The following is a 144179-nucleotide window of genomic DNA, read 5'->3' as shown; positions in this document are numbered from 1 at the left end:
ATTAATTTTACCCTTTTTTACTTTTAAAAATTTGGCTAAGACAAGATACCAAATATTTTTTGAAAAACAAAGTATCTAATTGTTTCATTGTGTGTAAAGAAGCAAGAAGGGATGTAGGAGCTAGGGAAAGGAAGAAAATCATTGATTCTTGGAATCCTCATACAAGGAGATGAACATGAGTTAGACTTTTAATCATTTGCAAGTTGTTTGCTTCACATAATAGCATGTTGTGTGTGCTGATTATTAAGCTGTTGCCATTCAGCTTCAAACCCACCCTTCCTTCCTCTCTGAGATGCTAGGTCTGGGACTCTGCAGTTGTGTTTCTGCTTTGTCGCATTTCTGCTCTTCTGGTATACTCTGCCAATAGGGGGTGCTAGAGGAAGACAAAAAGCTAAAGGAGGAGAAAGGGACTAAATGCTTTTTGGTTTGCTTCCTGTTCCTGTCATTTGGTTCCAGTAGCAGTTGGTTTCTGAAGGAATACTTGGTCCTAGTTTGTAGGTTTTTTTAGAACCAGCCCTATCACAGCTTCTCAGAGATACAAGCATCTGCCACCCAGTGCCCCCTCCTCTCAGGTTTGAGTCCTAGCACTATAGACCCCTCCTCCAAACTTTCCAGTTTTAAGTAATTGGGTCCAGTTTTCCATTTATATTTATCTGGAAAAAAGTCCAAAAAGTATTAGCTCTTTTAGAGGGCAAATTACTTAATGCAGTGGATAAGGTTACTTCTCTGCTGAACACTTCCTGGTGAATTTTTTAAAAATAAAATTTGTATTATGACTACAAAAAGAATTTATATTCATGTTAAAATACTTTCAAGAAGTCTTGTGCCAATTTATACTTCCATTTGCAATGTATGAGTGCCCGTCTTAAGCTGGTGGCATTTTTAAAAGAATAATGCTGAGATTATGATTAAAGAAGAAATACACATTTATAAGAGAAAATTTAGAAAATACATAAATTGAAGAAGAAAATTAAAATTACCTCAAATCTTATTCCTTGTATACAGCAGTATTAAATTTTAGTGTATTTTTTTCATATTCTTAAGGCTATTTTAATCTTACTTAAGAAAAACTGTCAAAATGATACATATTGTTTGAAATAAACACAAAAATAAACAAATGGGACCTAATTAAACTTAAAAGCTTTTGCACAGCAAAGGAAACCAAAAACAAAATGAAAAGCAACCTATGGTCGGGGAGAAAATATTGTATTTGCAAACAGTGCTACCAACAAGGGATTAATTTCCAAAATATAGAAACAGCTCACACAGCTTAATATAAAAAAACCAAACGACCCAATCAAACAATGGGCAGAAGACCAAAATAAACATTTCTCCAAAGAAGACATACAGATGGCCAACAGGCACATGAAAATATGCTCAACATCGCTAATTATTACAGAAATGTAAATCAAAACTACAAAGAGGTACCACCTCACACTGGTCAGAACGCCCATCATTTAAAAAGTCTACAAATAACAAATGCTGGGGAGAGTGTGGAGAAAAGGGAACCCTCCTACACTGTTGGTGGGAATGTAAATTGGTGCAGCCACAGTATGGAGGTTCCTTAAAAACATAAAAATAGAGTTACCATATGATCCAGCAATCCCACTCCTGGGCATATATCTGGAGAAAACTCTAATTCGAAAAGATATATGCATCTCTATGTTCATTGCAGTGCTGTCTATAATAGCCAAGACATGGAAACAACCTAAATGTTCATCAACAGATGAACGGATGAAGAAGTTGTGGTATATATACACAATGGAATATTACTCAGCCATAAAAAAGAATGAAATAATGCCATTTGCAGCAACATGGATGGACGTAGAGATTGTCATACTGAGTGAAATAGGTCAGGCAAAAGACAAATATCATATGATATCACTTATACGTGGATTCTAAAAAAATTATACAAATGAACTTATTTACCTAACAGAAATGACTCACAGATATAGAAAACAAACTTATGATTACCAAAGGAGATAGCAGGGGTGAAGGGGAGAGATAAATTAGGAGTTTGGGATTAACATATACACATTACTATATATAAAAAGATAAACAACAAGGACTTACTGTATAGCACAGGGAACTATATTCAATATCTTGTAATAACCTATAATGGAAAAGAATCTGAAAACAGAATCTGTCTATCTATCTATCTATCTATCTGAATGACTTTGCTGTACGCCTGAAAGTAACACAACATTGTAAATTAACTATATTGCAATTTTTTAAAATGGTTTAAAAAATGATAGATATTGTTTGTAAAAAAAATTCTAACAATTTAAAAGTTAAAAGTAAAAGGTGGTTTACCTCTTTCCCTTTTTTTTCTAATTCCAATTCCTGGATACTATCTTGCCTTTTAAATTAGCATTACAGTATATTTTTCATGTTATTATAAACCTTGGTATAAATACCTAATATAGCATTATAGGAATATACACAAACTTAGTTACACACTCTCAGGGGGTTTGATTGTTTCCAATATTTCCATACTATAAGTTTTGTGAACATCTTTGTACAAACTTTGTTTTTCTGAATTTAAATTTTTCCCTGAAGTGGAATCACTGAGTTAAAGGTTATTCATATTTTTTAAGGTTTTGATATCTAATGTAAAATTGCTTGTGAAAAACATTATTGTGAATTTATACTTCTAAGAACAATAGAATTTCAAACACTGGAATTTTGAATACCGTGATAACAGATTCTCAATAAGAGGCTTTCTATGTTATTATAAAACCACTCTACACAGGTGCCTTTTTAGTTACACTAATTTAATTGCATTGCCTGTGCAATCATATCCTCCATGATGAGACTGATTCCGAATAAAAGCTATTTCAATCTCTAAAAAAAAATGCATCTATTTTACCCCAGAGGAACAACACCTGCCAATTTTACATACTTGGGCTTTCTTATTGGACACTGTCACAGTGGCTGTCAAGCTTTAGAGTACGTAATAATCCCAGGGATGGGGTTGGTGGCAGAAGTAGGGTGTCAGTATTCAGAATGTGGTCCTGAACTCTACAGACTCTGAGTCAGTAGGTCTGGGGTTGGGGCCCTGGAATCTGTATTTTTAACAAAGGATTCTGGCCATGGTCTCTTACTATACAAACTCTGTGGATTAAATCACTGATTCCTAATGTTTGTTTTGTGATGAACAGTGGTTGATTGTGAAAAGTGAGCCATTGGGTAAAAATAAATGTGGTCCATGCAGGGTTAAACATATTAAACAATTTTAAATATATTTTTCAGAATTTTTAATATGCTAAAGATGTTTTGTGGATTTCCAAGGAGGGCTTTTTTTGTAGAATATTCCAAATTTGTATAACTCACTGAATTCATTTAATTGTTTATTTTATTTAGTTTGTTTTGGATAGGCCAACTATTAACATCTGGTGTTCCTAGGAACAAAGTTTGGCAATTCTGGATTACATGATTTTTCTATTATAGTGTTTCCCATTATCTCCTTAGTATCTTGAAAGATTTAATAAACTTCCCAGGCACATGGGACTTCCCAGGCACTTTTTCTATAGTTTAGGCAAAATAAAATCTTTATATTTTGTAAAACTAAATGATCAGGGCTGGACAAAGTGACTTCCTAGCAAAAATGCATTAACTTTTATTTTATATATTCAAATGCCTTTTCTGTTTATTCCCTTAATAAAAAGTATACAAACAAAACCTGTTTTGAAGCTCTCCATTTCCTATTAGAGCCCATTAACTAAAGTAAGATGTGATCTAGAAGAACTTCATATAATAGAAATAAAGCCCACGTGACCAAAAATTTAACACTCATCCAACAACTGCTTTAGAAGTGGCAGGGTCTTTATTGTTTAGAATTTCTGATGTTGGGGTTTTTTTCAAAGGGTTATAAAAAAAGGTCCTTTGAAACACTCCTGTAGCAAATTATTTTGGCTGAATTATAAATCCTTAAAAGTGGGGTTTTATTATAATGGATAGAGTTAGAACAAACTCTAACAGTGTTTGTAGGCAGCACCGTATGATGAGGATTGAGTGCATTGCTATATTATGACTGCAAGTGTATCTTTTCACTATCTCAGTAAAGCACTCCTAGTTTTTATACACAGTTTTATTGATCAAGTACTCTGTGAGTTTCCCTGTTTCTTTTCATCTGATTGTTTAACACATCTTCTGCATATAAAGCACCACAATCCAAGATGACCTTGTCAGGTTTAAATTATTAGTCCTAAATCATTCTTCTGCTAGAAATATTCTACATGTTTTGTAGAAGTAAATAACAGCTTCAGCTTAACATGTCAACAACTCTATAAAACGTTCTAGCCAACTTGGATGAGTCTTATCTTCTTAATAGCAGCATTTTAAATTTGGTTGGCTGATAAGAATAGGAAAGACAATGAAGGTTAACTAACTTTGTACTGGGGCTTTATAATTTGCAAAGCATTTAATACACTGATCAAATTAGAGAAAACTTGAAATAATTCTGTTTTTATCTTCATTTTGCAAAGGTGGAGAAACTGAGACTCAACTAAATTAAGCGACTCATCGAAAGCACCTTATTGAGGAAATGATGCCACTAGGACTCAGAGAAAGGTAATTTGATGTGAGAACCTGTATTCTTTCTGCCACATAAAGTTTCATTTCTCCAAGTCACCTTCCACTCAGAGTATAAACTTCAAGAGAACTTGGCTGTGTAAATCCCCACTCACCTTACAGATCACCAAGGAATCCACCAACTTTCCAGTTACACTTTCCATGTAATTTCATAAAGGCAGTGGGATGTAGTGTTACAAAGACGTGGTTTGAGTACTGGCTGCATCCACTTACTAGTCTTGTAACCTTGAGAATGTTACCTTCTATGAGCCTGAATCCTATTTGTAAAAATGGGGACAGTAACACTTACTTCAGGGGGTTGTTATGAATTAAATTAATGCTATGAAGGTTATGAAAATATTTACAGATATGCCTGGCATAATACCAAGAACACCAGTAACTTCTCAAGAAGTGGAATGGTAGCTATTTTTAACCTCATTTGCAGAAATGGACAATGTTGAATTTTACCTGAGCCCTCTGATCCTGGAAAACAGTGAAGATTAATACATTCCCCCACACTTTGTGTTCTGAAAAATGACTTAGTAAGACTCACAGATACCTCCCTTGTTTAGATGTAACAAAGCCAGACACAGACCCTCAAAATTCCTTTTCTTTGCCTCATAAATGATCAAACTGCTTGTTCTCACTGATCAGCTGGAACAGAAACACTTGTTAACCAAAGTTTGGTTTGGTTTCGGTTTGTTAACCAAACTCCTCTCCATCCTCCAGGACCCTGAACTTGGCCCACTCTCACCCTGAACCACAATACAACCTTTCCTAAGGGAGGGAGAAGTGGGAGGGGAGGAGAGAGGCAATGAGCTCTCTGGTGTCTTATTATAAGGACACTAATCCTATTGGATCAGGGTCCCACTCTACGACCTCATTTAATATTAATTACTTCCTTACTCCAAATTCAGCCACACTGGGGATTAGGGGTTCAACATATGTATTTTGTGGGGGAACACATAAATTCAGTCCACAGCACACATACTTGCTATAAAAATTTAAATAATATAAGTGATTGTATAAAATAAATACTGAAAGTGGTCTCCTTTCCCTTCCTACTTCCACTCCAGAGACAACCACTGCTCTAGTCTTTTTCTTATGCTTATACCAACATATATGAAAGGAGGGTACATACACACTTACGCATGAATACATATAACCACATATGTGTAGTATATTTTTTGGTTTTAATGGAATCATACATTCCATATTGTTCTGCATTTTGCTTTTTCAGTGTATGATACATCCCAGACAGCTTTCCAACTCAGTTCATATGGATCTATTTTATTATTTTATTTTATTTTTTAAAAATTTTATTGGAGTATAGTTGATGTACAATGTCATGTTAGTTTCAGGTGTACAGCAAAGTGAATCAGTTATACATACACATATACCCACTTTTTTTTTTTTTTTAGATTCTTTTCCCATATAGGCCATTACACAGTACTGAGTAGAGTTCCATGTGCTTTCCAGCAGGTTCTTATTAGTTATCTATTTTATATATAGTAGTGTGTATATGTCAGTCCCAATCTCCCAATTTATTCCTCCCCTGACTTAACCCCTGGTAACCATAAGTTTGTTTTCTACATCTGTGACTCTACTTCTGTTTTGTAAATAAGTTCACTTGTACCGTTTTCTTAGATTCCACATATAAGCGATATCATATGATATTTGTCTTTCTGTGTCTGACTTACTTCGCTCAATATGACAATCGCTAGGTCCATCCATGTTGTTGCAGATGGCATTATTTCATTCTTTTTTAATGGCTGAGTAATATTCCATTGTATATATGTAGCACATCTTCTTTATCCATTCACCTATCGATGGACATTTAGGTTGCTTCCATGTCTTGGCTATTGTAAACAGCGCTGCAATGAACATTGGGGTGCATGTATCCTTTTGAACCATGTTTTTCTCTGGATATATGCCCAACAGTGGGATTGCTGGGTCATATGTTAGTTATAGTTTTAGTTTTTTAAGGAACCTTCATAGGGTTCTCCATAGCGGCTGTACCAATTTACATTCCCATCAACAGTGTAGGAGGGTTCCCTTTTCTCCACACCCTCTCCAGCATTTATTGTTTTGTAGACTTTTTAATGATGGCCATTTGGACTGGTGTGAGGTGATACCTCATTGTTTTGATTTGCAGTTTTCTAATAATTAGTGATGTTGAGCATCTTTTCATGTACTTTTTGGCAATCTGTATGTCTTCTTTGGAGAAATGTCTATTTAAATCTTCTTCCCAGGGACTTCCCTTGTGGCAGAGTGGTTAAGAATCTGCCTGCCAATGCAGGGGACACGGGTTTGAGCCCTGGTCCAGAAAGATCCCACATGCCGTGGAGCAGCTAAGCCCGTGCGCTACAACTACTGAGCCTGCGCCTAGAGCCTGTGCTCCCGAACAAGAGAAGCCACTGCAATGAGAAGTCAGTGCATCACAACGAAGAGTAGCCCTAGCTTGCTGCAACTAGAGGAAGCCCATGTGCAGCAACGAAGACCCAGTGCAGCCAATAAATAAATAAATAAATGAATAAAAATTTAAAAAAAAAATCTTCTCATTTTTTGATTGGATTATTTGGTTTTTTGATATTGAGCTGCATGAGCTGTTTGTATATTTTGGAGATTAATCCCTTGTCGGTTGCTTCATTTGCAAATATTTTCTCCCATTCTGAGGGTTGTCTTTTCTTCTTGTTTAAGGTTCCCTTTGCTGTGCAAAAGCTTTTAAGTTTAATTAGATCCCATTTGTTTATTTTTGTTTTTATTTTCATTACTCTTGGAGGTGGATCAAAAAAGATCTTGCTGTGATTTATGTCAAAGAGTGTTCTGCCTATGTTTTCCTCTAAGAGTTTTGTAGTGTCCGGCCTTATATTTAGGTCTTTATCCATTTTGGGTTTATTTTTGTGTATGGTGTTAGGGAGTGTTCTCATTTCATTCTTTTACATGTAGCTGTCCAGTTTTCCCGGCACCACTTATTGAAGAGACTATCTTTTCTCCATTGTATATTCTTGCCTCCTTTGTCATAGATTAGTTGACCATAGGTGCATGGGTTTATCCCTGGGCTTTCTATCCTGTTCCATTGATCTATACTTCTGTTTTTATTTTATTATTCTAAATAGCTACTTAGATTCATTGTTGGTATCATCATTTGTTAAAGGATGTTTTGGTTATTCTCATTATTTTTGGCTGTGCTACCTTTTAAACATTTTAAAGCAAGGATAAAAATCAGTTAGTTTTGAATAAATAAAACATATACATTTTTAAAAGGCTAGAAGAAAACAAATTAAAAGGTAAAAGTACTTATTTCTACAAGGCAGAAATAAGATAGTTTTATTACTTTAAAAAATAATTTTCTATATTTTCTGCCTCACACTTGGTAAAGTTGCTGATCATTTTTTTTCAGTTTCCATGTACAGTCTTGTAGCAATGTGTTGGAGAGTACTGCTCTGTATCTCTGATGCAAAAAGGACAACTATTCCAACTATTCTGTAAGTTATTTAGTTTAGCTGTAAAAAAAAATCCAAAGTAACATTTAATTGCATCATCATCACCATTATCACTTTATTTACATAAAGCAGTAGGTTCTTTTAGGAGACATTGTGTGTCAAGGAGAATGTATATGGGATTTTGCATTTGATAGACTTGGGTTTTAAACCTAGTTGAACAGTGTGACATGAAAAGGTTAACTTTGCTTCTCTTGACTCAGTTTCCTCAGCTACTAAAGGGAGACTTGTGAAAATTAGAAATCAAGGGAGTGAAGATCCCACGTGTTGCATTCATGTGCAACAAGGTAGACTATTTATTTCTCACCTTCTGTGCCAATGATGAGTGGAATCTACAATCTGTGTAATGTCCTTCTGGCTCTCCTTTGAATGTGTGTGAAATATATAAGAAATAAAATTGGAGTTCTCTCTCTGTAACCAGTTTACACAACAGTTAAGCCAGCCCTCTCATTTCTCCTTTAAATTGTTTTTATTCTGTGCACACTTACCTTTTTCTGTTATGCAAGCATTTAAAAGTTATTTTGAGTGGAGGAATATTGCTAACATCAGGCTGTTTTTCAAGAAAAGGTCAGGACAGATTTTATGTATCTGATTACTTCCTCTGTCCCGTTGGAAAGAATCTGAGGTCTCTGCCCTGCCCATGGGCAGTTCTTTGCAGTAGAAGCAGTTAGGTCCCAAGCTCCAGCCCAGCCAGGTCTGCTCCCATACTCTAACTCAGGTAACGGCCTGCAGAAGACCTGGTTCTGTAGGGAAGCCTTTAACAGGAGAAGGGAGATGGCTTTCTGAGAGCTTTCCTCAGAGCGCTAGAAAATGACCTGGCTGCAGGCTGTTCACAATTGTATCCCTGCCAAATCCTGGGAGCATAGAGAGTCTCCAGTTCTTCACTTTAGTTTTGGAGACAAACTCCTCCCTTTCTGCTCTTAAAGAAAAAAGTAAAGCATAGACATTGCAAGCTGTTAATACAAAGCCAAAGTGTAAAAAAAAAAAAAACCCAAACTATAAAGTCTTTCATATTTGTCCCCTTCCCCACAGTTAAAATAACCAATGTACACAGCTTGATACACATAAAAATATAAATATAGATCCTTAATCCTATATATAGGGTTATACACACATGTACAAACACTGTGTGTGTGTTTATACACACACATCCACACACACACACACACAACCCCTTAACCCTATCTGGTTGTGTGTGTAAATGTTATTTTTTTTTTTGCTAGAAATGGTATCATATTATCATATTGTACATGTATGAGATAGTGTAACTGATGCTAGGGTGGCAGAACATAAAATTATAGACAGATTTGGCTTTCATTACCTTAAAAAAGTAATTCCGCACTTTTAAACCTCCTCCCCTTACCCTGTACTCCCTTGGAAAGCCTCACTAAGATTTTTCTTCTCAGATTTGCCAATATTTTCATCCATGACTAAGTTTTGCTTAGAGTAGAGTTTGTGCAGGAAAACTCTCATACTTGCCTAGTTATTACAGTAGTCCCCCCTTGTCCATGGTTTTGCTTTCTGCAGTTCCAGTTCCTCAAGGTCCCCATGTTCTGAAATATTAAATGGAAAATTCCAGAAATAAACAATTCATAAGTTTTTAAATCGCAAGTCATTCTTAGTAGCATGGTGAAATCTTGCACCATCCCACCGTGTCCTGCCAGGGGTCCCCAGTCATCGGCCTTGTCTGTTCCTAACATTCAACATCATCAAGCTCGATGTTCCAGGATCACCCAAAGCAGATGATCTTTCTTCTGACATATAGTCAGAAGGTCAAATGAAGCCTAACGCTAAGTCAGAATGCCTGTCATTCACCTCACTTTACCTCCTCATGTAGGCATTTTTATCATCTCACACCACCACAAGGAGAAGGGTGGTTATAGGACAATAATATTTTGAGGGAGAGAGAGAGATCACATTCACATAACTTTTATTACAGTATATTGTTTTAATTGTCCTATTTTATTAATAGTTGTTAATCTCTTACTGTGCCTAAGTTATAAATTAAACTTTATCATAGGTATGTATGTATAGGAAAAAACATAGTATATATATGTAGGGTTTGGTACTATCCGAGGTTTCAGGTATCCACTGGGGGTCTGGGAACATATCTTCCTTGGACAAGGAGGGACTACTGTATACTTGTCATTTCTTTTTTTAACTTCCTCCTCTCCTTTGAAGACTAATAGATGGAAGGGAAGCTTTTTTTAAGAAAAAATAATTTAAGTGTTTGCATTGAAAGTCTTTATCCTAGTCTGTTGGTTTTCTGTCTAGTCACACAACCCAGGGTTCAAGGTGAGAGACATAGTCTTTGTCACAGAATTCATTGAATTCTGCCCCCCACAGCCAGGCATCATAATAATTGCATTAAAACTATCCCTAAAACAAGTTACTTATGCCACAATTTAAGGTTTATGTTCTCTTGCTCCCTGAGATACACAGAGCAGTTATTTGTGCTCACCATTTTGATTAAGCCAATAATTGGAAAATAGTCACATCCAAATGGGCTTTAGGATCTTGAATGGTACTTGGGAGCTAACAAATATTTCTCCTCTAGGAAGCAGGTAGTTGGGAAAAACACAACAGGAAGCTTTAGGATGTTTTGCCCAGCAGCCATCTTGTACCTTCCAGGATTAGTTGCAGAAGAGGAGTGGCAGCGAGCACTATAGTTCTACAAAGTGGAACAAATAGGGACCTGGCACTCTGCCACGTTGTTTGGCCTCAGAGCAACTTGGCAGGCCTTTAAAAAATATATTGTTAAGTTCTGATTTACTGCCTATCTCCAGGTTGACTCTTTATAAAGATCTGTCTTTCCCAACTAGCCTTCAGTCCCAGAGGAGAGAGTTACTGGCAGATAGGAGTATGGTGTTTTGGACAACCAATGGTTCCTCCCCTCAGCTAGTTGCTACCCATCAAGAGGACAATTGATCTTTCTCTCTTCACAGTTCATTCAGCCACTGTCCCTGTATCCCAAATGAGTTGAGGTGATGAAAACAATGCCACAAGTTGATAATCATTTTTGCACCTGAATTAGATGTCCTAAAGAAGTCACAATGAACCGGATGTGTCACGTTTAATAAGCACCATAATGTTCCTTTAGTAAGTTGTGTTTTAAAGGCCTCATTTCTTTTTTTTTAATTATTATTTTACACTGGAGTATAGTTGATTTACAATGCTGTTTTAGTTTCAGGTGTACAGCAAAGTGAATCAGTTATACATACACATGTGTCTATTCTTTTTCAAATTCTTTTCCCATTTAGGTTATTACAGAGTACTGAGCAGAGTTCCTTGTTCTATACAGTAGGTCCTTGTTGGTTATCTATTTTAAATATAGCAGTGTGTACATGTCAATCCCAAATTCCCAATCTATCCCTCTCCCCACCTTTTCCCAGGTAACAATAAGTTTGTTCTCTAAGTCTGTGAGTCTGTTTCTGCTTTGTAAATAAGTTCATTTGTATCATTTTTTTTAGATTCTGCATATAAGTGATATCATATATTTGTCTTACTTCACTTAGTATGGTAATCTCCAAGTCCATCCATGTTGCTGCAAACGGCATTATTTCATTCTTTTTAATGGCTGAGTAATATTCCATTGTATATATGTAGCACATCTTCTTTATCCATTCATCTGTTGATGGATGTTTAGGTTGCTTCCATGTCTTGGGTATTGTAACCAGAACTGCAATGAACATTGGGGTGCATATATCCTTTTGAACCATGTTTTTCTCCAGATATATGTCCAGGAGTGGGATTGCTGGATCATATGGTAGCTCAATTTTTAGTTTTTTAAGGAACCTCCATACTGTTCTCCATAATGGCTGCACCAATTTACATTCCCATCAATGGTGTAGAAGGATTCCCTTTTCTCCCCATCCTCTCCAGCATTTACTGTTTGTAGACTTTTGATGATGTCCATTCTGACTAGTGTGAGGTGATATCTCATTGTAGTTTTGATTTGCACTTGTCTAATAATTAGCGATGTTGAGCATCTTTTCATGTGCCTCTTGGTAAAGGCCTCTTAATTCTTACTGAAGACAATATTTAAGCTATTGTTATTTGTTTCTGTGTTTTATAGGCTCCATGAGAGCAGAAACTTTTTTATGCACTACTATATCCCCATTACCTGGCACGCAGAGGCCCTCAATAAACACTTGTAGAATGTCAACTGATACTGTTGCTTTACAGCTTTCAAGAGTGTCAGTCATAAGAAAGAGAATTTAATGGTATGTGTAGTAACTGCTAGGTTTTTTTGAAAATCACCAACAAGCATCCTTAGTTCAAATTTCCTGAAGGTAAGAAACATGTTCCCAAAGCAACGGGAAAAGAGCTCTCCATGAGTCTTCAGTGAAGGTTGCTGAGTACAGACTTCTTTCTAGAGACACTTGGTTGAGGGACCATTCGAACTCTTAACACTCTCCTGAGATGGCCAACAAGAACGTAAATTAGAACCACTTGTTCATGTGGAACCATAGATCACAAACTTTGGTTTTATCCACTTTCTTGAGTTGGTATCAAAAGAAATCATCTCTAACTATTCACTTGCACTGCAGTCAAAGCACCACACGTATGAACGGTTAGTATTCACTGTGACTGCCTCTGTGTGTTACATGGTACATCTTCTGCTTTGTACCAGGAGAGTCTTTTAAATGTCTGTCTGTGCCATTGTGACATCTTTGTGACAAGATGCAAGAGATTAGGGCAAAATAAGAATGGAATAGGAGCTATTGTTGTCTTAGGAAACATCACATATTAAGTGTTGGTTAAATGAAAACTATAGTACAAAAAGTTAAAGAATGCAATTAACCTAATAAAATTCAGCTAAAAAATGGAATGAATGAATAAGTGAGTAAATGGACAAATAAATGGTTAATATAAAAATTCATGTGTCTGGTACAATTACTAGATCTCAGGAATCCTGTTCCTGTTCTTATCTCTATGTTGGCAGTTCATGTAAACTACATGTTCACATGTTTTAAAATGCTGTTATGCTGTTTGCCTATATCACATAGGAATAACAGCCCACATTTCATAGATTTCCTTTTAAAACTACTGAGGAAAATTTGATTTGCAAAGATTGTTTTCCCCCAATTCATTTATTTATTTGTTCTCTTTTCTTTTGGTCAATTATTCCTTTATCCCATTGCCATAAGAAGTGCTAGGCTTTGGAAATACACTGGGGAAGAAAGTGCAGTCTTTGGCCTGAAGATGCAGTAGGGACTTTGCTACAAAGACTTTTATTAAAATATTGCCTTAATCATGAGAGATTTGGAAATTCTGATGTCAAAGTCCGAGTTAATTGCTAGAAAGGGAAAACTTTGTGTTGTCCTGTTTAGTAGGCTCCCACTTCACTGAGGCCACTGAAGCTGATGTATTAAAAAACTCAGACCAGAGAATTGAATGGATTCTGGTCCTCCCAGGGTGTTTCTGATAAGGCAACACATCCAAGAGCACCTAGGTCAGTAAATGCCCATTTCCTTCTTTTTTCCTTCAATAATTGCTTGACTCATCTAAATATGATCTGTGGTTATTTCAGAAATTACCATTTTTCCACCATTAAAAACTGAAACATATTTCTGAGAGCAAATCTAACCTACTTTTGAGAAATATCATAATTGCTTTAGGAGTCTTGACTTCACGTGTTTCTTTTCCTTGGTGCAATGCTTTTAATTTTCCCATGTTTGTTTTAAATAAAAATAAAAACTGAAATCAGAGGGGAATTCATCATAACATGCCTTACTCATAGGAGAAGGTGAAAACATACAGGAGATATGAGAAAAATTATATTGCAAGGCAGGAAAGAAACAATAATATCCAAATGCACACTGAATGTGGAGCCCTTCAATACTTATCGCGTGCAAACCTTACTCTTTACTCTTCATTGCTAAAGGTACTTGTTTTAGTTGCCCACCTGAGAAGGATTTGTTTTGTACAAATTTCAGGAGATGATTAATTTCAATAACATTTTAAAATATACATTTTTACGTATATACATTTATGCATATTCATTTAAAATTACTCTTTTTCCTGTAGGAATGACTCTTGTTGTAAACTATACTGCTGAGTAGCTATGTTTCTATGTAATGAAGTACCACTGGAGAGAACAGTCACTTGTGGCAGGTAGCAAAGAAATTTCAATAAAGTAAACTCTTAGTATTATCAAAATTATACATTTGGGGTTGTTAGCATGGCCTAGAAAACGCTGAGGACAGGCTCATCTCATTAAAAGAGAAGAAATAGTGGAATTAGCTTGAATCTAATTACAAGCCACACTATCTAATGTAAAAACATGACTGTTTTTTCACTCCCATTCATTTTGACTAGTAATTAGTTTTGGCCTCTAAAATGCCACCCTTTAATCATCCAAACACAGATGTGATTTGCCGTGCAATTTAATCTTGCTTTAATGAAGAACTAATGGACGCATCGCAAATTACTTTCCCTGTTGGAGAAAAATTCTATTTCCTGCTTTTCAAAAGATCAAGAGTATCTTGTGATAATAGCCCAAGCGGCCCTGGCAGCCTCACCGCACAGAGCAAACAAGCTCTTTTACTCAACTCCCAATTCAATGGAGAAAAAGAGGCTACAATTAGCAACAAAGCGGGGGAAACGCAGCATTACAGCCGAATCGCTTTCTGCAGCTCAACCCCCAGCAACCACTGGCTTGTTAGAGCCAGGTCTAAAGTGTCAGGCACGAACAATGTGCTGTGATAAATTACTCTCTTCAAACAGCTGCACTGCTAATTTTCAATTATACACACAAATGGCTCTCAGATTGGAAGAAAATGGAGTGCATGGGGAGAACAGTAGTAGATTTCTATGTTTGTTTGGTAGTGGGTATGGAGGCGGGAGAATGACATCTTGAAAAGAAAGCCATAGTGAGGAGTCGGTGTTTGAACTTCAGAAGATGAGCCATCCGGAATCTCAGGGAGACCTGTGGTTTCCACGTATCGCTCTGGGCTCTAAAAGGCGTGAAATGACGAGTTACTTTCCTTCTTGGGTTTGCTTTTTGTTTGTTTGTTTGTGTGTTTTGACCCCGTTACCCACTTTATACTGAACAGTCGCTACTGACCTCGCTACTCTGCCTTGGGAAGTCCATTAGGAATCACAAAGCCTCGGTTCCCTGGGTACCCCTGCCATCGTTGTACCAAATCCCCACAGACGCTTCCGTCTCCTTTCTTCCTTCCTTAGCTTCCCATCAACCTAACTGTACTTCACCCCTTACTCGTTCATTCGCTCCCATCCACTGCTATTCCTCAGAGCAGGAGTCCAATGCTTTATGCATATTCTCTGAAGAGATAATTCCCCCACCCGCATAAAAAACATTATCCCTCTTAGAGGAGAGAAAAATTTTAGGAATCTCCGTTTTTTGTTTTTGTTTTTTTCCTGAACAAGATTTTTGCCTTCAGGGATACTAAAATTTGGTCATGCATACTAAAATTTCTCTCTCAAATGAAAACAGGTGTCATGAGATATTCCTTCTTATTTGGTTTTTGGTGCAGAGGTAGAGTGTAGATTAACACACATGATTATTCTGTTTTCTTTACTTGTGTGTTTTCCCTGTGTCCTAAGTGTCAGCCTGTTTCTCAGTTGATTTTGAAATTAGAGTTTGGGGAGGTACATTCTGCTGGACCAAATCCTACTCTTTCAGGAAGGATTCCTGGTGAACCTGTGCCCAATTCCGCCCCCACCCAGACCATTAGCACCTTTGTGGAAGGTATGTCCCCCGCCCCCTCCTATTTTTCAATTGTGGCTATTTCCCAAGAACCAAAGGCAAGATTGGCTTTTTCATAGAGGCACTAGCTAAAGCTCTGAATGATGACATGAACTTACATTCTTATAGAAAACATGAAGCCAATTCCTGTTGAACCTGTTTCTGTCTTATTCCACGCAGGAGGATACAGCCACAAGTGTGGGACACAGGGTTCTTCCTTTAGCTCACTTTCTTGGAAATCGGTTTGCGATCATGGGAGCGGCTCTTTCATCTTGCAGCAGGGATGGTGTGGTTGTTACTGTATTTTTCTTCTTGAAGACGCCACAAATCCCCTGCCACTATTAGCCCCTGCTCATTGTGTTCAATGACAAGGACGCACTCACCTTTGGCGGAGCGGTCTGGATAGACAGGCCCCTATTTTACTGTGCTGATTCAAACCGGGGCTTCTTTTGACTTTCCACAGCCCGAAAAAAGACAGACGAATGGGTCTCATCTGCTTAAGGGCCACACATTAACATGACACAATCATTTGGCCAGAAGAAGATAATGGCCATTAAAATGTTCTGATTTCTAACGATTTTCTAGAAGATTGAATGTAATGTAAATTAATGTTCAAAAAAAGGAGCTTCCAAAATGGAATTTGTTTTAAAAAGAGCAACCGTTTTCGAAGGATAGGGTAAACTCTTTTAGAGTAGTCTTCCTCAGCAAGGAAAAGCTGTGAGCATTATATATTTGAATTAGGAATATTACCATTCAGAAAAGACTATGTGGAAAATTTTAAATGCCCGTCCATTAGAAGTTACTTTTCTTGATGCAGTCGGGGAAGGCTACTGGGAGGTGGGGGGATGGACGTGATAGTAAGTGGAAAGGCAGTACTTTTTTTTTTTTTTTGCTGAAGTGGGATTTTACTCCTTCTACTTTATAATCGTTACAGAAATTTAAACCTCAAACCATTTCAGCCCAAGCTTATACTAAGCTTGTTAGTGGTTTCTGATGCTGTGGACGATAATGCTGCAGCATTACCATAAATCAGCAGAATTAACTATGATCTTCAGAAGCATGCTTGAAAGTGGGTGACAGAAGTCTGCAATTTGGTGCTCTGAATATTATGATAACATTCTATATTAAATGTTCATAATCTACTTAAAGCTGAGCTTCAAGTACATTTTGTATTTGTGCTTTGCCCAATATTAAAAACCAGTAACCATTATGATGATCCATGTGAGGCTTCATTATTTGCAAATGCAAAATGTAAAAATACATGGTCATTTATGTGCCAATGGACCTTTTTGATAATTTTTAAAAGTGTTGATTTGTTTTTCATTCATATGTAGTTATTGCTTTGTCCATTTAAGAATCGGCTTAAATTTGTATTTTTATCATATTACCATTCACAAGGAAAATGATGATTAGATTCAAATGCATTTCAAATACTACATCGTAAACTTATAAAATATGTATTATTCACTCTACCTTTTACATCAGATGTCAGTTTTCATATAATCTTATGCCTCAAAATGATCCATATTAGACATTGGGTCCCAGAAAGTAACTCTCTGCTTTGAAGTAAACAGTAATTAATGTCAATAACATGTTTTTTTGCACCCCCCCCCCCCAAGACCTATATTCTCTGACTTGGTCCCAGAATGACCTCTTTATGAGTGAACTGAGGTTTATTTCTTTATTGCCCCTGTTATTCTATGCTAAATTGCACATATACCAAAGCATGTCGATCAATGCTCTAGGGGTGGGAAGAAAATATTGAGGCAAGTCATTCTTAGCAAATGGATAGAAAGTGAATGTTTTTACAATGTTGAAAAAATACACTTGTTCATTGCTTGAACTGAAACCACCACCTAGCCATTTAAGCTTACCTCTAAATAGCACATCCAATAAAAGTTACAGCACAATTAATTGGTTAATATAGCAGGTAAGCAAGTTGGACACTGAGGACTTTTAATATGTAATTTATTGGCCTAACATGAGGATCAAGTAAATGATGCAAAATGTAAATACAACTTTATTTCCCCAGTGACTTTCGTGTAAATGTAAGGAAGTTAGAATTTTGACACTATTTTTCATTCACAATGGTTATATAGAAAAGAAAAGCTCATCTAAACCAGATCCTCAATGGGATTAAGTATGATCTATTTTAAATGGATCATCTTATAAAAACCTCATAAATTTCTAACACTCAAATGCTCTCAAAGGAGCTTTGCCTCTCAGGTCTTGACTGGGGGTGCAAGAGGAATGAGTCCTTAAGATTCCACAGTGTACAGTGCTTTCTTAAGCTCACCCTTGTTTCCCTCCACAGCAGTGAACAATTGCCAGCAGCCCTCCCTCTCAATGTCTTTGTGCCCACATTTCATCCATAAAAAGAACAGGAAGAGAAAAAGACCCACAAAAGCACTTTGAAAAGAGAAAACTGCTACATGCATGCAAAAGATACAATAGAATAACAATCACAATTTATTGGGTACCTACTAAGTGCTGCAATGTTTAAATACTTTACATACATTATTTCTAATCCTTACAAACCGCAGACAAGGTAGGCATTTTAATCTTTATTTTATAGATGAGGAAATTGAGTTTCCCAAGAAGTTAAGTAACTTACCATGATCTATGATTTGAATTAAAATGTCTGATTCTAAAGCCCATAATTTAAATCACTGAACTATGCTGGCTCTAATTATTTAAATATCTCTATTATATAATCATCATTATTTTAAAAATGTGTATTAAAATGAATGTTCCAAATTACATGGACAGTATGTTATGTTATGAATTATGAAAACCAGGATTTTTAATCAATTCCCTGCCTTTCCAAAGGAATAAGATTTGAGAGATATTTATCTCTTGACCATATTAATTGGGAAAGGAGGGAAAGATGCAGAGGGCTGGAGTTCTCAAAATCACTCAGTCAGAGACATAATGGCTTTGGTATGATGTAGTGGTTGAATTTGCTGTTTTAGGTAGCTTCAAACAGACTTTTTTGAGTACAATATGTATTAATGATGTTTTCATCGAAAGTAGCACTATCTTCCCTATGAATTTAGCAGTTCCAAGAGTAAATGGGCAGGTAGGGTATATCTGGATCCCTTGACACCATTACTTATAATGGCTTAGGAAATTTAGGAAGAGTACTATCTTTGAAGACTTGCCTTACCAGCAGCAAATGAATATATGCTACAGATATGCTAGCTAATATGCAAGGGGTAGTGATACAGGGATAGAACAAGTGATCTAGGGGACAGAATACAAAGTCTAGAATAAGATCAATGTACACATTGATGTAGTTATGATAAAAGCACATTTCAAATCAGTGGAATAGATGAACCATTCAATTCACGTGTTGAGTCAGTTGGGTTGCTCATTTAAAAAAAGATGCAATTAGATCCTTACTTTACATGAAAATATTCAAGGGAAGTAATAAAAATCCTAGAAGAAAATATAAGAGAATGTTTTTTATGATCTTTAACCAGGGAAGAAGTTTCTAAGCAATACATAAAGCTGCCAAGTCATAAATGAAAAGAAGTTTAACTACATAAAAGTAAAAAATTGTTTTACCCATTTAAAAATGTTAAAAGACAAGCAATAAATTGGAAGAAAATATCTGCAATACATATAATATTCAAAGGAGTAATATCTACAATATGTAAAGTTCTCCTTCAAATCCAACAGTAAAAAGAAAAATATTCCAATGGAATATTGAACAAAGGATATGGAGTGGCAAATAATTCTTGGAAGATGAAATACAACTAGGTAGTCGACACAAATGTATAATCTCATTAGCACTCAGGGAAATGCAAATGATAGCAAGTTATCATTTTTCCTCCATTAAACTAGCAGAAACGTAAAAGCCTGCTCATGTCTAGTTTTGGTAAAGACGTAGAGAGCACACATATACTGTGGTGGAATGTGAATTTATACAACACCCATCAAAATTAAAAGTATACACACCCCCTGACCCAGCAAACCACTTCTAAAAACAATTCTATAGAAGTATTTTGTACATGTGCTCAAAGATATAGGTATAAAGGTGTTCATGATAACATTTCTTGTAATAACTGAAAATTAGAAACATACTGAGTCCATTAACATTAAGATAATAAAGACGGTACATATATACAATGAAATATTAGCCTTTAAAAAGAATGAAATAATGCCATTTGCAGCAACGTGGATGGACATGGAGATTATCATACTAAGTGAAGTAAGTCAGACAGAGAAAGACAAATATCATCTGATATCACTTATATGCAGAATCTTAAAAAAAATGATACAAATAAACTTATTTACAAAACAGAAACAGACTCACAAACTTAGAGAATGAACTTATGGTTACCATGGGGGACGGATGGGGAGGAGGGATAGATTGGGAGTTTAGGATTGACGTGTACTCACTGCTATATTTAAAATAGATAACAAACAAGGACCTACTGTATAGCACAGGGAACTCTGTGCTATTCTGTAATAACCTAAATGGGAAAAGAATTTGAAAAAGAATAGATACATGTGTATGTATAAGTGAATCACTTTGCTGTACACCTGAAACTAACACAACATTGTTAATCAACTTGCTCCAATGTAAAAGTAAACTTAAAAAAAAATATGGTACATCCACACATGGAATATTATGCAGATTGAAAGAGGTCCATTGATTAGTGAAAAAAGGCAAATCTCAGAATAATATGTGTAGTGTAGTCCTATTGATGTAAAATCTCTCTCTTTATATATGTATATGTGTAGTGCATAGAAAAGTTCTGGAAAGATACAATTCCAAATTTTCAATAATGGGAGGTAGAGCAAGACTGAGATTGGCAGGTTGGGCTGTGTGTGTGTGTGTGTGTGTGTGTGAAGTTTTTACCCATTACACTCTGTGTTGTTTGAAAATTTTCTTACAATAGTATGCTTTTTTTTTCTTTTGCAGTGAAACAGTAACAAGAAACCCACCATCAAATTCATATAAACAAGGCATATTGTAGGGAAGACAAAAATCCTTATTAATATTTCCTTTCATGTGCTTACATAAGAACTCTAGTTGCTGATCCTTTCCCACAGTTTAGACCTAGTTGAGAGAAAGTGTTTTAGAGTCAGATACATGCGGATTAAAGTTCTAGTGGAAAATTGCTGAACCCTTGGAAGCCTCAGTTTCATCATCTGGAAAATGGGGATAATGGGTTCTTATCTAACAGGACTGTTGTGAGGATTTAGGAGATAATGTACCTAAATTGCAGAGCTCCAAGTCTGGCCTAGAGTCAGAGTTTGATGAATGGTGGCTTTTATTTTTGTAGCTTCACAGCAACTCTGTGATGTGGTAAAACGTATTTTAACTCTAATTTTTTACAGATGGAGAAATTCAGGCTCAGAGAGGTTAAACAGCTTTTTCAAGACGACAGAATCTGGGGCTACCATCTGAATTTAATTATCATTATTCTGCCTTATGGTTCTTTTTCTTAGAAGCTGAAGAAATTGAAGGTTGGATAATTTTTACTTCAAAAACTGCCAATTTTAATCCATATTTTAGAAATGACTACTTTCACCTGTGAAACGAAAAAAACTAATTTGCGATGGAAATTGGTACTGAAGGAACAACAACAGAAAAACCCCCAGTAGCTCTACATAATTTCCTATGAATTGCCTGGCCTCTGATGTAGAAATAACTTTCATTTCTGGGACCCTAGGGACATGAGAGAGACAGATTCCTGCTCCATTCTGATTCAAAAGATTTCTTCTCCCAGTTTCCCATTTCACTCCTTCTGGCCTGCCCCATTCTCAACCTCAGCTTTTCCCTGCAGTTGACAGAATTCTCTGGCCTCCAGCTTGCTGCTCTGTCACCCTGATTCCTGGGCAACTGTAATGCAGTGCCTGCTACTGTGTTCATGGAATGAATGGATGATTATGAAGTTTCATACACTCTTTGTTTCCATCTTTCATTAATGAATAGAATGTTTAGTGCTACGGATTCCAGTTCAATAGAAAGAGGAAATAGCTGACAGTGGGACAGGTTGTCTGGAAAGGTTTGTGGATCATCTATCAAGGATGTCTGCAGTGAGTAGGAAGCTACAAGATCACATATATGACCTCTCCTTGATTCCGGGATTCTGAGATTTTAAAATAAATGTTGAATATCTGCTATTGTGTGTTGGTTGGTTGGTTTTTGTTTTGTTTTGTTTTTGTACCAGATGCTTGAATCCTGAAGTAAGGTAGAGATAACGGCTTTTAATTTTTTCCTTCCTAGAACTAAAAACCTAAAATTAACAAGCTGATGGACATGGGAAAAACATAATCTTAAGGAGTCAGTGTGTGCACTGGAGGTTGGTGGGTAGCTTAGAGTCTGGCAAGGCAGGGCAGAGAGGATCTGGGAAATCTGCATGCCTTTTGGGGTGTGCAGTGTCCTGGAGGAGTCTAGGTGGATGGATGACAATATCCAGCGAGAATGGAGACATACATCTGTGGTAGTCTGGTTAGAGAGCAGTGTTAGCGGATGCGGCAAGAGCTAGGTGTTCTCAAAGATCAGCAGAGAATCCCAGACTCGGAATTATGTGGACATTCAGAAAGAGAAGGCCGAGGCAAAAGTGGAAGCGGGTAGCTGGGCCCCCATCTCCAGACTGGTGTTCAGGGATACGCCTCCAGAGCCATGGACAACTGGGGAGAACCAAGCAGGTGTCAAGGTCAGAAAACAGTTCAGGGCAGGAAGTCAGGACCCAGTTCAAGGGTACAAGGGTAAGGCCTGTTCAAGGACAAAGACTAGCTACTAGAAATGGGGCCCAACATCAGAGCACACAATTCTAAAGACAATGAACTAAGATTGCTCCTACCTAGACCAACTTTAGGATGAGTTCTAATACAGGCTGAGCCCAATCCTGACCTTGGACAGGAAGCATGTAAGGAACAAAATTTCTATAGTTGATAGCCAGGTGGGGCATTATATTGAGTGATAAAATAAACTAATATAGAGGCTGTTTTAAAAAAAAATTGAAAGACACACAATATGTCACTTAAAAATGCTTTGCTCAAATGACCCCCGCCCCATATTTGTTTATTAGGAGTATTTTTTTTCTTTTTTGGCCATGCCATGTGGCTTGCAGGATCTCAGTTCCCTGACTGGGGATTGAACTTGAGCCACGGCAGTGAAAGCGCCGAATCCTAACCACTAGACCACCAGGGAACTTGCTATTAGGAGGATTTTGGCAGGTAACATTTAATTTAGTTTTATGTTGAGAAAATTCAGAGAAGCAGCAGTAGCATTCCTTCTGGGCTTTTTGTTTGTTTGTTTGTTCATTTGGTTTTGTTTTGTTTTGCAGAAATTATATTCCAACTATTCTTTTACTATGAAACTACTTATTTTCATGGAGAATGATTTGCTCAAAAGTTATACTTATGCAGATAGAGAAAAAAATGACCCATGGGTTAATAGTCACAAAATTGCCATTAGCATTATGCAGTTTTTATGAGCCATCATCTATTTTAAGTTAATATTGTTGTGATGTGAACCTAACAATACTATCTTCACAGATGGGCCACTGATCAGGGTGGTTTGATCAGTGCAGAAAATAAAAATAAGATAGGGGTCTTCAGACCTTGCCTTTGGTCATGCGACTAAAACTGGGTCTCTAATAAAAACATTTTGAAAGACCCAGAGGTGGTATGAGTTTTCCTTTGGTTGACCACCATGAGACTTCAAGGACTCGCCTTCCCTATGGAGAGAGTTTTCTTCAAGACTGTGGTCCAGGGCTTCCCTGGTGGCACAGTGGTTGAGAATCCGCCTGCCAATGCAGGGGACGCGGGTTCGAGCCCTGGTCCGGGAAGATCCCACATGCCACGGAGCAACTAGGCCCGTGAGCCACAACTACTGAGCCTGCGCGTCTGGAGCCTGTGCTCCGCAACAAGAGAGGCCGCGATGGTGAGAGGCCCGCGCACCGCGATGAAGAGTGGCCCCCGCTCGCCGCAACTAGAGAAAGCCCTCGCACAGAAACGAAGACCCAACACAGCCAAAAATAAATAAATAAATAAATTAAAAAAAAAAAAAGACTGTGGTCCAGGCGGCCTCTCCAGGAAGCCAGCATGTAGCATAGTTTCCCAAGTTTTATGAGGGCTTTGATTTGCATTAAGTCTCCCGCACACTTCTGAGCAAAGGACAGGAGGGGGGATTTTCCACGAGGAGATCCTTTGAGTTTTTGTGCCAGTTGAAGACTATGAATTAATGCTTTTCTGATATTCCTAAAATTAAAACCCCATGAACTAACCATTTTAGGGTATTAAGCTTTGCTTCAAAATGCATTCTCCACAGATGAATCAAAGGGCCTAATGCATTTGCTATTTGGGAATAATAAAGCATGAAATGGGGTGCAGGACATATATTTATTTACATAAGAAGAAAGAGCTGGAGAAGTTTAGGAAAGACAACAACAGAGGAAGGTGCCACTGTGAGACTTGTTCTGAAAAAGCAGACATGTAAACCGCTCCTCTTCAAACCACTACCCAGTTTATGACAATTCAGGTGCATAGAGGATTCTGGAGACCTCACCCCTTCCTTTCCCTTGGTTTTCCCTGAACTTCCTCTAGATTTTGGCATTTCCCTTGCCTTGCTGTGCACTTCTGGGAGAAACAAAGGGCAAGGGGAAACAAAGAAAAAGAAAAACATTGGTGTTTTCCAAATTTTCCGTGGTGATCAGGTACACAGGAAAATATATTTAAAATGGAAGAGAAAAAGTCAAGATATAGGAACTTTAGGAATAGCAGTGATCTAGTTTTCTTTTAAAATTGAGTCAATCTAGACATTGCACTTTATACAAGAAAAAGTTGTGTGAATCCCAGATACCCAGCCTCTTTAGCAATCTCTCATATCACCTTGAGAGCCTCGAGGTAATTCCATCAAAGAATCATGGAATCACATAGCTTTGTAGCTGCGAGTTGAATATCCTGTTAAGATAACTAGAACTTAAAATTTTTTAAACAAAAATATTATTGCAGATGGCAACTCTTTTATTTTATTTACTCACATGAAAATAAATTCAGGACCAGAGCCATGCTGTAGGCAGTCCCTGCGGGAATAGAGGCTGTGTCAGTTAGCCTAGGCTAACTGCATGTGATAGCGAGCCCAGAGTTATGGAGCCTTAAACAAGGTCAAAAGTTTCTCTTTCACGTGAAATTAATGTGGAGTTAATGATTCCAGGGCTGACGTGGTAACTCCATGGCCCTCAGAGACCGCAGCTCCTTTGTTCTTGCTGCTTTGCCTTCAGAGTTTACCTCATGTCCAAAACAGCAATTCTAGCTCTAGTCATCACATTTGCATTCCAGGGGATATAGAAGATTGAGGGCCAAGGAGATTCCCAGAAACTGCCACACAGCTCCTCCAGTTGTATTTCAAAAGCCATTTCTTAAACACATGGCTACACCTGGCTGCAAGGAAGGCAGGGACTGCCTTCCTTATTCTGGGCAGTAGAGTGCTGGGGTTGTATTAATAAGGAAGAAGGTGAGAATGAATATCAGGGCAGAGAGCCATCAACCTGTGTCTGTATGTCCACAAGATGCCTATTCTAATAACTGTTCTTCATCCTGGTTACTACTTTTTCCTTCACTTTTATCTTCACGTAATATCTCCTGGATGAAAGTACAGAGAGCAATGAAACATCAGTTACATTATGTGACGCCTATAACAATAGTAATAAACTGGGAAGACAAGAGGTAAAGTAGAGATGGTTTCTAACTCAGAAACAAAAAGACAAGGGGGAAGAAGGACCTATTTTCTCTCCTCCCCTCTCTCTCTCACCCCTGCCCCCTCCACACAAATTTGTACACACTCTAGCTATTTTTTCTTATTTCTTGGCCAGAGCACATCACTGTAGAGTTGAAATATTTCACATGGTCCAGTGAAGAGAAAATGACAGTTATTTGACCTTTTTGTACTTAATGGCAGATCATTTAACAGAAAGGACTGCTGGTTTGTCTAGGGAATTAGTAAAGAGGAATATACTAATATATAAAAGGCATCAGCAATAAAAGAAGTAAAACCTTTTACAAATCACTCAGGAGAAGAAAGTCAAAAGCCCTGAGTTTCTTTGGTTATTTCAAACACTGCCTTTCTTTGGGTATCTTTTGCTTTCAAATATTTGCCAATTGAGATATTTCACTGGGATAGCCAGTTGAAGTGGGGAGTGCCTATATCATCGACAAAAGCAATGCATTCAAAGTGAGAAGATTCATTTGTTGTCCCTTTCATCTTCAAGGTATGAGTTGCCTTACTCAGGGGAAGCTATATGGTAATATTCAAAGACAATGTAGGATGCAGACTTGATTGGGCTGGCCTTGAGAGTACAGCAATGTGAGTCAAGACCAACATTATAATGTGTTGATTGATTAATTAGTTGGATGATGGTAGTGCAATGTGATAAAAATAATATATAGCTAGAACTGTGGTTCTCAAACTTTAGTGTTAATAAACTGAGTAATAATCAACTGAGGAGCTTGTTAAAACCACCTGGTCCTGGTCCAGCCACAAAACTCTAATTTAGTACATCTGGATAGGTCCCAGGAATCTGAATTTTTTTGTTTTGTTTTGTTTTTGTTTTTGGTCGCGCCTCGCAGCATGCCCTGCAGTGGAACGTTTCCCTGCAGTGGAAAAGTGGAGTCTTAACCACTGGACCACCAGGGAAGTCCCCCAGGAATCTGGATTTTTGCTAAGCATCTTAGGACCAAGCTTTGAGAAATACTGACCTAGAAATTCAGGTAGTGTGAAAATGATAGAATATGAGATTTAATACTATAAGAACTGGATTTGACTCACCTTTGCCATTTATGAACTGTGTGATCTTGGGCAAACTACTTAACCTCTGAGATCAGTTTCCTCATTTTTAAAATGGGTAAACATATAACTACCTCATAGGATTGTTTTTTCAATTAACTGGAAAAAGATACTTGAAAACATATAGTATGTTACTTGGCACATAATAAAGATATAAAAAAGTTTCTCCATCATGACATAATCTGAAGCGCTCCACAGAGACTCTTTACCCACAAAGTCTACCACAAGTAATCACCTGAAATTCCTACCAAAGAATCAGGCTTCTGGGTTAAAACACAGTCTTTAGAAAATACCTGTTGTTGTTGTTTTTTTAATCAGGTGTAAGGCTCATAGGTTTTTCTTTTATTTTAACTTTTTATTTTATATTGGAGTATAGCCAACTGACAATATTGTGATGGTTTCAGGTGCACAGCAAAGTGATTCAGCCATACATATACATGTATCGATTCTCCCCTAGACTCCGCTCCTATCCAAGATGCCACATCATTGAGCAGTAGGTCCTTGTTGGTGATCCTTTTAAAATATAGCACCGTGTACATGTCAATCCCAAACTCCCTAACTGTCCCTTCCCTCCACCCTTCCCCGCCCTGGTAACCATTTCTCTAAGTCTGTGAGTCCATTTCTGTTTTGTAAATATGATCATCTATATCATTTCTTTTTAGATTCCACATATAAGCAATATCATACAATATTTGTCTTTCTCTGTCTGACTTACTTCACTCAGTATGACAATCTCTAGGTCCATCCATGCTGCTGCAAATGGTATTATTTCATTCTTTTTTATGGCTGAGTAATATTCCATTGTATATATGTACCATATCTTCTTCATCCATTCCTCTGTCGATGGACATTCAGGTTGCTTCCATGTCTTGGCTATTGTAAACAGTGCTGCAATGAACATTGGGGTGCATGTATCCCTTCGGACCATGTTAGAAAATACCTGTTGTGATTCAAGTAAGTCACTTTAACTGCTAATCCTTAGCTGGTGCTTCCTGGGGTGTGTTCCGTGGAACAGGAGTCCTGTGGGATATTAAGGGGTGGTATTTAAAAAGCTTTCATTGACAAATAATTTTGGAAAATGCAGGATTAAAAAAAATCAATAAAGTTTTCCAGTGTAAGACTTCTCTGAGCCTTTAATATGTTAATGCACATTTTGTCCTCAAGGGTGAGGTTGTGTATAAACATTTCCTAAATTTAACAGGAAAATCCTTTTTTTTTTTCTTCACACACACACACACTGTATATTATTTTTACAAGAGATAAATAGACTGACACCAAGCATTATAAATGGATGACCACAACAAAAGCAACAATGATTGCAATTACCAAACACGAAACACACTCATGCTATGTCATAATATTGACATTCAGTCCAGTAATCCTCCACTAACAGCTCCTTTACTTTGCAGTGAAAATTGAAGGAAAATCCTTTTGAATGAAGCATCTCCGGGGAACACACTTGGGATACATAATGATATATTTCCACATATTGAAGTTTTAGGTTTGCTAGCAGAGAGCAGTAAGTTAAGAGAGAAACTAGAATGGTGGATTTTAGGAAAAGGAAATAGGAAAAGGTGTGGGATATAGGGTGAAGCCTGGGGAGGGCAAATCCAAGTGAAAAGCTCACAGCAGCTGAGGACATCATGGGGGAACCAGGGGTCCTAGAGGCTAGGCCCTAATACGAAGCCTTTAGGGACTTCCCTGGTGGCACAGTGGTTAAGAATCCGCCTGCCAATGCAGGGGACATGGGTTCAAGCCCTGGTCCGGGAAGATCCCACATGCCATGGAGCAACTAAGCCCGTGTGCCACAACTACTGAGCCTGCGCTCTAGAGCCTGCAAGCCACATCTACTGAAGCCCACATGCCCTGGGCCCACATGCTGCAGCTACTGAAGCCCACACACTCTAGGGCCTGTGTGCCGCAACTACTGAGCTTATGTGCTGCAACTACTGAAACCTGCGCACCTAGAGCCTGTGCTCCACAACAGGAGAAGCCACTGCAATGAGAAGCCCGCACACCGCAATGAAGAGTAGACCCCACTTGCTGCAACTAGAGAAAGCCTGCGTGCAGCAACGAAGACCCAAAGCAGCCAAAAATAAATAAAATTTAAAAAAAAGAAAAGAAGAAGCCTTTAAAGTCAAAATGCCTTAGTCACGATTTAGTCTAGTACTGCTCCGCTAGGGGAAAAAATTCTGTGCTTCCTTTCTCTGTTCTTATTTTTACCTTCATAGCTTCTGATCTGCCTAATTGAGGTCACCTAGGTACTCACAGTGGAAGTTCATTCCTCCTCTTCTCTTCCAAAAAACACAAACTTTAATTAGATATTTAACATATGTCAGGCATTGGACTTGGAGCTAAGAATCAAAGGGTGGTGTCAGGCATCGGACTCGGAGCTAAGAATCAAAAGGTGAACGTGATATTGTTTATGTCCTTGAAGAACAATCATCTGGTATGAGAGAAATATAGGTAAACAGATGATTATAGTTGTGTGATAATGTTAATTAGGTTACATTATAATTAACATAGTGAATGTTATAGTGAATGAGGGGTAGTGTTTCAGAAATTGGAGGTATCAGAAATATTTCAGGTATAAAGTTATGGTTGAGCTAATTCTTGAGGGGTAAAGTTTCCATGAAATGCAAAGGCTTAGGAGGATGAGGATAATAGAGTTCTAAAGGACAGATTTTCAGCTGGAAGCAGGGAGCACACATATTTGATGGAGTTCATGGCTCTTTTATGGTGTAAAGGACTGGAGGTAAATTTGTAAAACAATGATGCTAAATCCAGCCTATAATTAAGAGCTATTTTCTGGGACTTCCCTGGCGGTCCAGAGGTTGACTCCTCACTTCCACTGCAGGGGGCACTGGGTTGGATCCCTGGTCAGGGAACTAAGATCCCACATGCTGCGCCACACGGCCAAAAAAAAAAAAAAAGAATGATTTTCCATCCATGACACAGTGATGTTTATGAAAGAAGTCAGCACTTAAAACACTATGGGTAAGGGCATATAATGGGCTTTGTGGTCATCCTGATAGATTCCCACTCAGGTGGGCTTTCCTGGGAACCTACATGATCACGGCTAAATCTTTCTTTTTTTAATTGAAGTATAGTTGATTAACAATGTTGTGTTAAGTCACTGCTGAATCTTGAGTGTATCATCTATGCTCTTTGCTTACACTAGTTCTTGAATCAGATAGCCAATCTATTTTCATCTGAAATTAACCTGTCCTTCAAGGAGAAATTCACATCTCAGGCATACCCAGGGTGAAAATTTCTCTGACTACTGTAGTACATAGCACCATCTTTTTCTGAATTTATGAAGTGTTTATGGTCTAATGAGAACATTAGACACACAACTCAACTCATTCACTAGAGTTTCCTCTTATATGGAAATGATCCCTGAGAATTTCTTAAATCACCATTTAAATTGATAAGGTCTGACCTGCTCACTCTGAAATTCAAGAGTTAGCTAGTTTTTTTCTTTGCTATTTTTTTGGCTGTGTCCTCTCTTCTGTGGAGCAGTGGGGTCCAAGGTTTCAATTTACACACTGACAAGCAGAGAAAATGGAAATTTCTCCCTAAGCAGGGGAGACTATATGAAATTTGAGGTCAGGGGACATGTCTAATATTTCTTTTTATGCTCCCTGGTTTCCAATATTATTATTATTATTATTATTATTGGCCGCACTGCACGGCATGCGGGATCCTGGGATCGAACCCGTGCTCCCTGCAGTGGAAGTGCGAGGCCCTAACCCCTGGACCGCCAGGGAATTCCCTCCAGTATTATTCTTTGTTGGTTTGTTGATGAGCCTGGGGAGAGAAACACCTATATGGCATTAGAACTATGAAGATACTTTCCTGGACAAAAATGGCTACTCATTGTGGAGGGAGCCAGACAGAGAAGCTATCTCTCTGCCTGGAGGCAAGTGTCCCTGATAAACACCTACTTCTTTCCTGCAAGGCTCTATGTATTTAAATATTTTGAAAAAGAAAACCTCAATTTTATGAAATAAAACTGTTTTCCTCTAAAATTCAGGAATTAAGAGTTTTAAAATATGTATAGATAAAACAGAGATAAAAATCTGTAGACCTATTGATTATTTTGAGTCCTGGCAGAAAAAAAAAAAAACTATGTTGTTAAAGAAATAACAATGTTAAGAGCCACTAGTGTATATGCCTCCAGTGCTTTTTGACAAAACGTAGAAGGGAAAAGCAGAATGCTGTCTCCTTCATAACTGCTATTACTTTAGGCAATACTTTGGCCACAAGGTCTGCTGCCTTGCCTCTCTGATTTTCTTATTTCAACAATTGCACTAAATTCTGGGTAAATTAATTTTCCCTCAAAGTGAAAGGTCCTTTTAATAATTTCTTGAATGTTCACATCATTGTCATTAATGGGCTTTGTTCTGTTCACTGTAGGATAACTTCTTTATATACTTGTCTTTTCAAAGGCTTTCTTCCCATGAATAGACATCATAGTAAGTCACTTGAAAAAATCTCCTGTAAATATGGATTTTTTTCAATATTATCAACCATTGTCTCATAATTTTCTTTCATAACTCTGACTTGGAATTACAGAAACCCTGGTCATGAATACCAGGTCAAATTCTATACTTGTAGCTTGAAAAAGCAGTTTAATAATAAATATAAAGCTTATTGTGTTAAAAAAATAATAGTAAAGCATCAATATAGGTTAGGATTCTGAACAATTTACTTTTTAAGTATCTTTTGTTCTCACTCTATACTTTGAAGTTTAAACTGAGAATTCAAGATAAAAATATGAATAGTTAAGAGTTCAAGGAAATGTCACTTGGAGACCATATTCTTTTTTTTTTTGCTTTTTTTTTATATTGGGAGTATAGTTGTTTTACAATGTTGTGTTAGTTTCTACTGTACAGTGAAGTGAATCAGCCATATGTACATATATCTCCTCTTTTTTGGATTTCCTTCCCATTTAGGTCACCACAGAGCACTAAGTAGAGTTCCCTGTGCTATACAGCAGGGTCTCATGAGTTATCTGTTTTATACATATTAGTGTATATATGTCAATCCCAATCTCCCAATTCATTCCACCTCCCCTTTCCCACCTTGGTGTCCATACGTTTGTTCTCTATGTCTGTGTGGAGACCATATTCTTCTTCTTCTTTTTTTTTTTTCTCTTTTTTCCCTTTTTTTAAAATTAATTAATTAATTAATTTATGGCTGTGTTGTGTCCTCGTCTCTGTGCGAGGGCCCTCTCCAGTTGCGGCAAGCGGGGGCCCCTCCTCATCGCGATGCGCGGGCCCCTCACCATTGCGGCCTCTCCCGTTGCAGAGCACAGGCTCCAGACGTGCAGGCTCAGCAATTGTGGCTCACGCGCCCAGTCGCTCTGCGGCATGTGGGATCCTCCCAGACCAGGGCTCGAACCCGTGTCCCCCGCACCGGCAGGCGGACCCTCAACCACTGCGCCACCAGGGAAGCCCGAGACCATATTCTTGAGAAGATTTTTTGTTTTTTTTTAAATTACCGAGAGAGGGATTCAGGGTAGTGCATTGTTAAGACCTGTAGGCTCCAATGAGTGACACACTAGACTGTGTGAATCTCTTCGTTCTTCCACTCGTTAGCTGTGTGACTTTGGTGTCCTCATCTATAAATTGGGGATCACAGCAGCTACTTCAAAGGGCTTTTATGAAAATAAATGAGGCAACACATATAAAGTGCTTAGCAGTGTCTTACACTTATTAAAATAGCTATTATTTTAACAGATCGAGGTAGCGTTTGTTGTAAGATATGTGTAATCTAATGTTAACTTTGTGGTCTGAAGTGTTTAGCTATCAAACGGATTTTTTTTTTTTTTTTGGTGGAGGGGACACCCGGAGGCGGATTCTTTAGTAGACCAAATCTTTTGTCACTGAAGTGTTCTGAAATATACCTTGATGTTTAAAAAAACAAATTATTATTATTGTATATGTTTGCCTGTTATTTTAGCATTGTATGAAATTTATGACTGGGAAACCAAATAACTCCAGGAATGAGAATTTAGAAACTTTCTTTTTTATAGGGCCCAAAGGGACCATTTTCATAGTACTTTCATTTGGGACACTCAGGTAAGAACACAACTCTTCCAGGAAATCTATGTGATTGAATATTATTTTTGTGTCCTCCAAGAGGGTGGCCAGCCATGTAGAGCAGGTCAAACCCACAGGCCCAGTTCTCAATTTAGAACAGCAAATCAAGTGGATTGAGAATAAGTTTACAGGCCACACACCCAGGTGTGTCAAAAAGCACTTTATTCTTCTACAGGTAAAATGAATATCTATCTCTAGCTCTTATTCCTCTGAGATGCAGAGATTCAATTTCCATTTAATTCAGGTTTGCATCTAATCCTGGAAGGTTTAAATGGAGCTCACCAAGAATTTCTGGGGCTTGGCTGAAAGAGTTGGGTGCAGGATCCACTCTCCAATCCATTTAAAACATCTAGCACAATTTCTTTCTTGTCTATCCCCTCACCCTGCTTTACCTTCCCCCAGTCTGGACAACCTATGTTTAGCCTTCGGAGTAGATGTTATGTCTCCTCACCTACTCTCCTTCCAATTTTTTTTAAATGGATAAACCCTATGTCCTGAATCCTCCAGAGATTGGATTTTTGAAATGCTTTAAGCCCAGATTTTGCAAGTAAAAAGTTGTGTGTTTCATTTAAGAGCCATCAGAGAAATGTAACTGACAATATATTTGATGATATTAAAGAATTACTGTTTAATTTTTAAATGTGATAATGGTATTTATTGTGGTTATATTTTCTTTAAAAATTGAGTCTTTTCCAGCTAATATATCTTGTAGAACAAACAAACAGGTGTGGAAAAAGGGAATCACAAAAAAGTCTTTATCTTGGAGATATGTACTTAATATTTGTGAGTGAAATTATATGGTGTCCAGAATTTACCTCCGAAACTCCAAGGCAGAAGCGGAGTGGGTAAGGGTGTAGATTAATCAGAACTGGGCTTGAGTTGATAATAGTTGAAACTGGGTGGTGCATAGATAGGAGTTTATTATATTAGTCTCTCTGCCTTTGTATTTTGTTTGAGAATTCCCATAGTAAAAATGGTTTTTTATTTTGTTTTGTTTTTTTTAAAGCCATAAGTTCTAAAAGCCTCTTACAGCAATCAGAAAACAAGAATTGAACGTCTGTGTACCCTGCATTCTGGTCATCCCTCCTTCCCTGAGTAATGCCTAGCTCTGATCAATTGAGAAGAGTCACAGAGTGACATAATATTCTTGGAAAGGGGAAATCTTGTTAATATATCAAAGTTTCATCCTATTACACAAACCAGTCAATTCAGACTTTGGATATGGTAATATTTAATGATTAAAAATATGAATGACTGATACTTCCCTAATATCCTTTGGTTATATATTCACCATGTTAGATGTGCAAATTGATGCAGAAAGTTTGGAACTGTGAAAATATTTCGTAGGCTTGATGATTTTTTTATCAACCAGTTAGCCAGCTGGTTGGGGGGCAGGAGTAGGGAAGAGGTTACACCACATGAGTTATTCTGCACAGTTCAGCTAATGGAAAATGTTTCCAAATTATGGCCTCCATTGCTGAGAGTTTGTGTAAATTGATCTAACCACACTCTTGAAAATGTAACAAGCTCCTATAAGAGAAAGAAGTTAGTATGAGTAAAACATAGTATTAAAATAAAGTAGTGGTAACCTTCATGTCAATATAAAAAAAATGACGAAGGCAGCTACTGTGCAGGCTATAGAATATTTAGCAATATAATGGCTGATTTCATCCCTTGTTTGTCCCCTATGGTAGAGAATTTATTCATAAAACATTTATTGAGCACCTACGCTATGCAAAGAACTGGACATGAGAAGACAAATAATACACAGACTCCACCGTGGAGCTCATGGTATGATAGGTAGCTGGGGGTACAGCATGGACTACTTCTGATTACCCTCTCATCCTCTCACTCTCCCAGCTTCTTTTAATAAGTATAAGATTAATACAAGTATTAAGATCAGAATTTAGAAAATTCTGCAAAACGTTACTTATAATTAGTTTGAAACATTTAGAAACACATAGATTTATTCTCCTTAATGGCAAAGAGTAGCTAAGATGAACAACTACTGGATATTTTAATTTAGTGCATTACTTTTCTTTGATAATCTTGAAATTCAGAGCTAGGTGTCGGAGAAAAGGTGTTTTTCTTCTCAACTCATTTATTCTCCCACCCATTTCTTCTTTTCTTCACTCCCTATATCCCTGCTAGAGCCACAGTGAAAATTATTTTAATTTCTAAAAGGCACTTCTGTGGGAGAGAGGAAAAAAAATGTTACAGTTAAATAAATGTTGGAACAGGCAGAGTGTCCTCTATGAAGGACATTGAAGTAGCTAATAGTTCCCCTAAGAGATTACCAGTGAAGTGGTCTTGCATGAAAGAAAGGTGGCATGAAAGATCATTGCTTCAGTTATTATTAATGGAATGCTATTCCCACAAAGATCATCTGGGGAATGGTTCTGATTGGTCATCTGGTATCATCAAAGGTAGTTTGTTTAGCTGTGTGACTAATGCCACTGTTTTCAAGGTCTCCTCATGGCACTTCAATTAAATGGAAGCTGTGGCAGTTAGAGAAGCTTTCTTGAACTCTTTGCAGAGTTTCAGGAAAGGAAAACTTTTCCATTAACTGTGAAGTTAAAAAAAAAATCCTATAATGTATTTCTTAACCAGATTAGAAACCAGAACCCTGGTAGGCTTTTGTTTAGCTGTTTTGCTGAGGGTGTTCTGCTAAGGCCATGCAAAGAATGAATAATTCAGATTGAAAACCTTAGCATTTTACTTAAAAGCCTTATTTTCATTTTTGGAAAATGTGACAGCAAGAATTAGTACTGGCACTTCTGTTTCAATAATGTTGGTGATGTTTAAATGACAACAAATATATAATTGGACTTACATGCACATTTATGGACACAAAAAAAATGTCATTACCTATTTTGGTGGAACATTTTACACTTACTCTATAAACGACAAAAATCAGCTTAAGTTGTTTTTATCGATAAGAAATGAATCAATGTGAGAAACCCTTGTGGCATTCATACTTTGAGAAAAATATCTTTTTTTCCATTCCCTGATTTTGAAAGGATGAAATTGTTTGTTTTAAATAAGATCCTTGATGAATCCTCCTTAAATAAATGTTAACCCATTTTCATAACATTCCTTAAAGTCCTGTGGAGATCAATAATTAGACTTCTCAAATTAGAAGATAGATTAGAGACAAACTGTAGCAGAATAATTCTATGCCTCCCTCAGTTTGATTGAGCTGAAATTGTCTGAATATCATAGGGTATGAGATTTAGCATTTTATGGTGAGAACAGAGAAAGAGATTAGGAAATAGAATGTTGTGGGAAGAATGGGGGAACTCATTTATAGCACTTTGGGTACCAATCATTTTACCCATGGAAGACACAGGATAAATAATGATATAAAACAACAAAGAAAAATAACTACTCTTCTCTCAACTACTGCATAGATATTCATTTTAAGATTAAGAATGAAATAAATTTATGTATTAATAAGAAATATGGCTTTGAGCTCAAAGACTTGCTGTGAATTCCTGGTTTACTAAATCCCAACAGTGAGGTCTGAGTATTTCCACGCCTCCTTGAAGTTTCTGAGACACACGGAGAGTCACAAATAGTTTTTTTTTAAACCAATTTTTAATTGAAGTATAGTTGCTGTACAGTATTACATGTTAAGGTGTACAATATAGTGATTCACAATTTTTAAAGGTTATACTCCGTTTATAGTTATTATAACAAATACTCATTACTTTTTGTCTGCCAATCTCTTGGCATTATACTGTATGATCCATTTGTTAACTTGAATTAAATTTCTTTTAAATATATGGTGCCTTGGTAGGTGTTTTCCCAGATGTCGCTAACCTTAAAAGTTACACATGCATTCAACTTTGGAGTAACCATTAAACATTGCTAGGTTTCTACTAGAGACCACTTTAGTCCACCTATTAGTTGGGACATATGGGTAAAGTCTGAGAATTAAATATATAAAACAACGATCTATAGATATGTTAAGATTGACTGTCCTGTCTTTAGCATCTTTATAGGATTAATCTGTGTCTTCTGTTTTGCAGCGGCTCAATAAAAATGTGGCTACTGCTGTTTGCTATTTTCATTCCCTGCTCCTTTCCTTGGCTCAGGTAATTCTCCATACCTGTTATTTGGCCAGACTGCTCCACAATTCACCAGCCCTCCGTGGTTCTTGCAGCAAATACAACTCACACTTCACCAACAGATGGTTCAGTACAATTCGTGTTGGTCTCAGATTCTGCCCAGGAATGCAAGCTCTTTCTAATGCAGTCCACAGTAGAATGCTGAGAGCTGGCTTCCCATCCCTCTCCAGTCTTATCCCTGCTTGGTCATTTAGTGCCCTCATTCCCTTTTTCTTCCTCACAAATCTAACCCCAAGGAAGATTTAAAACCCACAATTCAGTCTAAATCAATGATATTGTTTAAAGGGTTAGATCTGTCAGGCACATCTACATTTACTAGCTGACATGAGTTTTAGATAATAAAATTATTCTTTATTGGTAGAATTTTAGGTCTCAAAAGACATTGGAAAAGATTTCTTGGGGGGGACCAGGGGTGCAGGTGAGTCAAAGGGTCTCGTCCAGCACCTCAGAAAATACTCCCAGTCTTTTACTTTGCTTACTTATGAGATTAGTTCTGGTGAGGCATAACGCCCCTTCTCCAAACCATCTCTCTCTCCCCACCTTTATACTGCATATCAGGGAAACCTCTACTAAGAAGCTTTTCTTGATTAGTCTCACCATGCTTCAGCCAGCCTGTTTAAATTCTGGCCTACTCTTCCACTGTTATCAGGCTGTTAAAGACCTCCAAGGTCCCGGGCCTAACATTTTTATAGACCCTATCCAACATCACATCATATCGAATTGTACTGACATCCCACTTCAACCATATATATTTTTTCCTGCAACAATAATTTAAAAGGATTGTAATACTTTTATGTCCAAAAATTTTTAGCTATGTATAGCTTGTTTATTTTAAGATTGCCTATAATTTCTTGGTAATCATTGTGCAGTCTCAGAAATTTGGGTGATAAGAAAATATACCTTACTCTTTTTTTAATGTAATGATGTTTTATGAATATTAAATTTCACAGGTAGTGAAGAAGATATGATGGTGACAGTTTGTGGAAATTTAATTAAGCACTTAATTTACTTTTAAAGTTTTTTGTAATGAAATTTTTTTTCAGGTTTCAAACATTTTTACAAGTGCTCAGAAGGCTCATTTTCTAAAAATAAATGTATTTATTTATTTATGACTGCGTTGGGTCTTAGTTGCTGTGCGTGGGCTTTCTCTAGTTGTGGCGAGTGGGGGCTACTCTTCGTTGTGGTGCACGGGATTCTCATTGCGGTGGCTTCTCTTGTGGCAGAGCATGGGCTCTACGTGCATAGGCTCAGTAGTTGTGGCTCACAGGCCCTAGAGTGCAGGCTCAGTAGTTGTGGCGCACGGGCTCAGTTGCCACGACACATGTGGGATCTTCCCGGACCAGGGATCGAACCTATGTCCCCTGCACTGGCAGGCAGATTCTTAACCACTGCACCACCAGGGAAGTCCTTGAAGGCTCATTTTTTAAAAAATTTACTTTATTGAAGTATAGTTGATTTACAATGTTGTATTAATTTCTGCTGTACAGCAAAGTGATTCAGTTGTACATATATATATTCTTTTTTGTATTCTTTTCCATTATGGTTTATCACAGTATATTGAATATATTTCCCTGTGCTATACAGTAGGACCTTGTTGTTTATCCATCCTATATATAATAGCTTATATCTGCTAATCCCAAATTCCCAGTCCTTCCCTCCCCCTGCCCCCTTTGGCAACCACAAGTCTGTTCTCTATGTCTATGAGTCTGTTTCTTCATAGACATTCATTCTAATGACATCTATATATCGAGTAATGTGCTGGCAGAGAAAGTTAAGAAGTTGAAAAGACAAAGTCCCTGCCCTCAAAGAGTTCAGAGGAACATATCTAAGGAAATAATACCCATGCAGGGTGATAAGTGCTCTAATTAAAATAGCATTAGGGACACACAGATGGCTGTGACTAACTCACCTCAACCCAGTTCTCAGAAGAGGTGACTTTTGAGCGTAACAGTGACTGACTTCAGTCATTCCTAGATTGAAGAGTCAGGATCATTCATGGAGGACTGTCTCATTAATTATTTTCACATTCTATTTTTTAACTAATACAATCTTGAGTTCTTGTAAAAATCTGGAACATCTACCAGAATTGGTCTGAGATGATTCTCAACCCATTGGGTCACCCTCTTTGCAGGAGCCTCCCTTCCACTGTAGAGATAGAATATGAATAGGAGGGTGATCCAGTTGCATGTGATCTTCAGAGAGAACCTTCGAAGTCAGTGCTATCATGATCCCATCAAATAGGTGAGGAAATAAAAACTCAGAGAAGGGAATTCATTTGCCTGAAGTCAGACGGGTAGTAAAATAGCAGAGGTGGGGCTCAACCTCCCATTGGTGTGACTCCACAACCCTTAACCTCACCTCTGTGTAGACTGGGACACTGAACGCACACTCCCACCTCATTCCTATGTCTGCTCTTCTCTAGGTAACTTGGTGTGTAGTACATTTTTCTCAATTTCCTTCTCTGACGATGAAATGTAAAAGAACTTTTAGAAAGAAGGGGAAAAAAACCCTCTCCATATCCAGGAAGAGGTAAAAACTTATATCAGGAAAAGATAACTCAGAAAGGACAAAATATTGAGCACAAAATCATTCTCCCGATACCCCCAGCTTTTCCCAAAGCTTCTTTTATGAAGTGACAAGCATTTCCGTCTTCACCCTACATTTCTGCCTACCTTAGCAAGAAATATTTTGCTTGATACATAGTTTTTGATAAGGGAAGATGCATCAGGATAAAAAGGTGATAATATTTCATATACTTGAATGAATTTTAGGATGGAAGTTTAACAGAACAATAGGTGTATTCATATTATAGCCATTTTTAATGATCCCATTTTAAGATCTTGTTAGAGGCTAAGAATAGAACCCACACAAACATTGAGTTAGTGAAAGGTACTAATAACAAAAATTCCTCAGAGCCATGAAGATTAGTCTTTGCTGTAAGTTAGGATAATATTCTGTTAGAGGAGTTCTGATTTTAGTATTGTGTAAGCTGCTTTCTTAATACGTATCTACCCTCTGCCTAGGTGATATTCATGAAATAAGGCATAGATAATGCATTTAGTAACACTGAGCTGAATCATGCAAAACATAATTTGTGTGCAATTTTGGGGAGTGTAAAATAAAAGTTGTTTTAAATGTCAGAAAAAAAATCCATAAAAATAAAGCATTCTAATCAGAGAAAAAATTCAAAAGCTTGTGTCATAAAGGAAAACAATTTACTTGTGCCGGTACCCTTAATAAGTGCCCCAAAGCGTTCCAGTGCTGTTACATTCTCTAATGATATTACAGTATGTGGCACATCTCATCTAATCTGTTAGTAAAATCCTAAAGTCACTTATGTCAGTCTCTAATGCAAGCCAAATGAGTCTTTCCAGTAATAAGAAGCTTCGCAGAATTAGTTTTCGTTTTGCAGAAAATTGCCATTGGGGCTGGCACTTTTATCTAAAAATTTCACTCGTGCATAAGCAAAAAACTCATATATTATTTGGTTACATTCCATCAGTATGAGAAATAACATTGTGAGAATTCTATGCATGCTAATGATATATAGAAATCCACCTGCTTTCAGATAAAATGAGTTTAATTTTCTGTTGCCCACTGCCTGGTTGGCCTTTCATAAATTACTTATGCACAGCTATTATTAAAATAGAGGGAAAGCAAATTAGAAAGTCCTCCTATCTCTCCACTGGATTTAGCCAAGGCAGGACTGTGACAGCTAGAGTCAGCGTTTTTGAAAAAATTCTGCTCTCTTGAAAAATTTTGCATCTCTATACAATTCTATACCACTGTTGTAAACGTTCTGACCTGCCTTCTTACCAAATTAACCTAAATCCTTTCTATTTTTCAACATTAATGGAATCCTCTAGAGTCCTGCTGATATATATTAAAATATATTTATTGGTTAATTTGAATTCCAGCATTTTGTACCTCATTTCCAGCACTCCTGTTAAATCTGAACAGCTTTGAGCTTTAGCATTAAAAACTTACAAATTAAGATACATACAGTACATCTTACAATTATCAGATCAAAACAACTTAACTTTTATTGGAGTATAGAATGGCAAACTTAACTTTCTGATAAAATAGAAAATGAAGGCTATCTGTGTGAAAGAGTTAATTGGATTTCAATGAGTGTTTTCTAGCTGATGAGGGGGCGTCTTTATTGGCCAATGAATACTTGACCTCTTGGTTTTAAGGACAGGTGAAAAGTTTTTATTTCTAGAGTGTTTTGAAGTCCAAAGTTCCCAATAACTGAAGACTAATTTCTGTTAATATTACTTTTTTCAAGTATGATCACAAGTTTCTTAGAATAGCTGGTTACCATGTCTTTGAAGCCTGAGTAAGTATTGATGAGGCTCTACCCTTTCATTCCATAGTGTTAAAAGAGTTATCAAAGCACTATTTTCAAAAGCAACTTCAACCGCAGCTCATATTGTAAAAGATAAAATAAAGAACACTCCCAAGCCATTTCATAAAATATACTGATAAACAGATTTTTTTTTTAAAGAGAATTGCATCCTGTGTTGGGGAGGATTGGTTATCATACTCAAATAGCATTTAACCTAGTTCTGAAAAATTAAATATGCTCATTAGTTTCTGTTGTTAAGATCTTCATAGTGTTTTGATATAAGCTTTGTACATAACTAAATGGAGTTTTAAAAACAGCATCTTGATAGTATAAGTTATTAATACAAATAAAATTACAAATAAGTATTTGTGGTGTATGTGTGGGGTGAAAGTGGAGCTGTCTTAGGAAAGTATGGTGGAATGGGGAAAGGAGACACATACCTCTTTTTTGCCCTCATCTTTGCCCTGAATCCAAACTAGCCATTTTTCTTTCTCTTTGGGAGAAATCTTTCAGACAACGGTAGCAAACATACTTATGCTCACGTCCAAAATGGATGTTGGAAAAGAATACCAAGCAAACAAAACCTAGCATCACAACTAAAAGGCATACAAATGATTTTGGAAATTTGCTGCTGTAAGATACCAGAGGCAAGTATTATTTTCAGGTCCGTCCACAGCGATTTTCAAATGGGGTCATCTCTCCTCCTGTCAAAGTTTAATGACAAAGTGTTGTTCTCTCCTTGAGAGAACTGGATGGAAAAATACTATTTGTGTATCCAGCATTATTAATTTTAAAATTCAGTGTGTAATTATATGGTGTTATGATGCCTTTAAAATAAATCTATTCTGAAACTTGCAAGGTGGATTTCACTAGTGAGGTGGAATTTACTAGCAATAGAGTTTTGTCAAATGTATCAAAAAGAATGCAGAGTTTGAGCTTTTCCCCTCCCTCGCCAGCTGCAAAGCCGAGGACATGTGGAGCCACTGGGTTTGGCAGCTCCTGCGTTCTGAAGGCAGCGGGGGCCTCCGGGTTTCAACTCCCCGCGGGCGTTATTTCCCCGGCCCTGCGGAGAGATTTCTTCACCACCACAACCAAGGAAGGATAATATATGAGGCGAGCGGACATAACTCCTTTAGGACAAAGGAAATTAACTTTTGATACCCGTGCATTGGTTCAGGACTTGGAAACTCATGGATTTGACAAAGCACAAGCAGAAACAATTGTATCAGCATTAACCACTTATCAAATGTCAGCCTCGATACTATCTATAAGGAGATGGTCACTCAAGTTCAACAGGAAATAACAGTACAACAGTTAATGGCTCATTTGGACTCCATCAGGAAAGACACGGTCATCCTAGAGAAAAGTGAATTTGCAAATCTGCGAGCAGAGAACCAGAAAAATGAAAATTGAATTAGAACAAGTTAAGCAACAACTGATAAATAAACCCAGTCGAATCAGAGCAGATAATAAACTGGATATCAGCCTAGAAAGGAGCAGAGTAACAGATATGTTTACAGATCAAGAAAAGAAACTTATGGAAGCAACCACAGAATTTACCAAAAATGAAACCAAAACCAGAGTTATATTTCAGAGACCGGTAACAAAATTGACACTGAAATTGCTTATTTAAAAACGCTAATGGCGTCTAACAAGCTTGAGACAATTTGTTACCTTGCAGCCTCAGTGTTTACTTGCCTGGCAATAGCATTGGGATTTTTATAGACTCTGGAAATAACAGTGAAACTGCTATCTTATGCTCCTAATCCTGCTGCTGTTGACTTCTTAGAACAAACACTGTGCCAGGATGGATTTACTCTGAACTTTGAAAGTTGCAGTAGAAACTTAATACAAGATTATTTAAAGTACATATGGACTAAAGGAAATGTTTTAGAATGGGAAGGTGTATTTTGTCTTTGTTTTTTATATATGTCTTTATTGTATTATGTTGAAAAGATGCCGTTCAAAACCTGATTGATTTGAGATAGACAGGCCTTTTGTCTTTATCCTTTTGATAGCTCATAGAAACTGAAGCAGAGTTTTCTTGTTTGCTTGAACAACTGTAAATCATACAGGATTTCTTTGGTATGTGTTGCAAATTTGTTTAGTTATAAATAGGGAATCTAAAGTATAGAGTAGTCAAAAGACTGACCTTGTATGGTCCAGCAAGTGAGAATCAGAGGCTCTCCAACTAAATTTTTTTCAAAGAGCTAACAGCTGGGTTGTTTTCAAAACAAAACTTTCTGTATTTTGATTCAAAATATCTCAGAATCCTCTTGCCTAAGAAAATTCTTGGCACACTGTAGATAAATTTGTGTTGGATTAATAAATAAAGACCATATAGATTCCATGGTAAAAAAAAAAAAAAAAGAATATAGTTTGAGGTCAGTGAGCTACTTGAATCATGATAGCTGATCCTCTGTTTATAAAATACTTAACTAGCTGAAGTTTCTTAGATGTCTTGTTTTTTACCTTGGCAATGGTGGTTTAAACCAAGAAATCCCATGGAAGATAAATAATTAGTGTGCCATTACTCCCCAGGCATCTGCATAAAGTCTAACACCTGAATGAAAAAAGAAGCATCTATTCTTTTAGACAGTTTAAGGTAACAGCATGGTTGGCATTTTGTAGACACAGCTTCCTATCAGTTCTAAGGGTTGTAGGCTGAGAAGAAACTTAAATCTAAATTGAAAATAGAAGATGAATTAAATTATCAGGATAATTCAGGCAAAAAGCTAAAGTAAAGTTTTTTTTTTTTTTTTTTTTTTTTTAATGTTGTATTGCTTTCCATTGTGTGGATATACCATAATTTATTTATTTATTTATTTTTTTAATTTTTATTTATTATTATTTTTTTAATAGCTACTTTATTTATTTATTTTATTTTTTTGGCTGTGTTGGGTCCTCGGTTCGCGCGAGGGCTTTCTCCAGTTGCAGCAAGCGGGGGCCACTCTTCATCGCGGTGCGGGGACCGCTCTTCATCGCGGTGCGCGGGCCTGCGGGCCTTTCACTATCGCGGCCCCTCCCGTTGCGGGGCACAGGCTCCAGACGCGCAGGCTCAGCAGTTGTGGCTCACGGGCCCAGCCGCTCCGTGGCATGTGGGATCTTCCCAGACCAGGGCCCGAACCCGTGTCCCCTGCACTAGCAGGCAGATTCTCAACCACTGCGCCACCGGGGAAGCCCTAAAGTAAAGTTTTGCAAATAAATCGGTCACATGCTATTCCTCAAAAACTATAGCTTGCTTTTCCTATAGACTGTTTGCTTTGAATTAATTCATCATTTAATTGATCAATTGTTTCCCTGTAAATTGCTTGAAGAGCAGCATGAATAGAGTTGTGAAAAGCTAGGAACTTTTGAGTCTAACAGACTTAGATTTGAAACTTGGCTATAACGTTACCTACCTGTGTAGGTACATAACCTCACTTAAGCCTCAGTTTCTTCTTTTGTAAAAATGGAATAATACCTTACTCACATTTATCAGGAGGATTGAATAAGGTCGTGTTTGAAAATGATCTACTTATGAGTATGTAGGTGCTCAGTAAACATTAGGATTTCTTTAGTGCATTTAATCAGCTACAGGTATGTAAGACTTTTTAAAACAGGCTTCAGATCTTATACATTTTTGATAGTATTAAAGGTATGATTTCCATATATAACTTCTCTTTAGTCAACTGTAGGTATGTAAAAATTTTGTTGTTGTTGTTGTACTTTAGATATAATATATATTTTTGTAGTGTATTCTTATGATCGCCATAAAACTCCTCAGTATGTACATCCATGAATGAAGCAGAGAAGAGTTTGTTTCTTACAAAAGGACAAGGATTTTGAAAATACAAAATATTTCAAAACATTCTTAAATAAGAAAATACTTGAGTTGCTCAATGTAGAATATTTGAGAATTATACAGTGATATAAATTGAAAAATGAAAATCTTCTTTCTTTCCATATTCCAAAGACATTTGAATATTTCTATACATATCCATATTTTTTTATAAAACTGAGATCGTATTGTATTTGCTAAGATTTGATAACCATTTCATTTAAGAACATATTAGTCCTTCCTCATGACAAATATTTTTATAAGCGTAATTTTTAATGACTGCAAAATATTCAGGTGAATGATCTTACAATAATTTATCAAACCATTTACTATTTTTGGATGCTTAGGTTGTTTCTAACTTAGGGCTATTGCATAATTTTATTTAACTAACAGATTTTTGTCTGCATTTTTTTGTTGTCTTCTTTGGTAACCTAGTTGTCAATGAATATAGGCATTTTTGACCTGTTTAGAATTTAATTCCAAATTCTGCAAGAGTTGTAGCACTTTATACTTCCACAAATAAAATGCAAGAATATACTTCTCGAATCCCCTTGGCGTAAGTTGAGCATGTTATTTTTTAAAACTTTTGTGAATTTAATAAATGAAAAATTCAATTTCTGTCAAAAGTGTATGAGTACCGGTTTCCGGTAAACCGAATCAGCACTGGATATTATCAACAAAACAAGGTATTTTATTTGTTTTGGCGAAATTTATTTTTTAAATGAAAGAACTTTTTAAATTGCTAGTGGGATTGAACATTTTTTTTCTGTTTATTGGAATTTGAATTGTCTTCTTTGGTGAATCATCTTTTCTCATTCTTTTATCATTTATCTATTGGTGTGTTTATCTTATTCTTATTGACTTATAAGAACTATTTATATGTTAAAATAAAAACCATTTAGTATTTTGCATTTATTTTTGGCCTTTTAACATTATGATGTTTTAAAATTAATATAGTTTTATGTTTTTATATTAAAAAATAAATCCTTTCCTTTATTTATAATATTATAAACTTCAATACTTATATATATATTACTTTCAAATATTTTACTCATAGACAGTAGTAAAATTGTTGCTTAAAATTAATTCTCCTTTTATAGTTTCTTTTTTTACATTTTATACAAACTATCTGAAATTTATTTCTGTATTTATGAAGAGGTAGGGTGTTAGTTTTATTTTTTCCATGCAGTAGGCCAACCTACTATCAGAGTCGGTTTTTTCCCATCTCTTATATTGGTTAAGTCTCATGGATTTATGACAGTTTCTGACTTACTTCTCAGTTATTGATTAGATCTATTTATCTGTAGATAGTTTTTCCCTAATATTATGCTCTTTTATGCAGTTCAAATCTTCATCATTTTATCATTGTTTTGGCAATAATAAAATAATAATTGCAATAAATGATAATTATGATTAGGACAAGAATGATCACTTTACTCAAGTCAGTGATTCATATGCAAGGTAACCTTGGGTAAGCTACTTACTTACCCATTTGGGGTAAGTAAAGTGGGAAGCATCTGTAAAATGGGCAGAATAGTATCTAGTGAACATTATGGTTTACTCTTCAATAGGCATTCCACTCCAACTCTTTAGTGGCCAGTTATGATAGTCTTTTCATGCTTAACAGTGACTGCTTTAGATAAGGTCTTGTCTAAGCCAATTGGGCCAATAAAACTTGAGAAAAGTCTTAGGGCTTCTGGGCAAGAAGCTTCCTGCACTTTAACAGTTGGGTAAAAGTGGTTTTGGTCTGTCTGTCTCTCTCTCTGACACACATGCACATTTCCCTTACACATGAACAAGGAATTCCATTTCCTTGTCTACTACTGGCAGTCGTCTTGAGATTATGAGGCAAGCAGCCTGAGGACTACAGCTGACTCAAAGAGAGGGAAAAGTTAAGAAAATAACAGAAGGTGGAGCCTGGAGCCCTTATCTCCCTTTGCCTGAAGCCCACACTACTTCTGGCAGGTTACTGTTACTTGCAACTGAAAGCATCCTGATTGATACATATTATCTCTTCCCAGTTTAGTGTGCTAAGCAAATAAAAGCATGATTCCATAGTGCTTTAGAATATCACCAGGAATGCAGCAATATGTGGTTGTCATCATTAAGATGTCATTAGGTACGAAATGTTACTGTCATTATGCATGAGTTAGTTGATCACACATCTCTATTAGCAAAAATGTTTGAGCATGCAGCTTCAATATATTTGTTTACCAGATGCATTACTGTAAATATCTATGTGATATATAAATAAAAATATATATTAGACATATGTAACAATGAACATTATATACATTATAAAAATTCATAAAATAGGAAGGAACTCAGAAGAGATAAAGACAAAATAAGTAATTTAAAAATAATTTTATTTTGCTCACTTATTAATGTTACAGAAAATCCTTCCCCACTAATAGCATCATTATTAAATATATTTATTTTATAAAAACATCTACTGGATCACACACTATTACCTAACCCATATCATCTCAGAAAGGTCAATAAATCATGAACAGCTGTCTTAAAAAAATTGTCACAACTGTACTTTAAATTCAACCACTCTTTTAAGTACTTTTTGAAGAAGTTACCAGCAAAATCTGTAATATATCAGGCTTCTCTCCCAACCTAATGTCAGGTATTGTAAAGACTCTATTCTTGGGCTTCCCTGGTGGCGCAGTGGTTGAGAATCTGCCTGCTAATGCAGGGGACACGGGTTCGAGCCCTGGTCTGGGAAGATCCCACATGCCACGGAGTGGCTGGGCCCGTGAGCCACAACTACTGAGCCTGCGCGTCTGGAGCCTGTGCCCCGCAACGGGAGGGGCCACGATAGTGAAAGGCCCGCGCACCGCGATGAAGAGCGGTCCCCGCACCGCGATGAAGAGTGGCCCCCGCTTGCCGCAACTGGAGAAAGCCCTCGCACGAACCGAAGACCCAACACAGCCAAAAATAAATAAATAAATAAATAAAGTAGCTATTAAAAAAAACCGCAGCTTTCTAAAAAAAAAAAAAAAAAAAAGACTCTATTCTTTAAAGTAATATCTGTATGTATATTTGGCCTCATGCACAAACTGCAATAGGCCATAATATGCTGAAAGCTTGTAGATGAATTAAGGCTTTTCTGTTGACCCTCGGCATTGCTAAAACCACATACCTCCCTCAGCCAAACTGACAAACCTTTTATGATAGGTTGACCAATTTAGGGTGTCAGTGTCAACTGTGTATTAAATATTATAGGGTTCTTTTATTCCTTTTTCAAGATAAAGATAAATATAAACTCATTATTTCTACCATATGTCAATAAATTGTCTTATGTCCTCCTGGCATATGAATGCCCTTCACTGGAATACATCGGTTAGATATCAATTGTGAGCTGCTAAAAAAAAAAATCTAATTTTTTTTTGGAAAAAGCCATCATGAGGTAACATGTCAAAACAACTGAAAACCAATCCTAAGAAATAGAATATTCTAGTTGATAAACTGCTATGAATGTAGAGGCTCTTGTTTTTATTCTGGCCCCAGTATTGATTACAAACCTTATAATCACAGTCAGAAGCACAAAACTAGAGTAGTTGGTGCTAACGTGGAAATTGAGGAATAGCAGTGTTAAATCAATGAGACCACTTCTGCCAGTGAAGGGGGGTAGAACTAGGAATTTATCATAGTGTAACAAAACCACATGAAGTATTGCCTTAACTGCTTTCAGCATCAAAAGAGAGCCAGTAATATTATCATTTATTTGTATAAAGATTCAGATGGTTTTGAAAAAGGTTAAAATATAGTTATATCTGGGTACTCGGAACTCTTGGAAAGTGAGTTGTACTATATAGCCAAACTGTACTGCTTCTTAAGGATTAAACCCTCAACAATCAACCCTTTTATTATATTTTAATTTTTCTAGTATGAGTTTCAGTCATTTATGCACTAAGCAAACATTTCCAAGAGTCTTCTGTAAATTCCTATAGACTGCTCCTGTGATGTGTGTAAGACCATTTGCCACATCCGTAAAGAGCTCTGCACAGCTGCCCTTTTTAAATTCGTGCTTTGCTTTTTACGGTGTTTCTATCTTTTCTTTTTCTTCTATATTGTCACATCTTGTTAATATATTAAGTTCTGCTTGTGGGAAATACCCTTCTACAGCCCTTCTCTCCCTTCCTAATTTGCTGCTTCAAATCAGTTTTGGTCCTGAAACAAGTTAGAAATGTTCATTAACAACTAGATTGGCTTGAATTACTGACATAAGTTCTCTCCTATGAGCAGAGTGTGTCAATTTTACTGCCTGTGTGTTATAATATACATTTCAATTACTTAATATTCTTTTTTTGGCTTTGAGATTGGTGAGGAAGCCACAGACCCATGCTTCAGAATGGGTGAATTGTTACTCTGGTGCTCAGTGTTTTCTGCTTTTGACCTGATGGCAGTGGATTCCTTGAAACCTGTCATGTCTCTGTGTTGATTGTTAAGCTTTCACTCATGAAGAATGATTATAATGCATTTCCTGTTATCCCAACTTCTTAAATGAGGTTTTCTCAGAATATAGGATATGAAAAAACATATAAACATCCTTAGAAATACCAGAAAAGAATTCTGCACTGAACACTAGTGACACCCTACTGAATTTTTAAAAATTCCTTTAATCTAAGACCAAATTGCAATGTATTAATTGACTTGGGATTGTTTCTTTTTGACTTCTGGAAACTCAGAGTCATTGTCTAAATTTTTGACTGAAATAAAGTAAGAAGTAAATAAGTGGAAAATAAAATAAAATGTTTTTATTGTTTGTCCCACAATAAATTTTAATTTATTTGACTATTTACCAGAGTTAGAGTTGACGGTGTTCACTTGATATTTGAAGTGCATTTTATGATAGATTTTTTTTTGCAGTTTTAAAATTATTTAAGACCCTTTTTTGAGAAGTTACAGAAATGTATAAATCACACAGAATGAAGTCCAATAATACTACTTTCTGTATGCTTTGTATTTTACAATTTCCAAAGCATTCTCTCCATAACTTAATTTTTTAGTTCTCATGAACCATGTCAAGAGGTAAACGGGGCAGTTATTACAACTGTTTTACAGATGAGAAAACTGAGCCACGTATGCAACTAAGGGACTGACCAAGGAGGTCACATCGCCAGCTTGTAATTGACAGAACTTGGATGTGAATGTGAATATAGTCAGTGCTTTTTGCCCTTCAGATGTTGCCTGGGTGTGGTTCGTAGAAGTACTGATATGAAAATGAATGCTTAATAAAAACCTGTTGACTGATTGATTGGTATGGAAGCAAGTCATGTCTAATGGAAGTGAGAAGAGGCTGACAAGAATGTCAGAATCGGCCTGGAGAGGGCCTGGCACGTGCCTGTGCATTTTGCTCTCAGTCACTGCTAGATCCTATTCCTACTGTCCATGAAATGACCCAGGAATCCTTCTTCCCTGGCAGTGTCTGTAGCTGCTATATGTGGACCAACTCTCCATGGAACTAGGATTAAGGAAGGGCCATAGAAGAGTGATCTCCCCACTAAATAGGCTGATAAAATGTTCAAGAGTCACAGCTGTTAGAAACAGCAGGTCTTTTGTTCCCTGTGCATGTGGAAAAAGATCACTGGAACAAAGTTCCAGTTCTTCAAAGTTCTAGGACTTCAGAGTTTTGTGGGGTTTTTTTGTTTTCTTTAATCTTGGGAGAGGACTTTAGAATGATGTGCCACATTATCAATACATACAATATTTTACAAAAATCAGTCCTTTGTCCCCAGAAGCTCATTTCCTTTTTTATTTAGCGCAGGACATATCCTAGGAACTTAGTAAAGGGCATGCTACAATATTAAGAATTCTATAATTAATGTTGGCCAGGATTTGAATTTAAATCCTTTACTTTTCAGGGTCTAATTAAACTGAGGCATTATTGTGAGTGGAATGAGACATTTTCCTGACCAACCGTATATTAATGGTTTAATGTGTAAGGATTTTATGTTAAAAGTTTAAAACATATTTGGAATAATGCGTTTTTCTTTGAAGTCAGGAAGAGTGAAAAGTTATCTTGCCTTAACATAAAAGGAAATCACCTTTGGTAAAAGTGGCCTTATTAGGGCAAATATTATTTTATCTCTTTACAATTCTTAGTAGCTCTAAAATACACCACAAAATTGTAAATATAATGACAAACACTATACCAACATAACTGCTGTAATTTAGTAGGTTTGGGTTCTAAATAACTAATTCATTTTAGATCAGGTTTTTAGCTGTGAAATTGAACTCTTTGGGGAATGATGTTAATATTTGCAGGTAGCTTAACTGCAAAACTGTCAATATAACAGAATTGTGTATTCAAGTGCTTAATTTCAGGTTTTACTTGGGCTGTAAAAGGTAGTTTAATATATGTCCTAGAAAGTCAGCTATAAGAAAATAATCATCTGTTGATGTTTACAATGTACTCTAGAAAGGAAATAATGTTCATTTTCTGGCAATCATTATTTTCCCCCAGAATTATAAATTATATGCATTAAGAGCATTAACATCTTAGATGTCCATAGCAACTTTTCTCTAATAATTCAAGTGCTTTTACGTCTATTATTTCATTGTATGTTAACATCATTATATGTACTTCATTCACAAATCAAACTCACAAATCAATATACTATACGTACTTCATTCACAAATCAATGCTAATTGAAAATAGCATTATAAAATTTAAAAAGAGAAATGCATAACCTGAAATCTATAAACTATAAAAATTATAAAAAGACAAACCTCCAAAAATGCTCTGTTCCAAAATAATATTCTTCAAATTTCACAAAGATGAAAATATTAGTTGGATTATTTAAAATCCAGCTAATATTGAATAAAATCATCAGGCATAAATAAAACAGTAAGAATTGGTGTAAAATAAGCCTTCAGTTTTTATGTAAAAACAAAAGTATGTTTTCATGCTCATACAAGCTTATAATCTTTTTCTGCCCCACTTCTCTGATCTTAGGAAGAAAGGATCAAGTTCTTTTGCTTTTTTCTGTTTCATCGAAATAGAAATCATAGATCTTAGGAGAAGGGGACAAGAAAGCAAAACAAAGGGCAAAGCTAAGGGCAAAGTGGACTGAAAAGAAGGCTTCATACATTTCCCCGAATCCGACTGTTCTCTGGAGTTGGCTTATCAATGTCTTGTGTAGTAGTAGTAATAATAGTAGCAGTGGTATAATTGTCACTCATATAGATATTCTTCCTGAAAATAGAGAAATAGCCTATTAATTTTAGGAAGAGTATAACTTTCACAAAGCCCTCAGATTTAGGCCCAGGGCACTGAAAAGAATGTCTGAGCACTCAGAAATGTTTAATTTAAGATTGAACTTGGACCATTTACCTTTTTTTTTTTAAATTTATTTTTGGCTGCATTGGGTCTTTGTTGCTGCGCAGGCTTTCTCTAGTTGAGGCGAGCGGGGGCTACTCTTCCTTGCGGTCGCAGGCTCCTCATTGCAGTGGCTTCTCTTGTTGTGGCTCACGGGCTCTAGGCGTGCGGGCTTCAGTAGTTGTGGCGCACAGGCTTACTTGCTCCACGGCATGTGGGATCTCCCCGGACCAGGGATTGAACCCATGTCCCCTGCATTGGCAGGCGGATTCTTAACCACTGTGCCACCAGGGAAGTCCCAGACTATTTACCTTTGATTGTCACCACCAGCAAATCCTGAAGTTGAATCTCTTGAAACTTACTATGGTTTCAGCAGCACAGGGGTTAAATTTCCTTCCAACCTGCCCTAGATTCTTCTCAGGAGCTGGGAAGGCAGTTCTCCCAATTCCCAAGTAAATTATTCAACACAGCATAAGGCAGAGCTCAAATTCTTCTGTTGAGAACTTATCACTACTCAAACCAAAAGGAAATCTAAAGAAGGCTGCCAAAATGCTTCTCTGCTGCCCTCCCCCACCAAGAGAGATATAAAAATGGCAGAGTTACAAAGCAAGCTACAGTGTATGGAACATTATATATATATATATATATATATATATATATATATATAAATTTAAAAAGCCCACCACTTTGTCTTATTTGCATGAGCACAAATCGCTTTCAACTTAATGCCAGAGAAGAAGGCAACATTCCCTGTGATGACTTGCTGAAAAGCTCACTGTATTTGTTTGATAATGGATTTTAGTTCATTGTCATGTACTTCACTCTTCATCAGCAGGAGCACTTCAGGGTAAAGAAACAGGCTTTTACCACACTGGAACAAAAGCTATATAAGAAAAAAAAAGTCCTGAGCAGATGGAATATTATTTGCATTTGCACAAATAGTGGTTTTTATCACAATTCATATTACTCCATTGTGAGCTAAAGTAAGCCAGATGTGTCTACAGCATGCTGCAGATGTAGAATCGGCTTTTTGTTTGTCAGACTCAGAGGTCCCAACCTTATGATCTTTGTACTTGTATATCCATTAGTTTTATTTCAGTTACTTATCAGGAGGGAGAAGAAGAAAATGGCACTATGTATTTAAGAGGACCATTGCAGAGAGGGCCAAATTAACTATTTTTTATTTTCATGAGTGAGGATCAAATAGGTTTCAGTTATCTGAATGTCCATCTAGAGGTCTAGATGATGATGTAAAATTAAAAAGCAGAATGTAAGTGTAATAAAAATTTAGTTCTCTATGATTACCTTAAATAATCCTTGACATATATTTTTTTCTTAAGTATCTCTTATGCAAAGTAGAAAGACAAATTATTTGACATGATTGAAATAGAATTTTAGGTCTGAAAGGGATCTTTGACACTATCTAGACCAACTTCCTCATTTTACAAATCAGGGAACTGAGGCTCTGGCACTGAAGTGAGTTGTAGGAACTGGTACAGATAGAACTGGGGCCTGGTCTCCTGACCTTGAATCCCATCATCTGTCCATATATCAGCATTTTCTAAAATGTTTTAGTTGGGCTACAAGCTTGAACAGGTTTGATAATTCAGGCTTCAAAAAAAGTTAAGCTAACAAATTTTTCTCAGCCTTTAGTATATGTCATCTCTGTTGTACCTTTCTAAGAGCAGGAAATAATAAACAGCGTTTCCCAAAGTCTCTTGACCCAGACCCCCATTTTCCACAATACATAACAAGGGTCACTTGTGTAGAATGTTCTTTGGGGGGTTGCAGCAATGGAGTATTACATCGCCTTTTCCCTTCATTACAATGAAAAGACATTGAACAAATTTAAAGAAATCACAAGGGAAAAAATCCTCGATGACATCAAATTCTGGTAAAGATAAAACAAAGGTATTCAGTTTAATTAAAAACAATGAGTGATATATTTAAAGCTAGCTAGACATTTTTGATCAGTTAACATTCATTTATTTCATTTCTTAAACAAACCTCTGCTTTCCATGTTATTCACTATGTCTTATTTAAAAAGAGTGTGCTCGTCCATCCATGCTGATAGTGGAATAGTGGCTGCTCTCCATCTGCGTTAACTCAGGGTCTAGTTGGTAACCCAAGAGCCATTTTTATCTGGCTTTGAGATGTTCTCATTCATTTGTCCATTTAATCATGTAATGATATGATTGAGCCCCTAGTATATATCAGGCACTGTGCTAGGCATTGAGACTATAGAAGTAAATAAGTAGAGCACTTCTCCTCAAGAAGCTTACAGTCTAGTCAGGGAGAACGAAATAACAAACAAATAAACAATTATGAACAAGTAAACAAACATACAAAGAAAAAATAGTTACAATAAAATACATTATACTATATTCCATACCACATATTATCGTAGCATATTTTCTGATAGCACAATACACAAAAGTGCTTATAACAGGATGCCATGGATGCAAGTGGAAGGGCATATTACACAGACCAAGAGGTCAAGGAAAGCATCCTGATAGAAAGAGCTCTCTCAACTAAGAACTGGAGGATAATCAGATGTCAGCTATTGTTAAGCACAATGGGAAAGGGAGAAAGAAAAAACATTCTAAGCATAGAGACTAGAAGGTACAAAGACCAAGAGTTGAATGAGGACATGACATGTTCTAGGGATTCTGGTGCTACTGTTTGCATGTGCCAGGGCATAGAGTGTGACAAGGAGGCTAGAAGATATAAGGCTGGAGAATTAAGTAGACACCAGAAGATGAGGCTGTCCTGAACTGTGTTAAAGAGTTGAGACTTTATTCCCTGAACAGTGGGTATGCGAAGCCTCTGAAGGATTTTACTTTGTCAGACAAGTTAAAAGGCTGTGAAATAATCTAGGAGAAAAATGGTGGTGAAGTGAACATAGTAGTGGTGGAGATGAAAACAAGTGGACAGTTTGAAGAACACTAAGGAGGCAGCATATACAGTTCTTAGGGTTGGATGACTTGTGTGGACTGGGAAGAGAGACGACTGTAGATGACTCAAGTGGCTGGGGCATCGGTAGGCTACTTTACTTAGTTGTTTGGTTTAGGTTATTTCTTTAACTACCTGACAGCAAAGAAGAAAAAGTACCTTAACTTAGATTTGAAATGATATAGAGTCACAGGGATGCAGTGAACTTCTAAAAGCTGAGGTTAGAAGAAAAATGCGTTTAATCTCTTCTTATTGTAAAAATAGAAATGTTTGTATCATAATAACTTTTTAGCTATAAAGAAAGCATTTTAATTTAGTAAATGTGCATAATCTGCAAAAGTAGATGAAGAAAATAATGTCATTTCTCACTTAGAGATAGTTACTACTCTAACATACAGATATTTCTAACTGTCTGAAAGCTTATTATCTGAATTCAGGAACCGAATTTTGATAGCATGAAATATTTGTATTTCTTTACAATCTTCTTATGTGTACATGTCACAAAATTGGCTTCATATTATGTGTGTAATTGTGTCCCAATTTTTTATTTAACATTTTGTTGTATACATTTGTCTTGTGTCATCATATAATCTTTAAAAATGTGATTGTACTGACAGGACAATAATCCACTGTACTATAATTTTTGAACCATTTCCCTATTGAAGAACATTAGGGGTTTTTTTTCACCATAATAAATGCTGTGGCAATGAACATTTTTAAATGCAATATTAGCCTTTGATTGTTTTTTAGGATACCTACCTAGAAGTGGAATTGCTAAATCAAAAGTTACTCACATCTTGAAGTCTCTTAATAGATAATGCCAAATTGACCTTATACTTTATAACAATATTTTGAGTGTCCCCTGTGTTCTGGGAACATTGTGTTTGAGTGTTCCCAGAAAGCAGAAACATTTCAGAAAAAATGTCTTTAAATCAGGAGTACATAACAGATATCTGAGTTATGGGAAAATGGGTTTTGTTATTCACTTGAAAAGCAGCAGTAGATATACCTGCCATAAAAAACAAGTGCTTAGTGTCTCTTCACACCAACTGAACGTAGAGCATTTACCACAGCCTAACAAAAGTGGAGACAGTGAAAGAGCTCTAGTATGAAATGATCTTATCATTTTGTTATATGGTCAGTGGAGAGTAAATTAGACAATACATGATCAAATGTTTGACTTATATACTTCCACCAAGAAATAAGTCAGACAGAGAAAGACAAATACTGTACGATATCACTTATATGTGGAATCTAAAAAATATAACACACTCATGAACATAACAACATCCCTCTGTTAGAGGATGAAGAATGGAAGAGCCAACAAAACCTCGAAGAGGTATTATGATTGTGTAATGTTGTTACAGATGACTATATATACACAAGGTACACAAAGGAGAAGAGCACTTCAGAGGGAGGGAGCAGGAACAAAGCCCTACTCTTTAAATGCTGATGTTTTCAAATCTAGAGGGTTCACCTTCTGCCATCTTTTATTTCTCACTTTATGGGCTATCTGCCAATAGTCTTATCCACTCCAGAGGCAAACACTGGTATAGATATATTAGTCTCAAGCCTATATATCTATTGGATCACCAGAACTGTATTCTTAACTCACTGGATGGCTCCACTTGGATATTCAACACACACTTTATTTTATTTTTAAATTATTGTTTAATTGAATTATAGGTGATGTACAATATTATATAAGTTACAGGTGTACAATATAGTGATTCACAATATTTAAGGGTCATACTCCATTTATAGTTATTATAAAATATTGACTATATTCCCTGTGTTGTGCAATATAACCTTGTAGCTTAGTTTATACATAATAGTTTGTACCTCTTAATCTCCTACCACTCTGTTGCCCCTCCCCCCTTCCCTCTCCCCGTGGGTAACCACTAGTTTTTTCTCTATATCTGTGAGTCTGCTTCTTTTTTGTTATATCCACTGGTTTGTTGTATTTTTTAGGTTCCACATATAAGTGATATCCTACAGTATTTGTCTTTCTCTGTCTGATTATTTCACTTAATAACTCCAAGTCCTTCCATGTTGCTGCAAATGGCAAAATTTCTTCTTGTTATGGCAGAATAGTATTCCATTTGTATATATATACCACATCTTCTTTATCTATTCATCTGTTGATGGTCACTTTGGTTGCTTCCGTGTCTTGACTATTGTGAATAGTGCTGCTGTGAACATTGGGGTGCATGTATCTCTTTGAATTAGTGTTTTCGTTTTTTTTCAGATATATACCCAGGAGTGGAATTGCTCGGTTATATGGTAGTTCTATTTTTAGTTTTCTGAGAAACCGCCATACTGTTTTCCACAGTGGCTGCACCAGTTTATGTTCCCACCAACAGTCAACACACACTTTAAATGAAACATGATTTGTTCCCTTCCAATCAGCCTTTCCTCCTATATGTACTTAGATTAACCGGATTTCAGAATCTTCTTAGATTTCTTACTGTTCCTCAACATTTAAAATTCTTTGAAAAAAAAAATCAATAGGAACTATTTTTTCTCTTTCTTGAATGTCTCTTGAATCTGCCTTTTCCTCCTATTCTTCCTGCTATTGCCTTAGTTCACGCTTTTATTATTTCTTATTGAGAATATTGCTCTCTAACGGTACAGAGCAATGTAGCATAGATATGGTAAAGTAAAAAGAATATAGGCTTTGGAGTTGAACAAACATTTAGAATATCATTTCCAACTCTTAGTATTTAAATACATTTTTTGAAGTTACTTAATTTATTTGGGTCATGATTTTTCCCTCTATAAAATGAGGAATCATAATATTTACTTTCAGGGTTATTGTAAAGATTTAATATTATAATGTACATAAAGTACCCAGTACCATGCCTAGTATGTAATAGCTGTTTAATAAATGACAGGTACCTTTTTATGCAGTTGTAGTGTGAAATAAATGCAATTAAGAGACAAACAAAAGAAGAATGATATTGACACATGTAACTGGGAATTTCAGGACACTGTCACCCAGGGCTGACACAATGTTGTAGAGCTCTTTTCCTTTCACCTCTATTTTTTCTCATATGTTGGCTTCTATTTTACACAGACTCTTTCTGTGTAATGGCAAGATGGCTGTTGGGAACTCTCAGCCTACATCTTTAGACTACGTTTACTGAAAGGATCCATGGCTTAACCTCAGGAAAGAACTCAGATTGGCTCTGCTTGAATCACATGCTTATCCATGAACCAATTGTGCGTCCCAGGAAAATGCAGCACTAAAATTGACCCAACCTTGTGGTTCTGTGGACACTGATTGACAGTCCCACCAAGACTGCACAGAGTGGAGAGGAAGTTCTCACCAGGAAATGAACACTTTCAGACAAAACAACATGCCCACCATACCTTCCCTACCCAATCTCCTTGTCTCCAGTATTTCTATCCAGCATATCCTCCATGAGATAAGATTATTTTTCTAAAATGTAAAATGTATTATGTAACTCTCAAAACCTTAAAAAACTATACTCTGCTTAGAGAACATAGCACCAACTTCTTTACAGGGCTTCAAATATGCACACTATTTGACCTCGGCAACCTTCCCTTCTTTCCCACTGTGTACCACCAATGCCATACAGTCCCTCAACACGCACTGAGTTTTCCCTCTTCTTGCTTTTGCTCAAACTCTCTGCTTGGAATGACTTTAGTTTCCATCTTAGCATGGGGGTAGCCAATTTGTTTTTCTAGACTGCAGTGGATTTAATTCTTTTGGTTTACCCAGAACTCCTCTTTCTAGGAGAACCTGCTTCTCTCCCTTTGCAGTGATGTGTTTCTGAAAGCCTTGCCAATCACCGACCTAGGCCATATACATCATCATGCTTGTGGCCCCAGTGATTGATCCAAGGGTGAGCAAGTAACCCCAGCTGGGCCAGTTGGAGTCCTTCCAAGATTGAAGGTAGGTAAGGGATACCCTTTCTTTCTGAATCATTACTTTGGAATGATGTTTAGCCCAAAGCTGCCAGTGACCATGTTCCCTACGACAAGGAGAAAGCTCACATGTAGTAGGAGACAATGAGGCCAACATGCAAAAACATCAGATAAGAGAGGTGGGAGACTAAGGGAGTCAAGGTGCTCCAGTCCTTGTTCTAATAGTGGTAAACCATAATCTCCTTTTCCCCCTTAAACCACTTTGAATTGAGTCTCTGTCGCTTGAAAGGAATAGTCTTCAGGTCCACATTAAGTATTTCTTCCTCTTTGCAGCCTTTCTAGACTGTAACCTTATAGACCTGCTTTATTACACAATTACCATCTGCTTTTTCCAAAGGTATAGTTAAGTATTTAGTTATTCCACTAGGTTCAATCATTCAGTAACATTTGCCAAGTGTTACCATGTTTCCCACAGGGCTAGACTGGGAGCTTGTCTCATACCCCACTCAGCACAGTGCCTAGTACACAGTAGAATTTTAAAAAATGTTTATTACTTTGAATTGCTAAATGTTGTTCAAAGAAGGGTTTTCTTCCTATTGTGTCTGATGACATGTATTTCTCTCTCCATTCAGGTTCTGCACTGGTAATAGAATCACAAATAATCTACAATAGTTCACTGAAAATGTAATTTTTGAAAAATATGTGAACATGTGGAGAACATAAGCTACATTCAAAGCAGAAAAGGTTAGTTTTCAAATAATGAACTTAAGCCATTTCTGTGTCTTACCTCTAAATAGCAGGTACAAATTGGTTTATTTGCATTTTCTTGGTTAATTATGCATTTTGGAATGATCTTTCCATGTGGAAGTCATTGATAACAGGATCTAATGCCGGAGACCAAAGTGCCATTAGCTTCATTGAATTGAAGCATTTTCAGAGGTTGGAGTCAAAGCCTGGGAATTAGAAATTGTGGGTCTTAATTACATCTTGGTCACAGATTGGTTGTTTTCTTAGAAGCATACAACCTCAAAAAATTCAAGTGCCTGTAAAATGAAGATGAGAATCTTTGCCTCTTTCAACATCAGGCTTCTATGTGGTTTAATGAAATATTACCTATACACGCCTTTGATTTCCAAGGATGGTGTGTCTTACTTTCCTGAGCTCTTAAATAGAGTGGCCATGTAGCATTATGGACGAACAGGTACATTAAGGCCTCTGGCGTGGTGGAAAGCAAAGTCTAGCTGTTTGTAAGTGAGGCTCAGAAACAGGAGAGGGAAGGGAGCCACCCTGAATTGGTGGCTCCTCTCCACGAACTGCGTCTTAACCAAGGGTCTTTACTTATCTGTAATCCTTAGAAAAGTTTATGAGATAAATAGAGAACACCTTTTACCCATAATGAGACCAAACTTCAGATACCTTAAGTAATTTTCTTTAGGGTCACACAAACAACAACTGGATGATGGTCTGTGTGCTGGTCTTTGTAGAATTAATTATGCTGTCGGAAGGCTGTGCTTTTGGTGCTGGCATATTAAGCCATTTACTCATAACAGTTAATAAAAACTAGGCACCTGTTTTGGACATATTTTCAAAACTAGTGCGATACATTTTATTATTATTATTATTTTAAATTATTTATTTATTTATTTATTTTTGGCTGTGTTGGGTCTTCATTTCTGTGCGAGGGCTTTCCCCAGCTGCGGCAAGCGGGGGCCACTCTTCATCGTGGTGCACGGGCCTCTCACTATCGCGGCCTCTCTTGTTGCGGAGCACAGGCTCCAGACGCGCAGGCTCAGTAGTTGTGGCTCACGGGCCTAGTTGCTCCGCGGCATGTGGGATCTTCCCAGGCCAGGGGTCGAACCCATGTCCCCTGCATTGGCAGGCAGATTCTCAACCACTGCGCCACCAGGGGAGCCCACATTTTATTATTGATTACTGTCAGCAATAAGAGGAACTTTGAGCTTCAGCGTGTTTTTGCTGTATCAGAATGGCTCATAAATTTAAAAAGTTAGCCCTTGAGTTTGTCTCTAGATGGGACTATAGGAATGCTGTGGGCAGTCTTTCTCAAAGTACAGATTAGGCATCCGATTCACTTGTGAAGCTTGCTGAAAAAACCAACCCTGGAGCCATTTCATGGAGATTCTCACTCTGAAGAATGTGTGTGTGTGTGTGTGTGTGTGTGTGTGTGTGTGTTTACACGCTCTTCTCTGAGATAGGAAGATAGCGATCCAAGAATGACAGGTTTCCCTGGGAGAAGACTAAAGCCAGTCCAGGCGAGGTGCATGCGTGTGGGAAGCTCTATGAAATCTAGGTTATCTGTAAGGTATCCTGGAGTCCCTAAACTGTCCCTCCAGTTGTACACATTTCTAAATTGGCTTTGGAATTGACCCGTTCTTCATAAAACTTGTGTGGCAGAGACAACACCTGGTCCTGACAGGTTATCATCGCTCATCCGGGAGCATGTTCAAGTCAAAACAGCTAACAGAGGGGAGGAGAGAGCACTCTGGGTGAACATGGGAAGCAGCGAAAGTGAGAATCCTTTGGCAGCAAGCCCAAAACCTTACCATTAAGGAGGCTGCACCCCTTTCAACCACCAGATAAGACAGCATAATACCTTCATGTTTCAGCTGGCCAGTTTATAATGTGGCACTCAAAGGGAAGCAAGTGTGTCAAGCTGGTGTCTGCATTATCTGATTTCCCCCGCACTGCCCCTGCCGTCCCCCATTGTGTCAGAAGTGCATTACTTGTTGGAGCAGTGAGGCTCAGCAAACCTGGAGGGTGGGGCTGGGAGGATTATGGGGAAGAGCAGTGAGGCTCAACTAATGTGGGGGAGTGGAGAGAGGCAGGGACACATATAACAACACACGCTCTGCTTTGACTCACATGACCAAATCCAGCTGAAAAGCCGGTTCAGATTTTAGTGTAACAACTCTATTGGCAAAAGACAGCAAGGGTTTTCACCAAGCTTTTTCTTCAGAATTCAGAGGAAACAGTGCTGGAAGGATGTAAATACTACTCTCTTAATTTATTTTATTAAAAAGAAGTTTAAGTGTGTGTGTGTGTGTGTGTATGCACACATGTGTGCACTCATTCATTCCTCCCTACACTGGCATGGAAACATGGAAGAAGTCTCTCTTGGAAATGGCCACAGTGTGCTATAGGATAAAGCTATTTCATTGATATTTTTCTTGTCCATAACACACAGAATTTAATCTGATGTTCCTTTCCCATGGAAACTTGCAATAGTCAAACAATATAGCATGGGTGTCTGATAAGGATTAGGGTGTATGAGGGTCCATAGCTTAATTTGAGACTATATGCAAAAGTCTATATGCAAAAACAAACAGTCTGTGGCATAGCCAAAACAAGTATAGATTGACTATGGATTCCGAACAGTTCATACAATCATTATTAATCAATATAGGTATAGTAATCACATTGATTATGAAAACTGATCTTAGGGACTTCCCTGGTGGCACAGCGGTTAAGAGTCCGCCTGCCAAAAAAAAAAAAAAAAGAATCCGCCTGCCAATGCAGGGGACACAGTTTCCATCCCTGGTCCGGGAATATCCCACATGAGGCGGAGCAACTAAGCCCTTGTGCCTGCGCGCCTAGCGCCCGTGCTCTGCAACAAGAGAAGCCACCGCAATGAGAAGCCAGCGCACCACAACGAAGAGTAGCTCCCACTCGCCGCGACCAGAGAAAGCCCGCGTGCAGCAACAAAAAGACCCAATGCAGCTAAATAAATAAATAAAATTTTTAAAAAAAGAAAACTGATCTTAGAAAACCATAGGGATCATTTAAAATATTGAGGTTTAACAAGTTTAAATAGATCAGATCATAAGTGATGCCCTTTTCCTCATCTCCTTATGAAAGAAAAATTTAAATTCTTCAGGTGAGCATACCTGAAGAAAGTTCACAGTAACTTTTACTAGAGAATTCAACTGTACTTTTTTTTTTTTTTAATTTATTTATTTATTTATTTTTGGCTGTGTTGGGTCTTCGTTTCTGTGCGAGGGCTTTCTCTAGTTGCGGCAAGCGGGGGCCACTCTTCATCGCGTTGCGCGGGCTTCTCACTATCGTGGCCTCTCTTGTTGCGGAGCACAGGCTCCAGACGCGCAGGCTCAGTAGTTGTGGCTCACGGGCCTAGTTGCTCCGCGGCACATGAGATCTTCCCAGACCAGGGCTCGAACCTGTGTCCCCTGCAGGCAGACAGACTCTCAACCACTGCGCCACCAGGGAAGCCCACAACTGTACTTTTAAAATGAACATTAAACAATAATAAACAGTAATAATAAAACAGCTACCCTTTACTGAGTAACTACTGTGTACCTGACATAGTGGTGTTTTACATATATTATCTTAATTAATTCTCTCAAAAGCCATAGGGCTTAATGCTTAATGCTGTGAGTATCCCCGTGAAGCCTAGAGAGTTCAAGTTCACACAGCTAAAATAAGTGGTGGATTTAGGAATTGAACCTATAAAAGCCTGATCCCTGGAACCTGGCTCTTAACCATTACTGTATCCTAGAACCACAAACACCTTCAACATAACCCAGAGATGTAGCAAGAGGAGTTAAAAGACTTGCCATATTGATGGATCTAGGATGAGGTTTTCCAAATTCATAAATTAGGGTTGTTCAGTAGATCACATAACTTCATTAAAGTAAATCAAGTAATCCTCCTTGCTTGCTAGGCTGATATTTATAAAGGATGGGCCAGGGAGATAGATTTCCAGTTAAAGTTTGTTCCAAGCATGGCTTTTCCTATAAACTTATGTAATGTAAGCACCATCTCACTGTCAAAAAGACCCCAGAGAAACCTTACTACAATCTCTTTAGGTTACTTTTAAATGAAGAATTGCTATTTAGAAAAGAAATATACTTTCACTGTAAAAAAAAAAGAAGAAAAATACAGATATATTCAAGAAAAAAAATCACCCATCCATAACCCCATCAGCCACAACCCAGCTTCACATCTTATGAATTGTGAAACTTTAGGAAAATTGTTTAGTTTCTAAGTGCCTCAGTTTGCTTTTTTGTAAAATGGAGATAATATAAATATAATGTTGCCATAAAGGTTTATTTTTAATATTTGAAAAATGCTTAGGGCAGTGCCTGGCACATAGTATTATAAAATAAATACCGGAGAAAATTATGTGCACATTTTAAAGGATTCTTTCTGGATTCTTTTCTTACCTTCCAGAAAGAGTCTACCAATTTATATGCTTAGAGCACAGCATGTGAGTGGAGTACCCATTTTCCTGCTCCCATGGCAGAGTGGTTAAGAGTGTGGGAGGTCAGGCCAAAATCTGGCTCCATTGTCCAGTAGCCATGTTATCCTGGGAAAGTTCCTTGACCATGCTAAGCGTCACTTTCTTTTTCTGTAAAATGGGAATGACAATAAATATCTACTTTTTAGGATTGTTAGGAAGCTGAAATGAGATGATATAAGTGATTAGCACAGTGCCTCACATAGAGAAAGGGATCAATAAATGCTAACTATTAGTCTATGTTTGCAGTCCCTCCACATTAAAGATAAGGAAAATTAGGACCAGAAAGTATGTCATCCATGGCTGAAGAACTAAAGTAATAAGCCAAAATGATACAGGAAATCCAGTGAGAAGGATATTTCTGGTTCGAGGTGATAAATTTTTTTGTGCCTTGCTGACCAATATGGATATCTTTAAAAAAAAATATTTCCAGGGGCTTCCCTGGTGGCGCAGGGGTTGAGAGTCCGCCTGCCGATGCAGGGGACACGGGTTCGAGCCCTGGTCTGGGAGGATCCCACATGCCGCGGAGCGGCTGGGCCCGTGAGCCATAATTGCTGAGCCTGCGCGTCTGGAGCCTGTGCTCCGCAACAAGAGAGGCCGCGATGGTGAGAGGCCCGCGCACCGCGATGAAGAGTGGCCCCCGCTTGCCACAACTGGAGAAGGCCCTCGCGCAGAAACAAAGACCCAACACAGCCATAAATAAATAAATAAAAATTAAAAAAAAAAAAATTTCCAGGTTGCCTTCCTGTGGCTAGTGCTCAGCATATATTCATTAGTGACGTGGACAGTGGCACAGAAAGTATGCTCATTAAACCTGCCAGTGTGAGGGAGCGAGGGCATGAGCTTCACCTTGAAAGAAAGAACCAAGAAAATACGATTCTACCAGGAAAGGTGATAGTAGTCTACTTGAAGAGAAAAATCAGTTGCCCAAGTACCAAGTGCGAAATGAATGATTATGTTCAAACCAAGAAGAAAAAGCTCTATCAGCCAATCTGTGCGAAACAACTGTATGATGAATGTAATTCTACAGATTAAGTTAATCTGAGAGCCTTGAGTAGATAGACTGAGAACGGGGTGGTGTCCTGCTCTTTTGGGGCACCACTGATCAGCCTTTCAGATAAGTAACAACATAGGGTTACTTAACTGGGTTCCCTAATTAGGGATGGTCTTGCAGAGTGTAGGACTTCATCAGAGGGGACCTACAATACAAATGGCTAAAAAGATGAACGAACCGCATTATTCACTTTGAGGAATTTGTCAGAGATTTTTGTTATTTTTCAAGTACAGGCAAGACTCTCTTAGAAAGTATACAGTTGTTTATTTTCACTGAGATTAGAACAATAGGAAATGGATTTCAAACTGCAGCATGGAAGATTTAAGTTAGAATGATAGAAAAAAAACCTTACAAGTAGTGTGAAATGTAAAACACTGCAAATGATTACCAAGTAAAACTATGTAATCTTTTCAGAATTATTTAAAATAAGACTTTTTTGTATTAGTTTCAAATTATTTTAGTAGGTCTTAACTAAAGGCAGGAGAATAAGCTGGGTAGACTCTCAAGATTCCTTTCTATGATTTGATGATAAAAAAGACTTGATCCTATAAAGATTGCTCTGGCTTCTTTTCTATTGAGGCTACCCAAGGAACAGCTGTTGCCTTGACAACAAGGGACAGTCTTAGGTTCCTCATATGCTAATAGGAAAATGGCCAATTTTCTTGTTCGTAAGAGAAAACTGTTGGTTAATGTGTGCATCTCTTTCTCTCTCTCCCCCACCTGTCTCTCTTTCACTGTCTCTGTCCTACCATTTTTAGCCACCCTTACATGAACCTCAGTGAAAGTTAGAGTTCAGAGAAGATGAGAAAAAGTTGGTAGAATAGTTTGTATTTTCAGAAATACTTGCGGAAACTTAAGAAACTCATTCACAAAAGACTTTGAAGTAAGGTAATGCTATAGGAATACCAAGAGATCAGCCTTCAATGTGTAGAGAAGAAAAACAACGGATGGCATAAAATTCTTAGAATGTGGGCAGACACACTGAACAGATTCCAAGAGGAAGGAATCAATATACCTTCACTGATGTCTCAACATGGGATGAATGACATAACCACCACTTCCAACTATGTAGGTACACGTATACAGACATCACCCACTTTTGACTAAACTGAGTAGATTGTATATAGACCTAGCTTTACATAAGATTTATGTGAATAATACTACAGAACATAGTAGAAGAACAGCAGTTACTTCACATACAATTCACTAAATTAATAGGCAACAGTTAGTTCCCCTAGGGCAAAAACCTTAGGATAATCCCTGATTTCTCCTTTGCTACCTGAAATGTAGCCAAATGCAGGCTAGGAAACAGATTGACAGCTGATAAAAAGTGCTTTGAGTAAACTTACCCATATATTACGTGGGGAGCTATAGCTCATTGAATTAAAGTAGGCCAACTCTCTGCAGTGTCTCTTAAAGCCTCAACTATAAAAAAGCCAAGTTTGTTAGCCCAGTGGAGCGGTGCTTTTTCCATACAGCAGCATGGAAGGTTCAAGCTGCAGCTCTGTACCAGCCTTGTTTTTATACTGCGCTCAAACGGATGGTGTGTTACCGTATCATGACAACACACATTTTCTTGTATGTTTACCCTACCTTTTTCTACATAGTGATTATACGGTGGGTGTGTTTTTTGTTTGCTGTTTCACCACTCCCCACTACCTCCCAAGGATTTTTTTTTGTGGGGGGTGGTATTATTGTTGTTAAAAAGTATTTTTTTTCTGGTTATAAAAAAATTCAAGCTTGTTGTAAAGAATATGAAAAAAGTTCACAAAAGAACAAAGAAGGAAATGAAAGAATCTTGGTATTGTTTTGAAGAGCAGTACTGAAAGCAAAGAAAGCCAATACCAATATTTTTTTACTAACTGCTGGGATAGCATAAGACACAGGATATTACTTCCTGCCTGTTTTCTTTATTTTTCTGTGTCTACCATGGTCCCAGGAGAATAACACTCTAATGATGTGCAAAAACATGCAGGTACCCGTAGGTGATGCTATCTATTCTGATGACGTAGAGTGGGATTGTCAAACACGTGAGAGAATATATAAGGTTTGAAAGGCCAAGCAAAACCACATTTACACTTTGATGAGATAATGTTAAGGATATTTTGAAAACTCTGCTACTTGTGGCACAATATTGCTGGCAGAGTTTGGAGCTAGCTTTTCTCATCCCAAGCCCGATGGTCCCCAATATTTCCCACAGAATGAGAAGACCATCCTCTTGGTTGGTCCCACTTTTAAACAGTCACAAAGTCTTATCTTCTGCCTTTTTTCTCTTTACCTATTTCAGACCCTCATTACCGATCCCTTTTCCATTCATCTCCCCCATTTAAAATTATTCAGTGTGTCCCTATTGTCTATAAGAAAATATCTTTGTGTTGTGGTACCTTTCAATTCTCCCTGCCTCATCTCATGTTACTCTCCCAGGCAAATGCTACCCTCAAAAGTCACCCCATTCCCCTTTCAGTAGTGTTGAACTACTTGTAATTTCTCACTTCTCTTCACCTCTCAGGCTCAAGATTTTCCACATTATTACCTTTTTATTGTTATTCTCTCTACCTGGAATACACTTTCACCTCAGCTTTTCGCCAGGAACATTTATATCCCCATCTTTGAAGTTTCAGAGAAGACCTTATTCTTTTGTTTTTTTTATAGAGTGCATATATTTTATTGTTTTCTCATTGGTTACATTATTTTTTTAATTTTTATTATATATTGGAGTATAGTTGATTAACAATGATGTGTTAGTTATAGGTGTACAGCAAAGTGATTCAGTTATACCCATACAAGTGTCCATTCATTTTCAAATTCTTTTCCCATTTCGGTTATTACAGAATATTGAGCCAAGTTCCCTGTGCTATACAGTAGGTCCTTGTTGGTTATCTGTTTTAAATATAGTAGTGTATACATGTCAATCCCAAACTGCGGATCTAGCCCTCCTCCCCCTTTTCCCCCTGGTAACCATAAATTCGTTCTTTAAGTCTGTGAGTGTTTCTGTTTTGTAAATAAGTTCATTTGTATCATTTTTTTAGATTCCACATGTAAGCGATATCATATGGTATTTGTCTTTCTCTGTCTAACTTACTTCACTTAGTATGATAATCTCCTGGTCCATCCATGCTGCTGCAAATGGCATTATTTCATTATTTTTAATTTCTGAGTAATAATCCATTGTATATATGTAGCACATCTTCTTTATTCATTCATCTATCGATGGACATTTAGGTTGCTTCCATGTCTTGACTATTGTAAACAGTGCTGCAATGAACAATGGGGGTACATGTATCCTTTCAAACCATTGTTTTTTCTGGATATACACCCAGGAGTGGGATTGCTAGATCATATGGTAGTTCTATTCTTAGTTTTTAAAGGAACCTCCATATTGTTCTCCATAGTGGTTGTATCAATTTATATTCCCACCAACAGTGTAGGAGGGTACCCTTTTCACCACACCCTCTCCAGCATTTATTGTTTTATAGACTTTTTGATGATGGCCACTTTGACTGTGTGAAGTGATACCTCATTTGCATTTCTCTAATAATTGACGATGTGGAGCATCTTTTCATGTGCTTCTTGGCCATCTGTAAGTCTTCTTTGGAGAAATGTCTATTTAGGTATTATGCCCATTTTTTGATTGGGTTGTTTGTTTCTTTCACATGAGGTGCACGAGCTGTTTGTAAATTTTGGAGATCAATCCCTTGTCAGTTGCATTGTTTGCAAATATTTTCTCCCATTCTGTGGGTTGTCTTTTCGTTTTGTTTATGGTTTCCTTTACTGTGCAAAAGCTTTTGAGTTTAATTAGGTCCCATTTGTTTATTTTTGTTTTTATTTTCATTCCTCTAGGAGGTGGATCAAAAAAGATCTTGCTATGATTTATGTCAGAGAGTGTTCTGCCTATGTTTTCCTCTAAGAGTTTTATGGTATCTGGTCTTACATTTAGGAGGTAAGTCCTTATTCTAATGGTGTGACTGCTCTGCCCTTGATCCCCTCCCACCTGGAGACAGACATGCTTCCCTGATGAGTCTTGATAGCTTTGCCATACTGTGTGCACTTGGTATGCTTTAGCTCATTTAACAAAAGTTCTGGAAGGCAGCATCTTACTAGTTTTGTTCACTGATACATATCACTATCACTTACTACAGAGAGCATGTCACACATTAGGTGCTCAATGACTATACAATGAGAATGAGTGAATAAAGGAATGAATGGATGTCTACTGTGTGCCTAGTGCTGGGGAGCCAGTGTTAAATCAGCTAGACCTCTCTGACCTATGTTGCTTGCAATGTAATAGGGGGACTCAGGGAAGTAAACAGAGGAAATGTCATGATAGCCGAAATATGATGCCAGGGGAAATGTATATAGGTCAGGGAAGGTTGACATTAGCTGGGAAAATATGGGAAGAGTGCCCAGGCAGCAGGAACAGATGTGCTAAGGCTTAAAGTGAGAGAGAACTTGAAGAAAAGGAAACAAATTCACTCGGGCTAGAATTCCCAGTGTGAGATGAAGAAGAGTGAGAGACGAGATGGGGGAGGGAGAAGGCCCAGTTCATGAGGGCCTCAGAATCCATGTTAGGGAGGCCTTGGAGAGCTGGGGAGGGATGACATGCTGAGATTTGCGGGTTAAAAAACTCATTTTGGCTGAGGCGTGGAGATGGTATTAGAGAGATCAATTATGGAGGCAGTTACCTGTTAGGAGATGGCTTTTGTCGTCGGTTTCTCCACTTGATGGTAAACTCCTTGAGGGAAAGGATAAACACTTTTTCAATTTTGTAAATTAAGGGCTTAGGTCAATGTTTCTTTAATGAATGACAAACTCTACATATGTCAATTATCATACCTCAGAAAAACAAAAATAAAAAAGCCCCTTCTTTTAAGAAGTTGCATCCCCTGTGGCTCATCTAGTCATTGGGTCAATATAACTATCTCCAGGTAAGCTAGTTACACCAAGGAGATTTAGTGGCACCTCCACCCTGACCTTGCTCCTGATAGATACATAAGCTGATTTATATTACCTTACCTATAACTGACCATTTAAATTGTATTTTTTTGGCTTTTTCATCAAGACGTCATTCCTGGATTAAGATCATGGCTTTTCCATGTTGCATAACCTACCTAAGAATAATCCATGCAACTCTGCCTCTTTGTGTTTATTCAAAGACTGGTGAAAGAGTTAATGAAGATGTGAATGAAAGAAAGCATAAATGATAAAATAGTCACCTGAAAGCTTACTTCTGACTTCCCTGTATTTGTATTAGAATCTAGTCATTAAAGTGATATAATTCACTGAATAAAATCATTTTATTAAGCCTTTGGTCAGCAGATTATTAATACCTATATTATATATAGAACTCATCTAAAATTAGTAATTATAGCTCTCATTTTTCTTTTGATACAATGAAAAGAGTAAAAGAATTTTCAAAGTATGTGAAAGGACTTTGTGAAATAACATCACAGTTAATCAAAATTTAATACAATAAACTAATAAAATAGTAAAAATGTTCTAATTTAATATTAGTAGTTGATGTCTTCTCCTTATCCTTATTTTATATACAATGACACTTTCAAAGCATTATAAATTTGTGAGCTAATAACATATCACAAATCTACAAAAATATGAAAAGCCAAAAAAATTGATAACTTCTGATTCAGATTATATGTCAAGTTTCATTATTGTGTTTCTAGTAAATAAGTAACATAAATTAACTATTTGTAGGGTGGTGGGTGATATGGATTATTTTTCCTGATACCTAATTAGAGTACCTACTTTTCTAAAGCTTTCAGTCTTTCATGATTCACAATGAAACATTAATTTGTATGGTTCACTTAATCAGATTCAACAAACTTTGTTTATAAAATTTCATATACCTAAGTTTTTTAGCATATGTTATCTTCTAAATGGTTAATTTACATGTTGATCTATCCATGACAATCTTACATTTAAACTTGCATTGTTAATTATTATCATTGTTATGGTTGCTTCACATTAATAGCAACTAACAGTGTTTAGAAGAATAAAAGGGACTCTGATTTTGCATCTGGATGTTTTTTAATGGAATGACACAGAGTTCTGTGTCACACCAAAGATTTTGTCATTTTACAGTGAGAATGAGCTGGGGGAAAATAATTGTTAATAGATTGTTAGGTTGGTATTTGGGCCACAATTATTTCTGGGGGGTTTTCTCCTTAAGAACATCTTTAATACTGCACCCAGAGATTTGGCTCAGATGTCAGGAATAATGAGCTTCATTATAAAGTAGACCTTGATGATAGTTCTGGCTAAAAAAGAAAGAAAAGATTGAAAAAAAGAGGTATTTGTGGTACTTTACATAGACAGACATGTAGCACCATCTACTGGATTAGAATAAATGAATAAAATCTGTATTTCCACTAGCAAAAGTATGAAACTATGAATATCAAAGCTTCCTATAGCTTGATAGGAATTGGTTTAGCCAATTCTTTTGATTTTGATGATTGTTTTACTAGTAGATGAGACTACTTTGCTATATAGGGCCTTCTTTTTCCCTTTGCCTTTGCATCTAGGAAATAGTCACAAAAAATTGTTAGCTATTATTTTAGGTTACCTATCTACAGCAATTGATTTTTCATGTACACACACACACACACACACACACACGCATTCCCATTGTACCCAACTAAATCATGTAATTTTTTTTACAAGGCAGTGGTTGCCATTGGCAAAATAAATTTTGTGAATGTAATTTCCCAGAAAAGGATATTAGAAAGTCCATAATTAAGGAGGTCTTTCCTTTACTGTTTCTCTGCAGTAGAAAATGTTTTCTTTAAACATAGTTATGGCCTCCTGTTATCAGAAGAAATAAATCCTTAAAAATAATCCATTCAATAATTCATTAATTCAGCAAGTATTAATCAAGGGATTACTATGTTTCAGCAACAATGATAAGAACATTGAAAAAACAGAACAGTGATTTCAGAAATATTGCATAATATTTGGCTGTGAGGTAAGTGTTCCTTTGTAAAGACTTACATCCATCTCTTTCATTAACTGAGCAGCCAATTATCCAATATAGCCTTGTAAAATGTACAAGTTTGCAAAATGTTATAGATACTGGTCAAAATATTCAGCACTAAAAACACGTTTTGTATAGGGAGGGAAACTGTGGAACAGAACAATTATAAGACCCTTCTGACCTTCTTTCAATGAGACTGTTATCTCATTACCCAAGTCATTATCTACTTCATAATAAAATGCATTTCCTCAGGAGGGAGTGAGTACCTCAGCAATACAATAGCAGTGTAAAAGCATTGCATGTTGCTGAGGTGCATGTTGTAGCCAGGGGCTATCTTGGAAGTTTCTTCTAATTCTGAAGTTATATAAATGCCCTGAATCTAGTCATATGGAACTATATTAAGAATGAATTACATAAAAGAAAATCTGAGAAAATGGAGACATTTACCATATTTCTGGGTAGGAAGACGATACAATAAAAGTTTCATTTCTTCTTAAATTATTATGTATATTCAAGGAAATTTCAATGAAAAATCCTAGGGTTCTTTGACCTTTTTTGAACTTCACAACTTGATTGCAAGGAAGTGTTTGAAAATAAATAAGAGTAGTTGTGATGGTGGTGTTAGATGGTGTGCTTGGCCCTACCATAGTAAGAAGCTATGCTACTCAAAACAGTGTGGTACTTTTGTAGAGATAGATAAATAAATCAGTGAAATACCAGACATCTAGAAACATATCATTGTATATATGAGAATTTAGTATACAAAAAGGACACATTTCAAACCACAGGAGTGAGATAGACTATTTAACAAATGGTGCTGGGAAAATTCCTATTTGTTTTGGAAAAGAACTATGAATCTATGTCCTGTCATACACAAACATAAATTTTTATGTGCATTAGAATTTTAATGTAGAATATATAAATATAAAAGTAATTATATAATTATAAAAGTACTTGGGAATTTGGGGTTACCAGATGCAAATTATTACATATAGAATGGATAAACAACAAGGTCCTACTGTATAGCACATGGAACTATATTCAATAACCTATGATAAATCATAATGGAAAAGAATATATATAAAAAAAGAATGTATATATAGGTATAATTGAATCACTTTGCTGTACAGCAGAAATTAAGACAACATTGCAAATCAACTATACTTCAGTTAAAAAAATAAAGTTCTTGGGAAGCTGAAAAAAAGTACTAGAAAAATATATAAATAACTTATATATAAATATTTTAATGAACAACAATAAATTTTAATGAATAAATACTGAATTTTAATATTAATATAAACTTTAGTATTAAATATATTAAACTTTTAATAATAGTAAAATTTAAATAAATAAAATTATATGTTATATATAATACTTATATATAAATAAATAATATATAAAATAGTTTATTTTTATAGTCTTCCAGGAAAGGCTTTCCTTAGTGAGATGCAAAACAAAAGTTATCAAGGAAAAGACTGACAGATTTAACTATTTAAAAATTTAAAACTCCTCTTTTCATTTATATATTTATTCTCTCAGCAGATTTTTATTGAGCATTACCATGTGCAGGTATTGTCCTAGTTTCTGAATATAGTGTGAACAAAATGCATATGGTTCCTACTGTCATGCATATTATAGTCTAGTGGCAAAGATAGAAAATAAGTAAACAAAATAAAAACATAAGTACTAATTATGGTGAATTAGTCTCAATGTAATTACTAAATGTGAAAATTTTGCTATAAGACAGAGTAACAGGTAAAAGCTATATTTGATTGAATGGGGAAGGAAGGCCTCTCTAAGGAGGTTATATATAAACTGAAGAATATAGAGCCCTGCAGAATACTCTAGAACTAGACATTATGGAAGAAAAATATTCCAGGCAGAGGGATCAGCACATATGAAGACCCAAAGGCTGGGAGACTCCTTGGTTTTTTGAAGCTCTAAGGAAATAATTTTAAAAATTCAAGGTGGCTGAAACATAGTGAATAAGGGGAAAGATGGCAAGAGATGAGCTTGGAAAAAATTCTTCAGGGATAAGATCACATAGGATTTTGTAGACCAGATTAAGGAGTTTGGATTTAATTCCAACTAAACCAGGAATCCACTGAAGAGTTTTAACTTGGAAGAAATCTGATCTAAGTTTAAAAAACGCCCTTAAAATGGTACAACTACTTTGGAAAAGGTCTGGCATGTTTTATAAAACTAAACATACACCTACCCTGCTGTCAGCAATTGTACTCCTTCGAATTTATCCAAGAGAAATAAAAACATATGTCCTTGAAAAGGCTTGTACTGAGAGTACACATTAATAATTCTGAAACACATTTAAATGTACTTTGGGGTTGAAAAAATAAGTAAATGGCTAATGCATAGTGGCAGCAAGGTTTCTCACTGTCAGGAGGGAAGTTTCAAATAAGTAAGAAGGGAAGGGTAGAATAAATTCTGTGGTACTGGATTGGAGTCAGAGACATCAGTATGTACTAATGTTTAGCTTATACAGATAGACACAAAGATGATTATAGATTTGTATGAATTCTTGGGTTAGTATACATACATATATTATCTAGTTTTGTCTGCTGAGAGGGCCCAGAAGCACTGACAACCCAGTAACAGCAAACATGCCCAGAGCCCAGATCTTGATTTCTAAATGCCATTCTCCAATAAAAGGAATCAGAGCTCCTTGGAGAAATGGCTAATTCTCAGGCTGTGTGAGGGAAAACACAAGATGGCCTAGACCACTTTGTAGGCCAGAAAGTAAGGAGGTGCTCAAAAAACAAAAAGATGAAGGCATGTCAAAGAGACAGGGGCCAATGGCCAGAGCTGGAACAAATTGGGTAACAAAATAGCATAGTTTGGATTATAATCCAAAGTATAAAATATATATGAGTCCCCAGTAATATAAATAAATAATTGAATAAAGAAATAAATAAATGGAGAGGATAGACTCTTACTTACAGAAAAATTTCAAATAATACATGTAGATACTCTCTTTTTGGGAGGTAGAGTGTAATCTCTCTCCTCCAAGGCAGACCGAACTCAGTGAATCATTTAGAGTATGGAAGGGGAACTAGTAGCTTTACAATGGAGAAACCTGGCAAATGCTATCTTAACAAAATGATCACAGGTAAAATCACCAGTAATGCCATGATGACATCACGAGCCCTCTGATACGATGTGATGAGAAGTGTATTTCACCTCTGTGGTTTTCTTCCCCCAAACCCGTAACTCCAGACTAATTATGAGAAAACCATCAGATAAAACATTAAGAGACATTTAGAGAACTTCTATATGAAATAACTGACCAGTACTTCTCAATACTGTTCAGGTTACAAAAAACAAGAAAAAACTGAGAACTTGTTACAGACCAAGGAAGACTAAGGAGACATGGTAACAAAATGCAATGCGGTATGCTAGATTATATCCTGAAACAGAAAAAAAACACGGATGGAAAGACTGGAAATCTGGAGTTTAGTTTATAGTAATGGGCCAATGTTGACTTCTTTCTTTTGTCAAATGTACCATGGTAATGTGTGATAATAATATTAGAGGAAACTGAAACTATATGAGGGATATATGGGATATTATCTTTGCAAGTTTTCTATAAATCAAACTTATTCTAAAATACAAAGTGTATTAAAAATCTTGTACAGGAATGTTTATAATAGCTCTATTCATAGTTTCCCCAAACTGAATACAGTCCAGGCGTTCATCATTAGGAGAACAGGTAAACAGAGTGTGTTATATTTACATAAGGGAATACTATTCAGCAATAAAAAGAAATGAACCATTGATACTGCACTACGGATGAATATCAAAAACGTGAAGCTGAGTGAAAAAAAGCCTAACATCAAAAAGTACATATTTTTATCAGTCTGGGTGCAATCAGGAGAGAGAAACCACACAGCAATTTAATAGGGAAGGCTCAATATAAAGAATTGTTAACTGTAACAGAGGATGGAGTAACAACGGGCTGGCCGTTAAGAAGTAAAGAAAACTCTAAAGCATGGAGAAATAGCAGAAATAAGGAGCAGTTACTATCCTTAAAGCTGAGACAGTGTGCCCAGGGAAGAGCCTCCCCACCCGGCCCCCCAGCTAAATGAATGGCGGAGAAATCATGGTGCTGGTCGTACTTGCTGGAAATCTGTTCTCTGTGGTGCCAGGGAAATCTATTAAGGGGGTGATGTCTCACTGGGGGCACTCTGTTGCCAAACTACCCAAGTTGGGGTGGGGGTGAGCGCTAAGGGAAGCTGCTGCACACAGCAGGAGCTGGGCATGGAGAAGCCACAAGCGCTGCAGGAGCCTGATGCTGGAAGAACTGCCTGAGATGCAGGAACTGGACGCTGAAGAAGCTGTGCGTGCTGCCAGGTGAGCACGCTGGAACCGGGGGAGAAAAAAAGGCTTTTCTCCTCCTGCAATGTCTCTCCTGTGCCCTTATTGGTAAAGCTTGATGTTGTGCCAGCTGTTGAAAGAGAAATATTTAAAGGGCCCATATCTGTTTTCACAGAGCAGGCAAAATGGGTGAATTTGGAGCTGAGAGGCAATAAATGGTAAATGTAGGAAATATAGCACAATACAGTACCTTTTCATTGATTTGAAGTTTTAAAAGAGAGGAAACTAATGTATGATAGAGAAAATATCAGAACAGGAAGTTGCCTCTCGGGGGTTAGGGGATGTGAGAGCAGGGATTGACTGCAAAGAAGCAGGCAGAAACTTTCTGGGGAAGTGGTGATGTTCCACATCTTGAGCATAGTTTAGGTTAACCTGGTGTATGCATTTGTCCAAACTCAAGATTTGTGTATTTGTTTGTACATAAATTTTACCTATAGAGGGAAGAATGTAAACAAAAGTAAACATATGCATAGTGAAGTCTTTAGGGGGGAAGTGTACTGATTACTGCAATTTACTTTGAAATGCATCAATAAATAACATGAATTGATGAGTGGATGGATAGATGGGTATGTAATAGCAAGAATAGTCAAACATTCATGGTAGGACCTAGGAAACATCTAGATCCGGGGAAGAATGGTGCTCACTGTAAAATTATTTCAGCTTTTCTATATGTGGGAAATATTTCAAAATTAGATGTTGGAAGTAAAAGATTACCTTAACTGTTGAGGGAGAATGGATTTCGGGGGAACAAGAGTAGAAGCAGACAGATTGTTGAGGATGCCATTGCAGTAGTGCAGTGAGAGATGATGATTGTTTGGAGTGGTGGCAGTGGACTTGGAAGGGAGTCATAAAAGCCAAGAGAAGAAAATGTTTTAATAGGGAAGGAATAGTTGAGCTGAATGCAGCCCATAGATCAGGCAAGTTGATGGTGAACGTATCCACTGGAATAGGAAGCATACTGATGGCAATGAGAGCAGATTCTGAGGTGTTGTATAGCAAAATACACTAAAAAAAAGTTTTAAAAAAATCCCAAAAAAACATTAGGAGAAAAATACTCATACACACACACAAACATGCACAAAGAAACTATAACATAAAAAACACTGCCATAATTCAGTAAGAAGAGACAACCTAATGGGAAAAAATGGACAAGGATATGATAAAGAAATTCTTAGCAGAAAAAATGTGATGTTCAGTCTCACTCATTATTATATAATTGTCAATAAACAACAATGAAAAACCATATTTTTCTCTTTAGGTTGTAAAATATTTGATACTTCATAAAAATAGTGTCATATTCTGTAGGTATGCAAAGACATTTTGAAAGATAATTTAGTGGTATCTATCAAAATAAAATTGCTTATACCTGTTTTCCATTAATTTTACTTCTAAGAAAATGTCATGCAGAAATAGTTACATAGGTGTTCAAGATTATATCTTATTCACCAAATATAACACTAACTGGGTTTCCCTGGTGGCACAGTCGTTGAGAGTCTGCCTGCCAATGCAGGGCACACGGGTTCGAGCCCTGGTCTGGGAGGATCCCACATGCCGCGGAGCAACTGGGTCCCTAAGCCACAACTGCTGAGCCTGCGCGTCTGGAGCCTGTGCTCCGCAACGGGAGAGGCCACGACAGTGAGAGGCCCGCGCACCGCGATGAAGAGTGGCCCCCACTCGCCGCAACTGGAGAAGGCCCTCACACAGAAACGAAGACCCAACACAGCCAAAAATAAATAAATAAATTTATTTTAAAAAAATATATATATAACACTAACTGAAAGATGCATTCCAATTTTGGAGATATTAAAATGTGAAAATAAGTATAGTCTAGAATTGATGAAATACAGCAGTAGAAAGGTGTTCATTATAACATTGTTTATAAAGTTAAAATTGATTGATGATACTGAATTTTAAGCTGCCATTAAAAGACCAAAGATCTAATATACTGACATGGAAACATAGCCACTATTGTTAAGTGAAAAAATGAATTTGCAAAAGAATATTTATGGTCTTATTTCTATAGGAAAAAATTAATATATGTATATACTTACAGCTTCATTTAAAAAAATGCTGGTAGGATAAACACCAAAATGGGGCAAACTTTTGAGAATGAGATTGGCATGGAGGTGAGGATATCTTTTCCTTTTACTTCGTACATATAAGTATTTTTCTTTTTTATAAAACAAAGATCACGTTATTTTTGCAAAACCCCAAATCTCTTCATATTTTAGCCTTAACAACCTGATCTGGATGAATTTATCTATTTGGGAATGAGATAGTAAAAGGGTAACATCTACCTTAGCATTTGGGGATTAAATTGATTATTTCGTGGTTAGTGACAAGGCTTGTAAAACTTTGGGCTTTATTTCTAAATCTGAATGAATAATAATAGGGTTAGAATCTGGAAGCTGTAGAATTATAAAAGTGGGAAATGGATGATAGGAATACTGTGGTGATGAGGGGGAGAAGCAGGGATATTGTTCAAAGGCAGAAAGGTAGAATTGAGAGGATGCATGGACATTTTGTCCAAAATTCAACATTGTATAATCATTATCCTGAAATTCAGGAAATAGAAGCCTTGAGATATGGGAAATGGGACTCTTTCCAGGGATTTGGCTGCCAAAGTTCTTATGTCCTTGGGGCCTAGAGAAGTACCCAGCAAAGACAGCTGCAGTCATACATTTGGCAGGTACAGCTGACACTGAGAAGGGTGGATCAACAGATTGGCACAGGCGAAGGCAGCTGCCTCAGTATTCACATTTTAAAATAATCATTAAAAAAGGGACATTGCCATAACAATTTTTAAATATAAATAACTATATGCCATCTTAATATATGCTGGATATTAACATTTTCATTAGTAGTGTTGACTAAACTATTATAAAATAAAAGATGATCTCTATTAAGGTTATTTAAGCTGTAAAAGTCCATTATTCCATATAGGTCAACATTCCCTCTACAAGCTGTCTTTCTCTTGACCACCTTGGAAATTGTGCTTCAAAATACCTGTCTACTTCAGCCGACAAGATTTCATCTACTAATGAAACTCAACAAACGCCACTTGAAAGGAAAGCTGGGTTTATTCTTTTCGTTAGCGCTCATCTTCCGCCCGCGATCGCAGCTGCGTAGCGCAATGCAGGTCCGGTGCCCTGTGGTCCCCCGGAGACTGCAGGCGCCACCGATTTTATACCTCCCGGGAGCGCCGAAGGGGCTAACCGGAGCCGCACGTAGAAGGACTGTTATGCCGGTACCTGGCAATCCCAAGGAACCTCTGGAGGAGTAAGTTGATTCGCTTCTCTGGGTGCCCAAGAAGAAGAAGTTGCACTGGATCCTGGGAAGGAGTTCTCAACCGGAAGATTTGCCTGGGGACCTGAGCGCTTCCTGTTTGGTAACTAAGGGCGCGAAACGGTTGCTAGAGCTCCAGTAGCAACTACCCCGGAGCTTTGCGAGTTCCTGGGGTTGCCTCAGGTGCCGCTCACGGGCGATACGAGAAGGTGGATCTTACCTCTGCACCTTTCCTGAGGTCTCCTATCTGTTTGTCATCATGAGTAGTGAATTCCTGGCGGAGCTGAATTGGGAGGAAGGGTTCGCCATCCCGGTGGCGAACGAGGAGAACAAGATACTGGAAGATCTGGTAAGCATCAGGTGAAGAAGGCGGGGGAAGAAGGGGTCTGTTGGGGGACGTTTTCTAGTTGGCAGAAATACCCCAACCCTTTTATTTCTCTCCGTTCTTTCCCTAATCCCATCTCTTCTCGGTCTACCTCTCTCCGGCAGCATCTCCTTCCTCCCTCACCTGCTAGCCCTTTTCGGTACTTGCTAAAGCATTAAAATCAGTCAATCAATCATCAATCAAATTGAAACGATAATTGATATTCACAACTATAAAGCTTGAATCTTTACTCCCTCCTCCTCTTCCACTTCTTGCACTCATTTCCAGCCTCCTGAGCAGTAGAGGGAAGGCTGGTTCTCGCGCCCGCTTTTTCCTTCCTCAGAATTAAGCGCAGCTTGCAAAGGGACTTCTGAGGTTTGCGTAGCAACAGTTATTTGCGGATGTTTGTAAACAAAAAATGTTATGGTTGACATTTCTTTTTGAGTTACTGCCTATGATGTTTAAAGTTTAAAGTGACTCGAAGAAATGTTTTCAAGAGGGATGTTCTAGTAAGTATGTATAATGTGCAGTTTACAGCTTTTTAAAGTGAGGATTAAGTTGTCACAGAAATATATAAAATATTTTTGTAAGGAGTATTTTACACCAGCTTGCAACCAATGCATGGTAGTTGTTAAAAATAAAATTGCAACCAGCTCAGGGAACTTTGAAAACCCGTTAGCAGTCAGTCTAAAGTTCCATCACATGGCAATGTGTTGTGTGGAAGAGGGTCCAAGAAGACCGATGATGTTTACACTACTTTAGAGAATGGAAGAGAAGGTCTTCTCTCCTCTGAGAAATGAAAATGAAAATCCTCCACTTTGTTTTTTGAAAATATTTTTTTCAAACTCTTCTGACTTATTTACTTATATCTAGTGTAGATGGCTTCAGATTTTGTTTTTTGTTTTAAGTGAAGGGCAGCATTAGGAAATATAAGAGATCTAGCACTGAGTACTGAGGACTAATAATAAGTATCCAGTCTTGGGTTCTGATCCTGCTTACCAGCGTTGAGTCCATTTCTTCTTCTGTAAACTGGAGATAAGTAAAATAATTATCTCACAGGGTTGTTATACAGCTCTAAGGACTTTAATATAGGTTAAGTTCCATTCAAACGTTAGTTTTTGGTATTATTGCCATAATATTTGGCTCACAGGACTTTATATACACATTACTTGTATTAGCTATTTAAAAAAATATTAAAGAGCAATAAAAAGAGTAATGAGGGCCATAATCACTTCACCTGAATAAACTCCAATATTAAAAAAGCAACTCTTGAAAGTTTAAGATATTCAAACAGAAGAGAAGGGTATAAAATAAAAAATTCAAGATATTCCCTCCCCAAAGTACTCACTGTTGACCATAGAAGTGGCTATCATGGCTTTAAACAAATATCCCAGACATCATGGTCTACAGGTATACAGATAGAAAAGACAGGAGTATTATAAAACTGGGATCCTATTACATGTGCTGCTTTTAACATAAAAATTTAAATTTAATTTTACTTGTGTTTAAAAGGAGAAAATGAACGGAATTGTTGAATTTCAGTGAGTATTACTTGGTTATAAGAGATAGTGGTTGCTAAAAGATTTCTTTAACATTAAGGAAAACTAAATAAGAAAAATGAAATGGTTAAATTAATTGTTTTTAAAAAACTTCTTTGCTTCATTTGTAGACAGTATGTGTTGACTCCCTGATCTTTCATTTCTCATCTTTGAAATGAAGAAATTAGCTCTCTTACCCTTCCTGCCACCTTCTTTTCCCCATTAAAAATATTGGTTTTATTATTTTTATAATATCAAGGTTTATTTTATTTTCATTCTATTCAGTGCCCTTAATTTATTACAAGTGTTTAGTCTTAGTTTTATATTTAAAATGATTTAATGGTTGTTCATGCAGCCACTTTTACCAAGTTTACCTTTTTTTGAATTTTTCACTTTGATTCATGTTTTGACTGGTTGGGTACTATCCATGTGTGGGTTTCAAGAAGGACCCACAGTACTGTGCTTTCAATTCCTCACAGCCCTGGCTGCCAGTCTGGTTCCTTGCATTGCCGACTTTACATTTATATTCCTTAAATCATAGTATCAGATCTTCAAGATACTTTCTCTCTCCCCCTACTCCTTCCTCCTGGAGTCCTGTGTTTCCCAGTATGGACTATTTTCCCACAGGCCTATTTCCCAGCTGTTAACTTGAGAATTCCCTTTCCTTTACTGGGTTGATGCTCTATTTCCTACATCACATAGCTTCTTTTTTCTTAGATTATTTTTCCCTTATTTTAATGAAATACTTTCTTGTGTCTCCCTAAGAAGGGTCTATGGGAGGTAAACACTGTGAATCTGAAAATGTTTTTATTTATCTTCACATATGATGGTAATTTGGCTGGGTAGAAGATCCTAGAATAAAAATAATTTTTCCACAGAATCTGGAAAGTATTGCCCTATTATCTTCCAGCAGTGTTGTTGGTGAGTAATCTGATATTAAAATGATTTTCATTTCTTTGTAGCTTACTTTTTTAATCTAGGAAAGCTTTTAGGGTTTTATTTCATCTTTACATAGCAATTTTAATTTTGGCAACTATATCAATCATAGTTTTAATTTTCAGGTTATTTGCTTATTGCTTTTTTGTATCACATGGTCTTGTTTTAGGGGTACATTATCATTTACAATCTCTCTGAGTGTGTGTGTGTCTGTGTGTGTGTGTTTAGTTCTTGTCTTTTGTGTCCTGAATTATCTGTTTTCTTTGGGATCTTTTTGTTTGTTTATCTTGATGTCCCTCACATTATGTAAGTTTTCAATATATATCTGGTGGTCCTTGCATGTCCTTTTATACTTAAGAAAGAGGCAATAAAATGTTGTTTGGGAACTCTATGGGGAAGGAATTATCAAGTTGTGGAGAGTTAATCGTTATGCTTTCATTTAAAAAGCAGATGCTTTTGCTCTGGGTTCATTATGCAATGATAAAAGGCATAATTGATGAAGAAATAAAAGTGATAAAGCACCAAACATCACAACAGCTAAATACGTAAAAGTAAAAGCTATTATAAATGCAAGTAGGCCTTGACAAAAATATGTAGTGAGATACTTCAATATTTACTTCCTCAGAATTAGACAACTCTAATAGACAAAAATAAAGATATAAAAGATATGACTAATACAACAAAAATAAGAACATAGAGAACATACATCCCTTAAGTAGAATATGTTCATAAAACATTTACAAAGGTAGATTATGTACTAGACCAGAACAAAAACCTAAAAATGAGTGCTAAACCTTAAATACAGTAGGCTAAGTAAAATAAGCTGGACACAAAAGGACATACTGTATGGTTCCACTTATATGAGATAACCTAGAGTAGTCAAATTTGTAGAGACACAAAGTAGAATGCTGATTTCCAGGGGCTGGGGGTAAGGGGAATGGGGAGTTGGTATTTAATGGGTACAGAGTTTCAGTTTGGGAAGATAAAAGATTTCTGGAAATGAATGGTGGTGATGGTTGCACAACACGTGGCAGTACGTAATGCCACTGTACTTAACGTACACTGAGAAAGGGTTAAAATGGTAAATTTTATGTTATCTATATTTTATAACAATTTAAAAATGAGTGATGGAAAACTTATAGGTCACATTTTCTGATCATAAGCCAATAGAATTTATAATAAACAATTTAAAAAATTATCCGCCATTGTTAGGAACTGAATACTTGCGTGCCTTCCCCACCCCCCACCCCCCACCCCCGCCCCATACATATGTTGAAGCCCTAACCCCCAGTGTGATGGTATTCAGAGGTGGGGCCTTTGGGAGGTAATTAGGTTTACATGATGTCATGATGGCGGGGAAGGGGTAGCATGGGATTACTGTCCTTATGAGAAGAGGAAGAGAGACCAGGGCTCTTTCTGTCATATGAGGACTCTGAGAAGGCAGCCATCTGCAAGTCAGGAAGAGAAATTTCACTGGAACGGAATTGTCTGGCACCTTGATTTTGGACCTCCTAGCCTCCAGAACTGTGAGAAATAAATTTTCATGTTTTAGCCACCCAGTCTATGATATTTTGTTATGGCAGCCTGAGCTGACTAAGAGATCCATCTTAAATATTGATACTTAGGTGAGTTTCTCAGAAATATATTTCTGGATAGCTTTATATCAAAGAGAAATTGAAAGGAAAAAAATCACCTTTTAGAAAACAATAAAAGGAGACTGCTTCATACCCACACCCACGGGAAACGGCAAAAATCTTAGAGAAAACATACAGCTTTAAATGCCTTTATTTTAGATCAGTGTCTTAGCTTGGGTTACTACACCAGAGTAACATAGACTGAGTGACTTAAAAACAGACTTATTTCTCACAATTATGAAGGCTAGAAGTCAGGATCAGGGTGCCATCATAGCTGAGTACCTATGAGAGTCCTCTTTCTGGTTTGTAGATGGCTGCCTTCTGGCTCTGTTCTCACATGGCTAAGAGAGAGAGTGAGCTCTGGTCTCTCTTCCTCTTCTTATAAGGACACTAATCCCATCATGAGGGTCCTACCCTCATGTCATAATTTAAACCTACTTACCTCCCAAGGGCTCCACCTCCAGATAAATATCACATTGGGGATTAGGGTTTCAATATATGAATTTGGGGGTGACAAATATTTAGGTCATAAAAATCAGTAAGACAAAAAGTAAAGAAACTAAGAACTCCTCTTAATAAGTTTTAAAAAAGGACAATAAAGTAAAAAAAAGGGAATTAAAATAAAAACTGAAGTTAATGAAATAAAAAGCAAAAAATACATATTTATTATTACAGTTGACCTTGAACAGTGTGAGGGTTAGGGGGTGCTACCTGCCCACGCCCCCCAGCAGTGGAAAATTTGAGTACTGCTATCTCTGTCTCAAAACAGGAAATTGATAAATGATTCACCCAAGGGCAGGAAGCTGAAACAGTTTGGATAGAATCAGAAATCAAACCTTAGTTCTTTTGATTCCCCATATTGTGATCTCTAAGCAAACACAAACTTTTCCCCACACTTAGTTAAAGATCTGTAAAATGAAAATATAGGTACTATATTTATTGAAAAAAATCCCCATATAAGTGAAACCACAGTTCAAACCCAGGTTGTTCAAGGGTCAACTGTACTTGGTAAGTTTAATAAAATATAGGACATAACAAATGAGTAAATTAGTATTTATTTTCTTTCTTCCTTCGTTAAAAATTCAAATATTTCTTCTGCACTTTAGTGGATGGTGTTGTGTACCTCCTGGGTTGTAGCCCCAACATGGGGAACCACAGCTCCGAACACTAAGGAAGCATATTTTTTGTTGTTGAGCTTTTATACTGCTTTGAGGGGTGACATACTCTAGTGGTCCTGAGAATCTGTGTTATAATTTCCTAAAGGTTTGTTTGTTTGCTTGCATTTACACTGTTTTGTTTCTACTCAGGGTTCTTATTCAAAAGACACACAAAATTTATTAAGAAACAGGTTTTAAGCATGTGAGAGTTAGTTGTTCTGTTCTGTTAAGCTTAGCCTAAGTCTGTTGGTTTTGAATAGGAGTTCAGGGAGGAGCTATTATGCTGCGTGTACAGCTACTTTTCAAATTTATGTTTCATGCTCTGTGTTTTTGTTACATCTTGTTGCTATGCTCTGTCTGCTTTAGCTATCTTGTGGTTTAATTACAGAATAGAATCTTATTAAATTGCATTTTAGCAGTGGACCTGCTAACGCTGTAAATCTGAGAGAGATTTCTATTCTCTTTTAATATGGTGCTAATTTTCCCACAGAGCTATTTTATAATATTTAAAAGATTAGTAGATTTTAGAAGTTTAAATGGATATTGAAAGAAGTGAAGTAAATGAGGATTTAATTTTCTTTTGATTTTAGATCCTTTTAATATGGTAAAAACTTAGTAGGACTTTGGTTAATCATAGAATTTATTATTTACAGTTGTCAAAGCTGCGGGATGAAAGGTCAAGCTTTCAAGATCAGCTACGTGACTATGAAGATCGAATTAATGCTATGACTTCTCACTTCAAAAATGTTAAGCAAGAGTTCTTATTTACCCAGGTACAATAATGTTGAAATTCACATTGATTATATCATGTGTAGTCATGGAACATTTCACATTGCATTTACATCTATGATTTGATTTTAGAGATATAATAGGAAACTTTCGCATAACTAAATAATTATGAACATAATCTTGAACCTGAAAGTAGGTAGAAAAAAAGACTTTTAGGAACTCTACTGCCACCAAATTCAAGGAATAATTAGTTCATTTGAAAAGAGAAATCATCATTCAAACAGCCTGATATAATATTAGTCAGCTGATTATATGAGAAGGGTACAGTGATGGTAGTGAGAAACTATGGCATTAAGTGGAAGCAGACCTAATAAAACACATAATAGAGTTTCTGTCTACTTTTAAATTTTTCAACACAACCCCCTGGAGCCATTTTGAGTGGAGGCAAATAGTCCACACACTTCAGTAGCCCTTAGGACACAATGGTATTTTAGCATAGTTTAAGAATTGAATTTTATAATTGCAATTCTGAGATAATAGAAAAGTTAAATTACATTCAGGAAACTAAGGTAACTGGGAACAATACAATGCATTTTAGAAATATTGACACAAATAATAAAAATTAAAACTTAGAGTGATTAATTAAGTAAACATCTGTTGTATGGACAATCTATTCATGTGTAGAATCTCTTTCCCTGATGATGCCCAGGAAATCAGAAAGCTCTGTAAATCAGCATTGGAGAGTTTACTAACTTCCATCTGAAACTATTTTTTAAAAAATGCATCAAGTTTCCTTTGAAGAAGTATGTAATTCTTAAAAATGAAAAAAGTCATGTTTTTAATACCAATTTATACTTAATATAGGTAAGTGTTTTATGGGTTTTTACAAGTCTTATTAGAAAGTTATAAATTTAATGAACTTTTAAAAACAATCTCAAGATTTTTATATCCTGATGTGATTTAGTAACTAATAAGCAGTTTGGAACAACATCTTTTCTTCAAGTTATTAAACCACTGAGTTGGGGAATTGAGAAACGGAGATTTTCTGTAGGTGTATTTCATTATAGCCAAACCTCAATTAAGTAGGACAATAGAGACAAAAGACAGTAAACTTCCTTCAACACTAACAGCCTTAATAATGTAAAAATAATACAAATGGTGATAACTTTGAAGCCCTACAAGATCAGTAGTCAACAAATACGATTTTATTAAGTAAAACTTAAACACAAAGGCATCATTGTATATTAACATACTCTAGGACATATTTATAACCATCACTGTTTACATAATTACTTTAAAATTATCTCTGTTAATTAGAATATGTGATCAATTCTTATAAACATACCATTTCCTAAGTATTTTTAATTAGTTTCATTTTTTATTTTTAAATAAATGAATTATATCTTTTAAAGTCTCAGTATATAAATTTTGGTTTTCAGCAGTTTCCCTAGACCAAAATAATAACTGAAAACTGCTGACAACATTTTTTCCTAGCACATTCCATGAACTGACTTCTTACAACTAGTAAGCAACACCGACTACACTGAATCACAAAGCCTAATGTGGTGTAGGTTTCAGAGAAGTGGAATTAATAGTACTTGATCTAAGCATTTTGTGGGAACTTTGTTATTTTCTGTCTAGTGGATTATTATGAATATTTTATAATATTAAAATTTAAAAAATCTTTCTGTCTTGTATATTATTCTCTAGTCTCTTTGCAAAGCCAGGGAGCATGAGACTGAAAGTGAAGAACATTTTAAGATGATTGCTGAAAGAGAACTGGGACGAGTGAAGGATGAAATGCAACGACTGGAAAATGAGATAACTTCAATACGGGAAAAGAAAAGTGATAAGGAAGTATGTGTTGAAATGTTATTTAACATTGTGTGCTATTGTTCCTCCTTCCCTCACCAAATAAACATTTTTTTTTTCTGTACGGCAAAGGCATTCTTTAGTTTCCTGACATTCACTTACGTTGTTTTTTGGACAATGAAACTCACGTGGAGCTGTAATTTGAATCAACAGTGATAGAATGTTACATTTATTTTCTCAATATTCATTTACCAAATAGTCATTGAGCCTTACTATGTGCAAAGTACCATGCCGGCTGCCTGTTATATACCACACTAGGCATAATTTATAAGTGGTACATTTTTAAAAGCTACATTAAAAAAGTCACTTGTAATTTTGAATTTCATTTTTCAGTCAAAATTTTTACTTTTCATATTATCAGCTGGTGATTCTAATATTAAGCTACTGTAACCTATTTTTCTCTTTCTTAGTTTTTAGTTACGTGGCTGGGAGCTCTTTCCAAATTCAATTCTTATCTTTACATATACATATACTTATGGAAATGTATATATCTGTATCTCTCTATATGTATACATGTATGTATACATATGCATACATATCATATTAATTTGTATATGTTTGCATATTGATCTGTTTTCTTTTTGTGAACCTAGATTTGTTAAATGAATACATTGACAGAAATATTTTTATCTGCTTAACTACTATATTTATTTTAATTAGACATGCTTCCAAAATTTCTATATAAGAGGTCTTTTAGAGGCAGCAATCTGATTGGAAATGGGGCTGAAGGGGACTTGTCTTGGGCTTGAGTTAGCATATCAAGTACATTATTTTTATTAAGGTTGTGGATCAGCTTGGGGTAGTTTGGGTGGAGTGACTAATGAGATTGCTCTAGGGTAGCTACCCTGAAGCCTTTTTAAGCAACCTTTGGCTCAACTACTATTCTCAACTTTGTATAATCATCTCCCCTCTATTTCACAACTGAATAATTAAAATATTAGTATGATAGTTATACAATTAAATATGGTATTTATATACATCTGGCCAGGGACAGAGACAGGATTTCTTTCTTCCTTTTAAATATGTCCTGTAATATGTAATGTTATGTTTTATTTTAATTTGTACAGTAAATAATGTTTTGTAATCTCCCCATGCCCCCTCTCTTTGGAAATTAGAATTACATATTTAAAACTACTCAAAAACTGGATGGTTTGAAATGTCAAATGAACTGGGACCAGCAAGCATTGGAGGCATGGCTGGAAGAATCGGCTCATAAAGATAGTGATGCCCTCACTCTTCAGAAGTATGCACGACAAGATGATAATAAAATTAGGGTGAGATATTATAAATCGTAGTGTTAGATTTTCTCTGAATCTGTAATATATCAACCATTTTATCTAAATTGGACTTCTAATTTTAAAGTAGTTCTTAAACATTTTGGGTCTAATAAAGCCAATTATCCTGTCTCTAGAAAAATGACTGTACTCAAATATCCACAAAATTTTGCTGCAAGTTTTACAGATCCTCTGAAGCCCTTTGACCATTTAGGGATCTCTGGACTCCCGGTTAAGAATCCTGATTGAGAAGGTTTCTCAAAAGCATTTCAGAAAAGAAAGTTTTGTAGTAGAACTATGTATAAGTATTTTAACTTCTTTTGTGTAATAGTTTGAATGTTACAGATAATTTTTGCTGATTTGAGACTATAGTGCTATTGATTATTTAATATATTATTATAACCGTTACTTAAAGATCTACTTGTAATTAAATCTGGTAATATTTTAGTATCATGAAACATGCTATTTTCTAATAGATTAATACCACATGCATTAGTTAAAATAATTTTAAATGGCAAATTATTGTTTAACCTTTTTTCTAACTTACTTTAAAAAGTATTAAAAGTCTTTTTAGAAACAATTGGGTTATCATTGCAGCACTATGGGGCTAGAAAATAAAGAATATATATATTATTTTGTAGTTATTTTAGATGTCAAATAAATATGTATAATATAATAATACTTAATGTGAGATAGGCTAACAGCTTTTATGTTAATAAAATGATAATTATGAATATTTTTGCATGTAATTACATTATAGGCACTGACCCTGCAATTAGAAAGACTGACAGTGGAATGTAATCAGAGAAGAAAGGTACTTGACAATGAACTTGCAGAGACTCTAAGTGCACAGGTTGGTTTAGTAAAGATTTTTACTTCTTAATTGTCAAAGTGATGTTTAAAAAGCACTTAAATTCACAGAAATATTATTTGGTCTTCATTTGACAGTTAGAATTGGATAAAGCAGCCCAAGATTTTCGTAAGATTCATAATGAAAGGCAAGAACTCATTCAACAGTGGGAGAACACAATAGAACAGATGCAGAAAAGAGATCGAGACATCGATAACTGTGCCTTGGTAAAGTAGTTGTTTGGTCCTTGCAACATTCAGCTGTATTTATCTCTTTTGTATTTAACTCATTCATTTCAAATGTAAATCGCACTGTTATTTGAAAGTCACTTTTGTAGCAGGATTCAGTAGTTTTGGTAAATGTTTTTCAAAGCTGACCCTGTATCCATTTAGAAATGAGATTTTATGAAAATTATTTACTTATGGTATATAATGCTGAAGACTGGATCCTGACATCTCTGAAATGTGGGACAAGAGAAGATCAACAGATAATGTTATTGCAGTAAAACCAATGCCCTGACTTATACATGGTTGTCCAAGGTGCCTTGGATTTAACATGTGTGCTATTTGTGTGCTAATCAAAGGTGTAGGGAAAGGAGCCTCATGGATAGCCAAGAAAGAAGGACTGCAATAAATTTTCCCTTTTGAAACTGAGGTACCCATGATGGGGTGAAAGCTCAAAAGTGGAGGAACACCACACTGATTAAACACAGACCTAGTGTTATCTTTTGCTACTTTCAGAGGTAATTTAGGAGAACTTTTTTGGGAAATCATTAAGGGGTAAAATAGTGGTGAGTGAAAATGGGAAGATGACGGAAAGTTGGGAAGGAGAAAGAATTGAGGAGGAAAGAAGGCAGATGAGAAAATGGGCGAACTTCCATTCTGAATATACTCCATGGAAAGGCATTAGCAAGCAGCTCAGGTCACTGGGAGTTTGGAACTCTGATATCTGGATGTGGTTTACTTGTTATATGTAACTTATATGTAAAATGTGATTTCTTTATTTTAAACTTCTGTAAGTAATCAACATTTTGTCAACAAAATGGCCTATGCCTCCCTAAGGAGGGACTTGGGAGACCCAATCTTAACTATGAGTTCCTCTTATTTCTTAATGCTGATGTTGGTTTCTCTTTCTTGGCTTCATACTACTTTCAAACATCAAGTCCTGACTGCTTCCTCTGTGTAAATCAAATGTGTCAGATCTAAGACTGCAGGTCCATAATCAAATTGTCATACAACCCTGCAGCTAAATTGACTCAGCCTGCTGATTTGGCAGAATCCACAGCTTGTAGCTCTCTGGTCATATCCTCAGTGGTTCCTTATTTATGGGGTGACATTTCCTGGCTGTATGTATTGAAAAAGACTAGGGAGGGAAACAAGAAGTGATTCCATAGGTACTGGGATGCTTCTAAGTGTTTAACAACTGGCTCTCAATTTGTGGTATTTCTGATTTCTGTGGCATCACCTGTATGAAAACTTAACTGTGAATAAATTGCCCTGTTAAAAAATGTGAACGCTGAAGTAGGAATTAAAGCATCTGATTAAGTGGTAGAAAAATTAATATAAGGCAAGAAATTCTAGAATAATCATTTGACACATATAAACTTAGGAAGTTTTGACCTCCTAAGGTTGAATGAACATAGTAGATATATGGAATGTTACAATTATAGAATATTAATTGTTATATAGATGGGAATACTAGATTAAACAAATTTAAAATGTTTTTTAAAATGCAGTGAATCTCAGATATATATTGATTTAATATGCTAATATGTACAATGCAGCATTTCTAAAACTTACGATTTTAGAACACATACTCTCCCCTGACCCAATCTCCTGGGATTAGTTGTTTAATGGGACCCTATTCCAGAAAACTTGGAAGAAATATATTTTAGGGTAAATTTTGCTTCTCCCTCCAATTCAGTTAACATATTGCCATCAGAATCACCCGTAAAAACCACATATGATCTTTTTACTCCCCAGCTCTAAAATCTTTATTCCATGTTGCTTAAAAGCTGACCCTTTTTAACATGGCAATTGAAAAATTGAATTCTTCACCATTTGGCCTTAACCTCTACCTTTCCAGCCTAATCCCTATCATCTGCCTCCACCCTTTCCTATTATGTCCCCATTCCATCCCCGCCCTCCCACCCTGCACCTTAACCATGTTAGAGTATTTATGCATCCCCATTTATCTTTTTAGGCCCAATTCAAATGAAGGCTCTTAGGTAAAGCCTTTTAATGATTTCTCTTGGGTAGACTTCATTATCTCTTTGCTCCCATAGTATTAATACTTTGTCCATACCTCAGTCACTACGTTGTATATTCTAGTTATTTTGTATCCCCAAGACTAGCAAAAAGCCTGCGTGAAGACATTCCTACTGAAACCAATAACAAAAATAATATTCTCAAAAAATGAAAAAAACTGGTCTTGTGAAATACTTGGAAAATTTCATTGAAATCCAACTTTCTGTGTGAAAACTATTCAATACTGTTATATTTTTTTACATGTCACCTTTTGTTGAGGAAAGATTGACATTTTTCTCATCCCTTTAGCAAAGTACCAGATGGATGAAATAAAATACAGAGATCTTTAAAAAACGAGCTTATAGATATTAGTGTGTGGCATATTAATATTTTATTTTATTCATATAAATTAGTCTCTCTTTAAAAAACATTTTCTTAAGTTTTGGTAAAACAAATGCTATAGAAAAACTAAATTCCTTTTAGTTTTAGTTTTGTTTGTTATATTAAATATATATTTAACATGTATTTTAAATCCTAGGCATTAGCAAAGATAAAGCAGGAAATAAGAGAAAAAGAAAATTTGGTTAAGGAAAAGATCAAGTTTTTGGAAAGTGAGATTGGGAATAACACAGAGTATGAGAAAAAAATTTCTGTTGCTGATCGTGAAGTTTTAAAATGTAGAACGGAATATCAATGTCATGAAACTAATCGAATTCAGCTGAAGGATGAGGTATGTCAACTAAAAAGACTGGTTTGTGTGTTTATAACAAATTACTATACAAATAAGCATAAAGCCTTTCCTTTGATTAAGAAACTGCCTTCTAGTTCTTTTTGTTACATCCCTTCATGTTGTGGCACTTTTAGGATACTCTAATGAGACCTTGCTTGGATGAAGGCAACAGGGGGCTGTCAGTCATATCACAGGTGGTGTGAAGGGCTCCCCTTGGAGTTGTGCAGTGCCCAACTTGACTGTCACACATGGTGTTCTGTAAGTGACCCAAGGCAAAAGGCTTCTGAAGGGTCTAGGCTGGAAATCATAATTATAAGATAACCGACAAATGAGCAAATGTGAAGATGAATTATTGACATCGGTGATAACTTGAAGTGTCCTTCCAGTGCTACATGTGTATGGTGGTTTTTTTTTTTTTTTTTTTTTTTTAAATTTTTTTAATGCTATTCTTGTCTGCTTACATTCTTTTTCTGTATGTATGTATGTATGTATGTATGGCTTTGTTGGGTCTTCGTTTCTGTGCGAGGGCTTTCTCCAGTTGTGGCAAGCGGGGGCCACTCTTCATCGCGGTGCGGGGGCCACTCTTCATTGCGGTGCGGGGGCCACTCTTCATCGCGGTGCGCGGGCCTCTCACTATCGCGGCCCCTCTCATTGCCGAGCACAGGCTCCATATGTGCAGGCTCAGTAATTGTGGCTCACGGGCCTAGTTGCTCCGCGGCACGTGGGATCCTCCCAGACCAGGGCCCGAACCCGCGTCCCCTGCATTGGCAGGCAGATTCTCAACCACTGCGCCACCAGGGAAGCCCCTGTATGGTGGTTTTAACTCTCAAATTCTAGGTGGAACTACCTGCTGAAGTTCAGTTTCTTACCTTGTTAAGGGAAAATATGTCAGTGTGGTAGTGGGACAATGTAGTGGTATAATGTCTTTAAACAGACTAAGAGAGAATAAAATTCTCCTGCTTTGTTCTTTTCTTTTTTTGAGCATACATGCCAACTAGATTATTCCATAGGGAGAGTTAGCAATCCCCTTAGTTAGCAATAAAGTGATCTTTATGAAATTTGTGCCTTGAGGCCATGTTATCTGAAGTTACTGCTATTTGGGTGGGAAATTGGAATATTGCAGAGCATTTTATTCTATAAGTTGTTATACTTTATATTCTTGATAAAGAAGGAAAGATTTTTTTTTTTTTTTTTTTAAACATCTTTATTGAAGTATAATTGCCTTACAATAGTGTGTTAGCTTCTGCTTTATAACAAAGTGAATCAGTTATACATATACAATATGTTCCCATTTCTCTTCCCTCTTGCATCTCCCTCCCTCCCACCCTCCCCATCCCACCCCTCTAGGTGGTCACAAAGCACCGGGCTGATCTCCCTGTGCTATGTGGCTGCTTCCCACTAGCTATCTATTTTACATTTGGTAGTGTATATATGTCCATGACACTCTCTTACCCTGTCCCATCTCACCCCACCCCCTCCCCATATCCTCAAGTCCATTCTCTAGTAGGTCTGTGTCTTTATTCCCGTCTTGCCACTAGGTTCTTCATGGCCTTTTTTTTTTTTCCTTAGATTCCGTATATATGTGTTAGCATACTGTATTTGTTTTTCTCTTTCTGACTTACTTCACTCTGTATGACAGACTCTAACTCCATCCACCTCATTACAAATACCTCCATTTCATTTCTTTTTATGGCTGAGTAATATTCCATTGTATATATGTGCCACATCTTCTTTATCCATTCATCTGTCGATGGACATTTAGGTTGCTTCCAGGTCCTGGCTATTGTAAATAGAGCTGCAATGAACATTGTGGTACATGACACTTTTTGACCTATGGTTTTCTCAGGGTATATACCCAGTAGTGGGATTGCTGGGTCGTATGGTAGTTCTATTTGTAGTTTTTTAAGGAACCTCCATACTGTTCTCCATAGTGGCTGTATCAATTTACATTCCCACCAACAGTGCAAGAGTGTTCCCTTTCCTCCACACCCTCTCCAGCATTTATTGTTTCTAGATTTTTTGATGATGGCCATTCTGACCGGTGTGAGATGATATCTCATTGTAGTTTTGATTTGCATTTCTCTAATGATTAATGATGTTGAGCATTCTTTCATGTGTCTGTAGGCCATCTGTATATCTTCTTTGGAGAAATGTCTATTTAGGTCTTCTGCCCATTTTTGGATTGGGTTGTTCGTTTTTTTGTTATTGAGCTGCATGAGCTGCTTGTAAATCTTGGAGATTAATCCTTTGTCAGTTGCTTCAGAAGGAAAGATTTTTTTTCTGTCTGAAGAGAATAATTAAGATCTTGAAAAAGTAAAATAAGTGAATTTCTTGCATAAATTAAATGTCACTGCTAATAGCTCATTCTCAAAATTTTTAAAGTTTAAACCAATTGCAGAAAAGAATGCAGGTATTCATTCATTTATCATTTGCTTATTGAAATAAAATTCACATATCAAATACACCCTTTTGAAGTGTACAATTCAATGGTTTTTAGTATTTCACAGAGTTGTGAAACCATTACCACTATCTAATTTTAGAATATTTTTGTCTTACAAAAAGAAATCCCATACCCATTAGCAATCACTTTCCTTTCTCCCCTCCTACCAGGCCCTGGCAACTCCTGATCTACTTTCTGTCTCTATGATTTGCCTATTTTGGACATCATACAATATGGTGCATTTTGTGTCATGATTCTTTTACTTACATAATGCTTTCAAGGTTCATACAAGCTGTAGCATATAAGAGTACTTCTTTTTTTTTCCTCAAAATTTTTTTATTGTGGTGAAATACATATAATATAACACACATTTACCATCTTAACTGTTTTCAGGTATACAGTGGTATTAAATACATTCCTAATGTTTTACAACCATCACCATCACCCATCTTCATAACTCTTTTCTTGTAAAGCTGAAACTCTGTACCCATTAAACAATAATTTCCCATTTCCCCTTCCTCCCAGCCCCTGGAAACCACCATTCTACATTCTGTCTCTGTGATTTTGACTACTCTAAGTGCCTCATATAAATGCAATCATAAAGTATTTGTCTTTTTGTGACTGGCCTATTTCACTTATTTTACTTAGCATAATGTCCTCAAGGGTCATCCCTGTTATAGTATATGTCAAAATTTTGTTCCTTTTTAAGGCTGAATAGTATTCTATTGTGTGTATATACCACATTTTGCTTATCCATTCATCTGTCAATGGCCTTGGGTTGCTTCCATGTTTTAGCTATTATGAATAATGCTGCTGTGAACATGGGGGAACAATTATTTCAGAATTGCTGATCATATTGTAATTATATTTTTAATTACTTGAGGAACTGCCATACTGTTTTCCACAGTGGCTGTACCATTTTACATTCCCACTAACAGTGCACAAGGGTTCCAATTTCTCCACGTCCTTGTCCATACTTGTTATTTTGGGGTTTTTTGATAGTAGCTATATTAATTGGTGTGAGGTAGTATTTCACTGTAGTTTTGATTTGCATTTCCCTAATGATTAATGATGTTGAATGTCTTTTCATGTGCTATTTGCCTTTTGCATCTCTTCTTTAGAGAAATATCTATTCAAGGTCTTTGCCCATTTTTGAGTCAGGCTGTGTTTTTGTTGTTGTTGTTGTTGAGTTTTAGAAGTTCTCTATATATTCTGGATGTTAATCCCTTATCAGATATATAATTTGCAAATATTTTCTCCCATTCTTTGGGTTGCCGTTTTGCTCTGTTGTTATTGTTTTTGTTGTACAAAAGTTTTTAATTTAACGAAGTCCAATTTGTCTACTTTTTCTTTTGTTGCCTGTGCCTCTGGTGTCACATCGAAGAAATCATTGCCAAATACAATGTTGTGAAGCTTTTGTTCTATGCACTTTTAACTCATATATGTAGGTCTCTATAATATGCCAGGATTTGCAAGTTATTTAAAATTTAATATCAGATCAAAAAGAAAAATTGTTAAGTATGTATTACAGCAACATGGTTATTATGTTTGTGGTTGTGATGTAGGTTAGAAATTAATGTGTTCATAGTAGAACTTCTCAGAAATGATATTAATTTATAAGATATAGAGTAAATATATAATTTCTCTCTGTTAACTAATAAATAGCTGGATTCTTTAAAAGCCACTGTGAATAGAAGTTCCAGTGATTTAGAAGCTCTGAGGAAAAATATTTCCAAAATAAAGAAGGACATTAATGAAGAAACAACAAGGTAAGAAAAAAGGTATTTAAATATGTTTATAGTTTTTGACTATTTCTAGAAAAATTATTGAATATTTGATTTTTTGGTTAAATAACTGTAAAATTATAACTACTAAATTATTAAACTTAAAAAAATTTTCCTGGGTTTTTCATTACAAAGGCTTAGGAGCAATATTTTTATGGTTTATTAAATACACATTGGTAATAAAAAGATTTATGGCAAAAGAAACTTTCAAGTTATATGAAGAAACCTTAGGATAAACTGTTCCTTATTTGTTTGCATTAAATATCTTTTAGACATGTTTTCTATTTTTTCCTTATAAATTCTCTATAGGTTACACAAAATTAAAAATCATAATCAGATTGTAAGAAAAAAATTAAAGCAGATAACTGAGAAAACTACATCTGTAGAGGAGAAAGCTACCAACTTGGAAGACATGCTAAGGGAAGAAGAAAGAGGTGCGAAAGTAAGTTTAGTTTTGGTTTTTTAAAAAAAATCACAGCAGGGCTTCCCTGGTGGCACAGCGGTTAAGAATCCGCCTACCAATTCAGGGGACACGGGTTCGAGCCCTGGTCCGGGAAAATCCCACGTGCCGTGGAGCAGCTAAGCCCGTGCGCCACAACTACTGAGCCTGCGCTCTAGAGCCCGTGAGCCACAACTACTGAAGCTTGCGTACCTAGAGCCGGTGCTCTGCAGCAAGAGAAGCCACTGCAATGAGAAGCCTGTGCACTACAAAGAAGACCCAACGCAGCCAAAAATAAATAAATTTAAAAAAAATCACAGCAAATTTAGCAATAGTGAATAAATTAGACTCTTGAGATCAGAGGAAGGAGGTCTTCTAAGAGGCTCTGATTTCTGGGGTGATTGCATTTGTAATTAGATTGTTGAGTTGTTGGACCTCTTTTTATCTTCAGCTCCTAATTCTCCATTTGCTTCACTTTCAGCATTTAACTTTGTCTTCTTTTAAAGATATAGCCCTTCTATCTTAAATTCCATGTCTTCTCAATGCCTACTGTGTCCCTGTCCCTGTTTGCCATTCGTATACATGTTTTTGTTTTTTTTTTTTTTTGCTGCATTGGGTCTTTGTTGCTGCACGCGGGCTTTCTCTAGTTGCTGCGAGCAGGGGCTACTCTTCGTTGCGGTGCTCGGGTTTCTGATTGCAGTGGCTTCTCTTGCTGTGGAGCACGGGCTCTAGGCACACGGGCTGCAGTAGTTGTGGCTCGTGGGCTCTAGAGCACAGGCTCAGTAGTTGTGGCGCACAGGCTTAGTTGCTCCACAGCATGTGGGATCTTCCCGGACCAGGGATCAAACCCATGTGTCCCTGCACTGGCAGGTGGATTCTTAACCACTGCGCCACCAGGGAAGTCCCTGTATATATGTTCTTATATTGCAAATGCATCTTGAAAAATGCCCGTGTTTTACAACTTATTTCCACCTGATTATCATCTTTTTTGTTTGTTTGTGATCAAGTTCCCCCCAGTGGTCTACGTTCATTGCATGTATTTCTTCATCATCTGCTATCTCTTTAACCTCTTCCAGTCTGGCACCATTTATTGGTAAACAGGCTTTTAAATGCTAACACTTTTACTAACTTCACTGGCATACCCCTTCTACCTTAACCTCTTTGGCATTCTGGTAGAATTAAAGCCGATTTTTGAGGAACTGGAAAAGGCTGGTTCACCGTTCCCTCTTTGAAAACTTCAAAATGATTTGTGTGACCTATCACTGTAGGCACTACTTTCTGCTTTTACTCTTTTTTTTGATGGGGGAAGAGGAGGGGTAGCTGAAGGTGGTGGTAAAATACCCCATTTGCTGAGGCTTATATCAAGCATGGTTTCATTTATATTTGGATAGAATCCAGCTTCCTCAGTGTGCTGTTGTATGTTTAAAATTCCTGAGTAGTGAAGTCATGCAACAATCTTGACTTGAGTGGCATTTGAGTCCAAATCATACAACATTATTAAAAAAAAAAAGTTGTGGGTTTTTTTCCCCCTAAGAGCATGATTTTCTGTAGTACATGGAACGAGGTAGTATTAGAACTTATTAGAAGTCTGTAAAGACTGTGAAGTTTATATGAAATACACCTTCTGAAGACATAATTAAAAACTAGTGATATTTTTAAAGAAATTAGCTGAATTAGAAAACAGTAAGATTGGCAGCATGTGTACTGATTGTGCTGTAGCAGGGCTGGGTTCATAATCTTGGTTTTTGTAGTTATTGGGGTTTTTTGTTTGTTTGAAAAAAATCTCAACTCTATATATTTTGCTGTGTTATTCACCACCAAGCACTGACTTTAAAACTCTGCCAAGCAGTCTCAGAAGGTCTTAAACCCAGTGAAAATTGTCTATTATATGAAAAATAATGTATTTTATAAGGTTATATCAGATTATATTTCTTGATTTGTGAAAATTTAAATGTGCCAGTCAGACTTCTTTTGTTTCATATTGAGGTTCATTGGATGCCAAAGGGAAATATGCTTATCTGGGTATAAGAGCACAGAGGGAAATTATTTCAACATTTTAAAATGAGAGCTTTCAATATATCTTGGCATGGGAGATCTGTTTGAAACCTAGAATACATTGATGTGACACTGTGAGATCAAGACGGACCTGCCTCCTGAGAAAGGAGAAGTGGGAATGGGGTACTGGTTTCTATTTCCTAGAGGGCTGCACATGTAGGCAAGTCAACTGCAGGCAAGGTGTGAGTAAGGGATAGTGATGGTGCCAGTAGTGTGTTGGGGCCAGCGCTCACCAGCTCACAAGAGCTGATAGTTAAATTTTCTGGAATTTTTTACGTCAGCTGCTAAACATAGCTACTATTAAAAATCAAATTATATAGACTTACAATTAAATAAATTATATTAAAAATAAAAGTAATATGTACTCAGCACATATCACTTCCAAATTATTTTACTGCATTTTACTGTTATCTATGCTTTTAAGGTTACTTAAGACTATTAACATCTGTTATATCCGTCTAGTAGATATACTGCATAATGGTCTGCTATGGCATATCTCTTCCTAGCTCTGCATTTAGAGGAATCATGTTAGTAGCTTGAAATTGGCCATAGTGGGAATAAAATAATCATAGAAATCAGCCTCTTCCCCGTAACCTCCCATCTACTAGAAAGCTGATGGTTAAACATTTATCTGCTCACCACTGGATAGTGCCAAAAAGAAGGTGGGAGATTTCTTCCCTTAACACTCTCAAGACTTTAGTAAACTTTATGAGCTTAGAAGCTGTGTGTCTTCAGTATATTTTATGTTCTAAGGAAACCAGTGGAATGGTCAAGTTCTAAGGCTAAGGTGACATAGGATAGAATTAAGATGACAGATCAAGGTCATGACACAGGAATAGAAAACTACTATCTAGTCTACTAGACTAGAGTAGACTACAAGCAATGTTGGGGATTTGTTGAAACTGTGGGAAGGGCTTTATATTCTTAAGGGCGAAAATGAGGGTTCATTTATGACCCCCCCAATTATAATATTCATGCAATAAAACATTACAAGGTATTATATTTCATTAATCATTGTTATTCTTATTATCAGGAAGTAGAAGTTCAGTTGAACATAGTGAAGGATGTGCTATTTAAGAAAGTTCAGGAATTACAGACTGAGACAATGAAAGAAAAAGCTGTTGTATCTGAAATTGAAGGAACCCGTTCTTCTCTAAAGCACCTCAACCATCAGTTACATAAACTGGACTTTGAAACCTTACAGCAGCAAGAAATTATGTACAGTCAGGTAGATGTTACTCTTATGAATGTCTTCATATTGATTTGTTATATTTGTGATGGTCAAGATACTGCAGTATCCTAAGAAAACAAAGATTTCTAAGAACTCTTGGGGTGGGGGGATAGACAGATGCTGAAGATGGGATATCATGTTAGGTCAGTGAAGGGTGAGGGGGCCTTAAAAGCTATTTTTTTCTTGATCTGAAATAAATGGAGAAGAGGATCGACAGCTCTAGTGAGGGAGACCATGCTTTAAAGGAACCTGGAGCAACTGGACCTGGAGTAAAACAAAACAAGGAATGGGATGTCTGAAACCTAGAAAAACTGTATGTTGGGAATTCCCTGTCAGTCCAACGGTTAAGACTCCATGCTTCTACTGCAGGAGGTCCAGGTTCAATCCCTGGTCAGGGCACTAAGATCCTGCATGCCACACAGCGTGACCAAACAGACAAACAAAAAAACCCCCCAAACCCCTAAGACTGTATGTTGTGCAAACATCGGCATCCCCATCCCCACCCCCACCCCTGGACGAAAAAATATTTTTAAATTTTTTCCTTTTTTGTTCTATTTATATATTCTGTCTTATGTTAATTTCTTAATGTCCTCCCTCTCTACATCTTAATTTCCCCATCTAATATGTTCTTAGTTTCTCAAAATTACAGATGCTAAAGTATAATTTTCAAAATAATTCTTTAGAAGTTCATCATATTTGAGACTTTCATGGCTAACAATTTGTGACTCTTTTTTTGTACTCCTTAGAAAATGCACCCTCAAAAAATCCATGTCCATGTAAATCCAGTGGATTTACTGATGTTCCATAATAGGAGTATGATAAATGACCACCTAGCTGCTTTATTATATTTTCAGAAGATTAGTTCTGTGATACTATCACATACTCTGGTTGTTGAAGAATAGTTTGCTCTTTCTCCCCTTACAGTAAGAAAGATTTCATCCTATAAATCACTGAAGGGTGAAAGTGACTTTAGTAAATGGTGACATCAGGCCAAATTCATAAGAAAGTATTTACAGTGTTTTTGCATTTATAGAAATTGTTTTAACTGTTTCTCCTTACTAACTTATCTTTAAAACCTGTAACAGGATTTCTACATTCAACAAGTGGAACGCCGAATGTCACGGTTAAAGGGAGAAATTAACTCAGAAGAAAAACAAACCCTTGAAGCAAAAACTGTTGAACTTCAAAAGACATTGGAAGAGAAAAAATCTACATTTAACCTTTTGGAAACACAGATCAAGAAGCTTCATGTAACTTAGCTAAAATACTTTTTATGCTTCAAATATCCTAGTCATCATTTTGTTTTAAGTCAACATGTTCCTAAGACTTGACTTTGGATAGGATAATTGCCAAGCTACCCATATATATAACAAATGTATGAGCTAATGCTTATATTTCTATACTGACTATGAGAATGTAACATTACCATTGATTATGCATTTACTGTATGCTAAGTATATGCCTTTAGTATTTTATTTCATTTAATCCTTATAAATGTCTTGTGATGAAGATATTAATACTTGTTTTACAGATTAAGTAACTTGTCCATGATTACAGCTAGGATTTGATCCGTGGTCCATGTGACTTAAAAATAGTCTTAAATAGTACATGATTTAAAAAATTGATAAATTCCAGTTTTCTATTATGTATCTGCCATAATAACTTGATTGCTTTTTATCTCTGAAGTGGCATCTAAAAGAAGCTGCTCTTTTATGGGTCATCTATTGTTATTCAAATATTTACTTAGTTACATATTTCAGATGACTCAATTTTGTTAATATGGTAAAAATGTTCTTCATCTTTAGGTACTTTAATGTTTATGGTAATATAAAACCTGTGTTAGGGGAACCTATGTAATATAAAACCTATGTTAAAGTTTAACTGGGAAGTAAGAGTGAAGGAGTGAAAACATGGACCTGAATAGGGGGAGAACTCCAAAGGTTTTAAATGTTAAACAGCTGGAAAGGCTAGTGATGAGTGTCCTCTAGTGGTTTTAAGAAGAATTGCCCTGAATTCCTTAAGGGCTACAAAGGTGAAAGGGAGCTACTACTTTTTTAAATTAGGGGGAAAAAAAATTAACATGACAAAATATTGGTTTGGAGTGGTTTGTAGCCTGATTAAATTTTTAAAAGACTGTTTCCTTGGTTTAGTGGAAAAGAGCAGAACCGGTTTTGAATGCCAAGGTTACACCACTAACTGCTATTTTAACTTTTCTGAGTCCTAGTTTACTCATTTTAAAATGGAAAACAATATTTAATATTATTTAAGGGCATTTGGGAGAATTAGAAGCAATGTATGTCTTAACACAGTGCTTTTAGTAGGTACTCAATAAATGGTATTGTTTTAATTACATAGAATATGAGAATATTAGTGCTACAGAATAATAGGAGGGTGACATTTGTATCTGGACATGTTTTTTGACCCTAGCCTGAATTGTGTCTGTTTTCCTGTGTGAGGATGGTTCTAGTGTTCTCCCTTTTAGCTACCCTGGGGCTCTGTCCATTATGCAGTAGGCTAGTACTTATGCCTATCCCAGCTGGTTTTGACAGAGAGGTAAACAAATTAATAGAAATGCAAGTGAGTTTTTAAAGATATTAAAGCTAGTTAACCTTCTAATGAAGGTTTTCTCTTCTCAATAGTAGCATTAGATTGTAAAGTCATTCTGCATTCTCTTTCCCATGCCACTCCATCTCTTATTTTGAATAGTAGAGACAAATTTCTTCTGGTTGAAAACTGCCTTAAATTAAAAATTTCATTCTAAAAGTTAATTTTATGAAATCACATCTTTATGTGAAAAAAAATTCTTAATGTCTTGCTTCAGTCTTAAGTCCTGATAGTTCAGAGAAATACAGGCAGTGAGAAGGGCAGGGGAGGGAGGAAGGAAGGGACAGAGGAGGAGAGAGAGAGAAGGGAGACAGATCTTGGCAATAGAAACTTTTTGCTTTATGTCCCCTAAGAGGGACTAAGGGGGACAAAGGGAACAAACCTTGTTCTGGTTCTGAGTGGGAGGGAGGATACAAACTGGTATAAAGCTAGAAAACTAATCTCTGAGTATGTATGACCCATTTATTCATTCAGTGGAATTAGATCTGATCTAGCATTTTTCTCTCCAGCAGTATGTGATTATATATGTAATAATAATAATAATAATAGACATTTCCATGTGTCAAACATTGTTGCACATATCCTTTGACAGTAAATTCTTTAACCCTCACAACAACCCAGGTAGGTAGGTATTGTTATCATCTCCATTTTGGAAACGAGGAAACTGAGGAAGAGTATGCTGCCCACTGGGATTGGATGGCTAATATATAATTAAGGCTGTCTGATTCCAGACCTTGTAGTTAACCAAGACCCTATGCTTTCTCAGACTGTTAATGTTTTTACCTTCTGAGACTTGGGTTGAATCAAATAATAAACTCCAGAAGGTGAACCATGTATTTAACCAAAGCTTGAACTCCACCCTCCCATTTCTCCCCATAAATGGCAACCACCTAATAATTCAGTTTGAACTGTAATCATACATAATATTTCCTAGAATTATTGAACTCAAACTGGACCCAAACATCAATAGATAATAAAAATGAAAACGCTTCTATGTGAATATACATGTATATTCTATTAGAGACATAAGAGCATGAAGGGTGAGATTTATAATATTATATTATTATAAATATTTAATGGAGCATATAGTTTAATGTAAGTCATGTTTAGTAGTATGTATTTAATATTGTTATTTAAAATATGTATTTACGTACTTTTTTTTCCTCTTTACAGAATGATCTTTACTTTATCAAGAAGTCAAATAGTAAAAATCGTGATGAAAAACAGTCCCTCATGACCAAAATAAATGAACTAAACCTCTTCAATGACAGATCAGAGAAAGAACTTAATAAAGCCAAAGCTTTGAAACAGGTGCAATAAAATCATATGTATATATAATACTAAAAACCACATATTTTCATGCTAATTGTAGAAAAATTTTAAATACCAAATTATAAAGAAAGTAAGTCACTATAATCACTGTACAGAAGATAAACAGTGTTACAGTATATTATGTTCTTTCAGTCTTTTAAAGAAAATTGGCTTTATATATTGTATTCAAAAATTTAAAAGTATATCGCACATGTCTCCTAAACATTAATTATCTTTAAAGGCTTCCTACAGTCCATTGCATGAAGTTACCATAATTTATTTAACCATCTCCTATTTTTGGATATGTATTTGTTTCTAGTGTTTGGCTATTCTAAATGGTGCTATCATGTACTGTGCACATATTTCATTGTACAGTTGTTCATGTAGCTCCTTAGGATAAATTTCTAGCTGTATAATTATGGTTCAAAAAGAATGAATATTTTTGGTGTCTTGAAACTATTTTCAAGCCAAATTGCCTCCTAGAGGGTTCAATTAATACTCCTACTAGCAGTGTGTAAGCATTCTATTTTACTCACCACCACCAGGGCTGGATAATATAATTCATAAAATTATTGTTAATTTGATGGGCAAACATGGTATCTCATTGTTTTTAGTCTGTACTTTAGAAATTGGTGACATTTTAAAATATTTTATGTTTAAACATAAAATTTAAAATATTTATGTTTCAATTAAAATGTTTAAACATTTTTTTATATTGTTACGTTCCATAATTTTTCTTTTGGATTTCTAGTTCATTTTCTTGTCCATATTTCCATTAGGAGGTTTATATGTTTATTTATTTATTTGGTTGTGCTGGGTCTTAGTGGCGGCAGGCAGGCTCCTTAGTTGTGGCTCGTGGGCTCCTTAGTTGTGGCATGCGAACTCTTAGTTGTGGCACGCATGTGGGATCTAGTTCCCTGACGAGGGATTGAACCCGGGCCCCCTGCATTGGGAGCGTGGAGTCTTATCCACTGCGCCACCAGGGAAGTTCCCAGGTGGTTTATATTTTTAAAATGCTTGGCAAAAGATCTTCGTATGTTAAAATATTAACTCATAAATATTAACTCATAAATATTTGTCCCATTGTCTTTAAATTTCTATTCAGTTTTTTTTGACATAAAAACTTTTTTTTAACATTATATGTTTAAGTGTTTTTCCCTGTATAATTTTTATGCTTAGAAACTTTTTCATCACACTAAAAATCAAACAAATATTTACTATTTCTAGTGGCTGCACTGGTTTAATCTCTTACATTAAGTTCTTTCATTCATCTGGCATTTATTTTTGGTACATATGAGATATGGGGATCTAATCTTTTCTCCAGCTAACAAGCTTTGTTTTGAATTAGTAAAATCTTATATTCTGGAGTGTTTTTTCTGGGCTTTCTATTCTGCAAATTGATCTGTTAGTGTGATCTTGTGTCAGCACTCTACTCATGACTGAACTGTTTTAAAATAAAAATGTATTTACACATTATTTTGTAAGATTTAGTTTAGAATATAAAAATGCTCATCCATTGGGCTTCATATATTTGCTGGACATTGTAACTTTCAATTTTAAGAATAATTTCTTCTTTTTGTTTTTTTAGTAAACTTGAATTTAAAATTGAATTATAATAAAAGACTTGGAATAACCATAAACCCTTTCCTTAAAATAAAAATAAAAGGAAAATCAGTCATGACTCAGAGCAATCTAAATTTAACCCTAATTAATATCTTGGTCAATGGTCAAATTAGAAAAAGTTATATTTTCAAGTTAGACTTTTGTAGCAATAAAAAGGAAACATATTTTGGTTTGGATATGCAAATGATTATTTCAATATTTGATGATTTTGTTATGTTGATAGGATTTGATGATAGAAGACAATCTTTTAAAACTTGAGGTTAAACGTATTCGAGAAATGCTTCACAGTAAGGCAAAAGAAGTTCTTTCTCTGGAAGAAAGAAAACAGCAATTACACACTGCTATGGAAGAACGGACCGAAGAAATTAAGGTTCACAAAAAAATGCTTGCATCACAAATAAGATGTGTTGATCAAGAACGGCAAAATATAAGGTAATAATTAGAGTTTTAAAATCCTGCTCACGAATTTTGAAAACGTTAAGAGTAATGTCAGAAGAACTGACTGCTCCCTCCACCACCTTGGATGTCCATCTTTTTCTTGTTTGTTTGAAAAAACTTTTAATATAATACATAGGCCATATTTTAGCTATAAATCTATGCTTTTCCCTCTCTCTTTCCTTAGGCTAACTCCTCATTCTTTAGATTTATCCTTTTACCTTAAGATCATTAATCCCCTTGGAACTGATTTTTGTGTATGGTTTGTGGTAAGGGTCCAATAACATGCTTTCCCTTATGGATACCCGACAGCTGCATTTATTGAAGCAGTTTTCCCCTAGAGATTTCGCATATCTTTTATAAGATTTATTCCTGGATACATGCTATTTTTTTTTAATGTTACTGTCAGTGTTATCTCCTTTTAAAACATTTCATTTTCAGTTTGTTGCTGGTATATAGAAATGCAGTTGGATTTCTGTATATTAAGTATTCAGCAGCCTTGCTTAAATTTTTATTAATTCTAACAATTGATCTGTAGATTCTACTTTCTAGGTATTTCACTGACATCGTTTGCAAATAACAGTTTTGTGTCTTCCTTTTCAATCTTTATAACTTTTCTTGTTCTTACTGTATTGTCCTTGTTATCTAACCTCCAGTTCAAAGCTGAATAGCAGTGGCGATTGCAGGTACCCTTGTCTTGCAGGTGGTTGATCTTAACGGGAAAGTTTTCATTGTTTTAAGTATCAAGTTTACTATAGTGTTTTTTTGAGATTCTCTTTATAATATTAAGTGAGCTCCCATCTATTTTCATTCTTTGCTAAGAGGTTGTTTTAATTTGTTTAATCAGGAGTGAATGTTGACTATTATATGCTTTTTTTGCACTCACTGATATGATGTAGCTTCTTCAGTCTGTTAATATAATTGAATATATTGATTGCTTTTTCAAAGTTAAAACAAACTTACATTCCTGTAATGAATACAGCTGTCTGTTACATATTACATTTTGTATGTATCTAGATTTTGTTTGCTAATATTTTTATACAATTTTTGCATCTATGCTTATAATTCTCTTTTTCTCTCCTGCCCTCATCAAATTATCAGGTTATTAAGGTTACATCTACTTTTATAAAATGATCTTTGTGTTTCTTATTTTTCTACACTCTGGATAAGCTTGTAAGAGAGCAGAATTATATCTTTCTTGAATTTTCAACTACCTCACCAGTAAAGCCATTGGACATCTGGAGTTTTCTGAGGAGGATTTTCAACTGTTGGTTCAATCAATTTATTGGTTATAGGACAATGAAGATCTTGTATTTTTTTCTTGAGTCTGTTTTAGTAAGTTATATATTTTTTCCTAGGAAAAATTTTCCATTTCATCTAAATTTTCAAAGTTATTCCATAAAGTTGTTCACAATATCATTTTATTATATGTTTAATAGCTGCAGTGTTCGTAGCTTTTCATTCCTGATATTGGTTATTGTGACTTCTCTTTTCTGGGTGGGATAAGTCCTGCCAGTAGTTAATGAATTTTATTACTCTTTGAAAAGAATAAACTCTTGCTGATTTTTTTCTATTGCGAATTCATTTTCTATTTTATTAATTGCTGCCCTCACATTTACTATTTCTTTCTTCTATTTTTGTGGATTTATTTTGATGTTCTTTTCCTAACTTCTTGAGATAAGATGCTTAGCTAATTAGATTTCAACTTTGAAGGCTAAAGCAATTCCCTGAAGTATTACCTAGCTGTATCCCACACAATTCTCTGTAACGGCCAGATAGTAAAAATTATAGGTTTTGCTGGCCATACGGTCTCTGTTGCAACAACTTGACTCTGCCACTGTGGAGTGTCAGCAGCCCTAGACAATATGCAAATAAATGAGTGTGGCTGTGTTCCACTTTGTGGACACTGAAATTTGAATTTCATAGAATTTTCATATCTCATGAAATAGAAACTTTCTCTTGATTTATCAACCATTTTACATTAAAAAATGTAAAAGCCATTCTTTGCTCGTGGGCTGTACAAAAACAAGTAGCAGGTGTAGGATGGTTTGCTGACCTTGGCTTTTTATCTCTAAGTGGTACTATTCCATTGTATGTGTCTACCCCAATTTATATATATATTTACCTGTTGATGAATATTTCAGTTGTTTCCAGTTTGGGGCTATTACAGATAAAGCTGCTATAAACATATGTGTTCTTGGTATGGACATATGCTTTCTTTTCTCTTGAGTGGATACCTAGAAGTGGAATAGCTGGATCATATGGTAGGTATTTTCTTTGTCTGTTCTTTCATTGGTTTTACTGAATTTTTTCCCTTTTTTCCTCTTTGTTTGTAGTATGTATATTCTAATTTAAATTATTTTGTTTATTTTTAAATTCAAAAGAAATTCTAATCTTCCTATCTCTCTGAATACTGAAGATTAGTTACTATTATTTTTTCCTTCCTAAAATAGTTATGACTTTTAGCATGTTTTACTGCTGTATTTCCTTTCTCCATCTTTCATTTATTATTGAAATCACAGATTATAGTTTTGGGTTGTTATTTGTTTTTAATATTATGTCTCTACTTTGAAAAGAACTCCTTTCTTATAACTTGTACATTAAACTGTACAGCCAATTGCCAGCAATAATTTCAACCTAGCTATGTGTTTTACTTGTTTCTTGGTTTAATATTCTTTCATGTATCTTTTGTCATTCTACTTCCTTGGATTCTCATTTCATTTCTCTGGAATATGTTTTTAAACTTTTTCTCAAGAACTGATGTTTTCTGAAATTTTCGAGTCCTTGTATGTTTAAAACATATTTATTCTTCCCCATATTTGAATTACAGTCGAAGTTTGAAAGCGTTTCATATTCTTCCAGATTAAAGTGTTGTTTATGAGAGGTCTGGTTCCAGATAGGGAACCTGGTTTTTGTTTTCTTTCTGGAAGCTTTGGGACAATGTTTTTATTTGGGGGATTTCAGAACTTTCATGTGTGCATCTGGGTGTTTTATCCTTTTTCATTTTTCTTGTTTGAGCCTTGGTGAGCTCCTTCAATTATTTCATTCAAGTCTTTCTTCATATCAGGAAAATATTTTTCTGTTAGTTTTTCAATCTTTTTTTCTCACACCACTCTCCCCATCTGTTGCTCATTTTTAGTGGATGCTTAGTCTTCCAGATTTCTTAACTTTTCTCTGATTTTAATTTTTTATTCTTTTTATTCCACTTTTTAAGATATTCTCTCTCCCCATTACCATCCTTTCTGTCTTCTCCCCATTCCCTGCCCCTCTGTCTTTCTCCTCTCTCTATATCATTGATTCAGTCTTTTGACCTGCTTCGTTTCCAACCTGGGCCGGTTCACCCTTCCTTAGGCAACCTGGTGGTCCCCCTCTCCCGGGAGGTCACCATGTTGAGGCCCAACTTAGTGTGGACACCCAACTGGCCTAGCGCACTACAGCCCAGAGCTCGTGGGCTCAAGAGATCCTCCTGCCTTAGCCTCCTGAGTGGCTGTCACTACAGGCATGTACCCACTGTGCCCAGTATTCTTTACTACTTTTAAATTAAAAAGTGGAGATTATTTGAGAGAACTCTTATTCTTTTATTGGTTCTTTCTTTTCAGAGCAGCCCATTCTTGTTTTATGGGCAGTTTTGGATGCAATATCCTTTCATGTTTTAGAAGATACTAATTAGAATACTTTGAAGGTTTTTTTCTATCCCATACATTATCTTTGTTTCTCCTAGGGTCTGTTCTGTCTTTGGTCATTTTGTTCTTTTCATTCATACTGTTAGCTTTTCATAAATGCTGACAATCTTTGGCTCTCTGTTATATTTATTAACAAATGCTTAATTAATAATCATGATGATTGGTATAGCTAGCTGGTATGGGTTTCTTCTGCAATTAGGTAGATTGCTTTTTCTAACAGGTCTCTCCCCTAACTGGGAGGGCTGACTGTAAGCCCTGGGCTAGTCTGTCCTGTAAGGAGCATAAGGGGTTTATTTTGGGCAATGAAAGCTTTCATTCCTGGCTGGCATTGCCTTTCTTTTTTATTAACCTCCACTACTGTGGAGGCCTCGAATTACTTCATGCTCTTTTTTGCTTTTCTCTCCAGCTTCAACATACAGTGTTAGGAACTCTGGTAATTTTGAGGGTTATCATTGGAGCATAAATAATTCCTGCCAACATTTCTATGTACTTTGAGGGGTTGAGGAGAGTGGCCCAGATGTTCTATAGGCAATCCTTTTATTAATTACCTTGACAGTAGCCTCAGAGATCACTCTTGCTCTTTTTATTTCTTATTACTGAGTTTGGATTTTCTCCAGACTTCTTTGCTGAAAAATGGCTCTTATTTCTACATAATCTTCTGAATCTCCATTTTTTTCATCCTGTCAATCATATCCCATTTGTTTTCCATTTTTCATGAATTCGTGAAAAAATTATCTTTCTTTTCCCAGAGCTTTGGTGGGTTTTTTGTTTTTTCTTTCTTTTAATCTTTTCCATTTTAGGAAGGAGGAGAGAGATGCTTGTGCACAGTCTACCATCGTAAGCTAGAAGGCCAACAAGACTTGTCTTTTAAAATCACATAAAGGATGAGTAAATATTTTCTGATGAAACAATAGTAATACTTAAAAATAAGCAAAGCTGTAACTTCTGATACTTAATATAATATAATTTACCATCAAATTTCTTTAGGAGTAGGAACCTGGTATGTTGAAGATTTCTTTTCACCATGATTGGAAGGCTTATTTTGATGAAGTTGTAGCAGGCAAACAAGTCACTCTCCATGTTGCTGTGCATATAGTAACATTATTAGTATCATTATTAAATAAGTTTAAAAATAGTTTAAAAATATAAATTTACTGGAATAGAAGGAAAAAAGTAACCAGCAGATTTAAGAATCAAAATCTTAGGAGACAATATCTCCAAAGGTTTCTCATATTTCTGCATGCCTTGCAAGGAGAGGCACTGGCTTTCCTGTTCTGGAAAGACAAAGGAGCAAGGTAAAAACCTATAAGACCAAATAAATGAAGATGAAATAGGCAACCTACCTGAAAAAGAATTCAGAGTAATGATAGTAAAGATTATCCAAAATCTCGGAAACAGAATGGAGAAAATACAAGAAACATTTAACAAAGATCTAGAAGAACTAAAGAGCAAACAAACAGTGACAAACAACACAATTACTGAAATGAAAAATACTCTAGAAGGAAACAATAGCAGAATAACTGAGGCAGAAGAATGGATAAGTGACCTGGAAGATAAAATGGTGGAAATAAATGCCAGGGAGCAGAATAAAGAAAAAAGAATGAAAAGAATTGAGGACAGTCTCAGAGACCTCTGGGACACCATTAAATGCACCAACGTTCGAATTATAGGGGTCCCACAAGAAGAAGAGGAAAAGAAAGGGTCTGAGAAAATATTTGAAGAGATTATAGTTGAAAACTTCCCTAACATGGGAAAGAAAATAGTCAATCAAGTCCAGGAGGCACAGAGAGTACCATACAGGATAAACCCAAAGAGAAACATGCCAAAACACATGTTAATCAAACTATCAAAAATTAAATACAAAGAAAAATTATTAAAAGCAGCAAGGGAAAAGCAACAAATAACATACACGGGAATCCCCATAAGGTTAACAGCTGATCTTTCAGCAGAAACTCTGCAAGCCAGAAGGGAGTGGAAGGACATATTTAAAGTGATGAAAGGGAAAAACCTACAACCAAGATACTCTCCCCAGCAAGGATCTCATTCAGATTCGATGGAGAAATTAAAACCTTTACAGATAAGCAAAGGTTAACAGAATTAAGCACCACCAAACCAGCTTTACAACAAATGCTACAGGAACTTCTCTAGGCAGGAAACACAAGAGAAGGAAAAGATCTACAAAAACAAACCCCAAACAATTAAGAAAATGGTAACAGGAACATACATATCGATAATTACCTTAAAGGTAAATGGATTAAATGCTCCAACCAAAAGACACAGAATGACTGAATGGATACAGAAACAAGACTTGTACATATGCTGTCTACAAGAGACCCACTTCAGACCTAGGGACACATACAGAGTGAAAGTGAGGGGAAGGAAAAAGTTATTCCATGCAAATGGAAATCAAAAGAAAGCTGGAGTAGCAATTCTCATATCAGACAAAATAGACTTTAAAATAAAGACTATTACAAGAGACAAAGAAGGACACTACATAATGATTAAGGGATCAATCCAAGAAGAAGATATAACAATTGTAAATATTTATGCACCCAACATAGGAGTACCTAATACATAAGGCAAATGCTAACAGCCATAAAAGGGGAAATCGACAGTAACATAAAAACAGTAGGGGACTTTAACACCTCACTTTCACCAATGGACAGATCACCCAAAAGAAAATAAATAAGGAAACACAAGCTTTAAATGACACATTAAACAAGATGGACTTAATTGATATTTATTGGGCATTCCATCCAAAAACAACAGAATACACTTTCTTCTCAAGTGCTCATGGAACATTCTCCAGGATAGACCATATCTTGGGTCACAAATCAAGCATTGGTAAATTTAAGAAAATTGAAATTGAATCAAGTATCTTTTCTGACCACAATGCTATGAGTCTAGATATCAATTACAGGAAAAAAATCTGTAAAAAATACAAACACATGGAGGATAAACAATACACTACTAAATAACCAAGAGATCACTGAAGAAATCAAACAAGAAATCAAAAAATACCTAGAAACAAATGACAATGAAAACACAATGACCCAAAACCTATGGGATGCAGCAAAAGCAGTTCTAAGAGGGAAGTTTATAGCAACACAATCCTACCTCAAGAAACAAGAAACATCTTGAATAAACAATCTAACCTTACACCTAAAGCAATTAGAGAAAGAAGAACAAAAATACCCAAAGTTAGCAGAAGGAAAGAAATCATAAAGATCAGATCAGAAATAAATGAAAAAGAAATAAAGGAAACGATAGCGAAGATCAATAAAACTAAAAGCTAGTTCTTTGAGAAGATAAACAAAATTGATAAACCATTAGGCAGACTCATCAAGAAAAAAAGGGAGAAGAGTGAAATCAATAGAATTAGAAATGAAAAAGGGGAAGTAACAACTGACACTGCAGAAATACAAAGGATCATGAGAGATTACTACAAGCAACTATATGCCAATAAAATGGACAACCTGGAAGAAATGGACAAATTCTTAGAATAGCACAACCTTCTGAGACTGAACCAGGAAGAACTAGAAAATATAAACAGACCAATCACAAGCACTGAAATTGAAACTGTGATTAAAACTCTTCCAACAAACAAAAGCCCAGGACCAGATGGCTTCACAGGTGAATTCTATCAAACATTTAGAGAAGAGCTAACACCTATCCTTCTCAAACTCTCCCAAAATATAGCAGAAGGAGGAACACTCCCAAATTCATTCTATGAGGCCACCATCACCCTGATACCAAAAGCAGACAAAGATATCACAACAAAAGAAAACTACAGGCCAATATCTCTGATGAACATAGAAGCAAAAATCCTCAACAAAATACTAGCAAACAGAATCCAACAGCACATTAAAAGGATCATACACCATGATCAAGTGGGGTTTACCCCAGGAATGCAAGGATTCTTCAATATTCGCAAATCAATCAATGTGATACACCATATTAACAAATTGAAGGATAAAAACCATTATGATCATCTCAATAGATGCAGAAAAAGCTTTCCACAAAATTCAACACCCATTTATGATAAAAACTCTCCAGAAAGTAGGCATAGAGGGAACCTACCTCAACCTAATAAAGGCCATATATGACAAACCCACAGCAAACATTGTTCTCAATGGTGAAAAACTGAAACCGTTTCCTCTAAGATCAGGAACAAGACAAGGTTGCCCACTCTCACCACCGTTATTCAACATAGTTTTGGAAGTTTTAGCCACAGCAATCAGAGAAGAAAAAGAAATAAAAGGAATCCAAATCAGAAAAGAAGAAGTAAAGCTGTCAGTGTTTGAAGATGAAATGATACTATACATAGAGAATCCTAAAGATGCTACCAGAAAACTACTAGAGCTAATCAATGAATTTGGTAGAGTACCAGGATACAAAATTAATGCACAGAAATCTCTTGCATTTCTATACACTAATGATGAAAAATATGAAAGAGAAATTAAGGAAACACTCCCATGTACCACTGCAACAAAAAGAATAAAGTACCTAGGAATAAACCTACCTAAGGAGACAAAAGTCCTGTATGCAGAAAACTGTAAGACACTGATGGAAGAAATTAGAGATGATCAAACAGATGGAGAGATGTACCATGTTCTTGGATTGGAAGAATCAACATTGTGAAAATGACTATACTACCCAGAGCAATCTACAGATTCAATGCAGTCCCTATCAAACTACCAATGGCATTTTTCACAGAACTAGAACAAAAAAATTGCACAAAAGACCCTGAATAGCCAAAGCAATCTTGAGAAAGAAAAACGGAGCTGGAGGAATCAGGCTCCCTGACTTCAGACTATACTACAAAGCTACAGTAATCAAGACAGTATGGTACTGGCACAAAAACAGAAATATAGATCAATGGAACAGGATAGAAAGCCCAGAGATAAAACCAGGCACATATGGTCACCTTTTCTTTGATAAAAGAGGCAAGAATATACAATGGAGAAAAGACAGCCTTTTCAATAAGTGGTGCTGGGAAAACTGGACAGCTACAGGTAAAAGTATGAAATTAGAACACTTCCTAACACCATACACAGAAATAAACTCAAAATGGATTCAAGACCTAAATGTAAAGCCAGACACTATAAAACTCTTAGAGGAAAACATAGGCTGAACACTCTATGACATAAATCACAGCAAGATCCTTTGTGACCCACCTCCTAGAGAAATGGAAATAAGAACAAAAATAAGTAAATGGGACCTAATGAAACTTAAAAGCTTTTGTACAGCAAAGGAAACCATAAACAAGACAAAAAGACAACCCTCTGAATGGGAGAAAATATTTGCAAACGAAGCAACTGACAAAGGATTAATCTCCAAAATATACAAGCAGCTCATGCAACTCCATATCAAAAAAACAAAAAACTCAATCCAAAAATGGGCAGAAGACCTAAATAGATATTTCTCCAAAGAAGATATACAGATTGCCAACAAACACAGGAAAAGATGCTCAACATCACTAATCATTAGGGATATGATTAGTGATGTTGAGCAAATCAAACAAATCAAAACTACAATGAGGTATCACCTCACACCAGTCAGAACGGCCATCATCAAAAATTTACAAACAATAAATGCTGGAGAGGGTGTGGAGAAAAGGGAACCCTCTTGCACTGTTGGTGGGAATGTAAATTGATACAGCCACTATGCAGAATAGTATGGAGATTCCTTAAAAATCTAAAAATAGAACTACCATATGATCCAGCAATCCCACTACTGGGCATATACCCTGAGAAAACAATAATTCAAAAAGAGTCAGGTACCACAATGTTCTTCGCAGCGCTATTTACAATAGCCAGGACATGGAAGCAAATTAAGTGTCCATCAACAGGTGAATGGATATAGAAGATGTGGCACATATATACAATGAAATATTACTCAGCCATAAAGAGAAATGAAATTGAGTTATTTTTAGTGAGGTGGATGGACCTAGAGTCTGTCATACAGAGTGAAGTAAGTCAGAAAGAGAAGAACAAATACTGTGTGCTAACACATATATATGGAATCTAAGAAAAAAAGGTTCTGATGCACCTAGGGGCAGGACAGGAATAAAGACACAGACGTAGAGAATGGACTTGAGGACACGGGGGCTGGTGAAAGGTAAGCTGGGATAAAGTGAGAGAGTAGAGTTGAGATATATACACTACCAAATGTAAACTAGAGAGCTAGTGGGAAGCAGCCGCATAGCACAGGGAGATCAGCTCGGTGCTTTGCGACCACCTAGAGGGGTGGGATAAAGTGGGTGGGAGGGAGACGCAAGAGGGAGGGGAGATGGGGATATATGTATGCATATAGCTGATTCACTTTGTTATACAGCAGAAAGTAACAGAACATTGTAAAGCAATTATACTCCAATAAAGATGTTAAAAATTTTTTTTTGGTAAAAAACATAAAATTTATCATCTTAACCATTTAAAAATGTACAGTTAGTAGTGTTAGTATTTTCACATTTTTGAGCAATAGATCTCCAGAACGTTTTCATCTTATAAAACTGAAACTGTCTTTTAAAATTTTTTGGTAAAAAACACATAAAATTTACCATCTTAACAATTTTACAACATACAGTTAGTAGTGTTATATATTTTCACATTGTTGAGCAACAGATCTCCAGAACTTTTTCATCTTGTAAAAATGAAACTCTATACCCACTAAATATTAACTTCCCATTTCCCCCTTCCCCCAGCCCTTAGTAGCCACTATTCTTTCTGTATGAATTTGACTACTTTAGATACCTCACATAAGTGGAATCATGTAGTATTTGTCTTTTTGTGACTAGTTTATTTCATTTAGCATAATGTCCTCAAGGTTCACCATGTAGCATGTGACAGAATTTCCTCTTTAAGGCTGAATAATATTCCATTTTATGTATCTTATTCATTCGTCTGTCCATGGGCATTTGGCTTGCTTCTGCATCTTGGCTTTTGTGAATAATATATGAACATTGGTGTGCAGATATCTCTTTGAGAACCTGCTTTAAATTCTTTAGGATATATACCCAGAAGTGGGATTGCTGGATCATATGGCTCTTCTATTTTTAATTTTTTGAGGAACTGCCATGCTTTCCATAGCATTTGCACCATTTTACCGTCCCACTAATAGTGCTTAAAGGTTCCGTTTCTCCACTTCCTCACCAATACTATGTTGGTTTTTTTTGTTTTTTTTTTTTGTCTTTTTGATAGTAGCCATTTTCACGGGTGTGAGGTGACATCTCATTGTGGTTTTGATTTGCACTGGACCATCTTTTTTTTTTTTTAATTTTATTTATTTATTTTTGGCTGTGTTGGGTCTTCGTTTCTGTGCGAGGGCTTTCTCTAGTTGCAGCGAGCGGGGGCCACTCTTCATCGCGGTGCGCAGGCCTCTCACTATCGCGGCCTCTCCCGTTGCGGAGCACAGGCTCCAGACGTGCAGGCTCAGTAGCCGTGGCCTACGGGCCCAGCCGCTCTGTGGCATGTGGGATCTTCCCAGACCAGGGCTCGAACCCATTTATCCCTGCATTGGCAGGCAGACTCTCAACCACTGTGCCACCAGGGAAGCCCCTGGACCATCTTTTAAAAGATGTTTGGATAGTGAACAGGCTTGGGAGCTAGAGATAGTATCTCCCTCTGCAGCAAAGGTTAGGTATGTTTGCTTATTTCCCATTATAAAATATTTGGATTAACTAAGCTTGAGGTTCTTCAGTTGTGACATAAACCTGCTGTATGTGCAGCATCCATTTGAGCTCCTCCTCACCTGCATGGCACTTTGGGAGCGAGGGGAACTAATGCAAATAGGAAGCTCATACTACTTGGTATGCCATGAGTGATAAAGGCCTTTTCCTCTGACCCAGAAATCTTGTGTTTTTTGCCAGCATCCATGAAACTGTGTCAGGCTAACTTGTTAGCTTTCAAATTGGGTGAAATCTGAGACCCTTCACACTGAATTATAAAATTGTAATGTGAGAATATATTTAAACTGTTTTGAGTTCAGTAGTAACACAAAACTGTCTTCTGTAAGAACAGTAGTCCTTTAAAAGTATATTGTTTTTCAGTGTTTAATTTTTCTTTTCCTTTTCATACTAGTGCTGAGTTTCATGAGCGGCTAAGTAAAATTGATAAGCTGAAGAATAGATATGAAATTCTTACTGTTGTTATGCTGCCTCCTGAGGGAGAAGAGGAGAAAACGCAGGCCTATTATGTAATAAAGGTAATCTTAATGGATTTACAGTTGTGATAGAATGAAGTATTCATTCTTTCTTAGCTCTTTGTTAAAAACCAAAATGGCAAATTTTTTTGCCATGAAATTTCAAATTTCATAGCACTCCAGTAGCTATTACACTTAATTAGGTCATAAAACATGAGTTGCTAGATGGAGGTACTGAAGCATTATTAGTTTTATACACGAGGTCAAAGAGAGGTCTGGACCACTCTGACACTGTTTTTTCTGCTGTCATTTGTGTCATGTCTTTTTCCCTCATTTATTCAAGGTTCATAATCTCTTTTACTCTAAGACCCACTATCACTCTGGGTGTCCTTAACATGTTGTGACAACCTGTTCAAAACCTCAGGCTCAAAGCTTTACTTCACTGTAGTCATGCACTCATATGACCACAGCCTAGACTTTATTGTCACCTAGAGCTACACCACCTCTGAATCTTACATTCCAGTTTGTCATTGCTCTCCTGGTATGGCAGATATCCAGAGAGGAAGAGGGCTGTTCCTTTGCTTTCGTTTTGGGTGGGAGACAAACAGATCAGGTGAATCTACTGTTTTTTCTGTTGTGAGAGTTGTCTGCTATCTCGTGATTATCTTTACCTTGTAACCCTAAAGGGAAATTTAGAAGTGATCAGGAGTTGGATGCAATTTCCTTCCTGACTACTGCTATATTCATCTTTCCCTTGTAGAAAATACCCTGAACAGGTGTGATTTCCTTTGCTGAGAGGTCTGGGAAGTTACTCAAAACAGTTCAAAGAAGGAATGGAGATTGTAACTTTAGCTCATTTTTCCTGTATCATACATGGATAGGAGTGGGAAAGAGATCTCCAATTCACACCTTCAGAGGATGGCCCTTGTGGATGCACCCTCCATTTGGACTTCTACTTAATCTTCTAAGTTTCCTTCTGTAGCCCTTCTTTAAGGCTGCCCTTAACATACTACACTGTGTGATATGTCTGCCACTTTGCCTCAGGAAATTCCACCCAACCTATTATGAGAAATGAGTCCCAGCTCTCAAACCCTTCTTATAACTCATCAGTCTTTAGTACGTGAGGCTTCTGCCCACTATGAACAGGACTTTCCTCCTCTCAGGTTTTGAAGGTTCCCAAGGGGTGAATTGTAGGCTTTAGTCTGTTAAATGATGGGAAGTAGATAGATGTTGCAATTCCAGCTAAGTTTCTCTACCAACAAGGGCTCTGATGAGTTACATAAAAGCACTGGTGTTTTTGTCCATGCCTTGGTTCTATCACTGATTAGGTAGGTGACCTTGAATAAGTTATTTAACCATTTGGGGCCTTAGTTTACTCACTTGCAAAATTAGGGTAATACTGTTACTTTTGTTGTAAGAAGTAAATGAGAAAATATATGTAAAGCCCTTAAAACAGAGCCTGGAACAAAATGAGCTCTCAATGAATATTAGCTATCATTACTGTTATTGCTGTTATGATGATGATGTTGATGAACTATCCACTTCTCAGGAAAACAGGCAAATTTTACGAGGGAGAGTATTCCTTCTGTGCCACTATAGTGAATATGTGAAATTAATCAAGGCTATCAGTTGCCCTTGTTAATTTCCTGATGTCATACTTCACTTTCCTCCAGGGTCCATAGCTTGCCACACAGTTATTCACATTTTTTGTTGTCAGCATATTTAAATGTTTTACTCATAACACTTCACATGTGCCAGATGTGTAAAACTGAAACTTTTCTTTATAACTAAAGTAAATCTGGCTTACATTGAGAAAAATTATCCATGGTCTGAAAATGGGCAAAAGCAATCAGTGGGTGTACAATGATGCCACTGCACGGTGACACCAAAGACTTGGCATTTTCTAGTGGGCCCTCCAGGGATTATCTGATTCTACAGGAGTGCACACCTCTGACTGATTTTCTGTTTACCACTGTTTAGAAGTCTAAGGTATTTATGGAATTAGATCAGGATTTTGTATAAATGAACAAATTCAACCCATTTATTTGACAAACAAACTGACTTTGGAGTAGGGAAGTAAATGACTTAATGTTACTCAGCTTACTAGTAGGAAATCCACAACTAAAATCTAGCTGTTTTGATTCATTCTAGCTCTTTCTCCCACTACACTATATTTTGAATGAAATGTTTGCTAATTCTAGACTCAACTTGAAAGAATTAGATGTAATTTACCTAAGAACGTTATATTTTTTGCTAAGCTTAATTTTTTATTATGTACTATTTGCTATAAAAATGTGTAACATATCTTGAAGCATAATAAAACAAATAACTGAAAATGTTAAGAATTGAAACATTACCAAAAAAAATTTCCAGTGACCACATTCTGGTTTAAGTACAGATACTTGGGATTAAATAAATTTAACAATGAAATTATTAGTTGATTTTGACTAAAAATGGGTTTTGGCACTTTATTTTTTTAAATTTTATTGAAGTATAATTCATTTACAGTGTTGTGTTAATTTCTTCTGTATAGCAAAGTGATTCAGCTATATTCTTTTTCAAATATTCTTTCCCATTATGGTTTATCATAGGATATTGAATATAGTTCCGTGTTATACAGTAGGACTTTGTTTATCCATCCTGTATGTACTAGTTTGCATCTGCTAATCCCAAACTCCCACTCCTTCCGTCCCCCACCCCCTCCCCCTTGGCAACCACAAGTCTGTTCTCTATATCTGTGGGTCTGTTTCTGTTTCATAGATATGTTCATCTGTGTCATATTTTAGATTCCACATATAAGTGATATATGATATTTAGCTTTCTCTTTCTGACTTCACTTAGTATGATAATCTCTAGGTCCATCCATGTTGTTGCAAATTGCATTACTTCATTCTCTTTTATGGCTGAGTAATATTCCATTGTATATATGTACCACATCTTCTTTATCCTTTCATCTGTTGATGGACACTTCGGTTGTTTCCATGTCTTGGCTATTGTGAATACTGCTGCTATGAACATAGGGGTGCATGTATCTTTTTGAATTATAGTTTTGTCTGGATATATGCCCAGGAGTGGGATTGCTGGATCATATGGTAGCTCTATTTTTAGTTTTTTGAGGAACCTCCATACTGTTCTCCATAGTGGCTGCGCCAATTTACATTCCCAGCAACAGTGTAGGAGGGTTCCCTTTTCTTCACACCCCCTCCAGCATTTGTTATTTTTAGACTTTTTGATGATGGCCATTCTGACTGGTGTGAGGTGGTACCTCACTGTAGTTCTGATTTGCATTTCTCTAATGATTAGCGATGCTGAGCATCTTTTCATGGGGGCACTTTTAAATATATATGCATGCTATCCCTCTCAACCCTTAACTGGAGTTCTTTGGAACCGTTTGGGTACAACTCTAGAAGGCCTAGCCCAGTGACACAGTTAAGCTGGAAAAAGTCACTGACTATGTTCACTCACTGAGGAATTTTTGGTTTTCAGCAATTTACAGACTTCATTTTTTCTAGCCATATTTATCACAATTATCTAATTAAAACTTTTTAAAATGTGATTATACATAAAATTTGCTGTTTTAATAATTTTTAAGTGTACATTTCAGTGGTATTAAGTATATTCATACTGTTGTACAGTTAACACAAGAGCCATCCCCAGAACTTTATCTTTCAAAACTGGAACTGTACCCATTAAACAGTAACTCCCCATTTCTCCCTCTCCAAAACTCCTGGCAACCACCAATCTACTTTGCTTTTGTGAATCTGACTACTCTAGGTACCTCATATAAGTAGGATCATGCAGTATTTTTCCTTTAAAAAATATGCAACACTTTATGGGTATACTTTGTTCACCTCTTTTACTACTAAGACTTAAAATGAGAAAGTGTGCCAAGCCTCTTTCAGGTGAGAAACATACATTCTTTTTATTTAATATCTAGTTTGAAACCTCTTCTAGCTAACCTTATTTCTCTTCTCAGTAAAGTTTATACCTGCTTAACTTTTCGTTCATTTTTGTTGGAGAGTTTTCATGTAAGCTTTGGTTGGTTACTACATTGCCATCATGCTTTTGTATCCTATGTGCTATATTTGGAAGGCCTTGAGGATTTGGTCTTTTACTTTAAATCAGGTGCAAGAAATAAATGCTTGGTGCTGCATGTAGGCCCCAAGGCAAATTGGTATTGTTGTGAGTTAACTATTTCCTGCCCTGAAAACAGACATTCTCCCCCATGACACTTTTAACCAATCTATTCCGTTTTTCATAGGCTGCTCAAGAAAAAGAAGAACTTCAAAGGGAAGGTGACAGTTTGGATGCTAAGATCAACAAAGCTGAAAAAGAAATCTACGCTCTAGGAAACACCTTGCAAGTGCTGAACAGCTGCAACAACAATTACAAACAATCTTTTAAGAAAGTGACTCCATCTAGTATGTAGGAATTATTAAAACTTTTAAAATATACATGCAATGAAAGCTGTACAGTTATTTATTTTAAAAAGAGGAACACTATGAGACAAGGAAAACAAAAGTGTATCATGTTTGACTCAGTTGGAAAAACTAATCATCCCCCTCCTTTAAAATAAGTGCTAAGGTGTTATTTCCATTATTACTTCTAGTGATATGGCATATCACTTCTCTAGGGAGTTAATTTCAAATCTGAAGAGAACAGCATATTGGCTGCTCTACGTTGACAAAATTAAAACTAGTTATTTCATGCCCTGTTTTTCAACAACTAGACATAAGGAATTTAACCTTTCATAAAAAAATGTTAAAAGTTTAACTTATGTAAGACTTTAAGCTTGCTTTCTACACAGCATGTTAAAAATTTAAAGCAAAAATTCTTTAAATTCTAGGTGCTGAGTATGAGGTAAAAATTCAACTAGAAGAACAAAAGAGAGCTGGTGATGAAAAACACAGATACAAACAAAGACAAATCAGAGAACTACAGGAAGATATCCAGGTAAATTCTACAGGCTTTAGTAGTAAGACCTTAGTAAAAGTTAACCATCATTATTCTGTCTTGTTATCTTGTACAAAGACAATTTTTTAGAGAATTAGATAGTGAGAGATGTCTCATTAAATGAGAAAAAAAATAAGTGATCAAAGTATTAACTAAATTAGTTAAAATCCCAGTGCTAAAGTGTAGGTTAGACTCCTGACAATTACTTATTGATTAGCTGATGAATCATAGCTAGCCAATTATGATCTATCCACTAACCTTTTATTCAATGAACTTTATTTCACTTAAATCCTTTAAGATCACCTTAAAGATTGTTCCTTAAAAGTCTGAAAGATAAGAAAACAACGTGCTTGGTAATAAGCAGGCTCTATAAACATTTAGATTTTTTTTTGACTAATAAAGTTGAAGGAACAGGTGATATGAATTAGGAATCTTTGAAAATTGTATGCTTTCAACAGTCATTGTTTGAGTTATTTTTCTCCCAAATACCATAAAAATACTTTCCAGTGGAATTATATATAAAACTTAATCCATAAAGCCATTATACTTATTATCTACCAACAGAATGTACATTGTATACAAAAATAAATGAATCGAAATTAAATGAATACTTGGCAAGTTATAAAAGTTACTTCTGATCCTAATCAATAAGTATGTTAATACTTTATTTTCTGCAGAGCATGGAAAATACTTTAGCAGTTATAGGACATTTAACAAATAATGTCAAAGAAAAAATATCAGAGAAGCAAGCTTATGCACTTCAACTAAGGAGAGAAACTGAGGAACAGAAGCCAAAATTAGAGAGAGTAACTAAACAGGTATTGATAACTTTTAAAAACTGACCTGTCATATTTATATTTTTTTGGAGCTCCAAATGGTAACCCCAAACCCTCCTTCACCCATTAAAAAATATTAAGTTCTAGAAAACAGGTTTAAATAATAACACGACTGTTGACCAACAGTGTGCAAAACTCATCAAGGAAATCCGTCTTTTGAAAGACACGAAAGATGAAACACTAGAAGAACAAGACATCAAACTTCGTGAAGTGAAACAGCTTCACAAGATCATTGATGAAATGTTAGTTGATATCACAGAAGAAAATGCTGAGATTGGTATTATCCTTCAAACATACTTTCAACAGGTAATGAGTATCTTCTAGTTAAATATAAATATTTCTTAAACATTTCATGAAAAATTTATGGTATTCATCATAAAATGAAGTCTAATGAAAATTATTCTAAAATGCAGTGGTACTGATTGCTATTGACTATCCTTCCAGAGTGGTTTAGCACTACCTACAGCTAGTACTAAAGGGAGTCGTCACAGTTCTAGATCTCCTTCCCAGACTTCACTGGTATCAGCAAGGTAAGTGGAAGGAGAAAACACCATCTCCTTACTTACTTACCTACAACTCTCACAGCTTCCATCCTAAGTGAACTCAGCTACTTCCACATGCCACAGTTATGGCATGTGTCAGTGTCACATACACAGAAAACACCCAGCAGGGCAAGACTCTTTCCTTCTGACTTCTGTCTGGTGTTATTATTTTCATTTTGACATAAGTGCTTTGTGACTGGCAGCTATTTCAGTAGGATAAAAGCAGGGTGAGATTTTGGAGGGTACATTTAGCATGGTCATCCCTGAGTATGGGGAGAATTTATTAATCCATAAAAGGGCAACTTGGTTGTACAGACTTATTATTAAAATCCATTGTAAAATCTTCAGGAGTCAGAATTTTATTTATGCTGCTTAATTTTGCTAAAAAGGAAATTATTCTTTACTTCTGCAGTTTAGTTTTATACAGAATTCTATCATCAAGTAGACATTTAGTCAACGCTCTTGTGCTTTGCTGACAAAATAATAATTATTAATGATGATCCTAATTTTAAAATTCCCAGTCGCCCACATTCAGCAGCCATATTACTTTTCATTACTCCACGAAGAGATGTCATGAAAGGATTTCCTAAAAGACAGTGCTTAAGTAAAACAAGACAAACACACTTTCTATGTAAACATGGTGAGCAGCCACTTGAACATCCCAGTACTTTCATAAAAATATATATTTAAAAATCTTAGTATTTACAATCGTATGGATAGTTACCACCACTTTATCCTGTCAATAGGCCCTTCACTTTCTTCTTTTTGGTTTAAATTATATAACCTATCATTTTAATCACTCTTGCCAGCACCCAAATTCCCATGCTGTTTTTGTTATCTTTTAATGATTTTTGCAAACTTTTAATACCTAATGATTTTATCTCTAAATTGGTTATAGTTGAAAACATTTTTCATATGTCAATAGAAATATATTTGCTGAACTATTTTTCTACTGGTTTGAAACTTTATCACCTTTTCCTTTTTAAACTAATTTCTTGATATTACTAATGGTGATGCTTTTAAAATTATTAGCACTATTAATAGTATATCTTTTTTGATCTCTTTAATTACTTGTGGGATTATGGCATCTTTTGCCATTAATGAGGGGGTCTCTACTAAAATAAAAATTTTGAATTAAATTACAGTAATTCTGGTTTTATTCTAGGTCATCTAAGAGTACAAGTACTTCTGCTTCTCAGACTTCAATTAAAGTATTAGAGCTGAACTTCCCAGCCTCTTCACAAACTGGCAGCACTTCTAGACCAGCTAGTGCTAGCAGTGGCTCCAGTAATGGTAAAAGCAAAAAGAGCAGCAAATAAACATTTTAATCTCTTTTGAACAAGTTGTAAACACAAAACCAAAAATCTCATAATTTTAAAATAGTATATCCCACTCACTCTATGCTTTTGGGTGCCTTATACTGATATACAGGCCTACTGAAATAGTGTTAGAAATACAAAATGACCAGACAAAAGTTTTATCCAGTGGAAAATATAAAAACTGTTAAAAAAAAAAAAAAGTCAAGCTATTTGGGTCCAAATAAGCCAAAGAAATGTTTAATTTTCTTAGCTTTTTTCCTACTATTTTTTTCACATAGAGGGAAAGAAGTAAGAACAGATTCTTAACAAGGATACATGTTATACAAGCATAGGGTTATGATAGTTTCCACTGTCATTTTGTTTGTTATATCTCTTTTACCCTGGAAGATCCTGAAATTAGGTTTTATTAAAAGAAACATACTTCCCAGACCTTGGGGGAAGAAATGTTAGTTTCCTCCTTTAGCATAATTAAAAAATTTTTAGTCAAAAAATGGCATTACCTCTCCCCCTCCCCCCACCAAGAAAACAATTGATAGGAAAGAGAACCACTGTATCAATAAAAGTGCAGCTTAAATTTCTAGGAAGTAGTCCATTCTGATCTTGAAAGAAGTCAAACACATTAAAGATTTTGCTCTCGAGATACAACCAAGAATGTGTTTTCAAGATTTCCTTGATTTAATAAACAATTTAAAGAAAGCTAAGCATAATTAGATTTGCAATAGGAATTCCACAAATTTGCAGTGAAGGTAGACTATCAGATTAAGAATTAGTTATTTCAGTCAATACTTTATCATAACATGTGCCCAACAGTTTGAACTCCTGAAGTATGACTATGATGTTATAAAACTGGTTTTCAAATAAGTTTATCAGGATCTATGTACCTAAATGAGTATTGTCTCCTTCAAACCTTGGAAAAAAATATTTGTTATGACAATTGTCATTGATTAGAACTGTCACTTGCAATTCCTTCTGAAAGGTAGTAGTGGTTTCTCCTGATCACTAGAGTATTTTATTATCATTTTTAGTAATAGCCAGCAAAAGGCATAGCCAAGTCCAATGAATACGATGGGTAAAAAGCTGAATATTGTTTCGTAAAACACTGTTCTGGTAAGTGAGATTTATAAGATCTAAAAACTGATTAATCTTATGGTCACTTCAAATGTTCAGAGTTCTCATTCTCTGCCCTATTTTACTTTGTAAATTACTTGTAAGCTGAAATATTAAACACTGTATTCTATGAAGGCAGGGATTGTATCTTACTCGTTCTCTGACCTTGGGAAAGTTACTTTATGCTTTCTTCCTCATTTGTAATATAGAGACAGTAAGAGTTATCTATATCGAAAGTTTATTGAAATAATCAGATAATATATACAAAGTGCAAGGGCCTGACACATTGGAATTGCACAGTAACTTCTACCTATTATTGAGTCACCAACCAAAGCCTACCACAGTATTTGTGGAATGGTTAGGTTCTCAAGCCAGCATGCAAGTCTACATTTAACTCTTAAATAAAGTAATAGTTCCAAGTTCAGTGTAATAATGTTAAATGGTGAAACAAGGGATCAACCCCATTATCTCCAAATCTAGAGAGTTATCCTAACATTCACCTGCTGTGTTAGAAAGTCATCTACTTATACAAACCAAGATACTACCTGGGTACGTACAAACTATAGACATAATGTTCAGGGAAAAAAAGTGCTGAAGATACCACTAGGGATTCTTCACAAGTAAATCTCCAATAATATATTTTTTTCTGTGATGGGTTTCCTGAATATATCCTTATAAATTGTCTTATATAATCTGCTTAATATCCCAGGAAAGAAGCTTTGGGGAAGATGGAATTTCTAAATTCAGGCAGGCTGTCGTATAAGATACTATCCTAATTTTTTGTAACTGAATGTAACATTAAGCCACAAAAATGCTTTGGAAAATGACAATGCTGGTTGATAGTGATGCTCAGAGATTTTATTAAATAAAGTGTGTGTAAAATCCTGAAGCTGTGCTAGCAATTCCTAAAGGTCAAGGTGTAGAAAGAGTTTCCACTCTTTAAAAACACCACTATGTAGGACTACGTAGGGATGATACCAGAACTATTAATACACAGAAAGAACTAGGGACTCTTTTCTGATACATTTCTTGGTGCAAAGACTAATGCCCAAGTGACTGACTGATTTCTACTGCCATTACCTATTGTTTTTGACCAGTTTCTTTTTCTGTTCCATTGTAAAACAAATTTTACCTTTTTCATTACGCTCCCATCACTGAAGTCTGAAGGTCACAAATAGTACACATCCAGTTGTACTAACTTTTGGTATTTTACTGTTGGCAGGAACTCCAAGACAGAACAAGGACTGTCTTCTTCCTCTATCATTATCTGTCACTTAGACCTTTGTAGATGGATACTCACTACCCTCCAACTCCATCCAGTGTCATCATGAGTTGGAAAGATCCTAAAGCCCATTATAAACACCTATGACTTCTATTTATATCTATCTCTATCCCTGTCTATACTGTTTTCAATAATTTGGGGAGGATCCTTACGATCCAAGTCCATTCCTTCTTCAGCTCTAGTTGCTGAAATTTATTCTAAGCTCAGGCTCTGTCAGCCTAGTCATTCATTCAGACTCTAAGAAAGGAGGTATCAGAGGAGAGGTGTTAAGGAAGAAAAGCAGAAATGCAGGCCAGCTCTAGGCTATTTAGAAACAGGCCCAGTGCCTTCCCAACTGGACCTTTGCAATACTAGGACAGTTTCCTACCTTCCTTTCCCGTAGTGGAAGACCAGATTTATAGTGTGTTTCACTTGCTACTGCTGTTTTTGCTACAAGAACTCTTTTCTACTCTGATCTATTTTTGCCTGGAATGTAGTCTCTTAGGGTCTTGCCAATATTTAAAGAAATTTCTTAGTCCTATATTGCTAGCAAGAAGGGGGGAGAAAAAGAGAAATAAGTAAAATGGGCCCTAGTCAACTTTCATGGCTTTATTCCTAAGGTACCTGTTAAACAGCTGATACATAAACCATCTTAATTAAATCAGGGTTTAGAGGTCAATTAGACAAGACAGATAATCTACCATTTTAAAATAAAAGTTATGCAAAAAACTTAATATTTAAACAATGAATATAAAATGGTACTTATGAAACATTCAAATATATTTGTTTCAAAAGTCAAGAGCTTTTAATTTAACAGAGAGAATGAAATAATTTTTGATAAAAACGATCCAAGTGTTCAACGCACAAATTTAATATTCTCTCAAACAGCAGGATAAGGTGGACCCAAGGAATTCTCACACACCATAATACAATGAAGAAACAATACTTTGTGAGTGTTATCTTCAGGTGAAGAAGTTTAAATCATCAGAGTAAGAAATAACTGTATATAAACATACACAAGAAAAGCCTGAAAAAAATCAAGCTATGAAAAGGGGACCTACAACTGAAATATACTTTGAGGATCACTATAAAAAGCACTTGATGTCTGTAGTCTCTACAAATAAAATAACTGCAGGAGCAGGTATTTCTGCACTGGACTGTTATTACTAAAAGACCAAAACCTTTTATTAAAAGCCTTTAGTGTAACGGTGCTGATCCCCTTGGCATATTAATTTTTTGGCTTATTTCCTTTTTCTTTCTCAAATGCAGCTATCTGATTAAATATATTGAGTAAATTTTGAGGTAATTTTTTTTTAACTCCACTTTCTGAATGCTCTTTGCTACTTAGTCCCTCTTCTGGAACCTCTGTTTTAACATCCTCCTCATAATTACCCTCTCTTTCATATTCTCCCTGATTTTTATTTAATTGATATCTTTGCTCATGTCTACTGAAATCACGTGATCCAGAATAAGTGTATTTTTTATATTTTTCAACTGACTTCCAAGAGTAGTCTGAGCTTGCTGGTGAAGTGGAATATCTCATGGAACCTGGCTCCCACCTTCTATAGTGTTCTTTTCTTCCTTCTGTATCTTTCTCAAATCTTCTATAACCATAAATTTTTATCTTGTCCTCTGAATTCCTATAGAAGGAATCTGAGGAATCTCTTCTACTGGAAAAATGTCTTTCTGATTTATGTGGCTTTTCTGTTTTGCTACTACCTGTCTGAGTTTTATAGCTATTATAAAAATCTCTTGGATCTTCAGACCTACCTCCAAAATCATCCGGAATTTCAACTGAAGATGAAGAAAGAGGGCATCTATCTTTTTCTTTTACCTGTTTCTTTTGATATGGTAACCTATCCTGCTTTTCCAGTAGTTTTTCCACTTCTTGTTTTTGGTTAAGAAAAGATGCTGAAGTATTGGCTGGAACTGGGAAGCACTCATCTTTCTTATTCTGATCTACCTGATTTGAGGATGCCTTAGCTGAATGCCTTTTGGAACTTCGAGAAGACTCTGAGCGATTCCTCTTATGTTTCTTATGCCTTTTGTGACCAGAAGAGGAGGAGGATGAAGAAGAAGAAACTGATTCATCAGCAGAAGAAACACTTGAAGAGGAAGAAGTTGATTTTCTTCTTTTTTTCTTTAGCCTAAAAAAATGTAGTTAACTCATCAGATATGTTCAGTATAAAAATGTTTAATTATCCATAAAGATTTTAGTTCTATTTTATTCTCTCTAAAGATTTTCATAAAAGTTGTGGCTTACATAAGGAATTATAATAATAATCCTAGTTACTACAAGATCCAATTTTACCATGTCATGACTTTTGGGAAAAAAATACTTGTGTAGACAGTTGTTATTGTGAGCAAATCCATCATTTCTGAAAGACACAGTGACATTTCCCATATTACCTTAAAAATTTAAGACCATATGAATACATAAAGGAGAGAATTGAGGTTTTATATTTGGCTACCTCTAGTTCATAGTTTTTCCACCTCAGTACTATTAACATTTTTGGCCGAATAATTCTTTGCTGGGAGGGTAGGGTGGTGGTGGGGGAATCCTACATCATTGTAGAAAGTTTAGCAGCATCCCTGACCTCTACCCTCTAGATGCCAATAGCACTCTACCAGTTATGACAACCAAAAATGTCCTCTGGGGGACAAAACCGCTCCCAGTTGAAAATTACTGCTCTAGTTCTAAAACATTTCTCCCTAAAATACAGATAATTAAAATGACTTACATATTTTAATTCTGAGATTAAATTTTTTTTATTTTTTGCATAATTCTAGCCTTCCATTCCACTTTGCTTTATCTCTTTTATAGAAAAATTTATGGTATACATACTTGCTAAGAATCATTGATTACGACTTGAAACACTTTTATGTTTTACTTACTTTACCTCCCATATGGCACTTGGTTCAACTCAGTACCTGCTTTAAGTTTAAGAATACTGAATATCATAGTTTACCTTTTCTCCTCTTTTAAAAGCTTACGTAACTTTTCTGCACTTGTTTCTATTTTCCTTGTTTTCTGCTTTTCTTCCTTTTCAGCTTGTTTTTCTCTTAATTCCAAAGATTTCTTTTAGAACCCAGATATCGGAAAAAACCACACGTTAAAAATAGCAGAATATATAAAACCCAGTTTTCAAAAGACCAACCCCCCAACCAGAAACCAAATGTGGTATACCCAAATCACCATATATCCAGCATTAAACAAGTATTTTTAACATATAAAAATTAATCACACAGGTGTTTGGCATTAATCATTGGAACAGCCAGAACAGTATTGAGGACCAATTGCAGTTGGTATTCCATGAAAAAAGGGGAAGCCATTGCATCGATTCCCATGACCCAGAGTGCAAGAAAGGGAAAAATAAAATACATGAAAAATTATTAAAAAACATTAAAAATTTAAACAGAACACAAATTTTATAAATAAAATTCAAATAAAGAAATTCCATTAAGGTGAATTGAGGGGGAAATCACCATGTTCAAATACAAACCATTTAAAAAATAGCACAGCCCAGTTGGATGCATGATTATATAAGAAACCATTTTCCAGTTTGAGGATGGGGATGAGCAGCACCAGATGTCACAGACACAGCAGCAATGGTCCAATTCAGAAGAAAATGCATGAGAAAACATCATCATCAGTATTACAGGAAAAGACAGTTTAAAATATTTCTCAAAAAGGTTTTTTATAATTAGTTCAATTACAGTAACAATACTGAATTCTGTAACCACCAGGAAAGCTCACTACAAGGACAGTTCTCAAATCCACATACCAAATTTAGGCAACAGGAATTTTCTTACAGGGCTATTTTTACTTTTGAGTATTAACAAAACTATGAAGCAATGTCAAACCCAATTAAGAAAAGCTATATCTAAAAAACTCTTCATAATGCCTTAATTAAATGATCTAGAATAGTTTTCCCTAGAAGAAAGTTAAGTTTTGGCATTAATTTCAAATCTCATTAAATTTCTAAGAGGAAATAAAGAATCACCTGCATATATTTATGAAGCTTCTGCAAAGCATCCTCTGCATCTTTAAAAGTTTCATCCAAAGCCAAAGCTTTCTTATAGTAACTTTCAGCATTTAAAAACTTTTCTTCTTCTTCTAACCTAAATTTGAAAGGAAAATTTAGCTTTTTTTTGAGTAAAAATTAGAAGTCCTCAAATATGCATATACGGCAGAGGCGTATATGAGAGAATTTATTAGGGGAAAAACCATGTTCAGCAAATTATTTTCTTTTTTTAAATAAATTAATTAATTTATTTTATTTTTGACTGTGTTGGGTCTTCATTGTTGCGTCGGGCTTTCTCTAGTTGCGGTGAGCGGGGGCTACTCTTTGTTGCGGTGCGTGGGCTTCTCATCGTGGTGGCTTCTGTTGTTGCAGAGCACAGGCTCTAGGCTCGCAGGCTCTAGAGTGCAGGCTCAGTAGTTGTGGCACACGGGCTTAGTTGCTCCGCAGCATGTGGTATCTTCCCGGACCAGGGCTCGAACCCGTGTCCCCTGCATTGGCAGGCAGATTCTCAACCACTGCACCACCAGGGAAGCCCAGCAAATTATTTTCAAATTGAACAATACTTAAATATTGTGCTTTTACAACTATTTTTTTTTTTTTTGGTAAGAAGACAATATAAAACCACATAAAACAAATCAGAAAAACTGAACTCAAAGATACAGAGAACAGATTGGTGGTTGCCAGACGTGGGGGTGGGGGGGGTGTGGGCAAAGTAGGTGAAAGTGGTTTATCTTATAAACTTCCAGTTATAAGATAAAGTCCTGGGGATGTAATGTACATCATGGTGATTACAGTTAATACCATATTGTATATTTGAAAGTTGCAAAGAGAGTACATTTTAAAGTTCTCATCACAAGAAAAAAAAAATTTAACTATGTATGATGATGGGTGTTAACCAGACTTACTGTGGTCAATACTTCACGATATTTACATATATCTAATCATTTACTGCACATAACCTGAAACTAATATAAAGTTATATGTTAATTATATCTTAATTAAACAAACAAAAAAACGAATAGGAATCTATTACTGATAACTAAAGCCATACTGTAGGTCAAGCATTGGCATTTTAGTATAATACGTGAAAACACATGATCAACTGATATCCTCTGTAAATTTACTATGATCTTGAGCTTTAGTACAGAATTATATAGGCTGGCTTTTCCTAGTAATTTATGAAGAATTTTCCTTTCTACAGAAAAATTTTCCCAGAAAATTCACTGCTAAAGTTGGAAATACCAAGGCATACGTGTATATCACAACCAGCCTGTAGATAGGGTAATTATTAGATGATGTTCACAAGTCTATGTTGTGAAAAATGAGAATTAGAAAGTTTAGATACACAGCAGTGAAAGGATTTTGCAAAATATTTTCAGGTTTTGGAAAGGAGGAAAAAGTAATTACTATAAAACAAATTTAAAAACCAGTGGGTTCAATGGAATCACTTGTGTCAGACTGGATGAGGGCAGTAAGGGACCAAACACGATCAACATTTTTGGCCTGGATGATGGAATAGATGGTGTTGTCATTCACTGAGCTAAAAATCACCAATATGTGAATAATAAGACAACCACATGTAAGTAGGTACTAGCTTATGTACCTAGTGAGAAAGTAAAAAGCTACTCCAAACACTTGGGTCCAAGTAGAAGTTCATATCAGTTAAAAACAAATATTACAAAATTTCATTTATATGAAGTTCTGGAATGATCATACAAACTGGAATGATCAGGCAAATTCATGAAACAGAAAAGAGATGATTCTATTTAAAAAATAAGCAGCAAAAAGATGCTATTAATCATAAACTGGTCTTTAATTATTAAAGCAGAGTGTTAGCAAATTATTTATATTTAAAGTATTATGTTTCTTCAAAATATTTTATAAATTAGACTAGTCTATTAGTCATTAAATATTTATTATAAAACTACTATGTCAAGTATTATGCCAGTATCTCAGGACAGTAAGATAGGTTATAGGGTTTGTTCTTAATGTTTTGCTCTTCGTTTAATCTAAGTCTTGTGGATTTCACTGGACAAAGTAGAGCAATAAGCTGAATACAACAGTGAAATCTTATTCACAATTAACTAGAGTTCTCAACTTATATTTCCGGCATTATAATTACTAAAATGATGAAATAAATTAGAAATTTCTGTCTATTAAACAAAAACTTCTAGTGTATGTCCAGGAAAAGAATATTTACCTAATTTCTTGTATCTTTACATTTATATTTCTGTGTAATGAAAATATTCAGAACAGTGAAGTCAAGACACTAATTAGATCTTTGCTATTAAACAAAATCTGACACTTACTGCCCTCCTCTTTCTACAAGGGTCTGGCAGAGGTATTTTCTTGCATTCCTGTGAGTTGGACAGTTTTCCAATGCAAGCTCAAAATCTTCTATTGCTTTGTTCAGACTTCCTTTTGTTGCATATCTACAGATATGAGACAAAATTAGAGGAATTTATCTTGTGAGCTATGCATAAATCTTATACACATTTACCTTGTAAATATTCCTTAAAACCCATTATCCACTTACAATGCTCCACGAGCTACCAAAGCTTCCACATTTTGTTTATCTATTTCCAGAGCCTTATTGTATTCATTCATAGCATCCACGTGGCGTCCAACCTTAAAATAATCAACTCCAATCTTCACACTAAAAAGGTGTTTGTGAAGCATACATAACAAATATTTCACAGAATATCCAAACAAAATGTCAGCACGAATAAAATTTTAAAGCAAAGCAAATTTGGTTAATATTTAGTCTTTGATATTCTCAACATAACTAAGAAGTATTCTGTCTTTGGATAATTTCATAACAAATACTTATGAAATCCAGATATTGATATACTAATTCCTTTTTTAAAAAATTAAAAATATTGGCTAAACTTAAATCTTTAAAGTTTACAACATAACACCATTTACACCTTTAACAAAGCTAATGTCAAAAAGGTATCATTTAAATTCATTTATAAACAAATTTGGTCTTAAAGATGACAGAAGCATGCTTGCCTTAACCGAACCTTTTAGACTAATGCAAGTGTTGAAAGACAGTCTTCATACCATTTTAAAGCCCAAGATGCAGACTGCTTCTTTCTTAATGCAGAAGCAAAATCGTCTTCAGAGAAATTTTTGCTATTAAAGAAAATAAAAGTCAAACTGTAAATACTTTTTAGGGTAACTATATCTCTCCACCTGACAATAAAAACTGAATCCCAAGCAAGAAATTTGTATTTTATTTACAAAGCAAAATTCTTGAACTCTCAGGAATGACTATTATTGTTAAATATTTTTTTCTGCATCTTTCTCTGCATCTTATAAATTTTTTCTGCATCTACCTGGTCACATGGTACACATCAATCACTGATGAAAGACTCCATTCCAGAAGGAGGGGATCACCTAGTTCATTCAAACTTTGGCAGCAAGCTTAGGATAATCGAGTATTTTCTTCAGTTATGCAGCTTTTGACTTCAGCACCACTGACCTCACCACTTAATAGAATAATACTGATTTACTATACCTTTGCAGGCCTCGCATTAAAGATGGTGGATTAGATTCATCTATTCCTAGTTTTCCTAAAAGGAATTCAACTACTCCTGGATTAACAAATCCCAAAGAACTCTGCATGATATTCTCATAGGATTCTGAAGAATTGCTATTTAGTTCAACGCTTCTCCTTAAAAAAAAAAAAAAAAAAAAGTCACAACAAAAATATAAAAATGATTAACACGATTAGCATGTCCCATTTTCATTAAGGAAATAATATTATCAAATGGGATTTAAATACTCAGACCATTTTTGTACATGAAAGTTTGGCAATAATGACTTGGTTCCTTTTGCCAAGTTTGAAAAAATTTAAGGGTTATAAAAATAAAATTAGCATATTTTGAAATGAGAGAAATTAGAATTCTACTTTGTTAGAAGTTGGGCAAAATTTGCTATTTTTTAGCAAAGAAACTGTTTTCCACTTAACTTGTTGAGACAATGTGGATAAATTACCTGTAGTACAAAGGAAGTTCTTCGGAACTAATTACACCTAATTTAATACCAGATAGGTGTGGTGGAAGAGATGAGCTATATAGAGATACAGCAAGCTTTTCATGATATCTGTCGATATCCTTGATTCCAGCTTAAAAAATAAGAAAATTGAGTTGATTAACAAGGCAATGCAAACTAACAAGTATGACAACTGTTACTTTTTTATTAATATGATGAAACTGATTACCTCGAATGATGTCACCAATTTGGTAATATGATAAAGGATCCCCATGGTTACTGAGAGAAGGCACGTCTCTTAGTGGACATAGAGCCTGCAATGAGAAGTACTGTAAAACACCAGACATTCTATTCTTTGGTGAGAAGTGTCTTCTTTTATTCTAGCTATTCAGTATAAACAGCTAATAGTTGACAGGAACATTAAGAAAACAACTAGCACCCTAGAGTCTAAATTTAAATAAGGATTTTAATAATTTCTGTGCCTAAACATAATAAAACAAGTTTTCTGGTTCAGGTCAAAAACTAAAATCTCATGAAATTTGCAGTTAGTTTTAGGAACCACATATAAGTATGGATGATGAAACAAAAAGTTATTTTGTGCTTGTTAAATATAAAACTAAAGCTTGTCCAGAAAGTAGGAGAGTTCCAAAGAAAATGAAATGTGAATTCTTCAAAGTTTACGTCTGTTATCCAGTTTGTGATACCTTCTGCTTTTCCTTCCTTTCTATCTGCCTTAACAGACAGTAAATATCAAACCTTTTAAATTAAAGTGACATACTATTTCAAATTTAGGTCTATTCACCTTGGGCAAAGCATCTTATTATAATGTACAAACCACTTAATTTAATTATTGTAAATACATATTGAATAAATAAGACAAGAATTTGTTTCTAAATTATCCACATACAAGTATCTAATGCTAAATACTAAATAATTAAAGACATGTTCAACTAGAAGAAATAACCCCAGGCTACTAATCAATCTCACCATCTCCACTGATATCTCTTTGAGCGTTTAAAAAAGGACCCCACCCCTGCCAACCAAAGGGACCAAAACCTCCCGAAACTAGAAATGGTGCCAGAAACTGTAAGTAACTCTATTACTGCTGATTATTTTTTAAAAAGGAAAGGTGCTTTATATTTATACTTTTTACTTAATACTTATTTAATTGTTATTAATTAATACTTATTTAATTCTCAAAACTATGTCTGCAGGGTACACTTAATTACAACTGGATGCAAAGACGTAAGTTTTGCATTGAGATGACATTTTATCCAAAACAGAAACAATCAAATAACTGAAAAGTGAATAACTTACTGTGATTTCTAAGTGGGATATATCTCTCATAATGCCACTGCCTAAACAAATCAACACCATGAAAAACCCAAATTCCCGAATGGAACTAATTCTTCCAATCACTATATCACCACGCTCAATATCTCGAAAAAAGAGCTCTCTCCGGTCCATACTAGGTATCTCCATGAATTGCTCTAAAGGTGGCATGATTGCATAATGCTCTGAAAAAATAATTAACAAAATTACTAACAATAGTTTCGTGTTCATCTGAAGTGCTGTTAAACCAAACCGCAATCAAACGATTTTAAGATTAATCTCACCTTCATCGTCTTCATTAACTTCAGAAGTTGTAGGTGCATCTGATTTCCAGGAAAGTGCAAAAAGCAGATCCGCTTTTTTGGAAATGAATTTTTGTATTTCAATGTTTTCAACTCTCTTCTCTTTTCTTAAAAAGAAACAAAATTTATGAAAACTGGTTTACCTGCAAAACCTTGTCCAAGCTTCTGCTCACGGCTTTCATCGCCCAATCGGGTCCGTCCTAAGCTCTTGGCCACATATCCTCCGAAAAAAAGTTTTAACCAAGGATTCCCTCATTCGCCGGTCTGTAGGTGGAGGACGCGGAAACTTAAAAAGGGACAGCCGCGGCAGACACACAAGCCCAAGAGATTTTAGCTAAAGAATCCGCGCCTCTGGTAGTGCAGTACCAGATTTAAAAAGTTCAGCCCGCATCCTGCATTGCCCTCACACCAGGAGTGGGCACCCTCCTCCATCCTGCCCTCGGAACTAGCGCCGCAGTTCTCACGTGCTCACGGCCTCGGCTCTGCTCCTTCAGGACTCAGCCGGCCGACTGCGGTAGAGGAGCCCGGAGCTGCGCCCCCTCCCCCGTCTCGCAGCGGCGCCGCCGTCCCATTACCTTCCCTGTAACTGCTGCTGGGGCGGCGGGCCCCGGGCAGGCTCGACCACCGACCCCAGGAGGCTCCGGAAGTGCGGATTGTCCTGCTGTTCGCTCCTGAGCAGGGAGAGCAATGACGGCCCGTGGAAATTCAGTGACTGCCGCATAAGGTCCCGGTCCATGGCTAGAGACTGACGGGCCCAACGACCGGGGGTTGCCAGCGCCCCGTTCCGTGCCCACTACTTCAGCCCGATGGTCCGGGAGGCTGAGGAAGCAGCCAAGAAGCCGCCGGAAGCACACACCCAAACACTTCCCCACAGGAGCCTCCCGGAAGTGTTCTGGAGCCGCCCCCAGCGGCAGTGCCGCGGAGCTCAGCCTTAGTCTCGCGGAGCTCAGCCTTAGTCTCGCGAAATTGAGCGAGGTTACGGAAGCCGAAAGCATTGGGCCAAGCTTTTCTGGAGCTAAGGGACGACTGCGGCTTTGAGGTAGTGATGTGTGTAGCAAGTTTGCTTTGTAAAATTTCCGAGGTATTAGTACATTGAAATGGCCCGAGCTCTAATCTGTGGTAGGTAATAATTCATCCTCTTATTTAGCGAGGCACTTCTAAGTGCGAGTGTAAGGAGGAGAACTCCAAACGGGTTACAAAGTTTCTTCCCTCGAAGTATTCGCTGCATAAGTCACTACCTGCGCCTCAGGCATAACGACATTAAAACGAATGCTCTGGGAGATTTCCTGGAAGGCTAAAGGGCAGAAGAAAGGCAGGACACTAACATTTACTAAACTCTGGAGCTGTGTTCTCTAGCCATACCCTGTTCACTATTAGTGATTTTAGAGTTAAAACCAGAATGGCCTTAATGCCTACATGTACGCATATATACATTCTTTTTTATTTCTTCAGTTTAAGTGGTTTCTCAAAATTTAGTGCCCATAAGGTTTACTGTATAGTCAGTAAAGTCAGACTAAAGTCAATATGCTATACTTAGGGGTAATTCAAGTGATTTTTCAAAGGTAATTGTGACAGGCTTCCCCCCCCCCCCCCCCCGTACTTACTGACTTGGGAACCTAACCGCGGTACCTCATCGTACTCTCATTTTGGAGATTGAGGAAACAGGCCCAGAGACTCTCAATACATTGCTCAATATCACCAGCTGGCAAAAGGCTAGTTTGAATTTCAACCTACGACGGAATAGATCTTCACTGGCAGAGTTGCTGGAGGAAGTATTTTTATCACATAGAAGGTCTAACTTACTCTAATATTGAAATAATGTGGCTTTGTTTTATTACAATATATTAAAGTGTGTATTACTTAAGTTGTGTAGTTTAGCCTAGTCCTCTTGAACAAAAATAAATAGCAGCAGTTATTCTGCCACCTTCTGCAGCTTTGCATATTTGGGGAGATTAGTTTGCCCTTCATTGTCTCACCACCCAGCCAGAGTATAGCGAATGCCTTCACACTATTTTGGTTTACAATTACAGGTGTATTTGAATTCATTTTCTGCTGGGATGGGTACCTTTGACTTTGAAGGGGACAGGGTACGAGATCTTTGAGGTAGGACTGGAGGGAGTGAGGAGAGAAAGTGAGGAACTAGTTTTGCTTCTTATCTTGGAGAAACCAGTCCCACAGATGGAACTTCTCAAGGTGGACACAGAAAGAAGACACTTTAATTTTCACTTCTTGATGTAAGTTTTTTGGTTACTGGTTTGACTGTTAAAAGTATTTAAAAAATATTTTCCAAGTAATTTTTCCACATGAAGCAGTACGAGTGATTAAGTGAATATATGGGAGGTAAGAGAGGGCAGGGCATTCAAGACAATCACATCTTTGGTGTCTTCCCCCTGGACCTATTTTTACTGTGATGTCAAATTCCATTTCTAAATAAACATATATGTACATCTTTTAACAAATGCTTTTTAGGCCCTGGAGATATAAAGATAAACAGAACAAAACAAAACAAAAAAAACCTGGTTCTTGCCTGGCACACAGTTCAATGGAGGAGTAGACATAAGAAGAAACAAATATGGCACAGTGGTAAGTATTATTGTTGTGGATACCTGCTACGTGTCTGCTTAGTTCCCTTTTTTTTTTTCTGGGAGATGAGGTAGTGGGAACTGATGAAGGTAAGAGGAGAGGAGGAGGCAAGTATGTGCACTTCAGGATGAGGGAGCAATAGGATTCAAGGAGTAGAGATGTGAAAAAGCAAAATGCTTTCTGGAGATTGCAAGATTGAAATTGAGTTAGGTAGGGATATTTTAGTTATGGACATTTTGGTTGTTTAAGTGTGTCATTTGAGGTATTTTTCCTATAACGAGGCCACGTGGTTTCATTCATAAGTACGAGGTACAAGAGGTTTAGATTACAGCTTTGTTACCATATAAGGTAGCTTTGTTCTATTCAAAGTTCTATTCGAGGGACTTCCCTGGCGGTCCAGTGGTAAGACTCTGAGCTTCCACTGCAGAGGACGCGGGTTTGATCCCCGGTCGGGGAACTAAGATCCTACATGCCTTGCAGCACAGCCAAAAAAAAAAAAAACTAAACACCCCTTCCCAAAAAAAACCCAAAGTTCTATTCAAAGTCCCCCTAAATTGACTCAAGAAGGAGTGAAGAATACTAAATAGAAAGTATGGCTAGACCAGCCAAAAATCCATCCTCGTTATTAAAGAAATAATTTAAACTACAAGCCCTTGTGATAAGGGTTGGTACATCTTCATTCATTCAGTAATCTTTGTTTCCACCACCTTCTCTTTTCATTTTTTTCTATCACGGAGCAAGACATATCTTTAAGAAAAACATTGCTAGTTTAGTATTTATCCACTTGAGTGTGCTCTAAGATCATTATGAGTATCAGATTTTCTACCCTTTACCAGAAAACCAACTGCCAATTAAACAAAGATTCAGGGATGGGAAACTGTGACCTATCATATAAAGTCATTTTAAGATAGTTGTGTCTCTAACACCTTCTCCATTTTTTAGTTACTGGTAAATGTTTTGAGGATATTATATTAATGTAAATCAGTTCATATATCACTGTCTAGGATTGATTAGCTCAGTCATTTTGAATTACTTTTTCCAAGAGGAAAGATCATTGGTTTTAGTTCCAGTCTGAGCTGGTTAGATTGAACAGACCCATGGGTGAATACTGCACAACTCCTGGGAAGGGTGGTGGTGGTGGTACTGGTGCATTTACATCATAATCCATGTACAATACACATGGCACTTGCAGAGATGTGCAATGCTTGACCATACACAGTGGCCACCGGCATTGCTATTCTCAGCCAGCTATTTATCCATGTTTGTTTACAAAAAGGACTTGGAAATAGAATGAGGATATTTAAGAACAAATCCATCATGATTGTTGAAAAAACAAACCAGTTGAAAGATGTATAGAGTACTTGCATAGAATAGATAGGTCAGTATGCTTACTCTCAGGTACTTTGTCATGACTGCTTATAAAGATACATGCACACACACACACACTTCTTAGATTCTCATTTTGTGGCAGTTTCTCAGAATACTGTGCAAGAGAATATGTCAAGGTTATAACCAAGAAAAATTGACAGCTTAATTGATGCTAAATAAATAGTATTCCTTGTCAGTACATTCTGGGTTGGTTTGATACTCATTTTTAATGCATTTGGGTGTTTCTTTGAAAAAGAGTAGTTGATCATCTTTTTATTAATTTTTTTCTTTTGGGCCCCACTGCGCAGCTTGGGGGATTTTAGGTCCCCGACCAGGGACTGAAACCGCGCCCTCGGCAGGGAGAGTGCAGAGTCCTAACCACTGGACCTCCAGGGAATTCCCTGATCATCTTTTTAAAAAAATTTATTTTATTTATTAAACTATAGTTGATTTACAATATTGTGTTAGTTTCAGGTGTACAGCTTCAGATTCTTTTCCATTACAGGTTTTTACAAGATATTGAATATAGTTCCATGTGCTATACAGTAAATCCTTGTTGTGATCATCTTTTAATTATTAAACAGTAACTCCTTTTCATTTTATTGATGGCAACACCAAAGAAGATTTTCAGAGACTAGAAATGTATTATTGCATTAGTATATTTCCCTCCTTAATGGAATCCATTGGAAGAGCCAGCCTATCTGGGTAAGGATTCAACTTTGATCCTACTCACTTTAGATATGACATTTTATTATTGGTAGACATAAAGTGGTCAAATTTCCAAATGCCATTAATTGAATGAATTAATTCATCCAGCAAATATTTGTTGAGGGTTAGGCACTCTTTCAAATGTTAGGGATATAATAGTGGAAAAATACACCAAGATTCCTGCCTTCATGGAGCTTACATTCTGGTGGAAAGAGACAGACAATGAGCAATAAACATAGTAAGTAAATGATGTAGTATGTTAGACGGTGTTAAATCCTATAGAAAAAGGAGAAAGTCAGGGTTAGGGGCATTGGAAGTGAAGAGGGTTGGGTGTAGTACTTTTAAATAGAATGGTCAGGGCAGGTCTCATTGAGAAGATGACATTTGAGCAAAGACTTGAAGGAGTTGAAGGAATTAGTCATTCAGCTTATTTGGGAGAAAAAAAGTTCCAGGCAGAGGGAACAGCCAGCACAGAGGTCCTAAGGCAGGTGAGTACTTGGTATATTGGGAACAGCAAGGAAGACAGTGTGGCAGGAACAGGGTGAGAATGGAGGTGCAGGATTTGTAGGCTATTGGAAGAACTAGCTTTTACTCTTTGTGGAATAGGAGTTGTTTCAGGG

The 144179-nt window shown here is 36.2% G+C and overlaps 2 protein-coding genes and 1 pseudogene across 3 annotated transcripts; 2 read left to right on the top strand and 1 right to left on the bottom strand.

Annotated features, from left to right (window-relative positions):
- Window positions 1-42150: 42150 nt before the first annotated feature.
- Window positions 42151-42916, top strand: LOC118894682 (annotated as a pseudogene).
- Window positions 42917-80288: 37372 nt separating this feature from the next.
- On the top strand, window positions 80289-128553 carry CCDC39 (coiled-coil domain containing 39). Its single transcript, XM_036850157.1, has 20 exons — window positions 80289-80502; window positions 86436-86555; window positions 88222-88368; window positions 89499-89657; window positions 90418-90510; window positions 90606-90734; window positions 93292-93483; window positions 97589-97692; window positions 98017-98149; window positions 101235-101429; window positions 102518-102682; window positions 105210-105347; window positions 107194-107402; window positions 119167-119290; window positions 123489-123648; window positions 124074-124180; window positions 124858-124998; window positions 125143-125322; window positions 125461-125546; window positions 126724-128553. Exons 1-20 carry the CDS (start codon window positions 80413-80415, stop codon window positions 126875-126877), a joined length of 2826 nt encoding a protein of 941 aa, XP_036706052.1. The 5' UTR covers window positions 80289-80412; the 3' UTR covers window positions 126878-128553.
- A 138-nt stretch (window positions 128554-128691) lies between these two features.
- TTC14 (tetratricopeptide repeat domain 14) lies at window positions 128692-139812 on the bottom strand. Of its 2 annotated transcripts, none has more exons than XM_036850159.1 (12): window positions 139476-139812; window positions 138883-139007; window positions 138584-138783; window positions 137496-137580; window positions 137270-137399; window positions 136791-136946; window positions 136334-136405; window positions 135807-135926; window positions 135580-135702; window positions 133250-133367; window positions 132215-132324; window positions 128692-131392 (listed from the first exon to the last, which is right to left on the bottom strand). In XM_036850159.1, exons 1-12 carry the CDS (start codon window positions 139634-139636, stop codon window positions 130474-130476), a joined length of 2319 nt encoding a protein of 772 aa, XP_036706054.1. In that variant the 5' UTR covers window positions 139637-139812; the 3' UTR covers window positions 128692-130473. The 2 variants fall into 2 exon arrangements, with proteins under 2 accessions (XP_036706054.1, XP_036706055.1); XM_036850160.1 differs by having other exon boundaries at window positions 138883-139164; window positions 139476-139796.
- Window positions 139813-144179: the final 4367 nt, after the last annotated feature.

The sequence above is a fragment of the Balaenoptera musculus genome, chromosome 4 (genome assembly GCF_009873245.2).
Source record: "Balaenoptera musculus isolate JJ_BM4_2016_0621 chromosome 4, mBalMus1.pri.v3, whole genome shotgun sequence".
Taxonomy (NCBI): Eukaryota; Metazoa; Chordata; class Mammalia; order Artiodactyla; family Balaenopteridae; genus Balaenoptera; species Balaenoptera musculus.
This window is presented reverse-complemented; position numbering and strand designations above follow the sequence as displayed.

What these genes read in the sequence shown, in the direction of transcription:
- TTC14 (XM_036850159.1), bottom strand. Translation starts at nt 139,636, where the DNA reads ATGGACCGGGACCTTATGCGGCAGTCACTGAATTTCCACGGGCCGTCA. An exon ending in GCATCTTGGGCTTTAAAATG is followed by an intron (nt 135,927 to 136,333) that starts GTATGAAGACTG and finishes ACACCTTTTTAG; the next exon opens with TGTGAAGATTGGAGTTGATT. An exon ending in CTTTTAAAAGAGGAGAAAAG is followed by an intron (nt 131,393 to 132,214) that starts GTAAACTATGAT and finishes ACATTTTTTTAG; the next exon opens with GCTAAAGAAAAAAAGAAGAA.
- CCDC39 (XM_036850157.1), top strand. Translation starts at nt 80,413, where the DNA reads ATGAGTAGTGAATTCCTGGCGGAGCTGAATTGGGAGGAAGGGTTCGCC. An exon ending in AAGATGATAATAAAATTAGG is followed by an intron (nt 89,658 to 90,417) that starts GTGAGATATTAT and finishes ATTACATTATAG; the next exon opens with GCACTGACCCTGCAATTAGA. An exon ending in TAAGAAAGTGACTCCATCTA is followed by an intron (nt 123,649 to 124,073) that starts GTATGTAGGAAT and finishes TTTAAATTCTAG; the next exon opens with GTGCTGAGTATGAGGTAAAA.